The 138024-nt window shown below is 36.0% G+C and overlaps 2 protein-coding genes, 1 long non-coding RNA gene and 1 pseudogene across 3 annotated transcripts; all 4 read left to right on the top strand.

Moving 5' to 3' along the window:
• The first annotated feature begins 3978 nt into the window (after window positions 1-3978).
• Window positions 3979-5627, top strand: LOC145571098 (protein FAR1-RELATED SEQUENCE 8-like). Its single transcript, XM_081630185.1, has 4 exons — window positions 3979-4113; window positions 4163-4836; window positions 5213-5284; window positions 5462-5627. The coding sequence occupies exons 1-4, from the start codon at window positions 3979-3981 to the stop codon at window positions 5625-5627; spliced, it is 1047 nt and encodes a 348-aa protein (XP_081486311.1).
• Window positions 5628-7301: 1674 nt separating this feature from the next.
• LOC145572283 (uncharacterized) lies at window positions 7302-8386 on the top strand. Its single transcript, XR_014096763.1, has 2 exons — window positions 7302-7403; window positions 8217-8386. It is a non-coding gene; the product is annotated as an uncharacterized LOC145572283 (long non-coding RNA).
• Window positions 8387-40872: 32486 nt separating this feature from the next.
• LOC145572282 (auxin-binding protein T85-like) lies at window positions 40873-50762 on the top strand. The gene is made up of 5 exons (XM_081631278.1): window positions 40873-41058; window positions 42125-42231; window positions 43326-43529; window positions 47728-47795; window positions 50344-50762. Exons 1-5 carry the CDS (start codon window positions 40965-40967, stop codon window positions 50456-50458), a joined length of 588 nt encoding a protein of 195 aa, XP_081487404.1. The 5' UTR covers window positions 40873-40964; the 3' UTR covers window positions 50459-50762.
• Window positions 50763-68772: 18010 nt separating this feature from the next.
• On the top strand, window positions 68773-78152 carry LOC145572281 (putative cyclic nucleotide-gated ion channel 16; annotated as a pseudogene).
• The last annotated feature ends 59872 nt before the right edge of the window (window positions 78153-138024 follow it).

Below are 138024 nucleotides of genomic sequence, written 5' to 3'. Positions count from 1 at the left end.
ATTTCTCTCAAAATTGCTAAAAGATAAAATGAGGGCACCCAGGTTTATCAGCCTGATAAACGAAATAGCGTTTATAAGGTGGCATTTTCGTTATTATTGGCATTGGGATGCGCAGTAAATTATTATTTTATTGTTGTGTACTTTTTTAACAATTAACAGAGGTTACTGAGAGTAACGGACTTTTTTTAACGTCGTTTGTTGCCATTTACATGAACAATAACTCTTGGTCTGTTGAAATCGAACTCATTTCTTTGAAGGGGTGGAGAAGGTGGAGGCGTAGCTCCTGAATGACACCAGCGAGATCTGGATCTATTAGCAGAAAGTTGGACTCTTGCATACCAGATCTAGGTAATTTTACAACTGTTGATTTATAATAATTTCATTGTCGACAGTAATTGCTAGTTAGTGAAGTATTCTAATACGGTAATTTGGGCTTCTTATGTGATGTTAGAGGTGCTAGGATAAAGTAACTTTGCAATTGCTTAGTTTATTGAGTATTAATATGGATGTATAGATTATGTATGCAATTGAGGATGTTTGATTATACAGTTTGTTGAGCCAAGATATGGTAATTTTGCAATTGCTTAGTATATTGAGTAAAGATTGTCATTTTTCTTCCAATTCATGTCAAAATTTTATATGGATTTAATTCATCACTGTATGAATCTAATATGGATTGATAGCTTAAGCTTAAGTATACAATTGAGGATGTTTGATTATACAATTTCTTCTGGATTTGTACACACCCTATTCATATGGATAGGGTTTCAGTTTTGTTATTTTTGGAATTGGTATGTGCTTACTCCCCTGTCATTGTTAGTTCCTCTACATTGATAGGCTTTGCGGTTAATTTGGTTGAATGTTCTTGCATATTGTTGTTCTCTCATACTGGTTTGTGTTGTACCAAACAACCCTTTGATACTAGATTTTTTTTAGTTAGATAGTGTTGTTCTCTCTATGTAATACTGTGTGTCACAGGCTTCCAAAATGCCTCGGCACTCATTTGCAACAACTGATGTGTCTATTGAGACACAGGGACGAAGATATGCAGCTTGTTGATAACGGGGATGTTGATCCTCCTGATTTAGTTGATATTGCTGTCGTTCAAGGGGGTTTTAGTGCTATGCTTTCACCTGTTAAGACAATACAAACAGAAGAGACCATTGTCTCAACTAATAAGGTGGTTGTGTTTTCCTCTGTTCAAACACCAAAGCCTGGAATGGTATTTAAAAGTTGGGAAGATGTAGAATGTTACTACAAAGCGTATGGTGAACAAAATGGGTTTGGTGTGACTAGGGTTCAAGCTTATGTATCCAAAAAGGATAAGAGAGAAGGGGGACAACGTGGAGGTATGAATGTTAGGGTCATCCTGATATGAGGGCAAGGAGGGAGGCTAAGTGTAACACCCTAGAAATTCCTTTCTTGTAAAATACCTATTTTGCCCTGTTTAAAACTTTAAATAGGAACATCTAAGATATTGCCGCCACCGTGAAAACGGTTAAGGCAACTATCAAAGACACACAGCGGAAGACTCACCTCTAAAATAATTTAAAACGACTCAACTTAAAAAGTCAACTCACGAAATTAAAGTCAAACCAAAGTAAAACAAAGTCAAACCTACAACTTGGAACCACTGTAGGCCCTTAACCAAATCAATTCAAGTTAAAACTTTTACGTTAGTCTCGCAACAGAAATATCATTATATAATTAAAGCAATAACACATCATAAACTTATGGAAACTAGCATGATTCGCTCTTCACTCATGCCCATCATGAATATGCTTCATCACCTGAAAAGCTTCTCTCTACTTGATCCACTACTCTCTATTAAAAATGGGTCATCATAGGGCCAAGATAAAGACAAGGTCAACAAACACACAAAACACACAATCAGCAAAGCTGAGTACATAAGCGTATTTAAACACACTAGCATGCATTTACCTATCAACATACAACTTACCTTGTTGCACCTGTTTTTCAAGCATACAACTTTCAACAAAACCTTTCAACTAGACAACTACATAATTTGTTTAGCGTTGATTATGCATCGAACGGGTTTCCCAACTAACCTCCCCCAATAAATGAGGTTACTGACACGGGAGCTAACCGTGCCAACATCAATAACCACTTGTAAGTGGCGGAATTCCTGCGCATAATAATAATAATAATAATAATAATAATAATAATAAAAGGAATGTACAGCGTCCTGTACTCCAGTAGAAGTTATGGTTAAATATAAAACCCCATAACTCCCCCCATATGTTCATACTCAAGGTATATACGTTCCAAGAGTTTTAGTGCGTAATCTCTTTCACTTTACGTTATTTACATATTATTAAACTTGGTGATGACTCTCAAACCATAATCATTCAATCAACAATAATTATTCAAATAATCAAACATACCAATTTAATTCTTGAATAATTAGTGACCACATAATATTTAATGTTGAACCCTTTTTAAATCTACCTTGGTGTCAACGACACCTTAAACGCATAATGCGCCACAAATCCTATCCCTTGGTGTTAAAAACACCTTAAGTGCACTAAGGCACCAACATACAATTTATTCCTCGTGTACATAGACACTTACATAGCTCTTTTCCCATGCTTAAAGCATCAATAAAAATTATATGAACCATAATAAAATTCTCTTTTAATATTCCAATCAAAATTAAACATTTAGTTTAATTAAACATGCTCTCTATCATGCCATAAATAAAAGTGTGGTTCATATACAATTTTCCAAACTATTATTTTCCAACCATTAATCCATCACAAATAATTCATGCTTCGATATTCAATCACCAATAGCAACCAAATCATAATTTCCATTCCAAATCTAGCATGATACTACTTGTATCAATTAAACACATTTAGCATGCTACTACATCATAAAAAAAAAGCTAAGTACGCGAACGTACCTTGAATACGATCTTAATATCTCCACAACTAATAGAAATTACTCACTTCGAAGTCTCCTACAATTTAAAATCATAGAAGAGTATTAAAATCCTCTGTACACAAATTTCCAGCAATATATACTATTAGTAAACCCCTCATAATTTAATTAAAATAAGCTGAAATTATATTTAAAACATCATACTTTAATCCCAATTAATGGGTAATTAAAATTCCTTAAAGAAACTTGATTTTTAATGCACTACCAAAAATTCCAGCATTATATTTTAATGAAAACTTGTTGTAATTAGGCCTTAAAACACTTAAATCAAAGGTTTAACCCATCCTATATCATAATCCTTCAATAATTAATAATTTATGAATCTAGGGTTTCAAAATTGGGGCTTTTTTAATTAGAATTAAAATCTGAAAATTAAATTACATACTACTTGTAATCAAACATCATAATATTAATCACAAAACTCATATTTAATAATTAGATCTAGGATTAAATTGATTTTTAAAACAAAAGATTAAATTTTTTTTTTCGAAGAAGGACAGCCGACAGCAGGTCGGCGCCACTGCCGGCTGCTGCCAACACCGGTGGCTGCCGATGTTACCGACTGGGGATGCTGGTGGTCGGCGGCCCACCGGTGGTGAGGCCGAAGGAAAGGGGAATGGGAAAAAGAAAGAAAAAGAAAAAGACAAATAAGGAGAAGAGAGAGAAAGTTTACCTTGGGTTTTCTCCACTCTGGGCAAAGTTTGATTTGCCCCAAGTGTTGAATATTTATACCCTTTATCTAGAAGCCCTCCTTCCTAAACTTTCCCTTTTTAATTTTTCCTAATCCCTCTCCTAATAAAACTTAAAATAAAACTTTCTTAAATAAATTCCCAATTTAAATAAAATAATTAATTAAATAACTTTCCTTTTATAAAATATTTCTAAACTTATTAAAATAAATAATTAAAATACTATAAATAAAACATTTCAATTTACTTAAATACTTCACAAAATACTTATTTTAAATAAAATACGTATAAAAATACGGGGTATTACACTAAGAAAAGGCAAAAGGCTATGGACATTAGTTGGATAAGAAGGACAGTAGATGGTGTTATTGGGGATGATAAACTGTGTAGGGGTAACCGAACGTCGAAGAAATGCCAATGTGGAGCTAAGTTATATGCTAGTGTGAATGATGATGGTCAGTGGGTAATTCGAGATGTTGTGGTTAAACATGATAATCATAAGGTGTCTCCAGGCCAAGCTAGTGAAGGAGTATCGTATGAAGAATTGTACGACGAATGTAAAGAAGAAGTTATTTACTTACTTTGATGAGGGTGTTCCGGTGTCTCAAATTCATGGTTGTTTAGCTAGGGAACTTGGTGAAGTGGAGGAGATGCCATTGGTGAAGGATCTTCAGCATGAAGTGTACAAAGAGAGGCGTTCCCATTTAAAGATGGCTAGCAGTGATTCTGCAGCCGTGATGGATTACTTTCAGAAGATACAAACTGATAATCAAAATTCCTATCATGTTCATAGGCTGGATGATGATGGTTGGCTTCAGGATGTATTGTGGGTTGATGCTCGTAGTCGGGCCGCCTACGAATATTTTGGGGATGTTGTTTGCTTGGATACGACACACTTGACGAATGAGTACAAACTTCCCTTTGTGAATTTTGTTGGTGTCAATCACCATGGGCAATCAATTTTGTTAGGTTGTGCCCTGGTTTCACATGAAGACACGGACACTTATCGTTGGATAATTCGTCAGTGGCTTGTTTGTATGGGAAATAAGCCACCGAACGCAATCTTAATTGATCAAGCAGCTGCAATCCGTAAGGGTCTATTTGAGGAGATGCCATCAGCTAGGCACAAATGGTGCATTTGGCATATTTTGCGGAAAATACCAGAGAAGCTTGGAAAGTGTGACGGGTATGCTATAAATTTCACTCTGGTTTCTTTATTTTATCTTTGCTTCTCAACTGAAGAGTACAAGATTTGCTGGAATGACCATGTCTTTCATAACAAATATCCTGAAATCATTGCTGCCAGACACATTTACTCGTTACTATCCTTCATACACATTATTGCATGCCAACTTTTATTGCACATTCGGCTATCTGTGTTTTGTCAACTTACTTAGTCGTTATCTAATGATGTTGGCATTACCTTTGGACAGTTGATACATAGCTGTTAAACCTACTGAATTATCATAGTTTAATCAGTTGATGGTTTAATTTTTGTTACTTGATACATTCAATGAAATATCAAATTGTAGTAATGTGTTGCTTTTGTCTTTTATCATCAGTTACAAGGACTTCAAGAGTCCATTAAAAGCTCTTATTTACGAGAGCTTCACTGTTGATGAATTTGAGGAGAGGTGGACCAAATTGATTAAACAACACAAGCTTGAAAAAAATAGCTAGCTCACTGACTTGTATGAAGAGAGGCATATGTGGGTGTCTGCCTTCATGAAAGAGCATTTTTGGGCCGGTATGAAAACCACTCAGAGGGTCGAAAGCATCAATAGTTTTTTTGATGGCTTTGTTAATGGAAGCACTAAGCTGTATGAATTTTCAATGAAATATACCAAGGCAATGACCAAGCGTGTCCGGGATGAAACTGATGCAGATGCCAGGTGTTCGAAATATGTTAGGCGTCTTGTGAGTGGATACAAATTAGAGGCTTATTTCCAGAATATATACACTAACACAAAATTCTAGGAAATTCAAACCGAATGTGCTAGAACAATGTATGTGTACCCGAGGGATAAGCGAGTGATTGAAGGTAATTTGGTACGGTACCTGTTAGAAGATCGTGTCTGGATAATTCCTGAAGGATTCAGCAAGGAAAAATTACCGACAAAAGGAGGTTCTATTGTGTTACATTTAATCCGGTCACTAAGGAAGTTTCTTGCGACTGTAGAAAATTTGAAACATTCGGGATTCTCTGCAAGCATAGTATACGTGTGCTCGATCAAAATTGGTTTTTGAAATCCCCCAAAAATATATTCTCGAGAGGTGGAGGAAAGACATTATAAGAAAGCACACAAGAGTCGAGGTGCCTTACTGTAATACCCCGTATTTTTAAAACGTATTTTCTAATTAGTATTCTCTTAAAAGGGTATTTTAGTAATTTATTTTACTATTTGAATTTTGGAGCCAAAATGATATTTGAATTTTGGAGCCAAAATGATATTTGAATTTTGGCGCCTAAAGTATTTTAAAACTCAATTATTATTTTTGGATTTTTGATAAGATTTATTTCCATTTATTTTATTTTAAAAACCGGATTATTTATATATATTTCAGATATTTTAATTAAACAAAATTATATTTTATTATTTATTTAAAAGGGCCGAAAATTCCTAAATTATTAACTATGATTTTCGGATTTTCTATGTGTAGAAAATCTGATTTTCTTAGTTATTTTATTTAGTGAATAATTGGTATTTTCCTAATTAATTATTTTATACAAAATATATTATTTACGCAATCATTTTTAATCCTTAAAATCTAACAAATATTTCCCTAAAACTATAAGTAGAGGTCCGAAAATATGAGCATAGATATGCTCAATATTTTCTGCCACCATATGCTAATTTTGGGTGAGTTATTTTGTTAGTTTTGTATTTTAATTATCTTTCTCAAATTCTTTATTTCCTTAATTCCTATTTTCCATCTCACAAAGATTTGATCATCTTATTTTCCTACCTTATTTCATATTTGATTATTCCCCAAGTAATCTTCCTTGACATATTATTTTTCATGACAACATACCTTCCATATTTTTGTTATACACAATAACCTTAATATCAAAACTTTCCATATTTCTTTATTCTCTTCTCCAAGTAATTCCTTAATTCTTTTTACCATAATTGTTCCCACATTCTCTTGCCATAATTCTTGCATGAGGTAGCCTATAAATACCCCTTCATACCTCTCATATTCTTCACACCAAAACTCAATTCTCTTCTTCTCTCTTATTCTTCTTTTCCCTAAACTTTTTCATACTTTTCTTCTCCTCTTTTCATACAAATATTATCCCGTATACCTTTGAAACCAGTTTCGGGCACTTCTGGTCAGTTTTTGGGGTATTAATGTCACAGAATATTGTTCCTCTCGAAAAATCCTTGAGGTTAGGCTCAAGAATCACCCAATTCGGTGTTATATTGAAGGAGTTATGACCTCTGCAAGTTCTGCCTATTCTTTCCTATGAAAATTCAGTTCTCTTTAATCCTATTTCTTTATTTTCTTCATGGTTAGTTTTCTAAAATACAAATACCTATTTCAAAACTATAATTTTATATTAAAGTATTATTTTAAAAGAGTTTTATAGCCCATGCACATTAAATTTGAGTTTATGTTGTGATAACCTTATGGTTATGTTATTTGCAAGGTGTATTCGTGATTGAACTTTAAAAGTGCGAAGTGTTGATTGATAATCGGAATCAAGGTTCTTGAGGTTCTTTTTGTGTGGTTTTTCTAGCAAGGATCAAGGTACGTTTAGGTAGCTAGATACCTTTGAAAGTGATTGGTTTGAATAACATGTTTTATATGATTTTATTGGTGATTGAATTAAATTTATTTGAATTATGTTTGGAGGTAATGATTTTAATATTTAATTTGTTTTAATAAAAGTATTTTGAATGATTGATTTTTAAATCATGTTTTGAATTACTTATCGTGTTTAAATAAAGGAATTGATTTTAAAAGGTTTGTTGAATTAAATAAAAGGTTTTTCAAGGAAGAGTTATTGATTTTGAAAAGTTATAAATATGAGATTTTATTCTCAAGTATCTATTTAAAAGGTTTTGATTTTGAAAGTATGTGGAATTAATAAAAAGAATTTTTAATTATATCGAAACTATTGGATATTAAAAGGATTTATTGAACCATTGAATTATTATTATTAATGCTTTATAAGCATGTTGGTAATCCCACTATGCGGATTTGGTTTATTGATAAGGCCTTGGACTTTGTATGACCGGGTCTTTCCTCAAGAATAGCCTTGTAATATAAGGAGACTAGCTTGGGGGGTGTGCACACTTGGGTGAGGAATTGGATTAAAAGAAATTGGTTCTTAATAAAGGAATTGGTTTTATTAACTATTATTTTGAATATTGAATCATTGGAATCGGTTTTGGAATAATGAGTTTGGAATTTATTGGATTAATTATTGGAATTGATTTTTAAAGCATGTTTGCAAATAAATTGAGTTTACATTATCTTGCACTTATCGTACTTAGCATATTTTGCTAATCCGTAATTCTTATTTGTTTTGGTTCGCCTGTTTACCGTAATGGTAAACAGTGTTGACTAATTTCAGGTGGAGTCAATAATTGAGCATATGGAGTTCCGGGAATGGTTTCACCTAGATTAGGATATGTTGGTCTTGTGTTTTATTTTGAGTACTCATGACAATGGTTACTATTTTTAGTCTATTATTAAATAAAGTAGAGTTTTGAAGTTTCCGCTGCAAAGTATTGGTTTATTTGGTAAGTTTGAGTAGCCTTGCGTAATCATGCTGCGGTAATACGCCTAAGTCTACCTCTACGGTATAATTATACATATTATACTAGTATTTCCATAGAGGGAGATTTGGGGGTGTTACACTTACTATGACCCCTCTGAGAATTTGCAGGTGAAGAGGTACAACAAAATGATGGATTTGTTCGAGTCCATTTGCGCTGACGCGTCTACAGCCGATGAAATGACACTTGACCTTGTCCTCGAAAGGTTAAATCAGTTGAGATCGGAAAGTTAATTAAAGCAAGCTGCAGATCCAGGACAAAGAACAGCTTCCTAGTATACCAAATACCAACATTCCTCCATCTGAAATTTGTTCAAACACTCCTGCCGCTATCACTCCTACATCTATTACTAAACCAGGTGGTCCTGCCCCCACCAAGACAACAAGTGCGAAGGCGGCCTAATGAAGGATCCGATAATAGAAAAAAGGCCACGTGGTTGGCCAAAGGGGTCTAGGAACAAATCCTTAGCTGAAATTGGTTTCAAAACCAAACAACAATTGAAACCCAACCTTGTTGCACCCATTGAACCGAACAAAATTCCGGTAATGTTATAATACTAATTCTGACTTATTTATCAAATTCAACTTTAAAATGGTGTAGTAGCATTGTCCTTTTCTCTTCATTAGGTGAAACGGAGGAAAAAAATGATTCACAATACATTCTGCCCGATGAAAATCAAACACCTCGTGCAACTGATTACGTGGTTGACTTAGCTAGAGATGACGACCTCATTTGCAAAAACAGTATTGGATGGTCAACTCCCCCTTTCGATGCATTCTAAGGTGTAAGGTCACTTGTGTACTCCATAATATTTTGTATGGGAATTGAAGGCTTTGCAATGTTTGCTTTACAATATGAGGATGTAATATTTTGACTAAGATTAACAAACAATAGGATTTTATGGCTATGTATGACCTTATCGGGTACTCTAAATTATTGTGTTTTTATTACTTATCAGCAAACAACTGCGTTGCTTTCATTAAGGAGGACATGTCTCGTATGACCAATCTACATGTGTTATTTTTTTTTAATTTTTAATTTTAATTTTTTTTTTTTTTTTTTTTTTTTTTTTTTTTTTTTTTTTGAGGTATGATTTCAACTTCATGATTTGTTGTGTGAAATATAGCGTTGCAGCAAAACAAATTGGTCAATAAATTGTCTAACATTAGTAATTGGATCACATAAATGTTTTATAAAGTATTACTGAATACAAATAAGGATCATTCTACTTTACATAATCTAAGATGGATGATTCTCATTTTTCTAGTTGTTAGCTTTAGTGTAATTTATACTTTAGTGGAGTGCTTTAAATATGCAATGCAGTGAGTCAGACGGACTAATCCTTAATCTGAATATTTCAGGGTTAAGTGATATCACATTTTAAGTGATCAAGTATGGCTAATACCATCCATCGTTGATCCTACTATAAGGATAGCAATTTCTTACCCCTACTGTCTCTGGTGAATGGTAGCCTAGAATGTTCCTTTCTTTTGTTGTTGTTGTTGCTCATTTTGTATATGCCTTGAGTTGCAGTTGAGAATTTATTTATCTTGGACATCACAAAATTGTTGAATTCAGTAGTACAGGGTTAAATTTTCTGGACCATTTTATGTTTTCATATTGAACCTCACTTGTTTCTATTGTGTTGTGTTGATATTCTTGGAATTTTGGAATTTCATGGGAATTAATTTGGTTTTATGTTCCATAATTTTATAGGTCAAGGTTCGTCAGACAGATATTAAACAACGAGAAAATTCTGGTTTATGTTCCATAATTGTATTTTTTTTATAAAATGTTTTATAAAATATTAACGAACACACATATAATTAATTGTATACAGAACTTTCCTTCAAATGCTAACTTTGTCCATATATAATTTTTTTTATTAGGCTATTATTAAAAAAAAAAAAACACTTTTGTTAAATGATTCCAAACTAATATTGTTTCGTGTGATTTTGTGATTTTCCCCTGGGACTCTGGTCGCGCTCTCCTGAGAAGTAGACACGGACACCTGCAAAACACGAATATTCCGGTGACGGAATATTTACCTTCGACGGTTAAGTTAAGAATCTGAAATCAAAAAAGTTAGAGAGAGAAAGTAGAGAGAAGCTGGAGCTGTTTTATGCTCTATAAATGATATGTCTTAATCCATCCCTCCCATCATAAATGATTGGGGTATTTATAGGGGTGGGGATCTGAGCGTTTTAGGGTTTGTACCCTAGAATGATGTTTTCTGATTGGCGGCGCAATCAGGTAGGGACACGTGTCCTTGAGAAGCGCCGTTTTGCGGATTTCTCGGGATTTGGGCCTCCTGATGTAAGGAGGCCCCTTTTCTCTCTAATTCTGGTGCTCTTAATAGGGTTTGCTTACGTGGTGTCTTCCTATAGTGACATGTGTCGCCTTTTGATTGAGCCACGTGTCACTAGGGAATTGGTCCACATTTTGGGGTAATTTTTGCCCCGAAAAAATATGTCTAAAACTTTGTGTTGTGGGCCTCCTTGTGGCCCAAACTGCGTGCATAGTTCATAACTTATGTACTTTTACTGTACTACACATAAGTCCTTAGCTTGCGACATTTAAATGATCCCTTAATTTTTTTCGGCCATATTAAACATAAGTCCATTGCTTTACTGCATTTTGTGCACCCATCTTTGTGTATTGACCCATACTTCATGTAAACTTCAAAAATTTTGAACCTTTTCTAGGAGCCCGTAACTTTTGACCTTTTAATGATCCCTTATTTTAATTGGACCTTTTAATTGGACCTTTAATGATCCCTTATTTTAATTGGACCTTTTAAACATAAGTCCAAAGTTTAATAACATTTTGTGCACATCTTGGCCGTTTGTTCATATTTTGTGTTGCGGCCCATAGTTAATGTTTGTTAATTACTTGTCACTATTTTACACCAGCCCAGCTACATTTTTTTTTTACAGTTTTCAACAATTTAGTTTCCATATATTAAACGTGACTCAATATCAATTAGTGCAAATTATGAAATTTAACTGGTAACACAGTGATTTTGGCTGAAACAAAGCATTAAAGATATTCCATTACATTAAACAAAAGCGAAACACCAGTACTTAGCCCAACTACTACATTACACGGGAGTGCACCATTACACAATAATAATAATTATCCACTCTATCTTACAACAAAATGCAGCGGATAGTGTTACTACTTAGTTATTCTTAATAATCCGACATACGATTAAGTGCTGTTCAAAACTTCATAGATGTAAGTAACACAGGAACAACACACAAAAACCAACTTGCTCCCTCAGCAACTCCTTCCTCATGGTTTGTTCTCCACGGCTGTCACCTCATCCCCATTCTGAATCCCTGCCATGGCGATGTTATGGACGGTTGAGATATACTTATTCTCATGAATGAACACCACATCAGTAGGATCAGCACCTGCCTCCTCAGCCCACCTATGGAACATCAAATTTACTTTGGTGTCCAACCTGCCGGACACCTTCACCTTAATAGGATCTCTGGAAACTTCAGTGATGTAAAAGACCTTGGTCCTCGTATCAAGATTTAGCACACCAGGCTGCATAAAGCAAATTAGTCATCTTAGTTTGCAATCGTTAAAGTGTTAAGATTAATATTTTTATATAAAATAATATACTTCAATGTAAGAAGTAAAATGAAACATATGTATAAGAAATCAACCTCGCCCAACACATAGACGGCGTCGCTAGTCTCAATTTTAACATCTGAAGGTATATCACTCTGCAATATTAAGCGGTTGTTACTCCACTTAAACTGACGTATCTAACGTGGGAGGACGTCGATTTTGTTAGCATAGTCAGAGTAAATGCTAGCAAAAGTCTCATTGCTATGGATGTTGTACATAACACCCACGTCACCCGGTTCAAGGGTCTTTACGACGATTGTGAAATTGTTAAATCCTTTGTCGTTACTTGGCGGGTTTGCAACATTTAGATCCATATCAACCGGCACCAACCTCACGTCCGCCTCTCTAACGGGGAGGCTGGCAGCTTCAGGGTTCAACAGGACGAGTTGGAATGATTGGTTCAATTTTTGCTCTTACACATGGCACTTCTTTCCTGAACCTCACAGCGTTCAGCTTCAGAACAGAAGCAAGTAAGGATCTCTTGCTCTGAAACTTCTTAGCAATTTTTTTCGATCTTTCAGTGGACAACATGGAAGGGATAGTGGGGTTGTTTGAAGAGGTGGGCTTGTTAATGTTCTTCATTTTTTATTTTTTTTTCTTTTAGTAAAGGATGACGTTTTAGGGTTTATGGGTCGATTTGTTGTACAAGGGAGTAGCCTTTATATAGAAGAAGCTTCTTGTACTTTTCCCTTGACATGCAGACTTAAGCGCGATATTGGGTTTATTAAAGAAGCATAATACATTTGAGCGGGAACTTGGAAATAATTCTGTCTTTTTTTTAGTACTTTAATTTACAGAAATTAGAACTTATAATTAATTAATGAATGCATAACTTAGACCATATCCAGGTTGTGTGAGTATAAACACATACATTTATATAATACAATATCCCCACCATTGAAATCACCACACGATTTTTATTCTTCACCGATAAAACCACACAAGAAAGAATATAACCATTACTTTGTGTACATTATGCATGTCATTTTTCGGATTCGTCTAATCTTAATTCTTTTAATTATATCTAATATGATAGTTAACAAATGTTGGTTTTACTTAAAATGTTTTTGTAGGGAATATTTCAAGCATCCCACACTTGAGCCCCACTATGATCATACACTTAAGCATGGTGGCATCCAAAGGGAAGGACGCTAGAGCAAAAGAGTCGCCAACAAGTTTTAAAAACTTGTAAACCGTTCACAGGGTGAAGGTTACACCCTTTCACGATCCACGAGATCTCTAACTCCATAGTGGTCCTGAACCATGACCGGATATTCGAGGATGAAGGTACAAATTCAACCTAAAAGAGATTGAACTTGCCCTAAATAGGCCTCTACTTTATTCTTCTCATATTCATGTGCGCTTTCTGACTAACATACAATTAATATATTAACCTTAAACTTGTTTAACCTATGTACAAACAAAACTATTATTGGCGATCACTTGAATTAAAATCACATTAGCCTAAATAAAATTATTAATTATCTTATTAAGCGTGATTTCAAGTAAAAATTCCCTTTAAACCTGCAAGAGAGGGCGTGATCAAGCAATAACAATAATATCAAGCAACATAATAACAACAATCATCATCATCATAATATTCACATCAAAGCATAATAATATTAGCAAGATCCTAGGCATGATACTAACATGATATTTAGCAAATCCTAGCATGTCACTAAACAATAAAAATCAAAGCTTTAACCCTAACATGATACTAGCATGATAGAAGAAATAGAAAGCAACCTAATCATGATACTAGAAAGCAATAAATAACATCCTAACATGATACTAGAAATTAAAATAATTTAAACGTACTTTTTAAAGAAATATAGCAATAAAATTACTTACTTTATTGCCTCGTATCTCTTTCTATCAAAACAATACACACGTTAGTAACTTCAAGGAAAATATTAAATCAAACAATTAATTTAAATAATTGAAATAGGGATTTGGGACCAAACCCTCAGAAATTATCAACCTTTTACGTCTAGGGCGAAGGCAACTTCGAACTTGGCTATGTGTGTCTAGAATTCGTGAATGCGGTATTGTGTTTTGAAAAGGCTAGGCTTAGCAATCAAGAGAGAGAAGGAAAGAATAAGCTTCTAGCTTAAAGAGAGAAAGAATTAGAAGATTGTTGATGATTGTTGGTGATTGTGAAAACGGGGAATAAAGACCCTATTTATAAAGAAAATAGCCCTGAAACGATCAGATTAGAGTTAGAATTCGATTCGGAGTAAAACTACTTCCATCGCGGCGCGATAGTGTCCATCGCGTCGCGATGGAGCTGTCGTTTCACGATGGTGAACACGTTAATTTAAAACCGTACGGAGTCCCTAATCTAATTAAATTAGACTAATTAACGTCCGTACTTATCCTTTAAAATCAGATTTAATCTTTTTAAACACTTGTTTTATTCTAAATAAAATTCTTTATTTTCTAAAAAATATAATTATTAACCCTAATTCCATTAGAATTTAAGAGAACCTTCTAGATTAACCTAGAAAATTAAAGTTAATCCTAATGATTTTAGGAATAATAACTAATGGGCCCTCTACTTGATCATTGAGCCGTATAAAACTCACTTAGGGCCCAATTTAGTTTTTGGCCATAACTTCCTCATTATTCATCGGAATTGGGGTTATAATATATCGTTGGAAAGCTGTTTTCAAGCCCCATCCAACTACACCATTATTGGACCCTTATCATGGACCAAGTTAAATTGGACCGGACATTTTCCATAAATAGAGTAAGAAAAAGAAATATTTTCGAACATAGAAAGAAGTATTTTTATTAAAACGACCGCATCACAAGACTTTTCACATTTCAACTTGTTTGATAATCAATGACGTGAAAGATATTCATCACCGGGTTTGGTTTTTGGGGAGACACAATCAGGTGTCTACAGTTTTCCTAATCAGGCTTACAATACCTAACACAATACAAGACCAAGGTGTTGTTTGAATACACAAAATTTTCAAGGGGTCATCAATATTCTTAGGTAATTTATAACAAATAACAGTATAACACGAGGGTACCTGAAATTATATGGAATTCGAAGTACGAACACATTGTACGAATAACATTTCCTATGTCTCATTCGGTCATTCATAATTCCCATGAATTGTGACTTCTCTATTCCTTACCAAACAACACGATTAATCTAATTGGAATTTCACGAATGAAATAACTTCTCAGCAATTGTACACTATCATGGGAATTTATTTCCAATTGCAACCAACTAAGGCCTAAATTATTTTTTAGTGTGTAGTTCAATATTATCATATATTAGTAACATCTTATTGTGATACAAGTAAATTTCATAAAATATAAAGCACCCACATTTTCGTAATGATGGTGGTTTACAAGAAAAAATTACTTAAAGTTCACAACAATTTGTACAAACTAATTTACTTTACTTCACTTGAGCCATAATTAACCTTTTACAAGGTCTATTTTACAAGCTAATTTACTTTACCCATACTTATGTCGATGTTAGTAGCAACATGACTGATGTTTGTGAAACCCTACAAACTTACTCCACTCTTGACAAACCCTAGCAACATAAGTCTAGCTAGTAAATTCCGTACCATATTACTGTTCACATGAGAATTAATAAAGAGCTTCCTTTACACGTGTCTACTGGATAGTAATTTCATACAAGATCCAATAAGTTCAACGACCAAATCTCATTGAGATCGTGACCATTACCTATAGCTCCAAAATATGTCAATAAATACGAAATCTATTAGCAATATCGCTATTTCTTGCTGGATTTAATATGATCACATGTCGTATACCTAATGGGTAATCGTAGGGTGTAGGCATTCCATTACCCTACTAACTTAGGTCATCATTTTTATATGTAAAAGTTAAAAAAATATATTTAATTTTGTATTTCTGTTCTATAAGAACACAAAATTTGCGATGAGTACACTAAGAAACAAATTCTTTTGAAGCAATTTTGTTGAATAATAGCATTTCAGGGTAATTTATTTATAGAAACCAAATGAGTTCCCTTACATCAAGCTCCTACAAAGCAATACCCAGACTTAAAGTAAAATTGAGGCTTAAACAATAGCAAGCAATATTCCTGCTGAAAATTTTTCGTCTAAAATTTGTATTATACATAAATTTGATGCATCAATATTATACCTCAATCGTCCCACCCCTTGAATAATTCCTAGCCCGAATTTATAACTATAAAATTAATGCTACAAACATGTACAATTTACAATATAATATTAATTATTCGTTTTTCAACAAATGCCCTTGACCTTTAATTTCGAAAAATTCACCAAATACCCTCAAGTTTTTCAAAATTCACCAAATACCACTGACGTTTGTTATTATTCATACCGTGACCTCAAAATGCCCTTGACGTTAAAGGTCCGTTAGCAATAAAATTTAATTCACCAAATGTCCTAACTTTGTTAAATAATTCACCAAATGCCCTAACTTTGTTAAATAAAATTTAATTCACCAAATAATGAATGACTAGTTTGAAATTTAGAAACTAATCAATAGTTTTGGTTTTCACCCCTTTTTACATAAATACTCAACACATAGTAGCCCTCTTATTTTCTTAACCACAAATTTTAACACCATGAGTTATATGTCTAAATCTTCTTCCTTAATGTATGAGTGCGTCAGAGTTGCAAACAACCTCTATTCATAAAAAGAAGTGTTGGAGACCAGGCAAACAAAGAAAAAAAGGGATCGAATGAAGTAGAGATGATAATTTTGCAGCCTTGGGCGGGAAACGGATCGGGCTTATAGTTCATATATTTTCCAACAGGCTTAATATAGAAAACTCAAGCCCCTTTTATGAGGGCTTGACAATTTGTTCATACTCGCCCTAGTAAACGGCCTGGGCTCGCGCTAACGGGCTTAGAGCTTCTAAGAGTACTCATACGTTGAGGAAGGTGATTTGGACATATAACTCATGATGTTAAAATTGTGGTTAAGTAAATAAGAGGAATGCTACGTGTTGAGTATTTATGCAAAAAAGGGTGAGAATCAAAATTATCAGCTAGTTTCCTAAATTTCAAACTAGTCGTTGTACCTCAAAAAATAGAGGGTATTTTGTGTAATTATTTCACAAAATTTAGGGCATTTAGTGAATTAAATTTTATTGCTAACGGACCTTTAACGTCAGGGGTATTTTGAGGTCACGGTGTGAATAATAACAAATGTCGGTGGTATTTGGTGAATTTTGAAAAATTTGAGGGTATTTGGTGAATTTTGCAAAAGGTCAAGGGCATTTGGTGAAAAAACTGTTAATTATTTGTTCCAAGGATTTTCTACAAATCGAATTTCCAATGCAATGATGGCCAACTGCTTCATTGTATTTACATTTTGACTTAATATTTATCAATAAGTTTTATATGCGCCCAAATTTTATTTGAACCTATATACGCATATACTAAATGGAATACCGTTTTTACGTTCCCGCTCAAAGGTTGCGCGCCTAATCTATGGTTACACACATCTCCTAGTAGATGTATAGGACAAATCTTTCAATCCAAAAAGAAATCTTTGGCATCAGAAGACCCCTAATAACAATGTTTTACTTTGCAAAAAATCGTGATCTCACTGTTATCTTCCCAAAGATTGATTAAGACTACTCCATACTTGAGTTTGCTTAGTATAGAACTGAAGCAATCCTACTCCTAAGAAAAGACCTACCATCATTGCATAAATACAGCTAACAACCTATATATCTCTGGCATACTAACTTGGAAATCCATCACACTCGTCTTATTATCCGTTTAGTAGCCAAAAGTGTTGTTTGCTATGATTTGACAACACAATATAGCAGAGTAGAAGCAATAAGAAAGAAAGCATTGGGCTTTGGGAAGTAAAGCCTCCCCATACACTGCCCTATTGTTTGCTTTGATTTATCTTTGTTCAAGTTCGTTCGATTTTTATCATCATCCAACTACACCCTCCCACCAAATAAGTTAATTCAACTCCGTGTAGTACATGTAATTTTGTCTAGTTAGTATTGAACCAAGGTTTAATCCAACCTCCATTCCCAAAAAAAAAAAAAACAGCAATAATATTAAATAATATAATTAGTCTTGTAAAACAAATTAAACCGTAAAATTTAAATAATATTAATTAATAATTTTTTAGCAACTTATTACATAATATTATAAAAAAAATTGTTCACAATTCAGTCACCGTAATAAAATTGTATCCAATACAATTACTCTAGGGTAATTGTAGCTTAATGAAGTTCATGTGCAATACATACAATAACTAATCTATGTTAAAAGCGATAATGAATTTTCTGTAGTGGTTGCTAATCGAAAATTTTCTTGTGAGGGATAAACAATTCGATGTGTCTAACTTACATAGTCATTTTCAAAGACAACAACGCTTGCAAATCATGGACTTATGTGCACCTTGCTAGTAATCAAGTTATTATGCGAGTCATGTTAACTCCATTACTGTAAAACTATTATGGATTATTTAACAAATTATCTCCATCCATAATCAGGATGTCCTGATTCTCGGTTAATACTATACCAAGATATCTATCAGGTTGAGATCTCGGCCTTCGAGACCTACGTAGGGTAACGGACTGAGCATTTGCATTGTCGATTTGACTTTGCACATTTTGATCATTTTGACCTGCGTCAACAGATGCTGTTTGAGCACTTTGACTGTCAATCTGATTTTGTTTCTCATCCTCTCGAACTTCGTCAAGTTCGATTTTCCTCCCACTTGTCATTTTGGAAAGGTGCTCCTTCTCCAAAAAGACACCATCGCGAGCAACAAAAACTTTGTTCTTCGATTTGTTGTAGAAGTAATACCCTTTGGTTTCTTTTGGGTAGCCCACAAATTAAACCTTGTCAGATTTGGGATGAAGTTTGTCAGAAATTAATTTCTTGACATATGCTTCGCATCCCCATATCTTTAGAAAAGACAACCTGGGAGGTTTCTTCGTCCATAACTCGTATGGAGTCTTTTCTACAGCTTTTGATGGAGCACGGTTCAGTGTTAGTGCTGCAGTTAGAAGTGCATGTCCCCAGAAAGAGATAGGAAGATCACTAAGACCCATTGTAGATCGTACCATGTCTAACAAGGTTCGATTTCTGCTTTCGGATACTCCGTTCCATTGTGGAGTTCCTGGAGGTGTCAATTCTGAAAGTATACCCTTATCTTTCAGATGGTCATCGAATTCTTGGCTCAAGTATTCACCACCTCGATCCGATCGAAGGGCTTTGATTTTCTTGCCAAGCTTATTTTCAACTTCACTCTGAAATTCTTTGAACTTTTCAAACGATTCAGATTTGTGAAACATGAGGTAGACATAACCATATCTACTATAGTTGTCTGTGAAGTTGATAAAATATCGTTGTCCGTTCCTTGTGGCGGAGCTCATTGATCCACATACATCGGTGTGTATTAGATCCAATAAGTCTCCTGCCCTTTCTCCCAACTTGGAGAATAGCTGCTTAATCATCTTGCCTAATAAACATCCTTCGCAATTCTCACGATTGCAAATCGAAAGAGTCAAGAACACCTTCTTGTAGAAGTTTCTTAATGCATTTGATGTTAATGTGGCCAAGACAACAATGCCACAAGTACGATTGACTCTTAGCTTTGGTATCATTATAAACATGTTTGTCTAAACACACATAAATGTGTCATTCCATAAATATGAGCAAGACATAAAATATAAGTCTTATGATCAAAGTCAAAATGACGTCCAACGCCAAAAGATCAAAGTATGGTTGATAAAACTAAACAAGTTTTAATTCTAGTTAAAACATGAGACTACAAGCTTTCTTTGGACAGATTATCTTCATCTTCCAGTTGAGTACTCATATCCACTTGAAAAGCACCGCTCACTTTGTTCCTGAAATAGGAGTACATAGTGAGTCACTTTCCGGTATCTAAGACCTTGTAAATTGCTTATATTCAAGTGTAAAGATGATACCTGAGATTGAGGCTATTTTTCCTCTTGCCTCTTCTTCCAGATACATGCAACATTCTCTCTTGTAGTGTCCTTGCTTACTACAATAGAAGCAGCGCATCTTAGCTTTGTTCTTGAACTCCTTCTTCTTAGGCCTCAGAACAAACTTAGCCCCCATGCAAGAATAGGTTTTCTGAAACTCTTGGATAACTTTCTCTAAGGATAGTTTGTTCTGTTTGGCGGTAAGTCGCATCTTTAATGCAACATAGCCCGAGTGGAGTGAGCTTAGAAGCATGTGAGCCGCTTGCTCATCCTCCATCGGTTTGCCAATTAGCTCCAAGTGAGTGAATAACCTTGTCCTCTTAAGCACATGGGCTTGAAGTGGCATCCCGGGTCTAAGTCTTGCACTATGGACCCTAGCCCATACTTCTTCCCTCTCTTTGGTGAGACACCCATCTTGCGGTGCCTTGATCCTCATGATAGAAAGTAACCTAGTCACCTCCTCCACAAGACCATCATAGTTGCCTCTGACGCTCTCTTCGTGACCCTCAAATTGACTACATCCTCTAGAGCTTTGAGGAGCATATCCGGAAAATAGTTGGAGAATATCCCCTTCCATTGTTCCGGAATGGAGTTTGTCATGAGTCGCGAAACACTCTTGCAATCATAACTCCACTCCTCATGAGCCTCGTCGCTCATAACCCCTTTTGAGTAGAAACTCGGGATGGGCGTATCCAGAATATGCTCTAGGTAGCAATTTCGGAGCGTCTTTCAGAGTTCTTCTTCCCATTCCTTAAAGTTCACCAAATTCAAGCAAAATGGTAACTTTTCGGCAAGTGTCGGGCACATTAGATTGTTGTTGATAGTTGAAGACGTGATTCTACAATTGAAAGAACTTGAAATGAAAAACCATTCATAATACTTAAATAAAATTGAAATCATGCATTTTAATCAAACTTATTTAAACGTCTTATTCACACATTAAAATAGTCCCCGTTTTGGTGAGAATAAAGTCGATTCCAAGATCCAAAGAAATAAAGAGTAGTTAAGCATGCTTTGGCTTGTCTTAACACTCAATCTCCTAAGGTAAGCAACGTTTTGCTAATGGCTCCAAGCCACTCTTGGTTGGATAAATCGCCGCATCTAATGCTCTCTCAACAACTTATCCACTATGCCACGACATGTTAGGACTCCATCACTCATATCGTTGAGTATAACCAAAACCAACTTGCATACCCGGTATGCCTTACGTATCCTAGGGAGTAATAGTGATGCCTCGCTTTGGCGTAGCCCATCACTACTCTCAATAGGTCGATAAGTGTTATTTTGGAATGGCAATTTCACTCAATATTTTAGGGACCTAGGGTTTCTATGTTGGTTGATTTAAGTGAACTTAATTTATCATCACAACATTCGAAATCCTAAACATGCATCTAACATATAATTCATATATAGATATTCATAAATAGATATATATCGAAAACATAAATAAAGATGCATTTGGCAACTAGCATGACCCCTTGAGTCTTCAAGGGACGGCTTTTGTAACTTCATGGCTTCGTTTTCTAAGAACCCCCGTCTTCAAGACATAACCATAATTATGAAAATACTATTATCTACGATTAGGACTAATCTAAATATTAAGGTACAAAAATACTCAACGGTTCGCAGACCGTATTTAGATTTACAAAAATACATCACGGATCGCAGTCCGTATTTTCTATCCTAATCGGGCCCCACTAGTTGCCATTTTACAAAACCTGTGAGAGAATATACATTCCATTCATCCATTCACTATTTGTGAATGCCCCATGCATTTTACAACGATAAACAAGTAACAATGCATAAAACGCGCGCAAACTAGTAACTAATTTAGGTCGTTAATCCAATTAACATACCTAATTAAAACTAGTCAAAGTTGTTTAATAGATTACGTAATTTAGCGCAATTAATAATTGAAGCTCCCACTAAACTCTGCATCCATCTTAATTAATCCAATTAATTAAGTCGGTAAACCCAAATATTTGCCAAAATTAAATTTTGCAAATGCCGTTCAAAAATCGAGGCCTAGCCTCCAATATTTATTAAAATAATTAAAACCAAATTAAATTAATAAAATAATTAAAACGGCAAAATTAACATAGCCTTAAAACGAGGCACAAGTGTTAAGTGAGGGGTTATGCACATAGCCGTGACTCATGCCAAGCGTCACATCCATAGCCTAGAATACCGTATACGCGTCGACTCTTCTACGAAGCGTACTCGCGACACAAGCCACGAATGCCATGTAAGCTTGCTGCTATGCACATCGTGCCACAAGCACATAGCACTCCCACACACACACACTCAAGCAGCACCAAGCATCACACAAGCACACACCAAACTCAATGCATGCACCGACCATGGCTAGCTACGGCCAACCACATAGCTGCACCCATGGTGCGCACGCATAGCACCTAGTTGTTGCCGCACCATGCTGCTGTCTTGGCTGCCATGGTGCGCCATGGTTCCGACACAAGCAGCAGCCACGCAATCCACCCGCACCAAGCTTCGGGCAGCCCACTTGGAAGCCACATATGGGCTGCTATGCAGCCCGGCTAGCCAAGTGAGGCACTTGCCTCGGCTTGCGTGCCATTGTCCTCGGGTTTCCAACCCAATTTTTGCGTGATATGAAATTAATTCTAAATTAATTTTAGAACTAACTTGATGAGCAAAAAATGAAAAATTAATACAAGTCCAACTTAAATTAAAATTCATTAAGGTGCATACAACCAAAATTATTTCCAAGAACCATTCTTTAATAAAATTGGTTTAACTTGGTGCAGTAAAAAAATAAGGGCAATCACTCACTATTAATAAAAGGGAGTTAGAAATATGAACACAAAGTTCAATTTAAAGATTCCAACTTTAACACTTGTGAATCCTTGAAAAATTATATCTTCCAATATGAAGATAAATGAAATTTCTATCACAAGATTCAAACTTTATGATTCCAATCAACTTAATACATGATTAAATCAAAAGTTCAACCAAAAAATTCATGGAATTTAGTAACTCAAAGTTTCAATCACTTAAAACAATCAAAGATTGAATCTTTAATACTTGGAAGCAACAAAGGACAAATGTTTCACACTTAATGCAATGAATTTGCAATTATGTGAAAAATAAAACCAAACTTTCAAGCACCAATTATTACCAAGTAACCATGCTTAAGGAGGTTTAAAATTGCATATAAATTAAGGAAAGAACCAAATACATAACCACCATAAATATGACATAAAGATTCAAGGTTAGAAAGACTTAAAATTTTTTGTCAAAACGAAAAGTCCCTCGAAAAAGGCATTTCTGCTCGTTTTTTGGCTAAAAACACAATCTAAAAGGGAAAAACCATTTCCAGAACGCCTTTTCCACCCAAAATTCACTATTTTTGGGCGAAAATCTGAGTTCGGGGCTGAATCAGCTATAATACGGGCTTTAAAATAATAAAACCGACCTACTAATCTAATTAGCAACTTAAAACCAGAAAAATTAGGCCATAAAAACACCTTGAAAAATATGATTATAAAAATAAATGAGCAAGGCTCCGATACCGTTGTTGGGTTTCGGTGAGTCCGACCCACCGCGGAACGAAACCCGAGCCAAGATCACACTCAAAATAATTATAACCATAAAGCATAATTAACTTAAACAACAACATTAAGAAAGATATTAGTACCTTGTCGCGTGCTTCGCTCACTTAATTGAGCTCTTACTTCGAAATCTCTTAGCCCCGCTCACACGAGGACCTCCAACGAACTCCACCCGCAACCCGAGCACCGAAAATGGTCTATTGTTTAGGAGTTAGCTAAGCCCGACCTTAAAACCCGAGTAATTAATTGTGTTCAAAGGTTTTCACAATGGTGATGCCTTTTCAACACTTAAGCAATTTTCCCAATACCCCAACTTGGGTATTTATAGGGAAATGCAAGAGTGAGAAAAGCTCACCCATCAATGAGGGAGATTTGATTTTTCTATTTTATTTTAAATCAAAAATAAAATTAATAATCAAGCTATTAATAAATCGACAAGTGGCATGCTCACAAGAGAGGTTAGGTGAGGATCATTTGGAGAAGGGGGGACCAAACTTGCTCCCCACTCCCTCTCCCATAGCCGGCCAACACAACACCAAACACCCAATTAGTTCGCGCCACGTGGCAGCCCTACACTTCAGCACCAAGGCACCCAAGGTAGGCTGCCAGCCGCTGCCACCCCTACAGCCCAACAGGCCACGCACATATGTGCGGGCTGCTTGGCCGAGGCCTGCTGCCAGCATGCCACGCACCAATGTGCAGGCTGCTGGCCGTGGCCTGCTAGCATGCCTCGTACATTTGTGTGGGCTGCTGGCCAGGCCTGCTGCTAGCACGCCACGCACATTTGTGCGGGCTGCTGGTCGAGGCTGCTAGCACGCCACGCACATTTGTGCGGGCTGCTGGCCAAGGCCTGCTAGCACGCCACGCACATTTATGCGGGCTGCTGGCCAAGGCCTGCTAGCATGCCATGCACATATGTACGGGCTGCTGGCCAGCTTAGCTAACCAAGGTGCGCTAGCACGCACTAGCCAACCTATGCTCGGCTTGGTGCACTTGCTAGCCACCTTGCTAGGCCATATGCCCCCAGCACTCGGCCATTTCGATGCTAAGGGTATTTTAGTAATTTTGTTAATTTATTATTAATTTTCTCGTCTCGCCTTCTATTATTTTCAACTCGACTTCCGTCGCTCGGTTTCGACGCTCCAAGCTCGAATTTTCGACGTCTAAATATTAATTACTCGGTCGACTCATTAATTCCTTCCGAACTAATTCGTCGCATCGGTTTGTTAGTCGCTTGGGTGTGACCCGAAGGGTTCAGCCAAGATTAAGCTGTAATATTAATTATACATTAATATTACTGATAGGAAGCGGCCTCCACCTAGGAATTCCGATCACTTGACCTCACTGAATAATTAGCTTTCTAATAATTCTGAACCCTCTATCGGAATAATACACTTGTTCGAAGGACACCATTCCTTTCACTCTCAACAGACCTCTTTGTCGGACAGCCGGCAACAAGTTGATGCCGCCTATATAGCTCACTCACCCACTATTACATATGGTGCAGATGAATCCCCCCGATGGCCGGATGTGCAAGCGCATGCCAAGGCTATGCTTGACGCCATCCCCAAAAGGGAAAAGGACGTCATTCCAGGCATAGAGACGTTCAATCTAGAACGCATCTTGGTCCTCCTGTCTAAGGCATAATTTCTCTTTGCAAAATAGCAAGTACACTTTTGCTTGTATTTTTCACACCTCTTGTGTTTAAAGGTTATGCTGAGGGTTGATGGACTCAAGCGGCCTTACACTCAGAAGAGAGAGGAGGTAAAACGAGCAAATAAATCAGCTAGGGATTCTCACAACGTTGCTCAATATCAATGTACAATAAATGAACTTGTATCTAAAGCCGTGGAACTGAAACAGGAGGAGAACATCAAGAACTTGACGTCTGCTCTGGATACTGCCAAGAAAAGGGCCAACGATGCTGAAACCTCCCTAAAAAAGGCTCAGGCGGCCTCAAGACCCTGAAGGGTGTTGCCAAGGAAAACACTGATCTTTAGGTAGACGTTGAACGTCTGAAGAAAGAGGCAGCCCAGGTCCAGGAGAACTTCAAGGCCACCTTAGAGGAGGAGCAAGACCACCTTATTGCTGAGAACGAGACCAACTCTAACACCCTAATGAAGATTGCATGGGATACACTATATCTGGGAAAGGAGTACGGTATTTGGGCGTTGGCTTTCTAATATGCTGAGGACGTCGTGTACCTGAGAGAGAAAGGTTTGCCAATGCCTGAATCGTTCGAAGCCTGGACACACACTGAAGTTGAGGAGCCTGCTCGGCGTGCACCCAGTGAAGCGGTTGAGATTCACTCTGAAGAGGAGAATAAAGAAGGGCCATAGGAGCAAACCCCGGTTGACCCAACTGAGGCTGATCTCCCGCCTAACCAATCAGAGCAGAGGCCTACCCTCCAGCAGCCATAAGCTTTCAGTGGCTGTATGCCATTTATGTTTTCTCCGACCTGCGTGCCGCGTATTTATGTAATTTACCGACTGAGGAGTCGGGTGATCCAACAATCTTTTCTTTTTCCCGAATGATTATCCTGTCAACATATTCTACCCAGCTATTTTGGTTGGGTTTTTAATTTTATGACAGTATTGATTGAGTCGGTTTTTCTTATCTTTTGCGTTTGATTTTGCGTTTAAATTTTGCATATATGTATTTGAATTTTTTGCCTAACTCTGTAAAAGCATGCAGCATATAGAAAATCGGTTGTACTTGCCCTTGGGCGGCTGTGTGGTTGGTTTCAGTACTTGCTGATTGATTGGCTTGGGAACTTCTGATAGTTTAAGGAGTATGAGATGTTCCTAAGTCAATCAATCACAGTAGTGATTGCCCCCAAACCAAGTACACAGCCGTCCAAGCATTCAAGCGGGTAGCCGTCAGCCCAGGCGGTGATGTAGTTGTACTGAACTTCTTCTCTTCCGCCTGGAGTGTCTGCAATCCAATTACACAATGTCCTTTTACCCCATTGGGAGGACTCACATAATTTCAAAAAATAATCTAAGTTAGAACTTTGGTCAGTAAACGGCTGATGTCCTTAGACATCCGGTTTTGGGAGACTTAGTCGTTCTTTAAATTATTCTGGTCAGACGACTATGAGTTTACCAATTAGGTCGTTCAATATTTGCCGTCTGTATTGATTGGTAGAGCACTTTGTAACCTGGATGGTAGATACTCTCTACGACGATTCCACCCGGATGGGCATCGCCGGACGTCATACTCATGTTGGAGCAGACGAATTTATAAAATAAATATCATCCGGCCATTGGCCTCATGTTTGTTGAACATTAATTTAGCCACTAATTTTTTAACTTAGTTTAATTTTAGCATTGTGACAGTCAACCGTCAGTGCATTGCACAGGCGGTACTTTAAACATTGCGCATGTAAAAATTAAATAACAAAATTGAAAACAAAAAACAACTTTTTCATTGATATGCTTTTCATTTACAAAAATTTACAAGTCTCAGAAGTAGTACTTTTTCAAGTTGTCTACATTCCAAGTTCTAGGCAGCCGCCTGCCGTCTGGAGTTTCCAGGCGGTAGGTGCCGTTTTTTACTTCTTCATAAATCCGGTAGGGGCCTTCCCAATTAGGAGTTAGCTTTCCATGCTCATTGGCCCTGCCGGTTTCCTCCATTGTCCGTAACACAAAGTCCTCATCTTTCAAGGGCTGTTTGTGTACTCGTTTGTTGTAGGCATTGGTCATTCTCAGACAGTAAATCTCATGATGCAAGCGGCATTGCCCCTGCGTTCCGAGGGTGAGTCCAATGCTAGCCGCATGGCCTCCCAGTTTGCCTCTTCATTGTATAGCATGACTCGTAGAGTCGGCTCGTAATGTTCGATGGGCAAGACGACTTCAGCACCGTAAACCATGAGAAATGGGGTTTCACCAGTTGCCCCTTTTTCAGTTTTCCGAATGGCCATAGGACATGAATTAATTCTTCAGCCCATAAACCACTAGCTCTTTCAATTTTCTTTTTGATGCCGTCTGAGATAAGTTTGTTGAAGGCTTCAACTTGGCCGTTTGCTTGGGTTCGGCCGACTGATGCAAAACAATGTGAGATTCCTTGATCTCCTAACTAAGTTTTGAGCTGAGGCATTTCGAACTGAGGACCATTATCAAACACCATAGACATGATGTTCTTCCAAACGAAAGAGATGACATCCTTTGTCTTGATGCTCTTGACCGCCTCTGCCTCCACCCACTTGGTGAAATAATCCACAGCCACCAGAATATAGTGCTTTCCGCCTGGTGTAGGCATATAAGGACCTAAAATGTCCATGCCCCATTTAGCAAACGGGACTGGGTTGTCGATTGTTGTCAGGTCAGTTGCCGGCTGATGGATGAGCTTGCCAAATCTTTGGCACTTGTCACATTTTTTGACCATCTCCATGGCGTCTGACTCAAGAGTGGGCCAGAAGTAACCTTGCTGCCTGGTCCTGATAGATAGAGATCTATCGCCTATGTGAGAGGCGCAGTATCCCGCATGCAGCTCTTCGAGAACTTCCTTCCCCTTTTCTGGGGTAACACACTTCAACAGGGGTTTGAGGAAACCCGCCTTGAAGAGTTCTCCGTTTCTCATCTTGAAGTTTGCTGCTCGGTTCTTCAGGATAGCCGCTTCCTGTGGTGAATCAGGTAGCGTCCCGTCTTGAAGATATGCCCGGATGCCATCCATTCAGGTAGAGCTTCGGTCAAGTGCTCCAATGGGCTATTCTTTGGTAATGCTTCATTTTTCCATAACTTCCCAGAAGACTGACCGAGGCGTATCATAGGAGGCGGAGGATGCCAATTTCGACAGTGCATCCGCCTGATTGTTTTCAGACCTGGGCACCTGAGTCAGATAGAATTCTTCAAGTGTCCTAGCTTCAGCTTTGACCGCCTGAAGGTATTTGATCATAGCCGGATGAGTGGTTTCATAGTCACCATGGTATTGGCTAACGACCAACTGAGAGTCAGAGCAGGCGTCAAATTTTGTTACCCCTGCTGCCTTGCACATGTGGATGCCAGCTAGCAGTTTTTATTATTCTGCCTCATTGTTTGAGAACTGGAACTTGAACCATAGTGCATACTCATATTTGTCCCCTTCAGGACACTAACAGATTATACCTGCACCACAGCCGTTCATAGTAGAGCTCCCGTCTACATACACTTTCCAAACCTGATCAGGATTGTCCGGAGCAACCGGCCTTGTCATTTCGACAATGAAGTCCGCAAACGCCTGACCCTTCACTGCCTTTCTTGGTTCGTAAGTGATTTCAAGACTTTGTATTTCAATAGCCCACTTGAGCATTCTACCGGATGACTCCAAGGTTGTCATTGGCCGCTTGAGAGGTTGGCCTATGTAGACCACAACCGGATGTGCCAAGAAGTAAGATTTCAACTTCTTAACAGCCATGTAAAGGGCGAGGCCAAAATTTTCAACCAATGGGGTACCGTAGTTCAGCATTTCTGAGCACATGGATAATGAAATAGACCGGGAGCTGAATGCCGCCTATCTCAGCAAGGAGAATGGCACTGAGGGCATGATCTGAGACGGCTAAGTACATGTAAAGCGTCTCTTTGGGCAGAGGGCTAACAAGCCTTGGCAAAGAGTGTAAGTGTTCTTTCAATTTCTGAAAGGCCGCCTCATCATCATCCCTCCATTCAAATCTAGTCTTCTTCCTGATTGCTTGGAATAAGTAAAGGCACTTGTCACCTGATCGGCTGAGGAATCTCCCCAATGCCGTTAGGCAACCGGTGAGTTTCTGAACTTCCTTGACAATGCGGGGTGACTTGATGTCAATTATCGACTGTATCTTTTCGGGGTTAGCCTCTATCCTCCTTTGATCAATCAGGAATCCGAGAAACTTCCCAGACTCAACACCAAAAACACATTTTTTGGGATTTAACATGACCTTATGCCACCTGAGTGTGGTGAAGGTTTCTCGGAGATCAGCAAGGTTCCTCCCAATATGATTAATGAAGACGGTATTAATCATCCGTTGGAAAGTAGCAGGCGCATTCTTCAAGCCAAATGGCATCACCGTATAACATAATAACCCCTGATCAATGACGAAGGCCGTCTTCTGTTGATCTTTTTTCCATAGGGGTATCTGGTGGAAACTTGAGTAGGCATCCATAAAAGTCATCAAGGCATGCCCGGCTGTAGAGTCGACCAGGTTGTCGATCTTTGGAAGCGGGTAATTGTCCTTTGGACATGCGTTGTTCAAGGTCAGTGTAATCTACACACATGCGCTAGGTACCATTAGGCTTATTTATGAGCACCACATTCGCAACCCAATCAGGGAAGTTACATGGCCGAATGAACCCAGTGTCTAACAGCTTTTTGACCTCGACAGCTGCCGCCTGACTTCTCTCCTCGCCGTGATTTCTTTTCTTTTGCTGGATGGGCTTCTTTTTGGGATCCACGGCGAGTTTGTGGACGGCGAGATCCGGGCTGATGCCTCGAATCTCTTCCACTTCAAAGGTAAAAATGTCTTTGAATTCTTTCAGCAGGAGGTGCAAGTCTGCACCCAACCTTTCAAAGGCAGTGGTCCCCACCTAAACAGTTTGCTCTGGATGGCTGTCGTCTAGAGGAATATCAATATGATCACTAGCCGGCTGGGGACGGAGTTCATCTGACCGTTCCACGGTCAGTGATTGCTATTTCTTCTCTTTCTTCACCTCCACCAACTGATCAACCTTTCTTTTCTTTCCGGCTTCTGGTGGGGCTGGTTCAGAGTCCTTGACATCGTCAAGGTCTATTGGCTCCTTCGGCTGACCGGCCGCTGAAGACGTTGGTTTGACGTCTGAAAGGTAACACCCCCTTGCCATCTTCTGATCCCCGTTCAGGGAGCCAACAGAGCCATCATCCTTTTCATATTTTAACAACATAAGAGCTGGGATGATGACGGCCTTGAGATCGTTCAGAGTGGGTCGGCCCAGAATGATATTATAGGCGGTCAGCTCTTCAACCACCAAAAATCGAACGATCATATGTTGCCCTTTACCCTTCTTCCCCAGCCGGATGGGTAAGTCAATTTATCTGACTGGGTGCACGACCCCTCCCCCAAAGCCACCAAGGGGATGGGAGACATCGCAAACTGTCCAGCTTGTAGTTCAACTTGGATAGACACTTGTAGTTGATGAGGTCAGAGGAGCTACCAGTGTCTATAAGGATTCGACCAACCAACTAGTTGGCGGCCTTACATTCAATGACGATCGGGTCGTTATGCGGTCGGTGGACTTTGCCCCGATCCTTCTCAGTGATGAGGACGTTTGGGAAAGTACCACTAGCAGACGCCTGCCCATCATCAATAGAATGGATCATCTTCTTCAGATGATCCTTGGTGCCCCGAATGGTCGGGCCACCACTTGCGAATCCGCCTGCTATGGTGTAGACCGGCTCTTTGTCTGTATCCGAACTACTAGCAAGGTGGACAGTCTTGGACGACTGTCTCGGATTCGTCTTGACAGTCGCTTTGGATTTCAAGACATAGGATTTCAGCACCCCCTTGTCAGTTAGATGGTCCAATATCCGCTTGAGACTATAGCAATCATTGGTGTCATGGCCGACTTCCTCATGGAAGTGATAGTATTTATTCTTGTTCCGTGACTGGACGAAACTCTTCATCGGATTCGGCTTCTCAATGGTCAGCCGATCCTTTATCTCCATGAGGATGGAGTATCAATCTTTATTAAACTCGTACCTCGGAACGTACGGTTTGAATTCTTTCTTTTTCTTTTTGGACGGCTGATCAGGCTTATCAACCGCCCAAACTTCTTTTCTCTTTTTGCGCTCTTCAGATTTCTGAGCCGACTGAGCAGGTCGAATCTCTTTTTGTTTGTCAGACTTCTTGGAGTCTGACTAATGGCTAGACGAGTAGAGGTCGGTAGCTTGAATAAAGCTCTCCGCCTCTATCAACGCCTCTTGGAGGGTGAAGACCCTCTTCCGGACGAGGTCAAACTTAAAGGTTGACCCATCCTTCAGACCCTTGAAGAAGTCTGTATAAGCTACCTCGTCAGACAGCCTTTGTATCTGGATTCTCACCAGATTGAACCGTCTGACGTAGGAGCGAAGTCCTTCTCTCTCTCCCTACCGTATGGTGCTCAAGTCGAGACTTGTTTTCTTGGCAGGGATGTTCATCGAGAAGTTGGGGGCAAACAGGAAGGCAAGCCTCCTGAAGCTATCAATGCATACGGCTGGCAGGTTGCCAAACCCATTGTTGGGCTATGCCCTTCAAGGTAGCCGGGAAGCATTGACACTCCAACCCCTGCATGTGCATAAGGTTGGTGTAGGCCATGAGGTGGTCCTCAGGGTTGGTAGTACCATCATAGGCACCAACCAAGACATTCTTAACCTTGGCCAGCTGTGCCGCCTCGGTTATCTCCTTGGTGAACGCAGAAGTTTGTTCACCAAGTTTAAGCAGACGGAGCTGCCAGTCCAAGGGTTGGACATTATATGCCGCCTATCCCCCGAAGAGAGCTGGCTGCATGAAAGGAGAGGTGTACTGCCCGTATAGCATCTGAGGCACATACGGGACTGACCCAATCATTTGTGGGCCAGTATGGACGGACTTACCGCTTGTATGGCTCTCATGCAAGGACTGAGAATTCCTTGCGGATGTATTTTTGAAGCTGTCTGGAAAGCTCGATGTAGAGGATGACTCAAACAGCTGCCGACTCCGGTTGTGCTCGATGATGTGACGAGCATAGGAGAAGGTTTTCTTGCTGCCATCCGGCTGAACAGCTCGGATGACCTTCCTTTGCCTGTTTGGGGTAGAAGGATCTTTGTCCAGTCAATGGCAGGCGTAGTCTTCTCCTTTGGATGTGGAGTAGGTTGCCTGTCTCTAACTGACTTTCTCCTCTCAACTTGAGGAGTCTTTTTGGCCGACTGGCCTTTATTAGAGCCAGTCGTCCGCTTGTTGATTAGGTCCTTGATTTCACCCTTGAAACTTGTCAGGAATTTCATGAGTTCATCTCGGGTTACTGGAGCCTAACCTCCTGCAGCCTAGGTGTTACCAGGCGGTGGTCCAACAGTCTTGCTGGTACTAGCTTCATTATTGACTCGTTCCAGCTTATCTCTAGAACGGATGTGTTTAGAGAGGAAAGACCTATCAAGGCCCACTCGAGTTTCGACTTCGCAGTCGTTGTCTGTATCATGGTCTGAATAGACCTCACCATCGGCTTTAGGCCGGTTGGGTTCAGGTGGCGGTACAAACTCTTGAACCATCTTAGAGGTACTCTCCCTACAGACGACGCCAAATGTTTTAGGTGTTTGTCCCTCGGGAGAGTTACAGCTCGAAGACTAGTCCGGCGCAGTCCGTACCTGCAAAACACGGAGACTCCGGTTGGTAGGAGCTCCGCCTCCGACGATCAAGTTAGAACGTGTATGAGAATGTAAAGAATGCGGAAAAGTAAAAGTAAGATCTTCTCGGATTCCGAGATCAAGTGTTTTCTCTGATGTGAGAGAATGTAGGGTATGTTGTAATAAATTGTAGATGTCCCCAAAATGGGGGGAATCTTCCTATTTATAGGGTCATCGGTAAATGTGCCCCTAATTAGGTCACTCTAACCTAGTTCTGATGGGCTGCGCCGAATTACGGCTTTCTCGGGATTTAGGCCATGAAGGCCGCCTTTTCTCCCAAATTCTGGGAACGCCACGTGTCAAATGGGGATTGGTCCAATTTGGACTAATCTTGGTCTGACACGTGTCACCACCTGGTTGGCCCACGTGGCTTGGGTAAAAATTACCCAAAATAGAACTCCTTAACAAAGCTGTCCTCTCTACAGAGTAATATTTATTATAGAAATTCAAAGCAATAGTACTCCAGTCAGTAATACCCACGGAAGTTCTGTTCAATCCATTATACCATAATTTAGCTTTACCACATAAAGAAAAGGGAAAAAGAATCTCCCTGATTTGGTTCTGCGTGACCCTAGTTTGCCTAATAGTGTTGCAATTTTGGCAGAAATCCAAAATATGAAGATTTGAATCTTCACCCTTAGCTCCGGTAAATTGCTTCCTTTCGATCATAGTAATAAACTGGGGTTTAATCTTGAATTGTACTCCATCAAGATTAGGTGTAGGAGCAAGATGTGGAAAATCTGTCAGGGATGGCTGCGAAAAATCGCTATGCTTGCGAACAGGAGGAGGTGGTGGTGCAGTCATCTCTGATTCTTGATCTGTACTAAACAAATAAATATGAGAAACTGTCCTAAAGAACTTGCATTCTCTAAGACGGGAGTAAACAATCTAGACTACAAAAACAATTAGAATTAAAAATAAAACCGTTTCCCCGGCAACGACGCTAAATTTTGACAGGCTAAAATCGTATCACTTAATCAAAAGTAATTCCTAAAACCACTAACTAAAATAGATAGAGAAGTAGGGTCGAATCCACAGGAAAACAATGTTCTTTTATTCCTAATAAATTATTATAATCTAAATCATCAAGAAACAAATAAGAATTGTGGAAATTATACTATGACAATAATTGAACTAAGGGAATAAGCAATAATAAAAAGATTTAGGGTCATAGGTTCACCAATAATTAATACTTCAGGATAAAATATAACAATCAATTATCAATGCATAAATTAACTAGATTATAAAGGGCTTTCGCTACATATTATAATCACAAAATTAACTTAGCGGTATTAAATCGCATCTCTCGAATCTTGATTTAACCATTTATAAATTAACATGCCTATTAAAACTAAGCCTAAACATCAATTCTCATCTCTCGAATCTCGAATCAATATTGCATAACTCATACAATTAAACCTGCGCAAATCTAATTGCATAGCATTATAACAATCAATAGGAAATTAACCTACGACATTAACAATTAACAATAAAAAATCATCCCTTCATATTAATCATGGATCCCCAAGAACCCTAAAATTAAACTAGTCACACATAATTAAATTTAAACTACTCAAAGCAATTAAATAAAGTATACTTAAAACAATAATTAACAAAACTAATATAATACGGAGAAATAACGAAAGTCTAAAGAAACAATGAAAACAAACCAACATATGATAACTATATAAATAATGAAAAGCAGTAAACTTACTTAAAGAAAACAAAAACGTAAGGAAAAACTAGAAACCAAAAAGTCAACTTAAACTAATTCTCCAAAAACTAATCTTATGGAAAATAATCAAAACTAAGACTAAAATCAAGAAAAACGAAAACAAGCTAACCTCCGTAAAAGCTGTACAAAGAAAAAATAGTCAAAGCTTATTAATAAGCCACTTAAAAAGATATCTAACTAAGGTCGTGTTTGATAGTAGCGTTTAAGGTAGCGGTTAACATTTTGACCAGTCAAAACACTACTAGAAAAAATTTGAGAGTGCTTGGCAAAGTAGCGATTCTAGTAGCGATTAGCGATAGAGGTGGCGTTTAGGTAGCTTTTCTCAAACGTTAAAAATAGTAGCCTTTAGAAGTAGCGGGTAGCGTTTGACAAATTTTTTTATTACTTTTTAAACAATATTTATATGAATTTTGATATATTTTAGTATTGCAATCGCTACTTTTACCAAAACTCATACCATCAACCGTTACTTTAACAGCTAACCTCTACCCACTAATAATTAACCGCTACCCGCTACCTTAATAGCTACCCACTACTCGACCGCTACCGCTACTTTTGCCAAACTAGGATTCCAAGAAGCACTAATACTAACAAAAGTCTGACAATTCCACCGCCAAAGGATTTGGAGACCGACAAAACAAGACAACCCATAATAAATTGGGCCCGTTCAAACATCACGCCCCAACAGCTTCTTTCTTCTCTACTTGGATTTGCAAGCTCCGGCCCTTCAAGCTTTTGGCCCAATTTCTTTCCTTGGTTGGTCCGTAAAAATAACTTGTAAAATCTTAGACCTTTTCACATATTGAGCCCTTAATCACCGAACTAAATTTCTTTAACTCAGTCTTGGGCTTTAAATGTACGGTCATAAAATACGATCCGACTCCAATGTCTTTGTAGTGGCTCAATAAGCTCGGGAAATTGCTAGAAATCTGCAAATTCATACAAAATAATACCAACTCTACAAAAACACTAAGAAACGTATATTAGTAATAAAAATAGCTCTGTAGAGCTCAAATAAGCACAAGTATGACCATGGGACAGGGAATAAATATATGTATAAATTAAACTCATCATTGACGAGAAACATTGAACAACAATGAAGAACAATATCTTGATTTTGATTTTAATTTGGAAAAATTGTCAAAAATAATACAACTTTTGTCCCTTTTTTTTTTAATAATACAACCTTTGGATTATACCTGAATATTACAATCTTTAGGGGTCTTAATTTTAAACAAGACAAAAAACTTATAACTTGTTAAACCAGTTGCTCAGTACACGTGTCATCATGCAATTGGTCTAAATATTAATTTTATCTTAAAAATAAATAATTATAGATTTTTAATTTTTGATACAATAATTTAACATTTAATCTATTTCTAATTAAGTCATTAACTTAGATTTATTTTTAAGCAATTTTAAAAAATGTCCAATCACCACTTTCCCCACCAATCCACCACGCAGCCACCTTCTCTCCCCTCCTTGGCGTCCGTCAGCCGGCGCCCAGCTTCCCTACCGCCGGCCAACCCACCCTCTCTGCAACACCCTAGAAATTACTTTCCTTTAAAATACCTGTTTTGCTCTTTTTAAAATATGAATTAGGGAAATCTAAGACATTACCGCCACCGTGAAAACGGCTAAGGCAAATATCAAAGACACACAACAGAAGACTCTTTTCAAAACCATTCAAAACAAGTCAACTTAAAAGTCAAACCAAACGAAACTAAGTCAAACCAAAGTCAAACGAAATCAACCTACAACTCGAAACCATTGTAGGCCCTTATTAAAATCGAACGGTACTTAAAAACCTTTGCGTTAGTCTCACAAGCATAATATAATATAATAATTAAAGCAATAAACCACATTGTAATCTTATGGAAACTAAGCATGATTCGCTCTTCACTCATGCCAGCATGAAAATGCTTCATCACCTGAAAAGCTTCTCTCTACTTGTTCCCACTACTCGCCATTAGAAATGGGTCGTCGTAGGGCCAAGGTAAAGAAAAGGCCAAACAAACATACAAACATACAATCAGCAAAGTTGAGTACATAAGCGTAAAGAAACACACTATCATGCTTTAGTCCTATCAATCACATAACTTACCTTGTTGCACCTGTTTTCAAGCATACAACATACCACATGAACATTCGCTACATAACTAAATTATTTATTTAGCTGGATTATGCATCGAACGGGTTTTCCCCTAACCTGCCCCAATAAAGGGGTACTAACACGGGAGCTAACCGTACCAATATAAAATAAACCACTCATAAGTGGCGGAATTCCTGCGCATAATAAAAAAGGAATATACAACGTCCTGTACTCCCAGTAGAATTTATGGTCAAATATAAAGTCGCATAACTCCCGCATATGTTCATACTCAAGGTATATGCGTTCCAAGAGTTTTGGTGCGTAATCTCTTTCACTTTACGTTATTTACATATTATTTTACTTGGTGATGACTCACAAACCATAGCAATAACCAAACATTATAATTATACAAGCAATCAATCATACCAAATTAATTCTTGAATAATTAGTGACTACATAACTTTTAATGTTGAATCCTTTTTATTCTACCTCGGTGTCAAGTGTTAGAATCCAACCCCTTTTGATGTATTAGATTCCCGTTAGATGCTTTCCTAGAGTTTACTTTATGTTTTCTTAGCTTGAGGTCCCATTATTGTGTTACTGTCAGTTCAGTGTTCACTAGGGATTCTCCTTGTAATCAAATTAAAGCTCTTTAGAAGGTGAATGATTAATGAAATCTTAAACCTTCTACCAAGTGTTGCCTTGCTTTTATGCTTGTTTGTTGTTAGGCCTTTATAGATATTGTGTCTTACTTCCATAATAGCTCCCCTCCAAACCAACTTAATGCACTAAGAACTCGTGGTTCGGACCCGCTTGTGCCCGCCTTGAAGTATCGGCGTCACAAGCCCCGACCACCCGCACTCCATCGCCCAAATAGACGTGAGTGCTCCTTTAATCTGATTGCCACTTGTGTTGCTTTGGCTCACAAGCCCCTCTTCCGCTCAAGGCTAGCGTTCTTGCCGCCAAAAGGCTTGAGCGCGCCGCACGTTTCGAGGTCTAAACTTCCGGACCGTGACACAAAGACACCTTAAACGCATAATGCGCCACAAATCCTATCCCTCTGTGTTGGAAACGCCTTAAGTGCACATAGGCACCACAATGTAATTTAATCCTTGTGTATATAGACACTTAAATAGCACCTTTCTCATGCTTATAGAATCAATAAAATTTATATGAACCATAATAAAATTTCCTTTTTATATTCCAAACCAAATTAAATAATTAGTTTAATTAAACATGCTTCCAATCATGCCAATAATAAAAGTGTGGTTCATACTCAACATGCCAATATAATTATTTTCAATCACTAATCCATCACAAATAATCCATGCTTCAAAATTTAATCACCAACATCAACCAAATAACAAATTCCAATTCAAACCTATCATGATGCTACTTGGAATTAATTATTCAAAGCCTAGCATGTTCCTTCATCATCAATAAATACCAAGTACGCAAACTTACCTTGAATACGATCTCAAAATCGCCACGATCACACAAAATCACTCACTTGGAAATCTCCTACTATCCAAAATTACAAAGAGATGTTAATATCTATTCTACAAAAATTTCCAGCAATATATACACTCCTTAATTCACTCATAAATTATTTAAAACAAGCTAAAATTTAATTTAAAACCTCTTACTTTAATCCCAATTAATGGGTAATCAAAAATCCCTTCAAGAAACTTAACTATAGCTTACTAACAAAATTTTCAGCTTTATTAATTCATTAAAACTTGCTGTAAATATGTTTTAAAACACCTATTTCAATAATTTAAATCATCCATAATCAATTTCCATCAATATACAATAATTTAGAAACCTAGAGTTTTCAATTTGGGGCTTTTTAATTCAAAATCAAATCTGAAAACTTATTTACATCATACTTATAATCAAACATCATAAAATCATCACAAAACCCAAAATAATTAATTAAATGAAGGATTAAAATAAAAAGAATATTTTTTTATAACACGCACACGCACAAGGGGGGAGGGAGGGTGGCTAGCACCACCTCCTACGGATGCTGCTGCTGCCGACCTTGTGCTGGCGGCGGCTAGCTATGGTGATGGCGGTAGCGGCCACCGTGGTGTGTGTGGTGGTGGTGGTGGTGAATTAAAAATAAATAAATAAATGGGAAGGGGAAAATAAGAGAGAGAAAGAGAAAATAAGAGGAGAGAGAGAGAGTTACCTTTGGGTATTCTCCACCTTGGGAAAAGTTTGATTTTGCTCATATGTGGGTATTTATACCCTCTCTCAAAACCCTTTTTTCTAAAATTCCCTTTCTACCCTTAATGATCCCTTTCCTATTCAAATTACAATTTGACTTTCCTTTAAATGTCATTGACTTTAAAAATTACCCTCTTATAAAATCATATGTCCTTTAAATAAATAAATTGGACTTTTAATAAAACTCTTTAAATTAATAAACCTCATAAATAATTGATTTCAACTTATTTAAATACTTTGAGAAATACTATTTAAATTAGAAATACGTATAAAAATACGAGGTATTACACTCTCCCTATCCCCCGTCGCACCACCCCCACCCCGCCAGCGAAATTACAATTGAGAAATTGGTTGATTTTTTATTTTTTGGTGAAATTACATTGCTAGTGGCCGAATTGTTGATTGGAGGTTGAGAATCGGTGATTGCGGGTCGTAGAGGTTCAAATGGGTGGCTGTTGACCTGTTGGAGGTACGGTGTTGGTCGTCACGGAGCTGGTCGTGGTAAATTGTTGTTGTACGGCTTCGCTGGCTGGGTATGCGCGACTGAGTAAGGGGGAAAGCGAGAGGGTGGGTCGACCGGCGGTGGGGAAGCTAGGCGCCAGCTGACCGACGCTTGGGAGGGCTGTTATAGGGAAGGGCAGGTGGCTGTGCGGTAGGGAGGGGGTGGGTTAGTGTTGTTTTTGTTTTGTTTTGTTGTTGTTGTTTTTTTTTTTTTTTTTTTTTTTTTTTTTAATATAATTTTGTTAATAATAATAGTAATAATAAATTAATAATAAAAATAATAATTAATTAATTAAATTGAAAAGCCAATAAAACAATGACATGTGTCACGGTGACCTACAAAAACAAGTTACCAACCGGTTATGCCTTGTTTAAATTAAGACCCCCTAAAAGTTGTAATATTCAGGTATAATACAAAGGTTGTATTATTAAAAAAAAAAGGGCTAAAGGTTGTATTATTCTTGGCAATTTTTCCTTTTAATTTTGATTTTATTAAAAATATGAGTTTAATAAAATTATTAAGAAAATAAAAAATAGATTTTTGAAAAATCAGAAATAAATATTTGAAAAAAAAGATTAAAAAAAAAGAGAAAAACCAGAAAAATATTTGACCACACAAAGACAACCATTGTAGGCCCTGTTCTTTTGAGCTTTTGGGCAAAGCAGAGCAGAGCCGAGTCGAGCCGAGCCGAGCAGATTTCATTATTATTGTTGTTGTTGTTTGTTGTTGTTGTTGTTATTATTATTATTATTATTATTATTATTATTATTATTATTATTATGATCATACTATTATTATTATTATTATTATTATTATTATTATTATTATTTTATGTTACAATTATTATTATTATTATTATTATTATTATTACCAGTACTATTATTATTACTATTATTATTATTGCATTATTATTAAAATAATTAAATAATATTATTAAATATTAATTATTATTATTATAATTATTATTAAATATTAATTATTATTATTATTATCAAATATTAATTATTTATTATTATTAAATATTTATTACTTATTATTATTATTATAAGTTATTATCTTTAATTATTAGTTTTTATTATTAAAAAGTAATTATTATTATAATTATTATTATCACTATTATTATTACTAGTATTACTACTATTATTATTATTAAATATTAATTATTTGTTATTATTATTAAATATTAATTATTATTATAATAATTCAATATTAATTAAGTAGAGCAGTTCTAAAGAACGGGGCCGTAGTCTGTACAGACATCCAAGTTTTATTAGCCGAGAAACTTTCATTCAATATCTTCAACTTTCTTGTAAAAAAAAAAAAAAAAAAAAAAAAGAAAAATATCTGCCTTTTTGGTTTATCGCCATTCGCCATTGTGAGGACTCAAGGGAAATTCGAGAAGAACCCTAATTGCGAGAGAGAAATGTATCAGTTTAGAGGTTATTTACTGCCTATTGTGCTTCTCAGTTGGCTTCTCTTAGCAGCAACCCTCTTAGCTGCAGATTGCTCCATTAATGGTGAGCTTTCATTTCTCTGCTAAAATCTCATATTAATATCTGGGGTTGCTTTGTTATCTGCAATTTATGCTCAATGTTACAATGCACAATTGATACTTTGTAGATGAATTAATGAATGAAGGGATTATTAGATTGTTTTAATAATGTATTGAGTGATGATAAATTATTAGAGATGATGAATTATTAGAGATTTATCGTTTCGATTTTCGGACAATTGAATTGCCTGTAATTGGTTTATACCCAGGATTTTTGTTAGAGTTACTGATACAGTAGGAAATTCATAGTGCAACATCTTAATTTTGTTCTGGTATTGAATTGTTGATGGGTTGATTAACAGTTAACGGGTATGAAATTTAACATTACTGATGCAAAACTGTAATTATATCCAGAAAATTACAAAAAAATACTGTGATATATGAACAATGCAAATAACATTGCAAAAAGTGAAAGAAAGAAACAAAAGAGTAAAACCGCCAACAAAGGGCCTGTTTGTTTTATTTTCTCTATGTTAGTCGGACTCGGGAACGTGGGTACGGCGAGTACTTGAAGTGTCTAAGTGTCCTACCCATGTTTGCGGCGAGTACTTGAAGTCAAATTAAGAGTCCGAGTAACATAGTTTTTGTTTCGAGTTTTGCTTATAAACTAAAGACAACAATTATGAGGAAATATTAGCTATAGAAGGAGTTGTTAATAGAGATGAATCTATGATGACAATCTAGTACTCCCACTTTAAACATTATCTGTAGAATGAGTCAAAGTTTTATTTTTAATTTTCTATGATGACAATCAAGTACTCCCACTTTAAATAATTTGTTTCCTTGGTCAAGTGTAGGAGTTGTTAATAAAGATGAATCTTAAACCAATATACGAGGAACTGTGCAAATGTTTGGACCATGAACATATGAGTTGGAATAAGATGGAATCTGAGATCTTCAATTCAAGGTCATTGGTTTTTATGGATGCGAGAGATACCGAATTAACATGGAGAAGCTCATAGTGCTTTGTTTTTCTAGTCAGGTTAGCATATCGGTGCGGAATTTTTGATTCTAGTCTGCTGTTGATGCAGGATTTCCACTTGTGAGGAATATAAGTGAGCTTCCCCAAAATAATTATGGTAGAGAAGGCCTTTCTCACATTACCCTTGCTGGGTCTCTCATTCATGGCTTGAAAGAGGCAAGTATCATGGTTATATAAATAGATCATTGCTCATCTCTCATTTTCATAGTAGCTAGATGCTTTCAAAATCTGTAAATTCTTAACTACGAAGTGCGAACACACTCCCCTGTATAAGTTGAATGTAACCCTACTTATTTTATATGTACCCCGTTCGTGACAAGCTTTAGCATTCATAAAAATATACATATAACTGGCTATCATATTATTCAAGCAACCTCCCTAGATCATACCTTCTCTTCCACTTATTTTTTCTATCACAACATGGAAGAGCCACAATATTGTTCAACTAAGTTGGTATTTACTGAAACAAAGAGGAAGAAAGGATCCTTGCTTATCAAGTCTAATCAGAAGTTTGGGCAATTCATAAAAGGGTGAAAGTGGGAGCTGGGAAGAATTGAGATAATTTTATTGTGCGGTTTGATAGTGAAGTTGCTTACAATATTCACCTTGGGATCTGATTTAAAAGATGCTTATCACAAAACCATGTTGCATGCATTTTAGTTTGTAGATAATAGAAATTATAATTGAGTATGGGCTAAAGACTAAAAAACAGGACAATCAATGTATTAATTATGATTAGATCTTTTGTAACTCTAATGCTGGGACATATTATTTTGGATCATCCTCATGCGTGGATCCAAGATGTACTATTGGAGTATAAATCTTCCAAACTAGTAGAAATAACGATAGCCTAAGGTAATACATTCAAAAAGGGTTATACTTGGTAATAAAAGGGTTTAGTTTTTAAAATGTTATCTGCTTTACATTTATTTTTCTAAGGAATATACGTGTAGCAATAACACTCCTGAGGTTTGACGATTGTTTTTCATGAGCTTTAAGCATTGTTTTTATTATTTTGAAAGCCTCAAATTATGGGGTGGTACAATGATAGTATAGTATAGTATATATGTTTTACTATATTAGGTGATATGAATCAAAGATTTTTGAAGGGAATTATTATGGTTAGACTCACTTAGACATTAGCAAAAGATGATAATTGTTAAGACAATTTAAGAGATCACATTATTTAAATTGTTATTGTTTTGATCTAAAATCTCGTCTTAAATTTTTCTTATGTCTAATTTTTTCAGATTGAGGTGTGGCTTCAAACCTTCTCTCCTGGATCACAGACACCAATTCACAGACACTCGTGTGAAGAAGTTTTTGTAGTCCTGAAGGGTAGTGGTACACTTTATCTTGCTTCAGATTCACATGGAAAATATCCTGGCCAACCTAAAGCCTTTCCTATCTTTGCAAACAGTACTTTCATTGTCCCAGTCAATGATGTTCACCAGGTAAACTGATTTCTGCCCATGTAGTGTTGGTAGCTAAATTATTTCTGCTAGATGTGGTAAGTATTGATGTATTTTGTATTTATTAATCTATAATTCTGATTTTTGTTGAGTCACCAATATGAGCAAACTGGAATATTAATTACTTCCTTGATTTGTAGAAGGTTACTGTATGCATACTATGCAATTCACATTAGATTGTCTGTCTAAAGCTGACATTATTGAGATTGAAACTGATTGAACTAATGTACCAATCAGGTTTGGTGACTGCCATTTGGCTATGTAAAGAATTCTTTTATCGACAATCGAAGATTTAGATTCTACAAAACCTTGGCGAGCATAAAAAATTTGAACTTTGATGGGCTAGTTGACCCTTATAATAGAGATTAACAAAACCGCACTAGTGAAGTACAAGATGAACGATTATAAGGGCATTTCCAAAAATAGAAGTAGAAAAAGACTTTGAGGAATAGCTTGTAATGATCCCCACCCCTAACAATTGGAGCATGAATCTTTCAACAGACGGTGCAATATTTTTCCAGCAGATGTTAGAATTTTAGGTTACTTAGGTAACTCTTTGTTACTTATCTACATTTGAGTCCCTGCACCATATTTTTTTGCTGTTGATGATTAAGACTGAAAGAATGCATGAGGAAGCAGAATAACCTTTCTTGATCTATGAAGTTTTTTAAGTGGGTGATGCCTTGAATATACATTTTTGCTGATTTCTTAGGTTCTGGAGATTTCTTTTATGCTGTCTTATTTAGGTTGTTTTGTGGGTGAAATCTTTTCAAGTGGAAGTGTATTTAAGATTCTACTATCAGAATGCCATAGAGACTAAAGAGATAAAAATCCCTAGGGGGTCTTGTATTAGACCTCTCTGTTTTGGACTAAGCTCTTTAGAGTTTAGACTAATAGTTTAAATGATGAGTTCTAAGGAAGTTACGTATTCTCTTCTAACATTGAGAGGTTAAGTTTGGTAAGCTAAGGCGTTTTCGTGGTTTGCCATCATAGTGTTACCCATGAAAGACAACATATACTCACTTAGATTCAAAACAATTAAGTAATAATTGCTCATACATATTACAATCACTTGCAAAATTGGCATCTATAGCACATTAACTGGCTCAAGAAGGCACTTTATTTTATTCACCATCTGTCCCAACTCCCAAACATAGTTCAATAATTTAAATAGAGTATAGAACTATTAAACAGAATATAATTAGTAGAATAGAAATTAAATAATCTTCCCAAACCCAAGGAATACCCACATACAATAGTTATAAAAAAATATACTTCGTTGGTTTCTTTTTTTTCTTCCCATTTGGAATATTGTCACTATTCATTAGATGAGAAAATTTCTAAATTATTCTCAATATAAAAAAAAAATAACATAGTCATGTTTTCAATGAGTAGTTTATTAATATTCAACTATTAAGTTTTATATTAATATGCAACTAAATATTTTTATGGTCAAAGTAATGATGGCAAATGTAAACAATCAATTAGGAACGGAGGAGTAATAACTCTTTAGTAATGGAAATAATCTTAGCATTGTTCGCGTGACATCTCGTGTCCTAAATATTCAACCTGTAGTTGTAGGTCTCTAGCTACTTATTATAACAAGCTTAATAGTATTAACAATACAAAAACAACAACGAATCTTTAATTGACTAATAATTAATTTCATACTTAATAAACAAGTTTCACTATATTACCCTCTTACCCCACAATATTTTCTCCTTTTCATTCACTCTCTTATTTTATCCAATCTTTTTCTTATACCCATCTACTTTTTTACATTATTTTCTCTTACTTTAAACACCTTTTTCTTGTATCCACCCACTCACTCACCAGTTTTGTTAAATTTGTGCAAATTGTAAATGTTAAGATCAAATGGAAACAGAGGTAGTACTTAATATAGAAAAAAAGTTAGACTGTGAAGTGCTGATTTAGTATTGGGAGGGGAGAAGCAAGGATGTTGTGGATTTGTGATATTAATGGTAGGCCCTGTTCTTTTGAGCTTGTGGGCCAGCAGAGCAAGACAAAGCGGAGAGCAGAGTAGATTTCTTTTGAGCAGTGCAGACAGAGCAGGGCTAGGCTTCCGCACATTGCAGAGCAGATTTTAGAAGAGTAAGAGTAAGGCACAGCAGAGCAGATTAGATTTCAGCAGGGCAGGGCACAACAGAGTTGTAGAGCAGAGCACATCAGATTTCAGCAGAGCAGAGCAGCTCTAAAGAACATAGCAAAGCAAGTCGATTTGAACGCAATCGTATCATGATATTGAGCTTCAAAGGAAAATTATATGGGACGCCAATTATATCGTTGTATTTGGTCAGAAGTTAGGAATTTAAGGAGCATGCAAAGAACATGAGTTTAGTGGAGATGCATATGTTAAAATGGATGTGTGGGAAGTGGGAACACCTCAAGAGATGTAACACAAAATGTAGATATATAGAGGGATGGTGGAGTTATTTTAATCAGAATTAGCATGCTACTGATGCAAGTTAAAGTGAAACGTTTGGCTATGTTTGTATGTATATGTGAACCCTCCTTTAACATGAGAAGCTCACGTAAATACTCCCTCCGTTTTTAAATACTTCCTCCACTTTCCATTTCAGGCCGTTTTTAAATACTTGCTCCATTTCCTTGTTTAGAAAGCTTTTACAATAATTAATTATTTCTCTCAACTATTGAACCTAACATAAATTATATATTATTAACTCATATGCTCTCTCCTCCAATTCTCTCAACTACTTTTGTTTTTTTACAATTTTTTATTCTTTCACCAACCCCACTACCTTCATATTTTATTACTTTTTTCAATTTCTCCTAAAACTCCGCGCATGAAGAAATGGAGCAAGTATTAAAAAATGGAGGGAGTAGTTTTTAAAATTTTGAAATATATGTTATGAATGCCATGATCTCGCACCTGTGTTTATCAAGGACAATGTCTTGTGTCTAAGATATTAAGTCCCAACTTGTTTGACTCTTGTATATGCACTCATACCCAACACTTGTACCACCATGTTTGAATTACGTAGTGCATAAGTAAATAGTATTACAAATCATTAAATAACATTAGAGAATTTGCTTGAAAGTAACTGACAGGAGCAAGGATGCTGTGGATTTGAATGGAAATCAGGACCAATATTTAAAAAAAAAATAAAATAATAACAATAATTGAGGGATCATTGTGGTATTGAGCTAATTTGGTAACATGTGTAGCACTAAATGATTGTGATTGTTTTAAACAAGGGATACAACTTCAATCCATCTTCTAGGCACCTTCACGGCTTCACCCTCTACTTATATTCTTGATCCTGGTCAAACTGGATTTCTTCCATCTTGTATTAAACCCAACTCTTTCATCCTCTTTAATCATCTTCTTTTGTTTCAAGGAATCTTCCGAAAACCAGAGTTTCTTATTCAGCTTTTGCCTCAATCGCAACTGCAACTCTGCAACACTTTCTATTTTTCTCACTCACTTTATTACAAGGGAAACCAATAATGAACTACTTATTGGTGACTTTTAAGCCAGGTAACTGTTTGATTTTCCAAATATTATTAAGCTGCACCCTTGTAATCTTGTCCTTGAGAAATAGAGTTTATCTGTGCCCTAGTTCTCATCCTTGTGGAAATTCAAACTGCACCTTGCGCACACCTTATTATATTAGTATATTACTTCTGCAGACCTAGTGTTATTCAAATGATCAAGCCAGCATCCCTTTAATAATTCCCAGTGGCCTGTCATTGATCACAACCTACCTCAGCTTGTTCAAACTGTGATTTTTTAGCTTCCCAGGGGCCTGTCTTCTGAAAGCTATAACTAGGATCTGAATAGTAGTTTGGTCAAGCTGTCTTTTAGCAGAATTTTTAATTGCATTTTCCTTGATCTTGATAATTTTTTGTGAAGATAGAGAAAAGTTAATTGTCATTATTCTAACTAGTATGACATTGTGACCATATATGTTTGCATTTTAAGATAATGTCTTACCATTTGAAGTTTTGTCAAGTTGTCTGTAAGAACTCTGCTGGTTCGTGCCTTGTCTATTGCTTTCGGGTTGCTGAGGGGACTGTTAAGATAGCCATATCATTTTTATTCTCCTCAGTAAATAAGCGTATGCAGGCTTTTCCATTTCTGCATCTATTATGACAATGGACAACAGTTGACGCCTCTGACTTTTGTTTTGATGTACAGGTCTCGAACACTGACAGCAGTGAGGATCTGCAACTGCTGGCTATTGTATCACGTCCTCCAGTCAAAGTGTAATTTTCTTCTCTCAGTCAATCAAGATAGTTTCCCCAAATTTTCTTACTTTTGAGCATGCTCTGAAGTCATTTAAACTTTCGAAGTGCATATTTGCATACTGAAAAGTTGCATTTATTTGTGTTTCTTAAAAAATAGCGGAGTAGCTAAAAAAGTTCTACACTACTATTAGCTATATTTCATCAATACAAGGTCTTGTTTAGAATCAAACTTGTCACTGAACAATGAACATTATGTATTTTTAAAATTTCTTCCCTTGTTGGCTCTTTGACAATTATGATTACTTTTAGTGACTAAGCTGATGGGGCTTCTTTCTTTTGATGTGGATTAATTTAAGAAGTATTTTTGGAAAGTTTACCTTTTGATGTTTTACTCGTGTCCCTTTTTGCTTGCTCCATAGAGCAAAGATTACTTTTTTTTTTTTTTTTTTTTTTTTTGAAGTGAGGCAAAATTATGCACATGGTGTCGCAAGAGGCGTTGATGAGAAGAGAGAGGGAGAGAACAATGGGGCATCTCAAAGGAACACCCCTAAAGAGGAATACAGGAAAAACAAAAAAGGACAAAGGGAGTAGTTGTTTTCTCATGGATTTGATTATTCCAATATATCTTGATTTCACCATATTTTTTTCGTACTTTTGATTATTCCAATATAATCTGGTGAATCTGGTAAAGTAACAACTTGCCAATGAGTATCATCACTTTGATATTGAATTAAGCTGTCAAATGAATAGCACTCTATTTGTTTGTTTTGTTGTACGTTGTCTTGGGCTTGTCTTATTAGGCTGAAACTTTTTGGGTGCATTTGGTGTGCTTGGAGGAAACAGAATGGATTTAAGTCAATGAGAGAGGGAAATGTTAATTGTAACCATTGCTTTTATGGATTGTCTGGTATTATAATGGAATGGAATCAAATGAGAGAGGGAGATCGAGGAAGATGGCATGATGTATTATCAGTGGGTTAGGGAGGATACAGATTACCATCAAGTAAGGGAAACATTACCATACCTCTCAAATTAAACAGTTTTATTATGGGCATACTTTAGTGGTTCTGTTACTAGCCCTAAACATCTTTATAACGAACATGCCACTTCTTCCTTTTAATACCAATATTTCCTTGTGTCATACATCAAACTTGCAATTACCTATGAGAAAAGGAATAACTATATGGTGGTAATTGGTGACTGATTGAAAATGTAAGGCAAATGAATAATGATTTACAGAGCTTATAATAACTTATATTGAAGAGCATTTGGGTGAGACATGATTGAAAATTCAAGCTCTGTTGACGGTCAGAGAGAGGAGGGAGAGAGGAGCTTTGCTAACTACATTATTTGCGTAAAAAACATTGAAGGACTTTATAATGTTAAGAGCAATTTTTGAATTGAAATTGGTTGCAATTTTTTTGGATAAATCTAAACCTAGGGCACTTTTGATGAAAAAATTATACTCAAGGGTATTCTTAAGAACTTCCTTATTTAATCTCATTCTCATTTCTGTTTCACATCGTATGCATTATTTGCTATCTGGTGATAGGTGTGCTTGGAATTTAAACTGAAGTCTGCAAACTTTTTCATGCTCCATCAATCCGTCTTATGAAAGAAATTAAAGATCATCATATACAAAACATATACTTTTAGTTTTCAGTGTCAGGTGTACTTGTGAGATTGTGTTTGCCATGCCTTCTTCAGTTTCTAGTCAGGGTGTCTGATATATGCCAGGTTAGCAAATCAAGATGGCTTCTTTGGGACATTGCCATGGAGTCGTCATATCTTTTACATTTTGCATGCCCTTATCCCTAGTAGTCTTTCTAATGCCTGACATTCTAACCCTGAAATTGAGATATGAACTACATTAAAACCTATGGGAAGAGAGATGATCTTAAAAAGGAAAGAAATAACCTTGTATTTTTTTTATTATTTTCCAAATGCATTGCTTTATGACCGATCTTGAATATACATGTATTTCCAGTGCAATATGGCTAATCTGTCCTATGAGTGTATCTGTTATTGGCTAAATGTGGTTGCTAAATAAACTACTGCATGCGATACTTTGAAAGATTCTGCAAGTTCAAAGAGGAGTTCCTTCTATATACATAGCAAACTTTTAATGTTTTAACTAGCGTTAGTATAGATTTATAGTGCTCAGAAGTGACCTTAATGGATGAAGCTAGACATGAAACAATCTGCTTGTGGATCTCTTATTTAGATACGTCTTAAAGAGTTCTGGTTGCTGATTAACTATGATAGACTGTTATTTCATTGTCTTATGCCTTAAAATACTCAACCATCTCATTGTTAAATCATGAATAGCAATGAGGAAGGGAACCTAGTTGAGTCATGATGGCAGCCAGAGATCTTAGACCCTGGATCTAGAATAGTACCATTGCTATTTACAATACGTTCTCATGCATAAAGACCGAGTTTGTTTTACCTTTGCTATTTGCAATACATTCTTATGTAAAAAGATCAGATGTGATTTGTATCTGCTGTATAGATCTTGAGGATGCCATAATTGGATTATTAACTATGATTTTTTTTTATGTGATAGGTTTATGTATGAAGACTGGTCGATGCCTCATACTGCAGCCAGATTGAAGTTTCCATTCTACTGGGATGAACACTGTTTTGAGTCTTTCAACTCACCAGTAAAAGATGAGCTTTAGAAATTTTAACTCACAATTTCTACAGCATTTTATGCTAACATGTTAACATCTCAGATTCTCAGCAAAACAAATGGAGGCACGTGTCTTGTGTTGAATTGTGAATGCTTCCAACGTATCATGTATTAGTGTTGTTCATAATTTAGAGTCTGGTAATGTACTTGGTCACGGTAATGTATATGCTTTAATTTCTTATGTTTGAATTCTGAATGTGTCAACAAGTACTCTACACATACATCATGGCAGTCCATATTTCGATTTTCATGTCTTTATTTCTCAGGGATGAAAAGCTAAACTTTTTTTCTCACTTCAATGTCCAAATTCGCAGAATCTGAACAAGTATTTTTCTGAACCAGCAGGCAGTTTAGTTGCCATCTCTGCTTGTATGTCATCGAATTGAATGCTTTCATTGTTCCTTACATTTGCAGATCTTGAGCATGAGAAAGTTTTTTGACTTTGTATTATATCTTGCCTGACTTAAATGCTCAAATTAGCAGAATCTGAAGAAGTATTCTTCTAAACCAGCAGGCCGTTTACTTTCCATCTCTGCTTGTATTCATCGAATCAAATGCTTCCAATGTTGCTTACCTCTACAGATCTTCAGCGTGAAAGAGTTTTTCAACGTTTTAAAATCTTGCCTGATGCTGTAAACACCTTCAAAAATTAGTAAACATCTTTTTTAATCAGTTTATACCTTAAAGTACCTATTTCTTAACATCTATGTACTAAACACTTTTACGATAAACAACTTATATTACCTAGCAATCAATCCAACTAATGTAATTAACTAGTCAATTAGTTTAATAATTTAGAGCGTTTACAAGAACTTTAATTCTTGTGTTTTTATTTATTTTGCTATGAATCAATATAGACTTATAGTCATGTATGTTAGATATAAATATAGGGGTCTAATGTACAATATCTTGTACTCCCTCCATTTTTATTGATCTTCTTACTTTGATCAATTTTGTCTTACAGAAAGATTTCAAGTGAGAAGAACAATATAACACGGAGTATAAATTTCGGCCCTTTCTTCTATAAAATCCTTAAACATATATTTGCAAATTAACAATTACATTTGATCCCATAAACGGGAAATAAGTTATGTATACTTCATGCTCTTGAGAAATTAGCTAGAATACATCAATAGGCTTTAAATTTTGTTGATAAGTTAAAAAATGATTACACATTTATTACTCATTAAAAGGAGTATATAATTTTTTTTTAAAAAAAGAAATGGGAAAAAAAGTTTTTAGGGATATTCAAACCCTACTCCATATTAAATCACAATTGCATTATCAATGAGTCATTTAAACTTATATGATTTTTATGTGTAGTGTATTTGGTGGTATTGCTAATATCTAATATATATGAGGTCCTTTTAGAATTTGGGCTATGTGCATAAATATTTTTTTATTTTTTATTTTATTTTATTTTATTTTTTTTATTTTTTGACAAGATGCATAAATAAATAATTAAATATGCATAATTTCACATGAACCACTCAATGTGAAATAATAAATACCCCTTTATTTATGCGATTTAGATGGTTTTATTACTATCTAAAAATTACAAATGTCAATTTGTGAATCATTTGTCGTTTTTTATTTCTTTCTCCTTTATACCACTTGTTCTCTCCTATGTGGTTTATAATCTTTTGTCATTTTCACATCTTATTTAAAAAATCACTATTCACTCACTTAACATTTCACGTGGATCATTTTCTCTCTCCTCTACATTCAATGTGAATTACATACTAAATATTGCCTAATAAATGTATAAATGTCTGTTTGTGAACTGTTTGTCATTTTTTTTTCCTCTGTGTCCCACTACTTTCTTATAATTTTATATAAATCACCAGTCATTTTTGTATTTCTTTCAAATATAAAATTGAATAACTTTTACCATTATCAATTTTTTTAGTAGTAGGATTGAACACAAGTAGCGGTCTATTAGGTCTCCATGTTCTAAATGATATTTTATAAATGTTTTCCACATCATTTATATGTATATAATGTGGTGAAATTCAAAACTTATAATGAGAACATATAATTAAATTAAACCTTTATATTTTCATAAATGATCAATCTAAATCTTACTTGTGCCTATCATAGTATTGCAATCTACCAAGGAGGTCCCTACTTTCCTTACATTTACACTACTTTCATATATATAAATATAGGGGAGGGATCCGGTAAGAACCCCTTCTTATATAAAAACCTAGTTATATAAGAATTAATCTCAGCCGTATGATTAGATTGGTATGAATGGCCACGATTAAAACAAATCACAAACCCTCAAACTCAAACAACTTTCACTTTCTCTCTCCTCAATCTAAACATTTGTGAGTTTCTCTCTCCTCAAAAATGCCAAAAGCTACACTTCGAAGAACTTTCAACAATTTTTCTTCATATTCTCGGTTAAAATCAACAACATTGATCATAAAATAAGTTAAATTTCACAAATTAAGAGCAAATTTTTGGCGACAAACTCTAGATATCACAATTCAGGTATGATTATATTCGACCATTTATTTGTTTTTTCATGAATTTTCAGCGTTTTTTCTGTTTTGATTTTCATGAATTTTGCATGAGTTCGATGTTTTTGATTTGATTTTAATGAATTTCGCATGGAGTTTGATTTTTTTGAGTTTGAATTTTGCGGATTTAAGGTTTGAATTTAGGGTTCGATTTTTGCTAATCTTTTGATTTTGTTCGATTATATGCTAATCTTTTGATTATATACCAATCTTATGATTTTGTTCGAATTAATTAGTTCGATTTTTGCGATTTTACCAGTTTAATTTTTTGCGAATTCATCATTATAATGTCTATTCTTACTTTAATTGAAATTATGTGTTCGTTTTTAATATTTTCGATTAAGTTCCCTTGTATTTTTTTCGATTTTTTTTTTGTTTTTTTTTCCGTCAATTTCAAACAGATTTTTCTAGAATTTCTCAAGTTTTGAATTTCTTTTTTCTTCAAATTCATACAATTGATTATAGATCTGTCAATTTCGAATTGATCCATCCAGAACTTTTGATTTTTGATATTGTGTTTGATTAAATGCTAATTTTTTTGCTTCATTTATCAGTTTTGTTGCAATTTTTTTGCTTCAGTTTTTGATGATTTATTGTAAATCAGTGCAAAATGTGTTGACTTCTCTGATTTGTAAATAAGCTTAGCATGTTCCAAATTATTTTTCAACATGTTCGAAACACTTTTTCAGCATGTTTGAAACTCACATGACATCTCGTTTATTTAGAAAAAAATTTAGGACATACAAAGACAAATTTGAAAAATAGGTAGAATAATAAGTTTAGAACATAGGCAAAATACATTTTGAACACAGAAAAATTTAGAACATAGGAATAAAAATTTAGAACATAGGAATAAAAATTTAGAACATAGGCAAAATAAATTTAGAACATAGGAAAAAATTTAGAACATAGACTTAAAAAATTTAGTATATAGGCTTAAAAATTTTAGAACAAGGAATAAATATTTAGAACATAAGAAAAAATTTAGAACATAGCAAAAAGTTTAGAACATAGGCAAAAAGTTTAGAACATATGAAAAAACTTTAGAACATATAGGGAAAAAAAAATTAGAACATAGGTAGAAAAATTTAGAACATACGAGAGAATCACAACTTAGGCAGAAAAATTTAGCACATAAACGAAAAATTTTGAACATAGGCTAAAAAAATTAGAACATAAGAAGGTAATTTAGAACATAGGTGCCAAAAAAAATTAAAACATAGGCAAAAAAATTTAGAACATAGGCAAAAAAATTTAGAATATAGGAAAAAAATTAGAACATTGTATAAAATAATAAAAACTTTAGAACATGGGCATTAAAATTTTAGAACATAATAAATTAAGAACATTGGGAAAATAAATTAGAACTTAGGCAAAATTAAATTTATAACATAAAAATAGTTTTAAAACATAAAAGAAAAATTTAGAACATATGCTTCATAAAAAAAGAGCATAAGAAGAAAATTTAGAACGTAGGCGGATGAAAAAAATAGAACGTGGGGAAAAAAATTTAGAACATAAGAAAATTTTTACAATATTGGCAGAATAAATTAGATCACAGTCAAAATAAAACATAGGGGAAAAAAAAAGAATATAAGTGGAAAAATTTAGAACATTAGAAAAAAATATTGAAACATAGGGGAGAAAAACAAGAAAATTTAGAACATTTGTAGAAAATTTAGAACAAAAGGTTTTGATAACGGTTAAATTTCACTACTACTTAATTTGCATGTTACTATTTTTTGTTATTTTCATACTCAGAATAAGTGAACTTAGCTTAGTAAAAGTTGTCTCTTTACTGGCATCTTTACTCAAGTGTTACTGGTGATTTTTTATTTTTTATTTTTTTACTTTAATATGGATCAATACGTGTCTTCGGTGATTCATTAAGTGGCGAAACTTGTATAATCAAATTGATGACATCATAATATTATTTGTATAAATTTCATAACTATCCCTTGAAATTGAATTTTATTGAAACCAAGAAGGGGTAATAGGTTTGTGTCTATTAGTCAGAGGATTTGTCTTCATAGTCTGTCCATATGGCTGCAAAGATGCTCTATCTTATGCCAATGTTCACCATCAACATTTAGACTTAAGCAAGGGACTATATGTGGTTTTATAACAGCTAGTGGGGAGGTGACTGATGCTGCTGCAGGTAGCCTGATGTTGCCGCTATTGGCTTGCTGCTGTGCGTGGCATGCTACGGTGCGTAAGGCCTCTTTCATACTTTTATGGGTTGATGATGTTGATTGCAACCGGTGATTTTAGATCATAGGGTTATTGTAATGGTTAAATTCAGGTTGGATTACACTACTTAATTGTTGGGTATGCTAAAACCTATTAGCTCAAGTGGAAGAGCATTATGCAATTGCATAGGGGATGTAGGTTCGATTCCTACATAGTTTCTCTAAATTATTTTTTTAGCTTATGTTATTAATTTTTAACTATGCTATAAATTTTTTTTTTTTCAACTTATGTTCTAAATTATTTTTCTTATGTTTTAAAATTTTCAGTTTATGTTCTAAATTTTTTCTGTTTATGTTCTAAAAGTTTACCTATGTTCTAAATTTTTTTTATATGTTCTAAATTTTTTTTCTATGTTCTAAATGCGAACTTCTCAAAATTACAAAAATGCCATTACTAAAGGATTATTTTAGATGGTTAGATCAAAACTAATAAAGGGTTGAGATTGGTTCTTATATAAGATTGTGTTCTTATATAGAGGAGGGTTCTTACATAAGCCTTCCTATATATATATATATATATATATATATATATATATATATATATATATATATATATATATATATATATATATATATATATACGAAGTAATTAAATTAAATATTTTTTTCTTACTTTTCAAACCAAATTAACATAAACTAATCTCACACTAATATAGCTAAAGAAATTGAGGAATTAAAATATTTATTATACAGTATTGTTAATGCTCCTAGCTACTTAATGATTGTCAATGTGTTTTGTTCAATTAAAAAAAAACATGTACATAGATTGTTGAATTTAATGATTTTGATGATGACACAACCTCTCTTACTTACAGACTAATAAGAGCTTGATTGTTTAAGTGTGTGATAAGATGCAATGACTAGGAGAATTAAGTGTCGTGCAAAGATACCATGAGGAACAGGAAAGCCAGAAACAGAGCTATCCAAAGAGAAGAGTTCCTTTGGAGGAACTGGTGCTTTAGAAATGGAGACTTAAGAAGAGAAGGTTCCCCTCAGGGAACAGAAGCTTCAGAGCAGAAGGTTCACCAGAGAAGAGAAGTTCCCCTTGAGGAACAGAAGCCTCGGAGTAGAAGCTTCATCAGAGGACATGACGACTAAATATATTTTTATATTTTAGGATTTATTAAGTATAAGATATTAAGTTACACTCGAAAAATCTGTGTGGAGTTGGTCTAGAAAGATAATATTGTGCTAGCATATTTTTAAGAAAGTAGTTAAGTTTAAAACGTTTATCTTTTTCTTAACAAAAAAGATTTTATTTTATTTATGATTTTCGAAAATATCTTTTGGAAATAAAATCTTCCATGTTTTCCAAAACTTGCGGCTTACTTTCCATGATCTCTTTCATATCATGGTCAAAGCACATTAAGGAGTTCATGCTTCCTTGAAATTAGGAACATGTTCATCTTAGTGGGTTGGAGTAATGGCGTAATGGATTTGCTGCACAAAGGAGTTTTTCCTAAACGAATTTGATCTATAAATAGTCTTTGAAATCAGTTGGAAAGACTCACCCTTGCTCACATAAGTTTTCAAGCTTTAATTCGAGTTAAGTGTCAATTCCACATAAGTGATATAGAGTGTTCTTATGTTCTTATACTAGAGTTATTTATCTTTCGAGTTGTAAGTTGGGAAATGGGGAAGTTTGAGTAAACTTCTGTATGTGAGAAAGAGAAGTGAGAAAGAGAAGAGAAAGAAAAGAGAAAGAGAAGAGAAAGAGAAGAGAGATAGAGAAGAGAAAGAGAAGAGAAGAGTAACAAGTTGAGTGAATTGTTCCTCGAGGTTTCAAGTTCGTTGAGGAACTTGAAGTTTGAGTCTTTAATTTGTAATAGGACCATTTGCCCTATTCTAGTGAAGATTCTTTTCCCAAAATCCCAAGTGGTCGTGGTTTTTCTCCTTATTAGGGTCAAGGAGTTTTCCACGTAAAAATCTCTCTTGCATCTTTTGGTTCCTTCAGTTTATCTTTCTGTTCCTTTAGCTTACTTAGTTTTAATTTCGCAAAAAGTTTGGCTAAACTCTCATACTACAATTCAACTCTCCCTTCTTGTAGTATTCATCGAAACAACAATTGGTATCAGAGCCTAACTTCTGGGAAAATTAGGAAACCCTGAAGAAGAAAGGTCTTGGAGAAAATGAATACTCATGAAAATCTCGAGAAAGGATACTCAACTCAGAGGCCTCCTATGTTCAACGATAATTTCTATACCTACTGGAAGAACCGCATGGAAATCTTTATCAAGGCGGAGAACTACCAAGTCTGGAGGGTCATCGAGGTTGGTGATTTCGAAGTCACCAAAACAAACTCTCAAAATGAGGTAATCCCTAAGCCTATGTCTGAATTTGAGAAAGAGAATTTTGATAAAATGGAAATCAATGCTATGGCTGTGAAATTGCTCCATTGTGGAATTGGACCTCACGAACACAATCGTGTTTTGGGGTGCAAGAACGCTAAGGAAATCTGGGATTTGCTGCAGATTACTCATGAAGGAACTAATGAGGTTAAACGCTCAAAAATCGATTTGCTTATGTCAAAGTATGAAAGATTTGAGATGCAACTAAGGAAACCATCCAAGAGATGCTAACCCGTTTTACTAACATCATAAATGAGTTGGTATCCCTTGGTAGACAGATTCTAACAGATGAGCAGGTTAGGAAGGTTCTTAGAAGTCTTCCGAAAGATGAGAGATGGAGAGCTAAGGTGACAGCCCTTCAGGAAACTAAGGACTTTACCAAATTCAACATTGAACAACTAGCAGGCTCTCATGACTCATGAGCTGCACCTTGGAGTCAACAACGAATCCATGAGGAACAAGGGATTGGCTCTTAAGGCTGATGAGGAGGAAGACTCAGAAGTAGACGAGGATGAGGCTGCTCTAATTGTGCGAAGATTCAAGAAGATGTTCAAGAAAGGCCGCACCTCAAGGAACTTCGGGAAAAGACCTCAAATCCAAAACCTGACTACAGCTGCCACACGTGTGGATCCCCAGATCAATTTATCAGAGACTGTCCCCACTGGAAAAATGATAAAGGAAAAAGGAAAGGTTAAGGAACAAGGAAGAGAAAAATTCAGCAAAGCAAACTACCAAAAGTCAGACATGAGGAAGGCCATGATAGCAGCCTGGGGACTCAGGCAGTGAAGAAGAAGAGGATGACCAACCAGAAGAGGAGACGACTAATCTTTGTCTGATGGCTAAATCGGATGATGAAAAGGCCTACCTTGAGGAACTCCAGAAAGAGGTATTTGTTGATCCTAAACAGCTTAAAACTCTCTCTAAAGATGTCCTAATAGATATATGTCTAGAAGAAGAAGAATTCTTTAGAGATACTTGTGTGAAACTGAACAAATGTGAAAATCTCTTAAGGTTTGCAAAGAACATGGTGCTTGGTTGGAAACAGCCTATGCAAAGTCTCAAAGCAAATTAAGAGAGCTTGATTTTAAATATAAACACATAACAGAGATAGCTGATAGAATCGAGAATGAAAGTATTCTTCTGAATGTTGAATTAACTTAGTATAAGCTCATGAATTCTGATATCAGTTCTAGCAGTTCCTCAAGCGATCAGTTGCTTAAATTCAATGTTGATTTTGAAAATTTGAAAAATGAACTCTTTACTTTAAAAACTCAAAAGGATCAACTTGAATCGGAACTAAATGCTAGAAAGGATAGAAGTATTGACCCAAAGGTCATACCTAAGTGGATAGCTGAAGCTCAAGGAAAACGAACTAAAGGCCTTGGTTACATGACCAAGAGAAAAGGTAAGCAAATGAAACATGTTGAGCTTCCTAGCATGAAGGTATGCACTTTGTGGTAAGACTGCATATCTCTATGGTCAATGTAGAATAAGAGAAGAAGCTGATAAAAGAAATGTAAAACAAGTGTGGGTCAAGAAAACTGATATTGCATCCACGTCTAAGGAACCCAAGGAAACCTGGGTTCTTGATCCTAATTCTTAGTTTTCTTGCAGGTCTTAGTGAGGGGGAACAACTCGTGGTATCTCGACAGCGGGTATTCAAAGCATATGACAGGTGATAAATCAAAATTCCTCTCACTAGAAGACTACCCTGGAGGAACAATAACCTTTGGGGATAATAAGAAGGGCGAGATCATTAGAAAATCCAAAATTGGAAGATCAAAATCTCATTCCATTGATAATGTGTTCCTGGTCGAGTGCTTAATGCACAATTTGCTCAGCATATCACAGTTTTGTGATAAAGGAAACTCTGTAAGTTTTACTTCTGACTCTTGCAACATCATCAACAATAAGTCAGGAAAGGTTGTTCTAGAAGGAACAAGAAGAGGGAATACTTATACAGTTGACCTCAACTTAATCCCAAGGAACAACCTTACATGTCTGAGTGTTGTTGAAGATGATCCCCTGCTATGACATAAACGTTTTGGACATGCTAGCTTTTCATTACTGTACAAGCTAAGGTCAAGGAACCTGGTTGTGGGACTTCCTATAATCAAGTTCCTACAGAACAAAGTTTGTGATGCATGAGTGAAAGGCAAGCATGTTTGTTCATCTTTCAAATTGAAGAAAATGGTAAGCACTACAAAGCCTTTGGAATTAATCCATATGGATTTGTGTGGTCCCATTTGGATTCAAAGCATGAGTGGAATATGTTTTGGTTAATGTTGATGATTATTCCAGATTCACTTGGGTTATTTTTCTTATTAGTAAAGATGAAACTCTTAACGAGTTTGTTGTTTTTGCCAAGAAAATACAGAAAATCAGTGGTCACTCCATAGTCCATCTCAGATCAAATCACGGAATTGAATTTGAGAACTCAAGATTCGATGAGTTTTGCAGGGAAAATGGCATGATTCATAACTTCTCAGCTCCAAGGACTCCCCAACAGAATGGAGTTGTAGAAAGGAAGAATCGAACCCTTGAGGAAATGGCTAGAACGATGCTGATTGCAAGTGGGTTTCCAAGGAACTTCTGGGCTGAAGCCGTGAATACAGCATGTTACATCCTCAATAGAGTAACAATCAAAAGTATCATCAACAAGACTCCCTATGAACTATTCAGGGTAAGGAAGCCAAACATATCTCATTGTAGGGAATATTTCAAGCATTATCCCAAACTTGAACCCCACTGTGATCATACACTTAAGCATGGTGGCGTCCAAAGGGAAGAAAGCTAGAGCAAAAAGAGTCGCCAACAAGTTTTAGGAACTTGTAAACCGTTCACAGGGTGAAGATTACACCCCTTAACGATCCATGAGATCGTCAACTCCAAAAGGTCTTGAACCAAATAGGGTTCGGGGATGAAGGTACAAATCCAACCTAAAAGAGATTGAACCTGCCCTAAAAATAGGCCTCTACTTCATTCTTCTCGTATTCATGTGCGCTTTCTGACTAACATGCAATCAATAGGATTAACCCTAAACCTGTTTATCTATGTTGGTTGAATATTAATGCACAAATAAAACTATTATTGGTGATCACTTGAATTATAATCATATTAACCCTAAACAAGATTATTAATTATCTTATTAAGCGTGATTACAAGTACAAATTCCCTTTAAACATGCATAAGAGGTGTGATCAAGCAATAACAATAAATAAGCATCAAGCAACATGATAATAATCATCATAATCACATTAAAAATAAAGCATAATAATAGCAAGATCCTAGGCATGATACTAACAAGATTAATAACAAACCCTAGCATGTCACTAAACAATAAAGATCAAAGCTTTATCCCTAACATGATACTAACATGATATTAGGAAAGAGTAAAAGGAAGCATCCTAGAAATCATAATTGATATAAGCAAATCACCCTAAATATCATACTAAGAAAAGCATCCTAACATGATACTAGGAACCAACAAAACAATCTAAGCATGATTTCTATATCAAAAGATCAGTTAAACAATTAAAGTACTTACTTCGATGCCTCGTACCTCTTTCTAATAACAAAATACACACGTTAGTAACTTCAAGGAAAAGTATAAAATTAATTAAATTAAATAATGGAAATAGAGATTTAGGACCAAACCCTCAGAAATTATAATCTTTCACGTCTAGGGCGAAGACAACTTCGAACTTGGCTAGGTGTGTCTAGATCTTGTGAATGCGGAATTTTGTTTGTGCTAGAGAGATGGGAGCATAGAGAGAATAGATGATTGTGAATTGACTGTTGATTGAAGATGATGAGAATTGGCCATTGAAAACGGAGGTTCAGGACCCTATTTATAAGAAAACAGTCCGGAAATAGGTAGAATTTGATAAGGAATAAAACTCCACGCTGTCGCCGCAAAACCGACCTTGTTGCCAGGCGACAGGATCTGTCGCGTGGCGATAGCCTAGATTTCTACGCGCTTTCAACACGGAGTCCACATGTGGATCAAAATCGATCTGTAAAGTCCGTATGAAACTGAAATCATATCTTTCATAAAATAATATTTTATTCTAAATAAAACTTTATCAAAATCTAATTATTAATTCTAATCTTATTAGGATTAAAGAACCCTCTGGAGAATTCTAGAAGACTATAATCAATTCTAATAAATTTAGGAATAATAATTAATATTGGGCCCTCCCCTAGATCATTGGGTCGCATGTAAAGATCAAACCGGGCCCAGTTTAATGTTTTGGCCATAACTTCCTCATTATTCATCGGAATTGGGCTTATAATATATCGTTGGAAAGCTCTTTGAAAGCCCCATCCAACTCTACTATTATTGGACCCTTGTCGTGGACCAAACTAAACTGGATTGGCTGTTTTCATAAAATAGAGTTGTTTTCGAAAACAGAAAGAAAGAATTTTAATAAAAACTAACTGCAACACTTGAATTTTCACACTTTCACCTCGTTTGATAATGATTCGACGCAAAAGGTATTCATCACTAGGTTTGGTTTTGGGGAGACACATTTGGGTGTCTACACTCATCTTAGAGCCTTTGGTTGTAAGTGCTTTGTACATAACAATGGTAAGAAAAACCTAGGGAAATTTGATGAAAGAAGTGAAGAGGCCATATTTCTTGGATATGCCTCTGATAGCAAAGGTTATAGAGTTTACAATAAAAGTTCAATGTGTGTTGAGTAAAGCATTCACATAATCTTTAATGAAGTTACCCAGTTTGTGAGTGTGTAGGAACGAGAAGATGATAATGATTTTGAAATTGGTTTGATAAGAGACAGGGATGAAGAAGAGACTCAGAAGCAAACCAAAGAAAAGCAGCCTGCTCCAGAAGAGGATCATCAAGAGAATGAGGAAGTTCCTCAACCAGATCATCAAGTGAATGAGGAACTAGCAGAAGAAGAAAAAGCAGAAGGAACAGAACCAGAAGCTCCTCAAATTGGAGTTCCTGCTAGGAAATTTCAACCTAGGACATTCAATTATAAAGGTTCCCATCCAACTGATCTCATAATCAGTGACATAAGAAAATGAATTCAAACAAGATCGCAGATGAGGAACTTTTGTGCGTTCGATGTATTTTTGTCCATCCTAGAGCCTCGAAATCATCAAGAAGCCTTGGGAGATGCTGACTGGATAGTGGCCATGCAAGAGGAACTAAATGAGTTTGAGAGGAACAAAGTTTGGCACCTTGAGCCAAAGCCTAAGGGTAAGAAAGTTATTAGACTCAAATGGGTGTTCAGGAACAAGCTTGATGAACATGGCACTATAGTAAGGAACTAGGCCAGATTGGTTGTGAAGAGATACAACCAACAGGAAGGTATTGATTTCGATGAAACCTTTGCTCCTGTAGCTAGATTAGAAGCTATTAGAATCCTAGTAGCTTTTGCCTCTTTTATGGGTTTCAAACTATATCAAATGGATGTGAAATGTGCTTTTCTTAATGGTTTCTTAAATGAGGAGGTATTTGTTGAATAACCTCCAAGTTTCAAAAATCCTAAATTTCCAAATCATGTTTTTAAGCTTGATAAAGCTCTCTATGGGCTTAAACAAACTCCAAGAGCCTGGTATGAAAGGCTTTCAAACTTCCTACTGAAAAATGATTTCAAAAGAGGAAAAATAGATAAAACTCTTTTTCTTAAATCACGAGGAACTGATTTGTTAGTTGTACAGATTAATGTAGATGATATTATATTTGGTGCTACTAACAATGGTTTATGCAAGTACTTTGTTGAGCTAATGGGTGGTGAATTTGAAATGAGCATGATGGGTGAATTGAATTTCTTCCTTGGACTACAAATAAAGCAAACTGCAGAAGGAATTATGATTCACCAACAGAAGTATGTCAAGGAACTTCTAAAGAAGTACAACATGGAGAATGCCAAGACAAATCACACACCTATGGGAACAGCAACAAGACTTGATAAGGATTCACAAGGAACAAGTGTGGATCAAAACACTTATAGAGGTATGATTGGTTCATTGCTATATCTAATAGCCAGTAGGCCTGACATTTCTTTCAATATTGGATTGTGTGCTAGATTTCAATCTAATTCTAAAGAATCACATCTAACGGCTGTTAAGAGAATTTTAAGATACCTCAAAGGAACAGATGACCTGTGTCTGTTCTATCCTAGAAGTGATGACTTTATGCTTAGAGGATTTACAGATGCTGACTATGCTGGTGACTTAGTCAACAGGAAAAGCACCTCAGGTATGGTTCAGTTTCTTGGCTCTTGTCTAGTTTCTTGGGGTTCCAAGAAACAAAATACTATTGCATTGTCGACTGCAGAGGTTGAGTATGTAACAGTAGCTGCTTGTTGCTCTCAAGTCCTTTGGATCAAACAACAGTTGTGTGACTTTGGTATTAAATTTAATTGCATTACTATTTATTGTGATAACACTAATGTAATTTGCATATCTAAAGATCCAGTCCATCATTCAAGAGTCAAGCATATTCATATAAGGCATCATTTCCTTAAGGATAATGTTGAAAAGGGTTTGATTAAATTAGATTTCTGCCAAACTGACAATCAAATTGCAGATATTTTAACAAAACCCTTGAATAGAGTAAGGCACGAGAAGATGAGAATGGAACTTGGGATGATTTAGTTATACTAAGAAAAATGCATCAAGTTCCCTCAGGTATGAAACTCAAACTGACGTGCTTAATCATTGTATACTGTGCACAAGTGTTATATGTTTAATTACATAGTTAAGACAGGTTGTGAGCAGGAGTAACATTTGTTAAAGGCATGTAAATTTGAAAGGCATAGAATATGAAAGTCCAAAATTGGTTGCATAAGCCTTGTTGAATTGTTCCATGTATCAAGTTGCTTTTGCAAGTGGTTTTTACTGATTAAATTCAAGAGATAAAATTGTTGTGTTTATCTATCTTTCAAAATTCCAAATTCTTTTTATCTAAACACAAAATTTGGATGAATACATCTAATATTCATCATTATCCTTTGTTCAAAAGTAACCCACTCACATTACTCTCTTAAAACACGGTTTGCGTTTCCCTAAGCAATAAATATGAGTGTCAAATCAACTTAATTCACTTCACCTTCCAAGCGACACCTCACTTCACCAATTTACCTCCACCATAAAAGAGATGTCAGCCTCACAAAAATTTACACCACACAAAAATTACCTTCTCTCTCATCACTCCGATCAAAATTACTCTCCAATGTCTACCTCTCAAAAAACCTTAGCTGAAACCGAAGCAAACCCTATCCCAGACATCACCATGGAAAACCTTCTGGAAAACTCAACCAAAGAGATCTCTGAACCTCCAAATAATGAATCAACTACCGAATCTCGGTCCTCTCGCAAAAGGAAAGCCAATGACATGCAAGAGGAAAAGGAAAGTGTTCCGGAACTAGGTGTGAATTATCGAGACAAACCTGCTGCTATGAAAAAGCATGAGAAGATGGGAGAACATTTTGTGACAGGTTTGACACTCAATTTACCTTGGTGTAGATCTGTAAAATTGTATGAATTGCTTGATTTGCTTGAGTTTCAAAATTGGGTAAACTTGCTGAGTGAATGTTTTAATCGGAGTATGTATGTTGATGCTATGAAAGATTTTTGCAAAAATTTTAAGTACTCTAAGGGTATTATTCGTAGCATGGTGTATGGGAAGGAAATTGAATTTGATGCTGTGTATTTGGCTGAGTTGTTTGATGTGCCGAATGCTGGGTATGATTTGTATTTCAAAACCAATGTCATTAGAAATCCCCTTCCTGAAGCTAACATTGATGAAATTGTTGAGCATTTAGGAGGTGACCCCGAGGAACCCTACATAAACCATAATGACCTAACCCCTCTTGACAAAATTCTACTAAAATTTGTGTTCAATGACATAATCCCTCGCTCTCAAAAGAGAGACAGTGCAAACAAGCTTGACTCTGTCCTAATCTACTGCCTAGCCCGAAAAATACCTATCAATTTTCCCTCAATCATGATCCAACACCTTACCCACTGTGTTCCAAAAGGATGGAAGGTTGGATATGGAAACTTACTTACCTTTGTCTTCGAAAGCTTTGGCATTTCCTTTGCCAAGAAAGAGCCCCTACCTCTCAAAAACATCGAATTCATACAGCCCATATTTCTTGAAAACCATAAGCTAAAAATTGTGAATGGATGTTTTGAATTGGTGGTAGAAGAAAAAGATAAAAGGCCAAAGGAAGTGAGTGCAGTAGTTGAGGGGGAAGAAAAGAAAGCAGTAGGGGCTATTGAGAAGGTTGTTGAAGATATTCAGAATGAGGGAGAGCAGGAGGAAGAGGAAAAAGAAGATGTAGGGGAGATACTGGAAACAGGGGGAAGGAAAAAGAGAAAAAGTTTGAGGTTGTTGAAAAAGAAGGGGAATCCATCTCCAGTGTGCATTGATCTTTCTGGTGACCAGGAGGATTTGCAGAAGCTTCCTAGTACTCTTACTTCTATTAGGTATGCATTTGCAGGTTTTGCAGCTGAGGAGAGTTTGAAAGAGGTGAAGGAACTGCTCCAGAAAGTGCTCAAGGATCAGGAGAAGTTCCAAGCAGAGATGAAGGATTTGAAGAAGAGTGTGATCACTCTAAATGCTGATGTGAAGAAGCTGGTCACAAGCACTGATAAAGGGAGACAGTCCATTGTCAAGGACATTGTGTCTCAAATTAGCAAGAAGTTGGAGGATCTTGCTGTTGATGATGACCAGAATGCTGCTTCATGATCTTACCTTACCTTGCAGCCTTTTTATGTTGATGAAACTCTTATTTTATTTGCTTTTGGGAACAATTTTATTTTGGTCTTTAATATTTTGGGCACTTTTAATTTTCTTTTGGTGAACTTGCAAATTTGGTACATTTGACCGATGTTTTAAATCGTTTTTGGATGATTTATACCTATGTTTATTCTGCCTATATGCTTTATGAATGTTTTCTCTCTATGCATGCTTCTCGTCTTAACACCAAACCACTTAGATGTTGCTGTGTTATAATATACTATTGCTTGTGTGTTGGTTTTTGATAATGCCAAAAGGGGGAAGAGATGCAAACTATCAAGTAAACTTAATCATTCGATGATCTCTGTTCAAAATCTTCACAAGCTGCCTACTCTTTACAAGCAGGTATAATATATATACAAGTTTTTCCTTAGTTTTTCATTTCAGCATTGCTTTTATTTCTTAGTATTAGTTCCCTTTTTGCATTGTATTTTGTTTTTGCATTTTCTTTCTTTTAGAATAGGTTGGATTATCTTTGTTTTCTTGTAAGTAAGTTTGGTTTGTTTGTCATCATCAAAAAGGGGGAATATTGTTGGGACTTAATGATTTTGATGATGACACAACCTCACTTACTTACAGACTAATAAGAGCTTGATTGTTTAAGTGTGTGATAAGATGCAATGACTAGGAGAATTAAGTATCGTGCAAAGATACCATGAGGAACAGGAAAGCCAGAAACAGAGCTATCCAAAAAGAAGAGTTCCTTTGGAAGAACTGGTGCTTTACAAATGGAGACTTAAGAAGAGAAGGTTCCCCTCAGGGAACAGAAGCTTCAGAGCAGAAGGTTCACCAGAGAAGAGAAGTTCCCCTTGAGGAACAGAAGCCTCGGAGTAGAAGCTTCATCAGAGGACATGACGACTAAATATATTTTTATATTTTAGGATTTATTAAGTATAAGATATTAAGTTACACTCGAAAAATCTGTGTGGAGTTGGTCTAAAAAGATAATATTGTGCTAGCATATTTTTAAGAAAGTAGTTAAGTTTAAAACGTTTATCTTTTTCTTAACAAAAAAGATTTTATTTTATTTATAATTTTCGAAAATATCTTTTGGAAATAAAATCTTCCATGTTTTCCAAAACTTGCGGCTTACTTTCCATGATCTCTTTCATATCATGGTCAAAGCACATTAAGGAGTTCATGCTTCCTTGAAATTAGGAACATGTTCATCTTAGTGGGTTGGAGTAATGGCGTAATGGATTTGCTGCACAAAGGAGTTTTTCCTAAACGAATTTGATCTATAAATAGTCTTTGAAATCAGTTGGAAAGACTCACCCTTGCTCACATAAGTTTTCAAGCTTTAATTCGAGTTAAGTGTCAATTCCACATAAGTGATATAGAGTGTTCTTATGTTCTTATACTAGAGTTATTTATCTTTCGAGTTGTAAGTTGGGAAATGGGGAAGTTTGAGTAAACTTCTGTATGTGAGAAAGAGAAGTGAGAAAGAGAAGAGAAAGAAAAGAGAAAGAGAAGAGAAAGAGAAGAGAGATAGAGAAGAGAAAGAGAAGAGAAGAGTAACAAGTTGAGTGAATTGTTCCTCGGGGTTTCAAGTTCGTTGAGGAACTTGAAGTTTGAGTCTTTAATTTGTAATAGGACCATTTGCCCTATTCTAGTGAAGATTCTTTTCCCAAAATCCCAAGTGGTCGTGGTTTTTCTCCTTGTTAGGGTCAAGGAGATTTTCACGTAAAAATCTCTCTTGCATCTTTTGGTTCCTTCAGTTTATCTTTCTGTTCCTTTAGCTTACTTAGTTTTAATTTCGCAAAAAGTTTGGCTAAACTCTCATACTACAATTCAACCCCCCCCCCCCTCTTGTAGTATTCATTGAAACAACATAGATTTATAAAATTGGATATTTAGTTTTGAATCATGATCTATTTTAACATTATTTTACTTTATATATAACACATTAGTTATCGATTATCATTTTATAGGCGGATTATTTTAATTTATTGAATGCATAATTATGATGAACTTGTTGTAGGAGAGTGCATGTCATATTTTTTCAAAAAACAAAAAAGGAGAGTGTATGTCATAAATTTCTTAAATATTAATTTTTCAATTTTTTTTTTCTCTTTACTTGAACTGTAATGAATATAAGTGGAATAAAAAAAATGGAATAACAAAAAAAAGTAGAATAAAAATAAAACTTACTATATTTTTTGACTTTTTGATAATTCCTTAACCAACTTTTCCCTTCTTTTACATCAGAAGCGAAATATTTGGCTTATCCCTTAACTCTCCGTAAGCTTCTCAACCTCCTTTAAACAATCATCTTCTCGACTTTATTTTTCATATCCTTTGTCAATATTTTTCCTTTTACACCCTTACACAATCGAATTAATAGAAAATTATCTTTTCCTTAACCAATATTTTAACAGACTCAAATCCAGATACAAAAAAGTATGCATAGTTTTCAATTTTATGCACCATCTTCCAAAATTCGTCATTTCCCTACATCATTCTCAATTCTTCGTCGACAACAACAAAAGTCAAAGCCTCAATGGTGGACAAAGATCCATGATCCTCGTAGCGAATTCATTACTAGTTGGAATAACCTCTTCTTAATAACATGCCTAATTACTCTATTTCTTGATCCTCTATACTTCTATGTTCCTACAATATGTGGTTACGCTTGTCTTAACACGAATTTTGAGTTATTAATCATTATGACTCTTATTAGAACCATTTGTGATTTCCTTTACCTTGTGCATATTTTCTTAAAATTTCGAACTGCCTTTATTTCAAGAAATTCTAGAGTTTTTGGACGTAAGGAGCTTGTTATGGACCCTAAAGCTATTGCTGCTAGGTATTTAACGTCCGATTTTATAATCGACGTTGCTGCAATGCTTCCTTTGCCTCAGGTATTATTCATGAACAATTACATCTATAATGTGAAGTTCGTGTCAATAGCTATAGTTCGCTTATAGTTCATGTCATTATGTGTTACATCTTATATTTATCAAAATTTTGTTATATAGCACTAAAATTGCACTACATTATATGTATAACGTAGCACAGAATGAGTACAAATATTTACGAATTATAATGATTACAGACAATGATTTGGTTTATTGTCCCGGCATTAAGAAGTGGAACAAAAGCTCATACAAATCACACTGTGGCTCTTATTGTACTTGTTCAATTCATTCCTCGCTTGTTCGTAATGATTCCGTTGAACCGAAAGATTGTGAACTCTACAGGAATTGCAGCAAAAAATGCATGGTCTGGAGCAGTTTATAATATGCTTCTCTTTATATTGGCTGGCCATGTAAGAACCTCTAATTGTTGTTCTTTAAATTTTGACTAATTGCTTTTAAAGAAATATCATATAATTAATATTAAAGTTTTAGTAGCTAATAATTTATTTATGATATATGAAGTACATGGAGAAAATTTAGTCACTAATTATGTCAATTGGTTAACGACTTACTCAATTACACAATGGAGATTACATATGTCATTAGAATTAAATGACATATATAGAATTTATATAACAATGTTAGCGAAGTACTTCTAACAATCCTAAATGTAATTCTATTTTGATTGTGAACGTTTGTCAATGTATTACTTTGACCATACAAATCTATAGTTCCATATTAGTAAAAAAAAAAATAAATATTAAAGTTTAATATTAATAAACTACTCATTGAATAAATCAAATAATACCTAACATAATTGTTGTATTTTATATACTGAGAGTAAACTAGAAGATTATCTCATCTTAGATATAGTGTATGTTAAGATAACAAATGGGAAGAACAAAAGGAATTGGAGATAGTAACATATAATCTTATAAGAAGCAAAATTGGTATAAATCACTTTTTTTGTCCAACTTTTTTGAAAAAACTACCTTTTTATGTTTATTTTTTATTTTTTTTATTTTCTTTACTAAACCACCTTTTAAGTACCTAAGATTTTGATTGCATCACCCCTATTTCAAATCTAACGGATTGCATCTCAACCATCCACTTCCAAATCAACAACCACAACAAAACCTTCCCTTCTATCTCAACCATCCGCTTCAATTACCTCAATTTAGGGTTTGAGAATGAACAAAGACTACAATTTTATTTGTGCAGCAAAATTAGGTTTGACTTTTTTAGAGCTTTACTCAATTTAGTCATGTATTTATATAAGGGAAGGGTCGAATGTTTTTGGGAGGGAAAAAATAAATGATTTAGGAGGGAAAAGCACAAGTAATGGGCCCCTTTGACGTCTCAGTTATATTTTCGTCATAATTTGAAATAGGGGTGGTGCAATCAAAATCTTAGGTACTTAAAAGGTGGTTTAGTAAAAAAAAACATAAAAGGTGGTTTTTTCAAAAAAGTTGGACAAAAAAGGTGGTTTATATCAATTTTGCCATTTCTTTACAATGGCAACATGCAGTTTTTTTTATACAACATCCCTTTTTTCATGACAATTCACAGGTGATAGGAGGCATATGGTATTTATGGGCACTACAACGAGTACATACTTGCTGGACAATAGAATGTTTAAGGCAAAGAAATTCAAGAAAATTTCCATGCAAACCGTCATTTTTTGATATAGAGAACAAAAACCTGCCAGCTCGAAAGAAATGGTTAGAACGATCTGACGTTCTTACGAATTGTAACCCTCGAAATAAAGATCACAAATTCACCTTCGGAATGTTTGGTCGAATTATAACCGATGATGTTGTCTCTGCTGGTTTCACCCAAACTTATTTCTATTGCCTTTGGTGGGGGTTGAAGACCTTAAGGTATTTTCTTCCCTTAGTTTTACTTTTAAAATTTTGCCAACAGCTACTATTTAAATGATAATTTTTGAAAATAACTACCATTTAAAAAAAAAAAAACCCACAAAACACAAAAACTTTAAATAACACTATCACTTTTTTTTTCTTTGCCACTTTCATTTTATTCTCATTTGGCATTGGGAGTAGTAAAAATTTTAATTTTTATATTACTAGGAAAGATTACGTGCGCGTTGCGCGCGACATAATCGATGTTTATGGTCGAGTTGTAATAACTTGTCATGATACTCAAAACTTACTGGCTAGGCTTTTGAACACATATGTATACTAAGAAATAAATTGTAACAATCATATCCTTGTGTAGGTATGAAAATGTAACACTTGAAAATGTATATACGCTATTCACTCTTTAGTTGTAAGCTTTTCATGGTGCAATATGGCTTTTGTTGTGAATTATAATATACATCATCCATCACTTTTAGTTGCAACACTTGAAAATATATATACATTTTTCATTTTTTTTTATAATTGTTCTTTATTTTTATTGACTTTTTTGTTGGGCAAAATAGTCATGTGGGATCTTATTAGATTTATCTCGATTTATATATATGTTTTAAATATTAATCTTTAGATTTTTTTACATGTCTATAATCTGAGATACAAGAGATTAAAATTATGTATTGACAAGCGTGAAAGTTAAAATGTTGCAACTAAAAGTTAACGGAGAAAGTTTCAAAAGAAAATGTCTAATTAGGTGATGAGGTAATTAAATTCGGTGGGTTTGTGTGTGTGTGTGTGTTTTTTTTTTTTTTTTTTTCTTATGAAAATATTAACAAAGTGGATTATATCCAGCCTATTCCCCCACCCCTTGAAGAGGACTATTATCAGGTTAAATAGTTTTGCCTTCTAACAATAGAAGAAAAATAACTTTGGATGTTGGAAGTTGGAAAGGAAGGAAGACTAAAGAAGCTAAGAGAAATAAATACTAGAAACATAAGAGTTAATATGACATAAATGGTTATATGGATAAATAAACATTTTTAGAGATAAAAAAAGTCATCACACTATTCATAAGAGTTCTTTTGAACTTTTTATAAGGTAGGGAAATAGGTCACTTTTCAAACAAATAAAAGAAATATAAAAGTGACATAGAAAAAAAAATAGACAAGGTAATTAATAATGTGGCAATTAGGAAGAAATTAAAGGATGCTGATTAAAACATGAAACATGCTTAAACAATTAGGGGAGGGAGGGGGGGGGGGGGGGGGGAATTGTTTAGAAACTTATATGAAAAAAGAGAAAAGTAATAAATATGTAATGGACACATTCACTAAGTGGAAAATTGTTTGAAATATTTTATCTATAAATGAAAAAATTCTAAATGGGAAGAACTATTAACCTTTACTATTTGATAAATGAGAAGAACAAAAAGGATCAGGGTGTGTACATATATTTGGATACTTGATTGTTTATAATATGTTGAAAAACCATCATCACAATTTGGATAAACTTGACAATTTTGTTAGTAATAATTTTTTTTTAATTTTTTTATTTGTAAGTAATAATCTGAATTTATATTTTATGAGCTAATCTAAAGTTATATTATCATATAAGTTATTGATTATTTATTTATTTTTTTTTTTTATTTTTTTTTTTATCACAGTTCTTATGGGCAAAATATAGAAAATAGCACCTACGTTGAGGAAACACTATTTTGCAGTTTTATTTGTGTGATGGGTCTATTCCTTTTTTCGCACTTAATTGGCCAAGTTCAGGTAATACATTGTACTTACTTCTTTTGTTTCATATCACTTGAAATGTTCATTTACGCACATTTACCAAAGTAAGATTTCAATGGGCATATCAATGCTTAGCTCAAAAGTTTAACCATTAGTTATACATAAAAATTGAATTTTTTTATAAATGATCTATAATACTCCGTGTTTTCTCTTTTAGATGCATATATATTATATAGACAACATGTATAAAGTGAAACAATAGTACTTATTGTAATAAGATTGAATTAATTAGATATAAAGAGTAAAGTAATTGATTTAATTAAATGAACTAAGATGAATTAAATAAAAAGATAAGTCGAATGAACGAGCTTAAGTACAAGGGAATAAGAAAGGTCCGGAAGACAAACTATACTAGGAATAAATGAAGAAAACAAATTTGTGGGGGTGGGGGGATTACGTGTATGTGAATGTGAGTAAACTATAGTCTAGTAGGTCTAGTACACAAGGCCTAGCTACGGGGGCTGGCCGGTTGGCCCTCGGTAGATTTAAAACCCTGGATACGTCCTTAGGGGAGAGAAAGTAAATTTTTATTGTCAATGGAAAGGAAGAAGGGAGGAAAGCAATTAGGGAGCGAAATGGAAAATCTCATAATTAGTAAAATTATTACCCTCTTCTATTTGAATTATAGTCTCACTTAATTATGGTTGGATTTAAAAAAATATGCCCTTCCTAATTAGTTAATTGTAGTGGTTAGCAGAAGATGAAAATGAGATAATTGTTAGAAAAAAAATAAAATATTATACTTCTATCTCTCATTGTTTAGGTAAATTAAATACACAAAGAGATTAATAAAAAGATTGGCAACTAGGATGATTAATAAAAAGATTGGCAATTAGGATAATATGACAAAAAGTTCCCGGTAGAGATATTCTTAAGATAATTAAAGAATAATGGTCAAATGTTAAATTCATTTATCGTTGCGGAAATGTTTGTTATCTGATTTACATGTGACTTATTCCAATTTAAAGAGAGGAGAAATTTGGATTGAACACTTTTTATGAGCTTGTATCGACTTGATGAAATTCTCCTCTTTAATGATGTTTGGAGTTAATACTCTTATCACCAATTGCTTTTGGGGTGAAACTTTCTATGGAATTGTAAGTGAACAAATTTTCTACATCGAGTTGCTCTGACCGATTTTAAATTTTCTAAAAATTTTAACATTAAAAAAAAAACAAAATTACTTAAAATATTGAGAAATGTATAATAATAACATGAGTTTTTTTTTCCTAAGTGAGAAATTTGTATAGAGTAGTCATAGTATTTCATGTTATAAAATTATTTTGAGTAATTGACCTAGTATTGTTCTTTTATTTTTCTTAGAATTATCATATGATCTCATATTGCAGAATTATCTTCAATCTATAATGACCAGAATTGAAGAATGGAGGATAAAAAGAAGAGATACAGAGGAATGGATGCAACATAGACAACTCCCAGAGGAACTTAGGGAGCGAATCCGGCGATTTGTTCAATATAAGTGGCTTGCAACAAGAGGAGTTGATGAAGAGTCTATTCTACAAACATTGCCCTTAGATATTCGACGAGAGATTCAAAAACATTTATGTTTGGGTCTTGTCCGCCGGGTAAGTTATTTTTGCTTAAGTATTGCATTTTCATATGGTTAATTAATACAAAATTTATTCTTTTTTTAGTTTAATTTGCATCTAGTCATAATAAATAATTAAATTGGCTAGTTTGATTAAGTTAGATAATAAACTCCTCTAGTGTTAAATATTGTACCACCTTCGTTAAATGTTATGTGCAACTTTAGGGAATTATTTGTCAGATATAAAATGATCCAAAGCTATACATAACATTTAATTGAGGTAGTATTAACTTATCGATAACTTAGAGATCAATACAATAAAATACTAAAGCCCTGTTCTTTTGAGCTTCTGGGCAGAGCAGAGCAGAGCAGATTTCAGCAAAGCAGAGCAGAAGAGCAGAGCAGATTTCAGCAAAGCAGAGCAGAGCAGAGCAGATTGAAGCAGAGCAAAGCAGAGCCCAGCAGAGCAGAGCAGATTTCATTATTATTATTATTATTATTATTATTATTATTATTATTACTACTAATATTGTTATTATTACTATTATTATTATTATTATTATTATTTATTATTATTACTACTACTACTAATACTATAATAATAATTGTAATGCTTTATTATTGTTATTAAATATTAAATATTAAATATTAAATATTATTATTATTATTATTATTATTATTATTATTATTATTACTACTACTACAACTACTACTACTACTATTATTACTATTATTATAATCATTAAATTTTATTATTAAAAATCAATTATTATTAATAATATTAATATTATTAAATATTAATTATATTATTATTAATATATTATTATTAAATATTTATTATATTATTATTAATATATTATTATTAAATATTTATTATATTATTATTAATATTATTATTATTAATATTATTATTATTAAATATTAATTATATACTTCCTCCGTTTTCTTTTACTTGCAACACACCTTTTAAGCACACAGTTTTAGGAGATGATTAGTGAGGGTAAACGAGCGATTTTATCAATATAATTTTTACACGAAAATTAGAATAGAGTTAAGTATCATTTGTAAAAATTATAATGAAAATTTTGTCCATTTACATTACATAAACCAGAGCTCAAAACACGTGCCACAAGGCTGTGTTGCAAATAAAAGAAAACGGAGGAAGTATTATTATTAATAAATATTATTTATTTATTTATTATTATTAAATTTTAATTATTATTATCATTAAGTATTAATTTTTTATTATTATTTTTATTAAATATACATTATTATTATAATAATTCAATATTAAGTATTAATTTTAAGCAGAGCAGAGCAGAGCAGGGCAGAGTAGAGCAGATTGAAGCAGAGCAGAGCAAATTTCAGCAGAGCAAAGCAGAGCAGATTTCAGCAGAGCAAAGCAGAGCAGCTCTAAAGAACGGGGCCTAAGTATATCTCACTAAACCATTTTTTTTTTAATTAGGAAGATTGTCTTAATTAGTTTGCCTGTCATGATCACTGTCATAGAAGAGATGGTAGTTAAAACAAATAAAACTAACTCAAACTATCACTACTATTTGCATTTTTTTTTTTGTGTTATTTACAATCATTTGAATTTCATTATTTATGCATGCTTGGACCATTAATATATTTAAAATTCTTTAAATAAAAAATAAAGTATACATAATCAGTTTTTTTATGGCATATGTTCCTTTTTGTAGGTTCCTTTCTTTGCACAAATGGACGATCAACTACTAGATGCTATATGTGAACGTCTAATACCGTCCTTAAGCACCAAAGACACATACATAGCTCGAGAAGGAGATCCTGTTTCGGAGATGATGTTGTTAGAGATATCGGAAAATATATGTGTGATATATTTTCCGTATATATCATTTAAGAGAATAATATATTTAGGATATTTATGTTAAGATATTATTTTGAGAATATATCATTAGGATATATGGTATATCTTTTAGGAATATTGTTTCCTATCTTATGAGGTTAGGTTTTGTATAAATACTCAACCTATTGATGAATAATAAACAAGCAAGCAATACAAAAACCATTCTATTATCTCTTCTCTCTAATTTATCATGGTATCAAGAGCAGGTTAAATCTTGGGACCGTTCATAAAAAATTTCCCCCCTACCGGTGGGTTAGAAATTAAACCCACCGGTGGGATGATCCTTTAGCAAAAATTACCAAATTTTTTTTTAGTTTATTCCGCTGTGCAAGTTAGTGTTGGTGCAGAATTTGAGTTGATGACTTGATGTATACATTACATCATGCGTGGCTTTTCTAAGCATTGAGATCAAAATAAAGTTGTTGGTGTGTCTTTGACTCTCAAAGATGAAAAAAAAAAAAAAAAACGGCTCGCTTGTGTCGTGAGACAAGATATATTTGGTTCTCCTTGTGTCGTGAGACGAGGTTTGTGAGTTGATTCGAGCATAATTTTGCTTCTTTGGATTTGAGTGTGGTTTACTCTGAAAGACCAATAAGAAATTTGAGTGTGGTTTACTCTGAAAGGCCAATAAGAAATTTGAGTGTGGTTTACTCTGACAAACCAATATTTTATTGGAGCTCGGTTTTGCTCTTGAAAAACCAAAAATTGTTATATTTGCAGGTTCGAAAAGAATGACATTCCTGTTTGATTGATGACTGATGAGTTCGAAAAGATGAACGTTCTCATCGTTGAAAAGAAGAGACAAAAATTGAAGGCGACATCACAAGAGTGTGCATCTCGGCTTCAACAAAGTGAAGAATTTCCAATCGCAACGTTCGTGTTACTGCCGTTACGATTGCGGGAGGGTGTTAGAGATATCGGAAAATATATGTGTGATATATTTTCCGTATATATCATTTAAGAGAATAATATATTTAGAATATTTATGTTAAGATATTATTTTGAGAATATATCATTAGGATATATGGTATATCTTTTAGGAATATTGTTTCCTATCTTATGAGGTTAGGTTTTGTATAAATACTCAACCTATTGATGAATAATAAACAAGCAAGCAATACAAAAACCATTCTATTATCTCTTCTCTCTAATTTATCAGATGTTCATAATAAGAGGGCAACTGGAAAGCTCCACTACATATGGTGGCCGGTCGGGTTTCTTTAACTCTATTACTCTTCTCCAAGGCGACTTTTGCGGTGAAGAGTTATTAACATGGGCAATATTACCAACTACTACAACTCTAAACCTTCCATCCTCAACAAGAAAAGTAAAAGCCATCACCGAAGTCGAAGCATTTTGCCTTACGAGCTGAAGACCTTAAATATGTAGCAACTCAGTTTAAGCGTCTACAAAGCAAAAAGCTTCAACATTCTTTTAGGTACTATTCTCATCAATGGAGGACATGGGGAGCATGTTTTATACAAGCTGCTTGGCGGCGTCATCAAAAGAGAAAGTTGGCTGAAGATTTGGCAAGACATGAAAATTACTTTTATTATATTATGGATGATGATGACGAAAATAATGAGGATGAGATCATGTATAGTGAAGGTGACCCATTGATTTTAAAGCACAATGATGAAGATGATGATAATAATAAACACCAACAACCACTTAAAGCTACAATTCTAGCTTCTAAATTTGCTGCAAATACTAAAAGAGGGGCAAATCAAAAGGCGAAAATTGTTGATACTTCTTCTCATTATGACCTAAAGATGCCTAAGATGTTTAAGCCAGAAGATCCCGACTTTTTTTGACCAAAATTTCATGTAATCTACGGTATACTAATTAATTATCAATCATTGATTAATACCGAGGTAAAATTATTAAATTACCTCTCGCCTATAGTGTTTATTGTAGGTAGTCTCAACAAATTAAGATTATTTTGAGCTGTGCTATTGGGGTATGTCATTTTTAATTTTTGAGAAGATTTTGTGTGAATCCATTTCACGCGAGTTCGGTTTATAATGCATACTCCCACCCCCTATCCACTGTCACTGCCCAGCCCCTACCGGCAGCCGGCGACTTCTCCCTCCCAACCCCCGGTGCCGGCGACCCTCCCCCACCCATTTTCGGGCGCTGGGGATCCTGCATACAAAGTTCCTGAATTTTTGTTATTTATAGACAGCTCTCATAACCCAATTGCTGGATCAGTATTATGAATCTTCTGAGTTCTGATCGATATGATTAGGTGGCAATATCAAGGGCACTGAATGGTATTGGACTTGCTATTGTTATACCTTCAGTAAAATTAGGAAAGAAATAAAAAGAGCCAACCTTTGATGGAAGAGATAGGTGTCTGGAAAATTGGATGAACTTGCGAAGGAAAAGGCTATTCTTCATCTTATTTTTCTGTCGAGAAAACCTGCAATTTAAAAAATTTTGAAGAGATCTTAATGGAGGGTATGTGCTTTGGCAAAACTAACCTAATATTTTATATATATAACCTAATATCTGATATATATAACCTAATTTATGACAATTATAATATAATTTCTGATATTTATAATATAATATCTAAGCATTATAATCTTATTTTTGACAATTAAGACCTAATATATGTGTAGACACCCATTTGTGTCTCCCCAAAACCAAACCCAGTGATGAATACCTTTCACGTCGAACCATAATCGAATGAGGTGAAAGTGTGAAAAGTCAAGTGTTGCGGTTAGTTTTTATTAAAATTCTTTCTTTCTGTTTTCGAAAACCCGCTCTATTTTATGAAAACGTCCAATCCAGTTTAGTTTGGTCCATGATAAGGGTCCAATAATGGTGTAGTTGGATGGGGCTCGAAAAGACCTTTCCAACGATATATTATAAGCCCAATTCCGATGAATAATGAGGAAGTTATGGCCAAAATACTAAACTGGGCCCAAACCGGATTTTACCTACGACCCAATGATCATGAGGAGGGTCCAAAGGTTTAATCCTATTCCTAAACTAATTAGGATTGATTAGAATCTTATATAAGTTTCTAAAATATCTTAATTATCCTTTTTTTGAAAAGATAAGATCATGGAATTTGATTTGAATATAAAACTTTCCTTTTTTAAAACTTTCCTAATTCTATTCGGATTTAAAGATGTTCAAAGATAGTCAGATATTATTTTCGTGCCTCATATTTTTTATCCAAATTTTACATGGTTGGATAGATCTTGAAATTATCTTTCCAATGATATATTATAATAATAAATCCGGGCTATAACGAAAAAGATATTAAAGATATATGAAACTCTATCCAAAACTGACACCCTTTCACTATTTCGTCCATATCTTTTTATCTACAAAATATTTTAATCTGATTCTAATTGCATTAGAAAGTAGACTTCAATAGCTTTCCAACAACATATTATATGACTTATTTAGACTTCTAGATCAAAATATATGATAAAAACAAAATCCGCAAAAACTGTCTCTGTCGCCAAACGACAGGCTTGTCGCCTCGCGACAGACTCTGTCGCCTGGCGACAAGATAAATTTCTGGCGACAAGGTCGGTTTGTTAGCGACAGAGTGGAGTTTTATTCCTTATCAAATTCTATGATTTTCCGGACTATTTCCTTATAAATAGGGTCCTCGACCTCTGTTTTTATTCATGATCAATTACAATCAACAATCATTCACAATCATCAACTCTTTCTCAATTCTCTCTATTCTCTCATCAAGAATTACTTAATTCTTTTCTTTCTCTCTATTTCTAAACTAGCCTTTTTACAAACAATATTCCGCATTCACTAGACTTAGAGTCTCTTAGCCAAGTTCGAAGTTGCCTTCGCCCTAGACGTGCAAGGTTTGATAATTTCTGAGGGTTTGGTCCAAAACTAGTCAAAACTTTATTTAATTTGATTTCAATTTAATTCTTTAATTCTTTAATTATTGTTTATTATTTTCATTGAAGTTTACTAACTTGTGTATTTTATTATTAGAAAGAGGTACGAGGCTTCAAAGTAAGTAGATTAGCTTACTCCCTATTTCTTTCACAATGTAGATTGCATGCTTATTATTGTTTAATATTTCTAGTATCATGTTAGGATGTTATTTTATGCTTTCTAGTATCATGTTTAGGATGCCTTTACTCTTTCTAATATCATGTTAGTACCATGTTAGGTTTAAAGCTTTGATCTTTATTGTTTAGTGACATGCTAGGGTTTGTTATTAATCTTGTTAGTATCATGCCTAGGATCTTGCTATTATTAAGCTTTATTATGTCTTATCATGTTATTATCATCGTTATTATATTTCTTGTTTTATTATTATGTTGCTTGATATATTTATTGTTATTGCTTGATTACACCTTTTATGATTGTTAAAGGGAATTTGTACTTGAAATCACGCTTAATAGGATAATTATTAATTTGGTTTAGGCTAATGTGATTTTAACTCAAGTGATCGCCAATAATAGATTTATTTGTGCATTAATTTCAACCAACATAGATAAACAGGGTAGGTTCAATATAATGTTTGTATGTTATTCGAAAAGCGCGCATGAATACGAGCAGAACAAAGTAGAGGCCTATTTTATAGGGCGGGTCCTTTCTTTTGTAGATTGGATTCGTACCCTCATCCCCGGACCCTGTTTGGTTCAAGACCTTATGGAGTAGTTGATGGTCCTTTTGGATTGTCTTTTGGGTTTACAAGTTCCTAAAACTTGTTGGCGACTCTTTTTGCTCCTTTTCTTTCCCTTTGGAACGCCACCGTACTTTAGTGTATAATCACAGTGGGGTTCAAGTTTGGGATCATAATGCTTGAAATATTCCCTACAATATGGCAATAATAATCTAATACCTGATAAGTATAATCTAATATCAGACCATTATTATCTAATTTCCGACACTTATAATCTAATATCTAATATTTATAATCTAATATCTGACTATTATTATCTAATTTATGACAATTAAGAATTTTTTTTTTCCTCAAATTTTTTTTTTCTGTTTATATGACCGGATCCACGTGAGTTCGTTCTACACAATACTTTGTGTTAATTTTTTGTTTAATTGTTACTTTGTGTGGTTCACATGTTAATAATCGTGAGGAGAACTTCTTCATATGGTGAAAAGGGTGCATGACAAGAAAGAAAAGGGGGCTGGGGCAGAAAATCGAGTACAAATAATCATAAATAGGCCAATTTATTACTTATTACTAGAGTTGTCAGTTTCCGACCCGAATCATTAAATTTGACTGTTTTGAACCGATCCGAAAAGGAACTGAACTATTTAAAACCCGTTTTTAGAAACCGAAAACTGACCTGACCCAATTTTTTCCAACTTAAAACTGAACTGAACCGAATTTGTGCGAACTGTTACTAACCCGACCCGTTATCAAGCCAAACTGTTACAACCCGAAACTGAAAGCAACCCAAACCGATTACGTCTAAACCCGATAGTAACCCGACCCATTTTAAACCGAAAACCGTTAAAACCCGACAAAAATCCGATAAACCTAAATTGTTCCAACCTGTAACCCGTTGTGACCGAACCGTTTACGACCCGTAACCCGTTGAGATCAAACCGTTTAAAACCTGTAACCCGTTATGACTAAGTCATTTACAACTTGTAACCCAATATGTCTATGATCTAATCCATTTCAACCCACTACTCGATAAACCCAACTTATTTATGACTTGACTTGATTATAACATGACCCGTTCCTACCCGTTATCTGACTAACTCGACTCGATAATCATCCGACTCAATTTAACCCGATATGATTTGAACTGAAACCCGCTTCAAATTGGGTAAACTCGTTTTCAAACCAACCAAGTTCAATCTAAACCGATTATAACCTGAAACGATAATGATTGGACCCGATTTCACCAGATCTGTTTTGAACCGACCCAGTTTAACCCAAACTGATTATGACCCGAACCAATTACGACCCGTCCTGATTAAGACCCGAACTGTTTTTAACCGAAACCCACTTTAAACGGGCTAAACTCGTCTTCAACCCGACCCGGCTCAACCCAAATTGATTATGACCCGAGCTGACTAGAACCTGACCTGAAAAGGATCCGATCCAAATAGAAACCGCAATTAAAAAAACCAAACCAAACTGACCCGATAATTTTCAAAACCGACCCAAACCAACCCGCTAATTATTTTAACCTGTTATAAACCGACCCGTTATAACCCGAAACTGATAAACCCAACCCAAACCCGAAATGTTTACCCGAATTGACACCCCTACTTATTACCGACAAAAGGTACAAGACATATGCATCGAGGCTTTGTGCGTGAAAGCAAAAATGTAGAGGCTTTGATGCTTCTAAATTAAACAAGAAGCTGAATCAACATTGTTCTAATAAACAATATAAAAGTTATAAATATCATAAAGTATTGGGTCGGGCAAGCCTCACCTAATAATTTGTACGGCAATACCCACCTTTCAATGTTTACTCCTCCCAAACAATACTTCCCTCTCTATTACTTTCTTTCTCCTCCAGTAATGGCGATTTTCCCGACGGCGCAATAAACTTAATTATCTGGATATGTTGTATTTTTGCCGTCATCTTGACGAAGTTTTCGGCAATTTAACCTCCATTTCTCCGCGGTTTGCTCACACTTCAGTTTTATTCATTGCATCAATTTTAGTATAAGTTCCTGTAATATGATATAATTGAACAATTTGGAGCAAAAATTAGTTTATTTTAGTAGTATAATAGGAAGTAATATAGTAATATTGCATCAAATGTTTGTGGTGAACCTTTACTAAGTTTGCCGACCAACAATGATTTCGCAATTTTGGAGGCATTTTTGGGTAATGGTTGACATTGGGTTTTGTTGTGCTCTTCACCTTAAATAATTGCACGTAGCTTAATTTAAACTTTAGATATCACAGCTTATCATACATTATTTCTCCATAAATTGGTTTATGTATGTTTAATATCTTAAAAATAAATAATGATATCATCTTTTGTTTAAAATATGTCCTCTATTAAAATAATGGTATCCTTCATTGTTCAAAATATGTCATTTATTATTGTTCTTATTACATCCTCTATTGTTATGAATATATCCTCTATTGAAGAAATGATATCCGTTATTGTGCCGAATATATCCTCTATTATTCTCTTTTGATTTTAATATGTCCTTTATTGAAATAACGATATCCTCTTTTGCTCTAAATATGTCCTTGTGTAATTATTGATAGATGCTGAGCATTCGAAAAAATTTACTCATAAATAATACCCAAAGTTGCAACTAATAAAAATCGGAGGTAATATTTAAATTTTAGGTTGGATGATATCGTTCATTATTTAGATGATATCATATAAGGGCTAGATGATATCATTAATTGGGTCTATGATATCCTCTATTGCCTAGTTGATATTATCTATAAGATCGATGATATCATCTATTGTTTTTATGATATCATCTATAAGCTGAATGATATCATCTATTGACTAAATGATATCCTCTATTGATTATATGATATCATTTAACAAACTGTTAATACATATCTTCTATCAAATAATACTTATCCTCTAATAAATTGTACATATTGTAGGGAATATTTCAAGGATCCCACACTTGAGCCCCACTGTGATCATACACTTAAGCATGGTGGCGTCCAAAGGTAAGGAAGCTAGAGCAAAAGAGTCGCCAACAAGTTTTAGGAACTTGTAAACCGTTCACAGGGTGAAGATTACACCCCTTAACGATCCAGGAGATCGTTAACTCCAATAGGTCTGGAACCATGACTGGAAGTTCGGGGATGAAGGTACAAATCCAACCTAAAAGAGATTGAACTTGCCCTAAATAGGCCTCTACTTTATTCTTCTCGTATTCATGTGCGTTTTCTGACTAACATACAATCAATGGATTAACCCTAAACCTGTTTAGTCTATGTTGGTTGAACATTAATGCACAACAAAACTATTATTGGTGATCACTTGAATTATAATCACATTAACCTAAACAAGATTATTAATTATCTTATTAAGCGTGATTACAAGTACAAATTCTCTTTAAACATGTATAAAAGGCGTGATCAAGCAATAACAATAACATAATATAATATCAAGTAACATAATAATAATCATCATAATAATATTATCAACCTCAAAGCATAATAATATTAGCAAGATCCTAGGCATGATACTAACAAGATTAATAACAAACCCTAGCATGTTTGCTTCTATGAGACCTTGAATGAGATTTTGAAATCTGTAACATTCATTCGTGGTATGACCCTTTCCTTGATGGTACTTGCAATAAGAGTTGGGATTCCATCTTGAAGATCGTCTTTCTGGCGTGGGATCTTCAGTGGGGCCAATAGGTTTGATTAATCCTTGATCATGGAGAAGATCGAAAGCAGCATCATAAGTTATTCCAATGGGCGTGAACTCTCTTTTTGGTTTCTTTTTAGATCCTCGATTATCCATGGCTAAGACACCATAGGTACTAACATTGTTACTAGAGTGGGCGTTTTCGGAAGAAGAAGGATGGTCGTTCCTCTTTCCTTTCCAGCCACTGTTGTTATTGCTACTAATCTTAGCCTTCTTGTTGCTCGGAGGAACATGAAGGAGATTTGAATCAATGAGGTCTTGAACATGATCCTTGAGGGCGAAACATTCTTCAGTGGTGTGACTATGACCTCTATGATATCGGTAGTAGGATTTTGGGTCCCGATTGGAGGATTGTCTTTCAGGTAATGGATCTGGAATTGGACCAATAGGGTGAATGAGACCTTGGCCCTGGAGGTAGTTGAAAGCTTCGCTATAAGTCATTCCTATTGATGTGTACTCATCAATGGTCCGTTTTGCCCGCGACTTAGGAGCATTGAGTTTTGCATTAAAGCTTTGACGGGAGGAAGAGGAAAAATAGTGATCCTCCTTTTTGTCCTTTCGGTCTTGACAATGAGAACCTTGTTCGATAACCATTATCCGGTTTGCTAGTCCTTCTATTGCACCCATAAGAACAGTATTGCGTAGTTCATGAACATCTTCTCCCAGACTTGACGAGTTTTCCTCGGTATTACTTAAGAAAACCTCTTCTTCACTAGCCATTATTACGACCCTTTTTCTTCTATCAAAGAGTGAACTTTAACAAAAAGTGTTGTTTTGGTTAAACACTCTTCTCTCCTCAATCAAGTGCTGCAGAAAGGGAAGTTAGGGGTAATTTTTTTACTTTTGAATCAAACTCTATTCAACATGCAGTAGATGGAAGGAGGTAGGAAGAATGAAGTCGTGATATGGAGAAAGCATGTAGAGAATGGAGAGATATGAAAGAATTAGGAATAGAATGTACCCCAACTCGAATGACGGAAAAAACTGACTCATGCATGAACCTAAGACATGGTCAAAATGTGACATATTATGTGTGTGTTTTGATAGTGAATGTGAGTGACATACTTTGACTCTTTTGTGAGACCATGGGCCTATGTGCCTAGACTCAATTAAGAACTGAACATGATTACTGCCATTAATAAAACAATTAAACTGTTTTAGCAAATTGATTAATCAGACTCGTCGTGAAGACTCGAGCAAAAATACAGGCTGTCGTCAAACGACAGAACTGTCACCAGACGCTAAGGGTCAGCGCCAGACGACGGGATCGTCGCCTGGCGCTAATCTCTAGCGCGTGGCGCCACAGTCCAAATCTCTGCGCTATTCTGGAACATCGATCTGGGACTGTTTCGAGTATTTTGCTCTAAAGGGACAAGCCTAAAAGTCGTGCTAAGCCAAGTTTGATCAATTTATTAGACTTTAACCATTTGTTAATTAATTAATTAAATTAGCAAAGTCCTTTAGTCATTAATTTATTTAAATCATTCACAAGTTAAACAAACGGCTAGGGGAAAATACATATAGGTTATGCACAAACAAATAATTCAAGTAGTCATATAGTCACGATATGATGTAATGAGTTTGCAACCTAACCATGGCTCTAGTCAAAGAGGGCCCATGGTTATGAGTCCGGATGCACTGCGCGGAAGCCTTACCTTTGAAAGGGTCGGCGCATGTGGATGGGACCCCGCGAGTTAAACTCGCTTCCACTGTTTGGTGAATTCAAAAAACTCGGATGTACCCTTCGTTGCCAGGAGCGTTCGATTGGGTAGATGGAGCGTGAATCCCCAGAGGTTTATGGCCATATGTAGAACACATATGGGTTTCAGGAAAAAAGGGAAAAACTCAATCAGGAAGTAAAATCGAGCAAACAGTACTAGAAAACTAGTCGAAACAAAAAGGTAGATTTCTGGCTCGGTATTGGAAGAATTCGGCGCGAGAAAATAACGTCTGTCACCAGACGCTGGCATTGTCGCCAGGCGGTAGCGCCATCGTTTAGCGCTGACGCTGTTTTCTCAGCGCTAATTCATACATGCCTCGGCAACTTTCTGTTCTTGAATTTTTCAGTTTTTTCTTAGCGCTATTTCGACTTTAGTTGTGAAAGATATTTCCCTAGTTTCCTACGTGTAAAAATCCTATGTTTTTGACGCATTTCGGATGGTCTTTCCAATGCGGACCTTTTTATGAATATGTCAATAATGTCAATCAGAATTATGCACATGAAATACTTAGAACTTCTCGAGTCTCATCCACTCATTCTAAATCATTGCCAAAATAAATTTTAGGAATTAAAATAGAAATCCTCCCTAGCGGAGTCGCCAAAAAACTGTGGGGAATATTTCAAACATCCCACACTTGAGCCACACTGTGATCATACACTTAAGCATAGTGGCGTCCAAAGGAAAGGAAGCTAGAGCAAAAGAGTCGCAACAAGTTTTAGGAACTTGTAAACCGTTCACAGGGTGAAGGTTACACCCCTTAACGATCCAGGAGATTGTTAACTCAAATAGATCTGGAACCATGACTGGAAGTTTGGGGATGAAGGTACAAATCCAACCTAAAAGATATTGAACTTGCCCTAAATAGGCCTCTACTTTATTCTTCTCGTATTCATGTGCGCTTTTTGACTAACATACAATCAATAGATTAACCCTAAACCTGTTTAGTCTATTTTGGTTGAAAATTAATGCACAACAAAACTATTATTGGTGATCACTTAAATTATAATCACATTAACCTAAACAAGATTATTAATTATCTCATTAAGCGTTATTACAAGTACAAATTCCCTTTAAACATGTATAAAAGGCGTGATCAAACAATAACAATAACATAATATAATATCAAGCAACATAATAATAATCATCATAATAATATTCTCAACCTCAAAGGATAATAATATTAGCAAGATCCTAGGCATGATACTAACAAGATTAATAACAAACCATAACATGTCACTAAACATTAAAGGTCAGTTAGCCCTAACATGACACTAACATGATATTAGAAAAGAAATAGGAAGCATCATAAACGTACATGATATTAGAAATTAATTATCACCCTAAACATGATAGTAACATGATACTAGGAATTAACAAAATAATCTAAGCATGATTTCTAAATCAAAAGATCAATAAAGCAATTAAATTACTTACTTCGATGCCTCATATCTCTTTCTAATAACAAAATACACACGTTAGTAACTTCAAGAAAAATAATAAATCAAAAAATTAAATTAATTGAAATAGAGATTTGGGACCAAACCCTCAGAAATATTAAACCTTTCACGTCTAGAGCGAAGGCAACTTCGAACTTGACTAGGTGTGTCTAGAACTAATGTATGAGGAATTTTGTATTTTGTAAAAAGGGAAAGGTTTAGAAGAAGAAGAGAAAGAGAAGCTTCTAGCTTTTAGAGAGAGAATAGAGAGAGATGATGATTGTTGATGATTGAAAACAGGGAGATACGACCCCTATTTATAGGAAAAATAGCACGGGATCAAAGAAAATCATATTCGGAATAAAATACCTCCTGTCGCCAACGACAGGAGTCAGCGCCAGACGACAAGCTCGTCGCCAGGCGACGACTCTGTCGTCTTGCGCTGGTTCAAAAGTACAAAGCGCTTTTACACGCGGAATGACTTTTTAAACCGGTTAAAGATAATTCTGCATCCAAGTAGATTTAAAATCAGATTTAACATATTTTATTCAGAATAAAACATCTTTTTTAAAAAAAAAATATAATTATCAATCCTTATCCTATTAGAATTAAAGAGAACCTTCTAGATATTCCTAATTACTTTAGGAATAATAATTAATAGGCTCTCCTCTAGATCATTGGGCTTCATTTAAAATCATTGGGCCCAACTTAATTTAATCCATAACTTCCTCATAATTCATCGGAATTGGGCTTATAATATACAGCCCCGTATCTGAGATTTTAGTGGCCCGGGGCAGAGATATAAAATGGGCCCTAATTAACAAAATAAATAATATTATTATAAAAAGTTGGGTATGCATTTCTATTTGATTTTCCCGGTTACATATTTAAGAAGACTAAGTGATTAATAATCTTCCCTCAAAAAAAAAAGGTGATTAATAATCTTTTAAAAGCAGCAATTTTCATATATAAGTTCTTAACTGCAAAATCACCACCCCACAAAACCCTCACCTCGCAGCCACTAAGGATCGATAATTTGGTACTTTATAGGAAAATTAAACAAGTATTATAAAATTACATAATTTATAATTACATACTCCTATGATTATGAATTAAAAATGAACTTACAATGCAAATTAGGATCATCGCCTCTTCGGCAGTGATTCAAGCCAACCAATCAATGTGACTTTATTCTCTAATTTTGAAATCATTTATGCAGATTAATGAAAAATTAATGGAAAGAAGAGAATTTAATGAGTGATGGAGGAAGAATTATATACAATTAGATTAATGCCCGTTAAAAGTATATAGTGAATTGATCGTTGTTGAAAATTTTCAACTTCAATTGAATCATTTGACTAGAAATTGGAAAAAGATACATTTTGAAAAATTAAACTACCATGAGAAGGGAATTATAATTTAATGATTGTTCATTTAAGGAGTGAATTAAATTATTCACTTTGGAAAGTGAAGTGTTTAGGCGAAAAATCAGGGAGGAAGAACCAAAATTGGGTTATTTATATTCTTTTCATATTCTCTGACTTTACACTTGCTATATTATTATATTTTTCTTTTTTTTGTTCTTTTTATTTTGGGGCCTTCTGTTATGTGAATTTGGGCTTTTCAAGATGGTGCCCAGGGCGGTTGCCCCAGCAGCCCTGCCCTTGCTACAGCCCTGATAATATATAATTGGAAAGCTCTTTTCAAGCCCAATCCAACTACACTTTTATTGGACCCTTATCATGGACCAAACCAAATTAGACTGGCTATTTTTATATAGAGTAAGAAAAGAAATATTTTTGAAAACAGAAAGAGAAATATTTTAATAAAAACATCCTCATCACTACACTTTCCACACTTTCACTTCGTTCGATAATCAAATGACGTGAAGGGTATTCATCACTGGGTTTGATTTTGGGATGACACATTTGGGTGTCTACACATATCATCCGACAAAATGTACGTATCCACTATCAAATAACGCATATCCTCTAACAAGTTGTACATATATATCATTTGTCAAATAATATATATCCTCTATCAAAATATACATATCCTCCAACAAATGAAACATATCCTCCATCAAATAATATATATCTCTTAACGTATTATACATATCTTCCTACAAATTGTACATATCTTCTACCAAATAATACATATCCTCTAATTAACAATATGTACATATCCTCTATTAAATAATACATATCCTCTAATAAATTGTACATATCTTCTATCAAATAATACATATCCTCTAATAAATTGTAAATATCTTCTATCAAATACTACATATCCTTTTATTAAAAAAACTGTGTATATCCTCTGTCAAATAATACACATTCTCTAGGAAACTGTACATATCATTTATCAAATAATGTATATCCACTAACAAATTGTACATATCTTCTATTGAATAATGCATATCCTCTAACAAATTGTACACATCCTCAATCAAATAATACATATAATTCAATAAACTATACATATCCCCTATTAATTAATGTATATCCTCAATTATACTATACATATTCTCTAATATAGTACATATTCTCTATCAAATAATACATATCCATCAACAATTTGTACATTTTACATATCCTCTATCAGATAATATGTATCCTCCAACAAATTATACATAACCTGCAACAAACTGTACATATCCTCTATTAAATGGATCATATCCTCCAACAAATTATTTATATCTTCTATCAAATAATACATATCTTTCAACAAACTATACATATACTCTATCAAATAATACATTTATTCCAAGAAAATATACATATCCTCTATCAAATATTATATATATCCTCCAACAAATTATACATATCATCCAACAAACAATCATATCGTTCAATAAACTCTGATTTATTATACAATAGAGAGGATATTAATATTATAAATAATGATAGAGGACATGCTTTTATAAGATAGATGATTTATATTATAAGATAGATGATATGTATTATATGATAATTAATATGTTCAATTTGATTTATAATATCCTCAGTGTAAATAATCATATCATCTTACATTTATTGATTACATATATCTACAATTTAAGTAAGAATTCCATTGTCTAATTTTCATCGGGACTTAATACGATGTAAAGTATAAATTAGAACAAGGTTTTATAAATTTCAAAATTGCATAGATAAGAACAGTAATCTAATATAGGTATTTCGCGTGCGGCAGCAATCGAAAAAGGATTTAAGCAACTTTGACTCTGAATAATCATTAGATCTAGGAGACATCTTTATAAAGGCCCACAAAAGCCCGTTTTGATCCGGCTTGTAACCCACGCTCTATATTTTCATACTGGGCTTTTGGTTTGTAAGCTTGTTGCACGCAATTATGTGTGAGGCAAGTTGTACCCAATAGCTTATCTATAAATATAAGGAAAATTTGCCAAATAAAATCATTGAACCTATTTTTATACGCATTTTATTTTAAATAAGTATTTTGTGATGTATTTAAATAATTTGAAATAATTATTTATGACATTTTAATTATTTATTTTAAATAAGTTTGGAAATATTTTATAAAAAGAAAGTTTTATTTAATTAATTATTTTATTAAGTTGGGATTTATTTTAGGAAAGTTTTGTTTTAGTAAAGTTTTTATTAGGAAAGGGATTAGTAAAGATAAAAAGGGAAATTTTAGGTAAGAAGGGTTTCTAGAGAAAGGGGTATAAATATTCAACACGTGGGCAAATTAAACTTTGCCCAGAGTGGAGAATACCCAAGGTAAACTTTCTCTCCCTTTTCCTTTATTTCTTTTTCTTTCTTTTCCCCTTCCCCTTTTTGCACACACCATCGCCGGCCACCACCACCAGCAGCAGCGGCGGCGCCACAAGCAGCACGGCAGCAGCCGGCTATGGTGCCGTGGCTACTGTCCGGCCACTATTCGAAAAGAAAAAATTAATTCTTTTTTTTATTTCTTTTGTTTAATTCTAAATCTAATTATTGATTATGAGTTTGTGATGAGTTTATGATGATTGATTATAAGTATGGTGCAAATTAATTTTTAGATTTAAATTAAAAAGCACCAAATTTGAAACCCCAGATTTATAAATAATTGATTAATAAAGAAATATGATTTAGGGTGGTTTAAACCTTTAATTTGAGGGTTTTAAAGTATAATTACAGCAAGTTTTCATGAAAAAATATTGCTGGAAATTTTGTTAGTAAGCTAAAAATTAAGTTTCTTGAAGGAATTTTGACTACCCATTAATTGGGATTAAAGTAAGAGATTTAAAATTAAATTTAGCTTGTTTTAATTAAATTATGAATGGTTTAATAAGAGTATATATTGCTAGAAATTTGTGTGGAGTGGATTTTAATGTCATATTATGATTTTGGATTGTAGGAGACTTCCAAGTGAGTGATTTCTGTTAGTCGTGGCGATTTTAAGATCGTATTCAAGGTAAGTTCGTGTGCTTGGTATTTATTTGGTGATGTAGGAACATGCTAGGCTCTGAACAATTGATTCCATATAGTATCATGATAGTTTTTGTTTGGAATTTATTATTTGGTTGATGTTGGTGATTGAATTATGAAGCATGAATTATTTGTGATGGATTATTGAATAGAAATAATTATTTTGGCATGTTATATATGAACCACACTTTTATTATTGGCATGATAGAGAGCATGTTTAATTAAATTAAATGTTTAATTTGGTTTGGAATATTGAAAAGGAATTTTATTATGGTTCATATAATTTTTATTGATGCTATAAGCTTGAGAAAAAAGCTATTTAAGTGTCTATGTGCACGAGGAATACATTATATATTGGTGTTAGTGCACTTAAGGTGTTTCTAACACCGAGGGATATGAATTGTGGCGCATTACGCGTTTAAGGTGTCTTTGACACCGAGGTAGATTTAAAAAGGGTTCTATATTAAATATTATGTGGTCACTAATTATTCAAGAATTAAATTGGAATGTTTAATTGTTTGGATAATTATAATGTTTGATTGTGTTATGGTATGAGAGTCATCACCAAGTTTAATAATATGTAAATAACGTAAAGTGAAAGAGATTACGCACCAAAACTCTTGGAACATATATACCTTGAGTATGAACATATGGGGGGAGTTATGCGACTTTATATTTGACCATAACTTCTACTGGGAGTACAGAACGCTGTATTTTCCTTTTATTATTATGCGCAGGAATTCCGCCACTTACGAGTGATTATTTTATACTGGCACGGTTAACTCCCGTGTTAGTACCCCTTTATTGGGGCAGGTTAAGGGGAAACCTGTTCGATGCGTATAAATGCTAAATAAATCAATTGGTTACTTAATTGAGAAGTCATGTTGTATGTTGTGTGCTTATAAACGGGTGCAACAAGGTAATTTGTGTGTTGATAGGTGAAAGCATGTTAGTGTGTTTAATTACGATTATGTACTCAGCTTTGCTGATTGTGTGTTTGTTGGCCTTGTCTTTATCTTGGCCCTATGATGACCCATTTTTAATGGAGAGTAGTGGAAACAAGTAGAGAGAAGCTTTTCAGGTGATGAAACATATTCATGATAGGCGTGAGTGAAAAGCGAATCATGCTAGTTTCCATAAGTTTATGATATGTTTATTGCTTTGATATTTTATTATATTATGTCTGTGTGACTAACGCAAAGATTTTAAAGTTGGTTTGGTTTGATAAGGGCCTATAATGGTTCCAACTTCCAAGTTGTAGGTTGATTTCGTTTTACTTTAGTTTGACTTTAGTTTTGTTTGGTTGGCTTTTTAAGTTGAATGGTTTTGAATGGTTTTTAAAAAGTAGTCTTCTGCTGTGTGTCTTTGATAGTTGCCTTAGCCATTTTTACGGTGTTGGTAATATCTTAGATTTTCCTATTTTGAGTTTTAAAAAGAGCAAAACAGATATTTTAAAAGAAAGGAATTTCTAGGGTGTTACAAAGTGGTATCAGAGCTTAGGTTGATATTTTATTGGCAAATATTTATTTAATTGTGTAATTTCTAAAGAGAGTTATTTTATTTAATTTTGTTTTAAGAAGATCAAATATGTTAATTAATTAATTTAAAAGTCCGAAATTTTTTTTTATAGGAGAGGTCCGAATTTTTTTTAATTAGGGACATCCGAATTTTTTTTTTTATTTACTAAGAATGTCCGAAATTTTTTTGGTCTTTTGGAAACTTATTTTCGAAAATTTTATTTAAGAGGAGTAAAAAATATATGTATTTTTTTTAGTTTGTTTATTTTGCAGGAAAGCAAAGATTGAGGTAAGTATTATGTGTTAAAAGTTTTAAAAAGCATGTTGGTGAGATTGGGTAGGAAAGAATTTGGACATATAAGTTAGAAATAATCATGTTCTTGTGTGCATTAATATTTAGGTTGTGATGTTTAATCATGTGAATGGATTGCTTGTGAGCATGTAATTATGTGAATAGAAACAAGAAAATTGTTTGATTGAACATTGAACCTAATTCATGCAAGAACTGTATTATTTTTGCTTTCTTTGGGAAAGGGAATTCTTTTTCTAAGTCTTTTCCTTTACAGGATGTCGAACCTTCCTAGCAAAAACACCCAAATTGGTACTCTTGTTAAGAAAAACAATGAACACCCCTATGATTATGTAGAGAAAATTCGCTACTACTGTTCTTACATGAGTAATGTCCTCAGAGACAAGCTTTATGACCGTATCTCTACTATGATCGTTCATTGCCTTCTAGATGAGCCTCCATATCTCGCTGTTAAAGCAAAGTTCTCTGATTTCTACCTTCCGGGGGACATCCCAAACTACTCCAAGCATAAGGATTTCTTTGGTCAGTGGTATCCAGATTACCGATTCTTCATTACTTATCTCATTAGGGTCGAGAAAGCCCATTGTCAGCGTATGCATATCCCATATCCAGACTACTACTATGACAATCTAGTGGGGAATAATCCCCCTTCTTCTAGCCACCAGTGAGGTAGTTCTTCTTCCACGGGAAACCAAGTAGGGGCGAATGGAGAGTAAGAAGAGGGAGAGGCGATGGAAGAGAGTAACAACACTGTTGGCTGTTTGCTTATGGAGATTTCTAATCCAGATCCACCTCCAACCATAATTATAATTGATATTTCATCTAATTAGGAGGAAGAGGGAGAGTTCGTTCAATGGAGCCTGAACCAGAGTCACCTGAACCAATGGAGGAGACATATAATCCCGAGTTCGATCCTGGAAGCTATAAACAGTCCACAAATAAGAGGGACAATGTTCAAAAGGATTAGATCTTTATGGATTCATTTCTTTTAAGGATTCTTAGTTCTTTTGCGCTTATAGTTTCTTTCAGTTTTAGTAAAGTAATAAGTGGCATGACCACAGTGAGTCAGTGAGCTTATGTAATGCATAAGTTTTTTTTAGAACTCATTTTATTTCAGTATTCTATTTATTTCCTTTATTTATTAAAAAAATTCTATTTATTTCCTTGTCAATTAATTTATTTTTATTGGCAATTACTTCATTTCACTTCCCAAAATCACTATCCCAACGAGCCAATCCTCAATCGAAAGCACTCTAATAAAATTATTTCTAAGCTATGGGAATTTATGGAAATTATTTTTATTTATCTATGTGATGCTTGATTAAATGTATGGTTGGTTAGCAATCAATAATTAATTGACAAAGCTACAAATTTAGGGAATTTTTAGCTCTTACTACCCTAATTTGTTAGCTTCAAATTTATTGTGAATGTTTCAAGGGCGTTAATTAATAGATGAGTGTATACCTTGTGAACTAACCAATACCATATTTAATATAGACCCTATTTTTAATTTAGGCGAAGAAAGATGGCAGGGGGAAGTGGTAACAATAATGATGGAGGAGAGGTGAGTGAAGTTGTGAGGCAATTGGTAACTGTTGCACAACAGTTGGCAAGGAATTCAACTAATAATAGGGATACTCAAGGAAGGAGAGATTTTCAATAAGGTGGCACAAAGTAAGCCACCAACCTATCAGGTAGAGCATGACCCTATCATACTGGAAAATTGGTTAAGGGAGTTTGAGAAGCTGTTTGGGGCAGTTGGGTGCCCAGAAAATTCTAAAGTGGGTTGTGTAACTTATTATCTAAGAGGTGAAGCTGATCTTTGGTGGTAGCAAAACGAAGCTACCATTAGGGAATTACTTGGATTTAGTTAGACTAAGTTCTAGAGAAAGTGAGAGATAAGTTTTACCCTAGTTTCTTATAGAAGCAAAAAGCTGAGGAATTCTCAAACCTTAAAATGAAGGAAATGTCAGTCATTGAATACTACACAAAGTTTATTCAGCTGTCTCGTTTTGCTGAAGAGTCTATTGCTACAGAGAAGGCAAAAGCTATAAAGTTTGAGAGTGGTTTGATTACTAATTTTCCGCTGAAGTTGTGTGGGCAAGTGTTTGAAACCTTGGATGAAGTGTATGGGAGAGCCGCACACCTTGATGCACAATAAGTGAAGAAAAAGAAAGAACTAGCTGAGATAGAAGGGAAGGAGAAGAGAAAAGAGGTGGGGCAAAGTTCTGGAAACCAACAGGGTAACTAGAACAATTTTAAGAAGCAGAAATACCACCATAACAACAATAATTCTCAAGGTAACAATCGTCAAGGAGGACGAAACTTCAATGGAGGGACTAGGAACTATAACCAAGGGAATAACAAAAATGAAAGGCGTTATTTTTGCAAAAGGTGCAAGAATAACCACCCTGGGAGAACTTTTGAAGGCAATCTGGTTACTTGTCGTGCTTGTAATAAGCTGGGGCATAGAGAGTATGAGTGTTTCTCCAAAAATCCTAATGAGAACAAGCAGAATAATAATTCTGGAGGGACCCAAAGGAGCTTTCAAGGGAACAACAACAACTTTTCTGGGAATAAGGGAGTGTAGCAGAATGGAGCGAAGGGCAACAACAATAGCAATGGGAATAATCAACAGAAAGGTGGAGCTGTAGGGAAACTGAATGTGTTGAGTAGGCATGAGGCCGATTCTACAAAAAATGTCATCACTGGTACTTTTTCTTTTAACTCTACTCCAGTTAAAGTTTTGTTTGATTCTGGTGCAACTTTTTTTTTTCATTTCAAAGGATATTGTTTCGAAACTTAAAGACTGTTTGAAAACAGTAGGAGTAGTAGACTTGCCTATAACCATTCCTACGGGTGGGGTAGTGAAATGTACCAAAACCTTTAGAGATGTGCCTTTAGAAATTAAAGGGAAAGTGTTTCTGTCTGACCTCATCGAGTTTGGATTGAGTGATTTTGATCTCATTCTAGGAATGGATTGGTTGAGCAAGTACTGTACAGAAATTAGTTGTCGATCGTAGAAAGTAAAAATGAATACAAGTGAAAATGAATCAGTGACATATTGGATGCATGGTGAGGCCAAGTGCCCAAGGTTAATATCCGTGCTGAAGTTGGAAAAGTACATTAAGAGGGGACATCTAGTGTATTTTTGTAGTGTGAGAAACATGGATCATGAGGAGGCAAATAAGCCGGAGGATATAGAAGTGGTGAATGAATTCCTGGATCTATTTACAGAGTAGATCCTGAGAATGCCACTTAAGAGGGCAATTGATTTCACAATAGATTTAGGCCCAGGGATAGCACCGATTTCTAAATCACTATATCGTATGGCACTTGCAGAAATGAGTGAGTTAAAGGAGCAACTGCAGGATTTATTGGAAAAGGATACATTAGACCAAGTGCATCTCCTTGGGGAGCGCCAATCTTATTTGTTAAGAAGAAAGATGGAAGTATGAGATTGTGTATTGATTATAGAGAACATAGGTAACAATAAAGAACAAGTAACCGTTACCAAGAATTGATGATATGTTTAATCAGCTGAGAGGTGCAACAGTGTTTTCAAAGATTGATTTGAGGTTTGGGTATCATCAATTGAGGATTGCAGATGAGGACATTACTAAAACTCTATTTAGGACAAGATATGGACATTACGAGTTTACGGTGATGCCATTTGGATTGACAAATGCATCGACAATCTTTATGGATTTGATGAATAGGGTGTTTCATCAATATATGGATAAGTTCGTACTAGTATTTATAGATGATATATTGGTGTATTCATAAAGCAAAGAAGAGCATGTAGAACACCTAAGGGAAATTCTACAAACACTAAGAGAAAACAATCTTTATGCAAAGTTCTCTAAGTGTGAATTTTGGTTGGAGAAGGTAACAATCTTAGGTAATTTTGTGTCTAAGGATGGAGTGGAAGTAGATCCAGCAAAGATCGAGGCAGTGAAAGGTTGGCCTACGCCCAAAACAGCATCTGATGTTCGGAGTTTCTTAGGTTTAGCAGGGTATTATAGGCGTTTTGTAAAGGATTTCTCAAAGATTGCTAAACCTATGACTACTCAAATGAAGAAGGACAAAACGTTCAAGTGGGATGATATGAAGAAGCATTCCAACTCTTGAAACAGAAGCTGATTACAGTACCAGTGCTTACACTACCAGACGGTAGTGGAATCTATGATGTGTATAGTAATGCATCCAAGAATTGTTTGGGATCTGCGCTTATGCAAAATGGAAAGATCATTGCATATGCATTAAGGCAATTAAAGACTCATGAAGTAAATTACCCAACTCATGACTTGGAAGTAGATGCAATCATATTTGCACTAAAGATTTGGCGGCATTACTTGTGTGGGGTGAAATGTAGGATTTATACATACCATAAGAGCTTAAAATATTTCTTCACTCAAAAAGATTTAAACTCACGCCCAAGGAGATGGTTGGAGTATACGACGGATTATGACTTAGACATACAGTACCATGAAGGGAAAGCAAATGTAGTTGCGGATGCTCTAAGTCGTAAGACCAGTCATGGATTGAATACTTTAATAGTGGCCGATGAGTTATGTAGAGAGATGAGGAAAATGAATCTAGAAGTTGTAGAATGGGGAGTGCCAGCAGGCATACTTGCGAACCTAACCATCCAACCAACAATATTCGATGAAATAAGGCAAAATCAAGAAGGAGATGTGAAGTGGGATAGGATTCACGAGAAAATAAAAAAGGCAAAGCTACAGATTTCAAAATTCATGAAGATAGGAGTTTAAGGTACAAAGGTCGATGGTGTGCACCACAGAAATGTGAGGAAGTTAAAAGGAAGTTAATGAAGGAGGGTCACAATACACCATACTCGGTGTACCTAGGAGGGGATAAGCTATACAAGGATTTGAAAAAAGGTGTATTGGTGGCCTAGAATGAAGAATGAAGTTGCGGAATTTATAGCAAAGTGTTTGACTTGTCAAAAGGTGAAGATAGAGCACAAGAGACCCCAAGGGACTGTGCAATCATTAGAAATTCCTGGATGGAAGTGGGATTGTTCAATGGACTTTGTGACTTGCCTCCCAAAGTTAAAGAGTGGAAATGACACCATTTGGGTAGTGGTGGACAGACTTACAAAATCTGCAGTGTTCATACCAATGAAGAAGACTTGGAAGATGGAGTAACCTGCAAAAGCTTACATCAAATATGTTGTGAGGTTACATGGAGTTCCAAAGGATATTGTGTCTGATAGAGATTCCAAGTTCCTTTCGAAATTTTGGAAAAAGTGTACAAGAAAACTTTGGTACAACACTTAAGATAAGTACAACGTTTCACCCTGCCACAGATGGAGAAACTGATAGAACCATTCAAACCTTGGAGGACATGTTGAGATCTTGTGTTATAGACTTCCATGAGGGATGGGAAGATAGCTTGGATTTGATAGAATTTTCCTTTAATAATAGTTATTATGCGAGCATAGGCATGGCTTTATTTGAGGCTTTGTATGGAAGAAAGTGCCGTAGTCCCATTTGTTGGAACGATATAAGTAAAACAATGATTTTAGGGCCTCAAATGATCGAGGATACAGTGAAGCAAGTAAGGGAAATTCAAGCTAAAATTCAAGCAGCTCAAGATCGTTAAAAGAGCTACCCAGATTTGAAGCGTAGAGAAGAGGAGTTTGAGGTTGGTGACAAGGTGTTGCTGAAGGTGTCACCCATAAAAGGAGTGATGAGGTTTGGAAAGAAAGGAAAGCTTAGTCCAAAGTATATTGGCTCATATGAGAGAACCATTCAAATCTTGGAGGACATGTTGAGAGCTTGTGTTATAGACTTCCAAGGGGGATGGGAAGATAGCTTGGATTTGATTGAATTTTCCTATAATAATAGTTATCATACGAGCATAGGCATGACTCCATTTGAGGATTTATATGAAAGAAAGTGTCGTAGTTCCATTTGTTGGAACGATATAAGTGAAACAATGATTTTAGGGCCTCAAATGATCGAGGTTACAATGAAGCAAGGAAAATTTAGGCAAAAATTTAAGCAGCTCAAGATCGTCAAAAGAGCTACGCAGATTTAAAGCGTAGAGAAGAGGAGTTTGAAGTTGGTGATAAGGTGTTGTTGAAGGTGTCACCCATGAAAGGAGTGATGAGGTTTGGAAAGAAGGGAAAGCTTAGTCCAAAGTATATTGGCCCATATAAGATACTGCAAAGGATAGGCAAAGTAGCTTATAGGTTGGTCTTACCTATGGAGCTAAGTAAAGTGCATGATGTATTTCATGTGTCTCAATTAAGAAGATAAATCCCTGATAAGTCTCATGTGTTACAACCTGAAACCATTGAGTTAGACCAAATCTTAACCTATGAGGAAAGACCTGTCAAGATTCTTGACAGTAAAGTGCATAGTACATGTAATAAGAATGTTAAAATCGTGAAAGTGCTATGGTCTAACCAAGAATATGAGGAAGCCACTTGGGAAGCCGAGGATGAAATGAAAAAGAAATAACCAGAGTTATTTCAGGTATGTTGAGTTACGGGGACGTAACTCGTTTTCTTTAAGGGGGGTAGAATGCGGTAGAATTTTGCGCTTTTTCCCTATATTTTTAGTTATTTTTGTGCTTTTTCCACAATTTTAACGAGTAATTGTGTTCTCAAAGAGACACAAAAAAGTAAAGGTATGATAAAAAGTACAGTAATATTATACAAAGTGAGGAAAAAGTTTGAATTTCGTTTCCCAAGTTTTGGGACGAAACCTCTTTTAAGGGGGGTAGACTGTAATACCCCGTATTTTTATACACATTTTATTTTAAAAAGGTATTTTTTAAGGTATTTAAATAATTTGAAATGAATTATTTATGGCATTTTAATTATTTATTTTAAATAAGTTTGGAAATATTTTATAAAAGGAAATTTTTATTTAATTAATTATTTTATTAAGTTGGGGTTTATTTTAGGAAAGTTTTATTTTAGTTAAGTTTTATTAAGAAAGGGATTAGTAAAGATAAAAAGGGAAATTTTAGGTAAAAAGGTTTTCTAGAGAAAGGGGTATAAATATTTAACACATGGGCAAATTAAACTTTGCCTAGAATGGAGAATACCCAAGGTAAACTTTCTCTCCCTTCTCCTTTATTTCTTTTTCTTTTTCTTTCTTTTCCCCTTCTCCTTTTTGCACACACCACCGCCGGCCGCCACCACACCACCGGTGGGCCGTTGGCCACCAGCAGCAGCAGCACGGTAATAGCCCGCTATGGTGCCGTGCCTGCTGTTTGGCCACCATTCGAAAAAAAAAATTAATTCTTTTTTATATATTTTTTTTAATCCTAAATCTAATTATTGATTATGAGTCTTTTGTGATGATTTTATGAAGATAGATTTTAAGTATGGTGCAAATTAATTTTCAGATTTTAATTTTAATTAAAAAGCCCCAAATTTGAAACCCTAGATTTGTAAATAATTGATTATTGAAGGAATATGATTTAAGGTGGTTTAAACCATTAATTTGAGGGTTTTAAAGTATAATTACAACAAGTTTTCATAAAAAAATATTGCTCGAAATTTTGTTAGTAAGCAAAAAATTAAGTTTCTTGAAGGAAGTTTGACTACCCATTAATTGGGATTAAAGTAAGATTTTAAATTAATTTTCAGCTTATTTTAATTAAATTATAGTGGTTTAATAATAGTTTATATTGCTGGAAATTTGTGTGGAGTGGATTTTAATGCCGTATTATGATTTTGGATTGTAGGAGACTTCCAAGTGAGTAATTTCCGTTAGTCGTGGCGATTTTAAGATCGTATTCAAGGTACGTTCACATACTTGGTATTTATTTGGTGATATAGGAACATTCTAGGCTTTGAATAATTGATTCCAAATATTATCATGATAGTTTTTAGTTGGAATTTATTATTTGGTTGATGTTGGTGATTGAATTATGAAGCATGAATTATTTGTGATTTATTATTGAATAGAAATGATTATTTTGGCATGTTATATATGAACCACACTTTTATTATTGGCATGATAGAGATCATGTTTAATTAAACTAAATGTTTAATTTGGTTTGGAATATTAAAAAGGAATTTTATTGTGGTTCATATAATTTTATTGATGCTATAAGCTTGAGAAAAAAGCTATTTAAGTGTCTATGTACACGAGGAATAAATTATATATTGGTACCTTAGTGCACTTAAGGTGTTTCTAACACCGAGGGATAGGAATTGTGGCGCATTATGCGTTTAAGGTGTCTTTGACACCGAGATAGATTTAAAAGGGTTCAACATTAAATATTATGTGGTCGCTAATTATTCAAAAATTAAATTGGAATGTTTAATTGTTTGGATAATTATAATGTTTGATTGTGTTATGGTATGAGAGTCATCACCAAGTTTAATAATATGTAAATAACGTAAAGTTAAAGAGATTACACACCAAAACTATTGGAACATATATACCTTGAGTATGAACATATGGGGGGAGTTATGCGACTTTATATTTGACCATAACTTCTACTAGGAGTACAGGACGCTGTATTTTCCTTTTATTATTATGCGCAGGAATTCTGCCACTTATGAGTGATTATTTTATACTGGCACGGTTAGCTCCCGTGTTAGCACCTCTTTATTGGGGCAGGTTAGGGGGAAACCTGTTCGATGCGTAATCAATGCTAAATAAATCAATTAGTTACTTAATTAAGAAGTCATGTTGTATGTTGTGGGCTTGTAAACAGGTGCAACGAGGTAAGTTGTGTGTTGATAGGTGAAAGCATGTTAGTGTGTTTAATTACGATTATGTATTCAGTTTTGCTGATTGTGTGTTTGTTGGCCTTGTCTTTATCTTGGCCCTATGATAACCCATTTTTAATGGAGAGTAGTGGAAACAAGTAGAGAGAAGCTTTTCAGGTGATGAAGCATATTCATGATGCGCATGAGTGAAGAGTGGATCATGCTAGTTTTCATAAGTTTATGGTATGTTTATTGCTTTGATATTTTATTATATTATGTCTATGTTACTAACACAAAGATTTTAAAGTTGGTTTGCTTTGATAAGGGCTTACAATGGTTCCAAGTTGTAGGTTGATTTCGTTTTACTTTGGTTTGACTTTACTTTTGTTTGGTTGACTTTTTAAATTGAATTGTTTTGAATGGTTTTTGAAAAGTAGTCTTCCGCTGTGTGTCTTTGATAGTTGCCTTAGTTGTTTTCACGTTGGCGGTAATGTCTTAGATTTTCCTACTTTGAGTTTTAAAAGCAGCAAAACAGGTATTTTAAAATAAAGGAATTTCTAGGGTGTTACAACTCATTTTGTCGATTGCGACATTTTTTTAAAAAAATATTTCAAATTGAAACATAAAACTTATTAGTAACCTGTTAATTGATATCATTTTTTTATTTTCTTGCCGAAATCACTTGAGAATGACATCATAATTTTGACGTTCCTTGGCTTTGTTAGGCTTTGCAAATAGAATACTGTAAAGAGCTTTGTGTAGAAAAGCACAAAATTAATTATTAAGGAAATAGGGGAGAGATTTGGGGTATTTTACCACCTAACTTGTTCCAAAAATTCTGATTTCATGAATGTTGGAGAGTCGATCTCAACCCAATAATTCTACTAGCAAATGCATCTATACTTATTATTATATTTTATTATTATTTTATACATTAAAAAGCATTCCTAAAACAGAATATGTGTCACGTATCACCCTAGTTATTCTCTAAATGAAGCGTGAAAAGGTAGATCAAACGATCAACATTCTACAAGATTACATTGGATAAGATGTAGATCGAGGTGTTTAAGGAAGAAGATAATTAAAGGCGATATGATGGAGGAAATTCAGGAAGTTGTCTGGAAAGTTGTAAAAGAAAGTAATAAGAATTTTGGGGTGTCATGTGGAAGTGGGTCAATGAGAAGCAATTGTGCTTGAAGAGGACATAGTGGCTAGAAAGTGAAGGTGTTGAAGTTGGGAAGATGTCGTAGAGGGTAAGGTCTTCGAGCACGAGCTTAAATTAGAGATGTTGCTTTGAAGTCTATCTAGAGATTTCATACCATGAAAATTGTAGTCATCGACAAAGGATTTGAAGGCAAGTAAAGTTTTGTGTCAGGGTTGTTGAGCGTGGCAGAGATGTGATGAGAGTGAAGAAGAGGAGGGTGAAGTGTAGGATTAGAGGTGGTGGATGGGTGGCTTGTTAGACATTGATGGTAGTAAATAGAAGTTAGATAATGTGTAGTCAATACAATAATAAAAGAGTAAAAGTACAAGAGAGGAGAAAATGAAAATGCACGAGATAATGAAAATGGGTGTTAATTAAAAAGTGAGATATATTCTTTTTAGGCAGTAATTGCCAAAGTAGGTGCTTAAAATGGTCGCATTTGGCATATTTTTTTAAAATAAAAATGCAAAAAATACAACTGATAAGAGTTTAGATTGCAGACCAAATCAATCAAAAGCATACGCCGATATCTAGAGCCTAAATAATTGGTTTTATATTCTATCACACTTTCACACTTATTGCAAGCCTTTTAGGCTTAAAGTTTCAGCTTAGGGTGACCCTCTTATACCTAGTGTTAAATATCATATTAAAGGAAAAATTCAGCTACTAGCACCAAGTTACGTCAAGGGTGGACACACAAAAATTGCCATCTCATGTGCTGAAAGGGCCAATAAAACTTTAAAAAAACCAAAGTGAAAGTATTAAGAATTCTCACTTTAAGACGGAACTTGAACTTCGTTTCTGCACTGTAAACACAATTAAACAGTAAAAGAAATAAGAACACGAAAATTTACAGAGTTTAAGCTCAACTTAGCTTAGAGCCTTTGTCCTCCCTGCCCTAATTACTTTTAGTAATCTCTTTTTTAAAACAAAAAAAAAAAATACAAATGATTGTTTGCCTACTCGAGTCATTCAAATAACCCATCATACCACACTCTAGTGTGCATTATCTCCCTTGACCTCACAAGCACTTGCATTTGAGAAGATGAAATATAGAGAGAGAAAGTTAGAGGGAGAAATGAAATAGGAGGAAGATTTTTATTATTCTCATTAATTGTGTCAGCAAAAAATACAGGATGCTATTTATAAGTAGTTATTACAATAGCAACTACAGAGTTTGTTATAACAAACTTAATGACATGGCTTGCTGACTAGGATGAGAATAAAATATCTGTAATACCCCCCTTCAAGCTAGTGGGTGATTGAGAATCAATTAGTCCTAGCTTGAAACTGAGCTCTGCATGCTGCTGAATAGGCAAATTCTTAGTGAATAAATCTGCCAATTGCTCATGACTTGGAACATAGGACAACTGAATCAAACCAACAAGAACCTTTTCTCAGGTGAAGTGGCAGTCAATTTCTATGTGTTTAGTCCTCTCATGGAAGACAGGGCTTTTAGCTATGTGAATTGCACCTTGATTGTCACAATTCAGCTCAATAGGCAACAAATTGTCCACCCCTAACTCCTGTAGAAGCCTAACCAACCAACATATCTCAGATAAAGCTGCTGCCATAGCCCTATACTCATCCTCTGATGATGACTTTGATGTAGTTCCCTGCTTCTTAGACTTCCGGGATATAGGAGAGTTACCCAAGAGCATGATCTAACTTGTTATTGATCTTTTGGAATTGGGACAGGCAGCCCAATCAGAGTCAGAATAAGCTTGTAGTTTCAGCTGATCACTAGCATGTAACAGGATGCCTTGACCTATTGTGCCTGCAATATATCTCATGACATGCTGAAGTGCATGAAGATGAGGTATCCTTGGTTGCTGTAGGAACTGACTTAGGGTCTGCACAACATAGGAGATATCTGGTCTTGTGTGTGTAAGAAAATTTAATTTCCCAACCAAGCACCTGTACTGGATAGGATCAAGACAAAAATCACCAAAATCTACAAACAACTTTACACTGACAGGAAGAGGAGTCTTTGCAGATTTAGAAACATCAAAACTGCAATCTTGTAGAAGTTCCTTAGTGAACTTTCTCTGAGTCAAGATGATACCCTGAGAAATATGACAGACTTCAATACCAAGAAAGAAATTCAGCTTCCCTAAGTCTTTTATGCTGAAAACATTGTGTAAATGAGCTTTAAGTTCCAAAATCTCAGCAACATTACTCCCAGTAAGGATTATATCATCCACATAAACAGCTATAATTGTCATACGAGATTCTGACTTCTTTAGGAAGAGAGAATAGTCATTGAATGACTGAGTGTAACCCTTAGACAGCAATTCAGAGTTCAACCTAGCATACCACTGCCTGGAAGCTTGTTTTAAGCCATATAAAGACTTCTTGAGCTTGCAGACATGACCATCAGGATTAGGAATGCCCTCTGGAACTTGCATGTATACTTCTTCTGTCAAGTGTCCATGTAAGAAGGCATTGTTAATGTCAAGCTGATGTATCTCCCAATGCTTGCTAGCAACCAAAGAAAGAAGACATCTGACTGTATCCATCTTTATAACTGGTGAAAAAGTTTCCTCAAAGTCAATGCCATATCTTTGAGTGAAACCTTTCGCTACAAGTCTTTCTTTGAACCTCTCTATAGTCCCATCTGCCTTGAGTTTGATCTTAAAGATCCATTTGCAACTAATTGCCTTTTTTCCTTTAGGAAGTAAGACTAAATCCCAAGTATCATTAGCTTTCAGAGCCTAAATATCCTTCTGCATTGCATCAACCCAATCTTGACTCTGAGATGCTTCTAAGTAACTTGTAGGTTCAGAAACAACATTAAGATGAGTGAACAAAGCTATGTGGTAGGAATCTCATCTGACATGACCAAATTACACCAATGAGAAGCAACAGTTCCCACATAATTAATCATCCAAGATGGTGGTCTAGTAGGTCTGCTTGACTGTCTAACAGGAACAGGAACAAAAGCAGTGACCTGAGGTGTAGTTTGAAATGTAATTTATGGTGTGTTTTGAGGTGTTTGTTGAGGTGAGGGTTATGGTGGATTTTGAGGAGGAGAAGGTGTTTGAGGAATGGATTCAGATTCAGGATCTATATCCAAAGTGAAAGGCTCGGGTATAGAAAAATCAGTATCAAAGGTTAAAGGTGTTGAGGCTGGTAAGAAAATGGGTTTAGGGTTTGTAGATGATGGTGAAAAATGGAAAGGGAGGTGTTTCTCATGGAAGATAACATCCCTAGAAATGAAAACCTTCTTACTGTCCAGATCATAAAGCTTATAAGCACTAGGTGAAAAAAGAAGATTGGCACTGCCATAAGGCCACTGGTTTTTAAAAATCGGTGGGAATAATATGGGGAAAAATAGGCAGGTTTTTGAGGGGAGGTTTTTGCCACCGGTTCAGTTTGAACCGATGGGAAAAAGATTAATCCCACCGGTTTTGAACTGGTGGCAATAGTTAAAAAAAAACCCCTTTTATAACCCAACCCCTTAACCCTATTTTCCTCTAATCTCTGATCTCTTTCTCATCTCTCCTTCTCTTTCCTCCGTGCTCCTTCTTTCTCCTCCTTTCTCTCTCCTCCTTCGTCCTCTTCGTTCTCTGAGCTCTCATCTCTTTCTCATCCCTCCTTCTCTCTCCTTCGTCCTCTCTCCTCCGTTCTCCTCCTTCGTCCTCCATAAAATCACCGCTACCCAGCCACCATCGAAACCACCGAAACCACCCAACTCCACCCGGAAAAAAGCCCATTACCCACGAAATCACCACCACGCCACCACCACACCAGCAACACCAACATTAACAACACCGACAGATCTACATCATCAATAGCAATTTCCGCCCTTTTTCGCAGTTTCTGGGTTTGATTATTCGAGGTTAGGGTTTCTGGGTTTAATTGATTTTGTAATTGCTATGTTTAATTGATTTTGGAATTTTCTGGGTTTATGGGTTTAATTGGTGAGTGTTTATGGGTCTATGTTTCTGGGTTTAATTTGATTATTTGAGGGTTTTTGAGTTTATGTTTAATTCGAAATTTCATACGTGTTATGGTTTTTTTTATTTATTTTTTATTTTTTTCGTAGTTTTTTGTGAGTTTTTATTAATTTTAATCTTGGTGTTCTGATTTTCGAAATTGCATGAGTGTTCTGGTGAAATTGCATGCGTTTTTTAGGGTTTAATTATGCGATTTTAATCGATTTGGGATTTTAATTCGATTTTTCTCGAGTTTTCTGGGTTTAATATTGTTTTTAATTAAACGATTTTTTGGGTTTTTTTAATTTCTGGGTTGTTTTTAATTTGATTTTTTTCGGGTTTTTTGGGTTTTTTGGTTTTTATTTTGGGTTTACTGGGTTTTCGGGGATTTCAGGTTCGTGAGTTTTATTAATTTTTTTGTTTTAATTGATGCAGGTTTATTGATTTAGATCTTAATAAATCGAAGAATCAAGATGCAGGAATATAAATCGAAGAATCAAGATGTTGTATGGGGTTTTTTCATTTTGATGTTGTAAATTTTTTTTTATTTATATTGTAATTTTTTTTTGATTTATACATTGTAATTTTTTTTTTTGATTATATGTTGTAATTTTTTCGATTATAATGAATGAAATTAGTCGATTATATTTTGATGTTTAATTTTTTTTTTTTTGAGTTAATTAGTCAATTATATTTAAAGTGAAAAAGAAAAAAAAATTTATTATGTGTACATTGCCACCGGTTAACCAGTGGCATTTATCTTTAACACCAAAAAAAAATAAAGCGGCAATGTTTTTTGCTACCGATTAACCAGTGGAAATATTGGTTTTTGCCACCGGTTTTGAACTGGTGGCTTTTTGATGGAGAAATTCCACCCCTCAAATGCCCAGCGGTTCAAAACCGGTGGCATAAGGGGGTTTTGAACCGGTGGACATTTGCCGTTTTCTACTAGTGAAGCCTTTTGTCCTGGTGGATAACCTATTAGGATGTAGGGAATGGCTCTAGGATCAAACTTTGTTCTGTGAGCTTTGATAGTGGTTGCAAAACACAGGCACCTAAAGACTCTCAGGTGATCAATGTTAGGTTTAGATCCAAAAGGTTTCTCATAAGGACTGAGAAAATCAATGGCACTCAATGGCATTCTGTTTATGAGGTGAGTAGCAGCAAGTAAACACTCTCCCCAGAGATAGGCGGGAACCTTGGATAGAAAATATAGAGCCCTTGCTGTCTCAAGCAAGTGTCTATGCTTTCTCTCAACAACACCATTTTGTTGAGGTGTTTCTGTACAACTTTTTTTGATGTAAAATACCATGTTTCTGGTAAAACAACAACATATATCCCTCACACAACTCCTTTGCATTATCTGATCTGATTTTCTTAATGTGAGCAGTAAACTGATTTTGAACAAGAACAACAAAATTCTCCATAACTTTCACAGCATCAGACTTATTCTTAAGCAGAAAAGTCCAAGTGTTTCTTGAAAAATCATCAACAATAATAAGAAACAAACTAAAACCATCATGTGTTGCTAGCTTATAAGGCCTCCAAGTATCAATATGCAATAGCTCAAAACATGCTGATGACTTAGAACTACTCTTAGGAAAAGAAAGTCTAGGTTGTCTAGCCTTAGGAGAGACTTGACAAATGTTGTCATGTTCTATATTGCAAGAGGAATTAGCTTTCACATGACGCAATTTATTAAAAGGCATGTCAACAAGTCTTAAATGCCACAATTTAGCTTCTTCTGAACTAGAAACAGAAATCATACCAGATTTGCTTGTGTTATTATGCTGAACACCTTTATTCCCATTTTCTACATCATAGAGACCAGATTCCAGCTTACCAAGAACCAGAGAAGAGTTCTTGATTGGATCCTGGATTACACAAGTATTATGTGTAAACTTAATATCACAGCCAAGATCCTTGCATAACTTGTGAGTAGAGATCAAGTTAAAGTGAAATCCAGGGACATGTAGGACATTTTTAAGAATAATGCCATTCTGAAAAGTCACATTTCAAATGTGTTCCACTAACACTTGTTTCCCATCAGCTACTGTTATGGTGTTAGGATACTTATTATACTTATGATAAGTATCAAATAAGTCTAGTGAGGAACACATGTGGTCTGTAGCACCACTTTCAATAATCCACCTTGTATTGAAACAAGTAAGAAGACAAGTACCTGCTACATGAGCTGAGGCATTTGTGAATGTAGCATTCTAAGTACTTGAACTGTGAAGTGGTGCAGACTGTTCCTCTTGATTGATATGCTGTAGAAACTGATTGTATTGACCCAAAGAGATCTGAGCAGGCTTAGTGTTGCTGTGATCATCAGTAGCTTCTTCATCCCCATAGACAATTGCTGCAATCTTTCTCCCTTTGAACTTATTTTGTCCAAAATTAGGAGGATATCCATGAATCTTGAATCATTTCTCTATTATATGGCCTGACATTTTGCAGTGAGTACAGAACAAATTGGAATTCCTTCTGGAACCAAAACTGTTATTGCCAGAATAGGAAGGCGTGACTTGATCCTGTTGACCTTGCTGAAACCTATAGTTTCCTGAAGTCCTTGCAGAGAAGTTCTTATTGAATCTCTTAGCATCTGTTGTGAATGCCATATTACTATCATCACTCACCATAGTAACCTGTCTTTGTTTCTCCTTCTGCATTAACATCCTGTATGCAACTAAAACATTTGGCAGAGGCTACATCATTAGAATATTTGTCCTTACTCCAGCATACTTGCCATCAAGTTTCATTAATATTTGAACCAACCGCTCCTCTTATTGCTGTTTCACAATCTTCTGAGTCAGATTACATTTGCAGCCACTACATGTACACACAGGAATAGGATTGACACCATTTATCTCATCCCAAATTGCCTTCATCTTAGTGAAAAACTCAGCAACTGAGCTAGATCCTTGAGAAAAATCACTCAGTGTTTGTTGAAGAGTAAACAACTGGGGTCTTGAGCTTTGAGAGTATCTCTCCTCCAAATCCATCCATATTTCTCTGGCTGAGGTGAAATACAGAACACTGCGAGCTATATTGCTATCAACTGAGTGCAGAATATAGCTAGTGATCATTGCATTGCAACAATCCCAAGCCTGAACCTCTGGTCCAGATGTTGGCCTCAATAGAGTTCCATCAACGAAACTCAATTTATTTTTAGCTGAGAGAGAAATGATCATACTTCTCTTCCATTCATTATAACATTCACCACTAAATTTATCAGTGACTAACGAATTGGCTGGATTCTCAGAAGGATGGATGAAATCAATGCTCGAAGGATCATTGGTAAGGGGAAGATTGTTTGATTCACGCATTTTTAGGTTTAAGAAATTCACAACAACTAGACAAGAAGAAATGAAGAACGAAAATCCTCAAGAAATTCCAGAAATAATCCAGCAATTCGAAAAAAATCAATTAACAACCTTAACCAATCCAATTCAATCAACAAACTCAAACAAACTAGAAATTACTCCAAAATATCTAGAAATGCAACTAAACAACTCAAGAAAACGATCGGAACATCGATTTATAACAATCAACGAAATCGATGAAAATCAACAATTAACAGCAAACAAAATCATCCAAAAAAATCAAAAGAGATCGAGAAACGAGCTCACCCGCTCTGATACCATGATAAAGTATGCTAGCAACACGTTATTTGCTCCATCTTGAAGTAGCTCGAGCTTCCATTAATGGCGGAAAGAAACTTCCAGAAGAAGAGAAGATGAAATACAGAGAGAGAAAGTTAGAGAGAGAAATGAAATAGGAGGAAGATTTTTATTATTCTCATTAATTGTGTCAGCCAAAAATACAGGAAGCTATTTATAGGTAGTTATTACAATAGCAACTACAGAGTTTGTTATAACAAACTTAATGACATGGCTTGCTGACTATGATGAGAATCAAATATCTGTAATACCAATCACTACTAACCCTTAGTGATTCAATCACATACGTACACACAAGCTCTTTTAAATATGCTTACTTACAAAGCTAAGGTAATAGATAATGAAATCCTAACAATATGTGCACTACCAGTTGATAAACTGATAAGGTGTTTCCCACGACTATTTGAGCTTTTAATCTTTAAAAAAATGTACGTGAAAACTCCAGCTCAAATTGGAAATATGATTGCGTATTTGTGTTAACTAGTCATTGGGAGATGAATTACTTCGTGACCTATAAAGATAATCTTAGGCAAGGATACTTCCACCAAACACAATCCGTATAATGGAGAACATCCTACATATTATTTTGTTTCCATAAATAGATTTATAATAATATTATAAGACGTATACGAAATATTTCATCTCCTAAACAACACAATTACGATCTCCCTAATTCGTCAACGAATATTCCCTTTCTTAAATTATAATAAGGAAAGAATTCTCAACCTTTGAAAATACTACTGAATATTAGACAGGTAATAGACCATGTTCAGTAAGTAGACTTTTTATTTTTTATTTTTTTTTAAATAAAGTAGACTTTTTATTTTGTTTCATGTATTGATTCTGTTTTGAGTACTAGCTTAATTTGTTCATGGTTAACTCCTCTATGAAAAACACTTTGCCAATCTATACAACTACTCATGAACATTTACAACAATCAAACTAAGATAAAATCCTATATATCCTAGAGATTTTCAATACTCTTCAAGTCTTGAACCTTTCCTTGATCAAAACATTTGAATACACTTCATTCTGCGTTGTCAAGAAGGCTAAAACACTTCAAAAACCTGTATAGTGTTGTTATCACTCATAAGACATAGTTGATAAAACAAAGCTAATTTAAGCAGAAATCAGCTAACATGTTTGTCATCATTTCAAAAAGTTACACAGTTTATCATGGGTTTTTAGTAGTGTAGTTTCAAACTGAAACCGTTTAATTATCTGAAACCAACCGACCCAAATGAGAACCGAACCGATTAAAAACCGATTTTTTTAAAACCGAAAACCGACCCGAACCGTATTTAAGTAAACCCGAAACCGCACCGATCCGAATAATGTCAAACTGCATAAGAACCGAACCCGTTGATAAACCGAACTAGTTCTAAACCGAACTGAAATCAAACCGAACCGAAAAAGAACTGAACTGTTTCTAACCTGAAACTGTTTCCAACCCGAAATCGTTTGACCAAGGTAAAAACCGTTTACACCGAACCGTTAACAAACTGCAACCCGTTTGCACCGAACCGTGTACAAACTGAACCGTTTATAAACCGAACAACTTACAAAGCGAACCGTCTATAAATCAAACCATAATTTCGATGTCACAACAACTCATCAAATCATAATTATGACATATCAATTAAATGATTAAATAAGAAGCATATAATAACCTGATAGTAAAACAATAATACATTAATACACTAAACTTTTATAATCTACTTCGTAATAAACTAGTATAAACTAGTAAGATCAATATGGCTAAACTTGAAAATAACATGATATGTATTTATAAAATCAATGAGAATTTGTATATAATATGATGCCTAAATATGAAGTGATGAAGTCTCGGCTTAGTATAAAACTTGTTAACCAACAAAAGGTTAGCAAGTACTATCAAATTTCAAACCAAAATCATTTAACCGCCAAAATCCAAATGACCCGATAAAAACCGATTTTCGAAATAAAAAACTGACCCGAACCGTAATTTCATAAACGCGAAATGGAACCGATCCGAATAACGTTAAACTGTACCAGAGCCGAACCCGTTAACGAACTGAACTAGTTATACACCGAACTAAATAAAACTGAACCAAAAAAATACTGAACCGTTTCTAACTCGAAACCATTTCCAACCCGAAACAGCTTAAACCAGTATAAAAACCGTTTTACTCCGAACCATTAATAAACCGCAACAACCATTTACTAACCGGACCGTTTACAACCTGAACCGAATTAAAACCGTTCAAGAATAAACCGAAACCGATGATTAATTTAACCGAACTGAGGAGGACCCTGATCGTACCTCAACCCTCACGATTTTTTTGGTCCGATATTTGTGGGTCAAAACACTTTGAGAGTGAGGGGGAAAGGGTAAGGGATCTTCACCCTCAAGTGGGGATTGAACCGCCAACCTCAAAATTAGAAGGTGCAATCTTTCTCACTAGACCAAGCTTAACTTGGTACGTATGTGCTGTAATTCCAAAACCCCCCCCCCCTCCAAAAAAAAAAAGAAATTATTTGCATGTAGAACTATTCGAACTTATGAACTACACACAAGGTATATCTTCTAAAGTTCTAATTTATATTATGGTGATCAAGATGGGCTTGTTCGAGCCAACCCAATTTAATACGCGCTATGGAATTAAAATTTGGCCCAAAGTTGGGTGCGGCTTGACCTAATTTTTTATCTTTTATTTTTTTTTGGGTGAGCTTTGGACAAGCATTTTTTACAATTTTTTTGTGATATAACACCCTAGAAATTACTTTCGTTTAAAATACTTGTTTTGCTCTTTTTAAAACTCAAATTAGGAAAATCTAAGACATTACTGCCACCGTGAAAACGGCTAAGGCAACTATCAAAGACATAAAGCGGAAGACTATCTTTAAAAACATTCAAAACAATTCAACTTAAAAAGCAACCAACGAAAGTAAAGTCAAACAAAAGTAAAATGAAGTCAACCTACAACTTGGAACCATTATAGGCCCTTAACAAAACTGAACCAATTCAAAACCATCGTGTTTGTCTCACAAGCATGATATAATAAAATAATCAAAGCAATAAACACATCATAAACTTATGGAAACTAGCATGATTCTCTCTTTAATCATGCCCATCATGAATATGCTTCATCACCTGAAAAGCATCTCTTTACTTGTTTCCACTACTCTCCATTAAAAATGGGTCATCATAGGGCCAAGGTAAAGACAAGGCCAACAAACACACAAACACAAAGTAAGCAATGATGAGTACATAAGCGTAATTAAACACATTAACATGCTATCACCTATTAACACACAACTTACCTCGTTGCACCTGTTTACAAGCATACAACATACAACATGACTCTCAATTAAAATAACTAATTGATTCATTTAGCATTGATTATGCATCGAACGAGTTTCCCCCTAACCAGCCCCAATAAAGGGGTACTAACACGGGAGCTAACCGGAATTCTTGAGCATAATAATAAAAGGAAAATACAGCGTCTTGTACTCCCAATAGAAGTTATGGTCAAATATAAAGTCGCATAACTCCCCCCATATGTTCATACTCAAGGTATATACGTTATTTACATTTTATTAAACTTGGTGATGACTCACAAACCATGATACAATCAAAGATTATTGTTTTGGGTGTTTTTGTCCCTTGGGGGAGTTACAACTCGAAGACTGGTCCTGCTGACTCTGTACCTGCAAAAACAACGGAGACACCGGTTGGGTGGTGCTCCGCCTCCAACGCTCAAGTTAGTAACTTGAAGGAGAATAAAAAGTGCGGAAATTTAGGTGGGGATCTGCTTGGATTCCAAGCTCAGGTGTTCTCTAATGAGAGAGAAAGTAGGATGTAATAAATGATAGTAAATTTCTGACTGTTCCCCATTTTGGGGGAATATCTCCCTATTTATAGGGTCCTTGGGAAAAGTGCCCCTTCCTAGGTTATTTTAATCTAGGACTGATGGGCTGCGCCGCCAAATAGGGGATTTTTGGGGAATTGGGCCCTTGAAGGCCGCAACTCTAAGGGAGTATCTGGAGAGGCCACGTGTCAGCTGGGGATTGGTCGAGGGTGACCTGCCAGCCTCTGACACGTGGCACCTCCTCATTGGTCCACTTGTCATGGGTGAAAATACCCCAAACATTTGCCCCTCACAGGTGGCACGTGGTAGGCCACGTGGTGCCTGTGACACGTGTCAACCTATGAAGGGTGAACAGTGAAAACGGCTATTTTTGACAGTGATGATGGGGATTCGTGCCGTTTCACCCCCTATAAATAGGGATTTACCCTCCCCCTCTCTCCTCTTCACTTTTACAAATCTTGACTTTTCTAGAGAGAGAAAGAGAGTTTTTTAGAGAGAGGTGCTCTGATCCCGGTTGCGTTTTAGCCAACTCAAGATTCCCGTGTGCTCTTTCGAAGTCACCCGGTCACCGGTTGCTTTGCCGTTTTCAGATTTTTTCAGAACTCAAAGTAAGGTAACCATCCGTTTCCTTCTTTAAGTTTTCTTCTTTTTCCTTTTTCTTTAGCCTGTATACACTCATTTCCGGCTGTATACATTAACTTTTCAAAAAATAAAATGAACTCTCCATTTGCACACACGGCACTACCTAGGACGCTCAGCCGGTCACCAGGGACGGCTGAGTCTAGAACCGGGGGTGCCTTGTCTGGAGTTTCTGGAGTGCTTTGCTCATCTCCGGCTTCTTCCCTCTCTGTGTCTGTGCAGGACACAATGGCTAAAACTAAGCAGACGGCTACCAAGCCCAGCAGGCGGCGCACTAGGGAAGTGCCCGCAAGTGAAGTTGTGAGGGAGGAAGACTACGAGGCGGCTGAGCAAAGTAACTCAGCTGAGGACACCCCGTCTACTTCCAGCAACAACGACTCAAGGGGAGACGGTGAGGAAACCGCCTCCTCTCCAGACCAAAGTAACTCAGCTGAAGAAGCGGCTGAGGAGCAGGAAGGATCCGGGGCGGAGGGAGAGAACCTTGCTGAGGCTTATCGCCAAACAGCAAAGAAAGAAGCAAACCCGGATCCCACTAAAGCCCGGATGAAGCCTGGGGACAGGGCCCTTCTTAAAAGTGGCTTTGAGGCTTTCAAACAACAACACCCCTTCGGGGAAGACTGGGACATCATTGTCCCTCCGGCTGATGCTGTTTTAGCCTGGGGGGATGACATTGACAATGCAGACAATTACTTTGTCTGCTATGAGGCGGTGATAGAAGCCAACCTCCGCTTTCCCCTTCACAGAGGCATCCGGAAGATCCTGAAGGGATATGACTTGGGAGTGTGGCAATTAACGCCTAACTCTTGGGTCAATATCCTTAGCTATATCGCCGCCTGCGAGCTCCAGGACATTGAGCCCAGCTTAACCGCCTTCGCCCATATGCACTACCTCAAGAGTGCCCCAGGCGGATATGGAGCGTGGAACAATTTTTCCACGCTCCCGGAATATTTGATGACCTTGGACAAAGTGTCCAAGTGGGGAGGTTGGAAAGATAAATGGTACTTGGTCTCCTCCCCTCAAGTGAGGATAAACAAGATTCTCCGACGCTACAACAAAGAGCCGGCTTTGGTGGGCCAGAAGTGCGTACGCCCAGCTCTTACTACCAAAGCCCGGGAGCAAATAATAGAGCCGGAGTTCTTCAAGACAACAACTGAGCCCTTGGGGGATGGGACTCACATAGTTGTTCCAAGAAACTGGATCCCCACCCGGATTTCTTTGCGGATGAGAGATTCTTGTCCGCCTGCGGGTTGAGCCCTAAGTTTCCAAAGGGTAGATACACTCACCCACCCGGTGGTCTTCCGTCTGCAATTTAAATTTCATTGCTTTGAACTTTTTCTTGCTCTAACTCTTTTATGTTTTTCTGCAGAGGAAGCAAGGAAAATGGTCGATCCGGCTAAGACCCCTCAAAAATCTGTGGCTCTGCTCCGCAAAGAGAATATTATGGCCAAGAAGGCCAACATTGAGGCCAAGGAAGCCAAAAAAGGAGGGGTAAGATAATTCCAACTTCCCTTGAAATTTTCCAAGTTCTTTTGATTCCGGATGACTTATGGTTTCCTTGTGTTTTTGCAGGCTTCAACTGGCATCCTCCCCCGTTCCATGACAAAGGTCTTAAAAAGACCTGGGGATGAGAACCTTCAAAAACCAGCTGCTAAAACCGGGAGGAAGGCAACCCCAACGGCCTCTGGCGTTAACGCCAAAGGTTTCCCTACAACCGGGGGAAAGGGCCCCGAAGCCATGGCAACTCTGAGTGAAAACTCAGAGAAATCAAAGAAAAAGCCGGATGCTCATGAAGCATCGAAGGATGGCGAGCCATCCAAGGCTGCAGGTGGTGCTGCAGCCGCAGGGGAGGAGCCGACGAGGGTCGACTCCAAAGGTAAGATTGAAATTCCTTGGCCGCTTGACTTTATGCGCGTCAAGACTATGGTTGACCCTTCCGGGGGGTCTGTAAGTAGCCGGCAAAGAATGAATGTCAAATACGCTGCTAGCCTCTCACCAAGTCCTTCTTATGCTGCAGATGCTACTTCTGCCCCGGACCTGGCGGGGTTTGGCAAACGGATGGTGAGAACTCTTACCCAGTCGGAGAAGAACTCCATACCCAACCGCCACGAGGTCGACTTCGACCAGATTCTGGGGCAGCTGGCGGAGGTAAGTGAAACTTGCCCCTTATCTTTTTCATTTCTTTTCATTTCATTTTGTCTTTCAATTTTGCTAAGTGTTTAGATTCCCGGATGACCTTGCTCGGGTTATGGTCCGGGTAGATGGGCTCCGATTGCCTTTTCGGAAGAAGCAAGAAGAGGTAACTGATGCCAAGAGAAGGGCTCAAGCCAATCTCAACTCTGCTGAATATGCCTATATAAATTTTGATGTTGAGATTAAAGCCCTCGAGTTGAAACAGGAGGAGCTGGTCAGGACTTTGACGGCTGCTAATGATGAAGCCAACAACAAGATCAGCGACTTGGAGCTTCAGCTGAAAACTGCCGGCTCCAACCTCAAGGCCTTGGAGGGGGCTGATCAGGAGAACACTGCCCTAAGGGCAGACAAGTCCCGACTGACTGCTGAGCTTGCCACTCTGAAGGGCAAGCATGCTGAGGAGCTCGAAGCTGAGCAGGCCCAGCTCATCAAAGAGAATGAGCGGGACAATGAGATCCGCCTCTGATACGCTTGGGGGCTTCTCTATCCTGAAGTAGACTTTGAAGTCTACAAGCTGAGGTACAACTACGCCACTGAGGTGTACGATGCCAAGGTTCTCCAGGATCCTGCTCCGGCTCGCTTCAAGGAATGGGCCTTGGAAAACGGTGCTGAGGTTTCGGACACAGAGGAGCCAGACCTGGACGAGATTATAAAGGAAGTGACCAAGGACAGCCAGCCTAAAGAGGCTGTGGTTCCGGATGATGTTCCTTCAACGACTCCAGCCCAGCCGGAACAGCCAGCAGCATAGCTCCCCTACTTCTCTGCGGCAGTATGCCAACCTTTTGCTTTTCCGGCCTGTGCGCCGAGTAATTATGTAACTTTTATTTTTCCTTTGTCTCTTTATACCGGATGTGGATCCGGCTAACAATTATTTCTGGCCTTGAGCTAGTTTATTTATTGAAGTATACCGACTCAGTCGGTTTTCTTATACTTGCACAGTTTTTTCAACTTTTTTCACTTTTGCATATATACTCAATATATATATACTTGTGAATTTGCCTATCTTATGAAAAGCATGCAGCAGGTACAAATCCGGCTGTCCTCGCCCCTGGGCGGCTGTGTGGTTGGTTTAATCTGAAAAAGGATTGATTGCCTTGGAAACTTCTCATACTTCAAAGAGTATGGGATGTTTGTAAGGCAATCAATCACAATAGTGATTGTCCCAAACCAAGTACACAGCCGGAAAAATGACAGACATACAACCTCTGCCCCAGTCGGTATCAAACCGCCTGGGTATTCTTTATAGCCATTACGCAAAAAAGGGTTTGCCCTAAAAGTGCGCAACTTGGAGAAAATTTAACTAAGTAAAAACTTATGATGGTACTCCGGCTGATACTGGTAGGCAGCCGGAGCATGTATAACCAAATATTCCTTAGTAGAAATAACACGGTCAGACAGCTATAAGTTGGCTGTTTTAACCATTCAATCTTTGCCGCCTGCATGGGTATGTAGAACAAGCAAGGTGGCTGTTCTCTGCGACGATTGCACCCGGAGGGGTGTCGCCGGACGCCTATATCCATATTGGGATAGACGAATTTGTGAAAATGGACAACCATCTGGCCCTTGGCCTCAGGTCTTGTTGTAGACCGGCTGATAGCCACTAAACGGTTTTGTGCTTAGCTTAAGAATCCGGCTGTTAGCCTCTTGTCTTTATGGACTTTTGATTTCATATACTAAGTATCAAAATTAGTTATCTGGCTATTGGCCTCAAGTTATTCATATATTAAATTTGCTACTGAACCTTTCATCATTAGTATGGGTAAACCCAGACGGATAAAAAGACAATAAATGAAACAAAAGATCTCTCATTAATACTTCTTGTTACAAAAAACTTTACAATACTCAGAAGTAGTACTTTTTTAAGTTGTCTACATTCCAAGTTCTAGGCAGGCATCTACCGTCTGGGGTTTCCTGGCGGTATGTGCCATCCCTAACTTCTTCATAGATCCGGAAGGGGCCTTCCCAATTAGGAGTTAGCTTTCCAAGCTCATTGGCCCTACCGGTTGCCTCCATTTTCCGTAACACAAAATCGTCCACTTTCAAAGGACGTTTGTGCACTCTTTTGTTGTAGGCTCGCGTCATTCTCAGACGGTATATCTCATGTCGCAGGGCAGCATTGCCCCTGCGTTCCGGGAGGGAGTCCAATGCCAGCCGCATGGCCTCCCAATTTGCCTCTTCATCATAGAGCATCACTCTGAGCGTAGGCTCATAGTGTTTAATGGGTAAAACGGCTTCAGCCCCGTATACCATGAGAAACGGGGTTTCTCCGGTTGATCCCTTGGCAGTTGTCCGGATGGCCCAAAGAACATGAATTAACTATTCAGCCCAAAGACCACCGGCTCTTTCAATTTTCTTTTTTATGCCGTCTGAGATGAGTTTGTTGAATGCCTCAACCTGACCATTTGCTTGAGGTCGGCCGACTGAGGCAAAGTAACTTGAGACACCCTAATCTCCTAACCAAATCTTGAGCCGAGGCGTCTCAAACTGAGGGCCGTTGTCAAATACCATAGACATAGGTACCCCAAACCGGGTGATAATATTCTTCCATATGAAAGAGATGACATCCTTTGTCTTGATATTCTTGACTGCCTCTGCCTCCACCCATTTGGTGAAGTAATCCACAGCCACCAAGATATAGCGCTTCCCGCCTGGAGCAGGCGTATAAGGACCCAATATGTCCATGCCCCACTTAGCAAACGGGACTGGGCTGTGGATTGTCGTCAGATCAGTAGCCGGGCGATGTATTAGTTTGCCAAACCTCTGGCATTTATCACATTTCTTCACAAATTCCTTGGCGTCTGCCTCAAGAGTAGGCCAAAAATAATGCCGCCTGGCTCTGACGGCTAGGGACTTGCCGCCTATGTGGGAGGCGCAAAATCCCGCATGCAGCTCTTCGAGTACCTCTTTCCCCTTTTCTGGTGTAACACATTTCAACAAGGGCTTGAGAAATCCAGCCTTGAAGAGTTCTCCGTTCCTCAACTCGAAGTTTGCTGCTTTCTTTTTCATGACGGCTGCTTCCTGAGGTGAATCAGGGAGCGTGCCGTCTGCAAGATACGCCCGGATGCCATCCATCCAAGTAGAACTTCGATCCTGAATTCCAATGGGCTCTTCACAAATACTTCTTTTTTCAAGAACTTCCCAAAAGACTGACCGAAGCGTATCATGGCAGGCGGATGATGCCAATTTTGACAGTGCATCCGCCGGGTGGTTATCTGACCGGGGCACTTGATTCAATCTGAATTCCTCAAGGGTCCCGGCCTCATCTTTGACAGCCTGAAGATATTTGTGTAGGAGTTTATAGGTACTACGCAGCGGAAATAACATGAATCATATTCATACAGTACCTAAACCAAGGATCTAATGCATCACACATAAAGCACAAATAATCGTACCTTTGAAGCGTGATTCCACGTGCGATCGAGCAAGAACAAAGGGAGATAAAGAACCTCAAATGCGATTCCTCTACTTGGTCCACCGGCACAGATTAAGACCTCCACTAATGCTAGTTAGTCGCGAAAGAACACTTCTATCGACCTTCTACGGAGATGGACGAACGATCAACTAGGCAAGAAACACCGCGCAACACCACGAGGCCACTAGGGGTGGCCGGCCGTGGGTGTGAGGGGAGGAGAGAGGCGTGCGTGTGTGAGAGGGAGGATGAGGGCCTTTTGGATGGTGGTTGCTTGATTCACAATTCACTGTATTGTTAATTGTGACATCTACAATCAACCCTAGGCAAGGCTATTATTTATAGATCGTATCTCTAAATAATAGTCCAAGTCCAAATCCAAGCCCACTTCCTAATCCCACTCAAACTATACTTAGCCCACTCATGCTTATGACTAATTGATTGCTCATGAGGCCCATTAATGGGCCTCTAACTTGCTTAACCCAATACCCTTGTGTGTGACCAATATAGGATCCATTCTAAAGGGCTTTGGGCTATTTGACTAGCCCAAAGATCATCTCTCATAGTCTAGCAACAGAGGATGACGCCCCAATAGAATGAACTTATTATCTCCATAATAGTGATCCTTGATATATCTAGTAATTGCACTTATCGAAGACACAATTCCTTCAATCTCCCACTTGTCTGAGACAAGTGCGCAATATTCAAATTCCTTAAGTCATTTTGTGTCGATTTGATAATATGATTGCATCTTATGCGATCTATATTAATCTACAAATCGTTTCTTGAAATCCGAGTTAGAATTACAAAACAAATGGTTACTATATAACTCATTTGAGCACGGCCATGCATTTTCTGAATTCTCCCTCTTCAAGAGGCCAAAACATGACACATTCCTAATTTAATAGGAAGACTCTATCCAATCTTGTGGCAACCAAAGCTCCCACTCAACTTCTGAAACAACCAGGAAACACCCTTTATAATCTCCAGTTACGGGAAGAAGTTTGAATGTACCACAGTTATTTCATCCATTGAATGAAACCAATGTTCCACTCATGTCAAAGGAATCCACTAATATATCCGGAAGTTCTATACTTGAACTTCAAAGTTGGTCTATAGTTCGATCCTGCATCATTCATGCATATCCATGTGATTGACCGAGCCTTATCACTATGCTCCTATAGCCCATGAAACCGAGCTATCCAATCAATCTTACATGCTAGTCCATTCATTGAAATCATTTATGTCCACTTTAATGATTTCGAACCAGGAACTTAAATAATATGTGGATTTTGTTCACCTGTGGGGTTTCATACACCAGGTCTCTATCTAATAGATAACCTGATGAGCCCATCAATCCATAATTATTTTGGACATTTTATTTAATCTTGAAACCACGATTAAATAAGATTGAAACTTTGTTTCAATTGATAAACATAACTCTGCAAGCTAATGTATTTACTTTTGTAATATGCTTTCTCAAAACATACACAACTAAAATTACATAACTTGCTTCAATCCAAAAACCTTAGTATGACTCTCATACCTTGGTCATGGAAGGGGTTTAGTAAGTAGAGTTCATGAGACATTCTCATAAACATGAATTTTGTAATTTCTAAATCTTATAATCATTTTCATCTCCATACACTAATAATTTTCCTTCGCCCTTTCGCAAGGAATGAACTTAGGAATTTCTAATTTGTATTCCAACGTTATATTGATTTCGATTGAAATCTATCATCACTTGTTCTTAAAACACGTGAATCAAATAGACGAGTATAGTCCATGGTATGCATGATGCATCCTTTGCAAATTGCATAAGGATCATCACTCAAAGTCTTAATTTCATCAATCCTTTCTCAAGGTATTGAATCATTAAGCAACGTGCCATGTCACAAGGGATTGAAACTCTTTTCAATATAATGTTGAACCTTATAAGAATCTTATCAATATAAGCTTCTTAACCAAAACTCAAACATCCTTCGAGACCTATCTATATAGATCTTGAATCACAAATGTACTCATCTTCTTCTTCAAGGTTTTCATACAAAATGCATTACCCACCACTTGACTCTTCAAGCAATAAATAATTGCTCTTTATACTAGACCAAGAAGACTTCATAGCTCCCACTAAATATCTTGTACATACAAGACCTTTCCTTCATTTTACGAGAACATCAAACGATTTGATTAACTCACAAAATTAAGAACATTAACTCCCTGATGCTAACTTCAATCCATTATGGATCTTTTAGGCATCCCTAGGATTATTGGATCTCCAAACTTTTGATTGTATCATATACAAATCTTCTTTCATGAACAATTTCAAGAAAGCGTTTTGAAATCCATCTACCAAATCTCATAAGGTAGAAATCACTAAATATCTTTAATAGATCTTTGCAACATGTAAAGGTTTCATCGTAATCATAGTCATACTATGATTTAGTTGAATCCTATAACAAGTCTTTGCTTTAGTTAGAAAACGTTTTTCTTTCTTGTCTGCTCTGCTTATATGGGTTTCACCCAACTTAGGCAAATTATTCAAGTGTCATACACTTGCTTACAGATTTAGAATCTATTTCAGATTTCCTGGTTTTAAACCACTTGGAGTTATAACTTGTCAAATCATCCTTATTACTTGCATAATTATCATGTTCCAAAATGAATATTTTAGAACTCTTAGTCAATATGAAATCATATTTCTTTGGCTAAGTTTTACATATGCTAGTCATCATTGTGGGTTTTTATGCAACAATTGAAACTCATACAACAACTTTGTTTAGTTTTCAATGAGAAACGACAATAGAGGATGTGCACTTGGAATGTACTACCTTCGACACATGGTTATTAATCCCATTACACTTAATGAGACCACGCGTTGTCATTTGTATCATGAGGTGAATCATGCTCATATTGTTGCTGTTATTCGATAACTTCTCAAATTTCTTCGAGATTTTCGAAATCACTTTTCTCGAACTCTTTCAAGGCTCTCGAACTTTTCGAGGTTCTTATACTCCCACTTACCTTTTGAGGAGGCATATTTAGCATAGGGTGAACCAACCATGGTTTTGAACCATGTTTGTTTGTTGCTTTTCTCGAACTCTTTCGAGATTTACACTACTCCCACTTGACCTTTTGGAACAATTTCCATAAGGGCACCTACTTGAGCAACAAACATTTTGTGCTAAGTATGGTTTGTGTAGTAGTACCCCGTGCTCTATATAGGAATCGAACGTGCATCAAACGGTTTAATACATGTTCTTGTTTTGTAGAAAGACTTAATAAGAACTTTTCTTATCCATATCACATATGAAGTCTTTGCTACTTTTGACTTGACGTATGTAGTTTGTTTAGTTTTGTAGCTTTTCTTAAAAGTATATCCCTTGAACAATGGTTGGAAGATAGGTAATTTACATCCATTATCAAATTATATCTCATATAGATTGATAACTTCCTACGTAAACACTTCACAAGGTTTTCTTTCGGAGTTTGTTGTAAAACGATTTCACAACTATTGGATGTTTATCAATGTCTTGGCTTAAATTCTCATTATTACGATCATATCGCAATATTTCGAATGTGTTGCCAAGTACATGTCTTGACTTAAATTTTCACAATTACAATCATATTGTAGTGTAATCATTATCTTGTCAAGTTGATACTGAACTTCATACTGAAAATTTTGAACTTTTCAAAATCTTCACTTCCATGCTTCAACTAAGCATAAGTAGTGATCGTATCACAAATGAAGTTTCGTTGTCCGTCTCTAGCCTTTGAACCTTTGGTTTTCTTACATCAATATGTATTTGACCTCGAGTTCACATCATCATTTCTCTAAATGGTGACTTAGTCATAATTTCAAATTAGAATGTAAATTACATATATCAATAGATTCATAATCTAATGATATTGAAAGTCCATCCCTTTGGATCTTCCGCATGCAATTTTCATTTTCATTCGAATTAATTGACATATTAGAGACAATTTATATATATAGAAATTGTTTAATTATGTCTATCATATAGAATTTTAAACCTATTTAGCAATTCAAAACACAATATGACTCAAAGAAGCATAGAATAACATTTATTCCACATTTTGAATCTTCGATGCTTAGTCATTACTAACATTGAATGGTGTTTTGATAATGGCAAGAATGAATAACATTTATTTAATTCTAGCCAATACCAAGGCAAGGTGAAATATAGGTTCTACTTGTAAAGTTGCAACTTTTGCTTCCAAACTTGTAGATTCTACTTGTGAAGTAGCAAAATTTGCTTCTAAACTTGTAGATTTATTCCTCCTTTAGCTAAATTCTTCCTTTAGTTCAACCAGATTGTGCAATGAGTGATCTAAACAAGACATCATATGTCCAAGAAGTAGCAATATGCTAAATTAATTTCTATAGTATACTTCTTAAATTGGAACATTTCCATTCTTTTACCTTCCAACTATATGAGGTAGTTTCTAATCAATTGGAATTGATCCATTTAATTTGAAACATTTGTTGTTCATAACAACTTTTAGTATGTAAGTAGTTCTAGGTTTGAGAAGTAGCAACTTGTTTGCATTTCTTGGCCTAAAACATCTTAATGCATTCCTCATATATTCCTAAACCTTTCCATTTGAGCCACTTAGAACATTTCTCTTAGGTTCAAAATGATACTTTGCTCAACTATTTTAAGCACTTTTCATGATTTTGCTAAGTCTATTCTATCATTATTTATATTTGAGTTTAATCAAGTATTAAACTCTATATAAAATAGATGAAGAATACTATCATTTGATCAAATTTTGATCATAGAGATTTCCAATCACTTTCTCATATTCAATCATATTGAAGATAAGAGATTTTATTGGATTTCTATACTTGTCTTTTGGAGGATTTGTACCTCCCATCTCATTATATCCCTTGAAACATTTTTCAAAATGAAGATGTGTTGGTATTTTACTCAAACATTTTGAATAAAACTAACCTTAGACATGTGACATGAATTTCTAAAACTTGCCTTTTAGAACAATCTTAGCAAAATTGGAATATAGGTTTATGGATTATCTTTTAAACTTTTTGAGAACGTTTCTCAACTTTATTTTCAATCGAGGAAATTATATATAATAAAATTAGAACGATATGTTACTAATAAGTAAACGCAAAATTCAATTATGTTTATTAAATTTAAAGTACCAAAAGCGAATTAAATTGGTAACTTTAAAACATTCATTCAATATTTAAATGATCCCTATTGAATAAAATGATTCCAAGATCCTTTATTTGTGCAATAATTAACCGGACTGAGGCCCTGCCATTAACCATTACATTTTCAAGGTGAGTAAACTCTTTACTGATTACAACTCTTGTAATTCTTGGTTGAATAATTAACCATCACATGTTTAATTATTACTCTTAGTTTCAAGGTTCTAAACTGATCTTTAGGTAACCTTGTTGAATATAACCAATTAAAAATGTAGAACGTGATCTACCCCCACTTCCCCAAGATATATTATGATGCTCTGCTGAGGCCGACCCATCACAAACGATCAAGGTTTTCGTCGGGTTTTTAATTGGGAAAGCTGCATCAATATTTCTAGGATCTAGATTTATTATGTTGTGATTGTATAGTGAACTCTAGCGCATCATCAAGCAACATAAATAAACCTAAACATGCATAATCTACTAATGCAATAAAACATGACATAGTATGGCCCCTTAATCCTAAGAAAACTAATAAAGTAAAATGCTCCCACTTGGATCTTCATGGATCTCATCTATCTTGCTCCATTGGGCCTTCACTTCATTGGCTTTTGGATCAACTGCAACCTGTAAATTTATTCTATTCTATCTACTACTTAAATAAAATAAAATAAATTACAAAAATACTCAACGGTACGCAGACCGTATTTAGATTACAAAAATACATCACGATGCGCAGATCGTATTTTAGAATCTATGGGCCATACTAGTCTATATATAGCAATAAACAATATCATATATTATAAAGTGCCATATAATAAATCACTCATCATGCTTTCCTAAACTACAACATCTGATGATCATAATGAAGGAAACATGGCTATAAATATCTCATATTTTAATTAATTACTGTAATTAGATAATATCATATATTAATCACAACCAATTATAAAATATCATATATTTCAATTTAGGTATGAGATAGAATCAAATCTTATTTGAAATTATGGAATATAAATCATATTTATTTTCCATGATTATCCTAAATAATTTAGGAATTCTATCCTATTTACTTGCCAATCACATATTTTAAATCAATTATTATCCATAAATAATTATGAGATAATCACATTATTTAAATCAATCTTTATCTTTTTGGAATATGCTCGGAATATTCTAACAAATCCTATCCAAAATTAACAACCTTAATTAAGGATAATTATCAAAAACCAACTTTTGAAATTTGATTTTATCTCAAAATAAAATCTGATTTTATTTTGAAATTATCTTTAAAATAAAATAATTTTAATAAAAACATTTTTTTTTTTTGAAATCTGCTGCCACGTCAGCTAGGGGTGAACCCCAACCAACGCAGCAACAGGAAGCCGCAATGTGCGTCAGTCAGGGAGAGCCCAACCAACGCACAGCCGCAGCAAGGGGCAGAGCCCAGCCACGGCTCAAACAACCTGACCGAGATCGGAAGCCTGAGGAAACCACCTGACCAGAGTCAGTTCCTCTCTCAGTCGCCTTCCCGAAATCACCCTCCGCACGTCACGGCTAGGCAGGAGCCCAGCCACCAGCAGACGCAGGCTGCAGCACGCGGCAGTGCAACGGTTGCACTTCGCTGCTGCCGCCTGTCCTCCGCCCTCTTCGCGCACCCTATCCGACCTACTGGCAGCCGCCGTGGCCCACCTGACGGTGGTTCGACCACCCAGCCACGGCTGCCCCTCCCAAGTTTAACTCTTTTCCTTTTTTTTTTTTTGAGAAATTTAATCTAATTAAACAACATTTGTTGAATTAAATTAATTTAGGGTCTATTGAATTAAAACACAACATTTATGCCTAATTCAATTTTGAAATTAAATTCACAATTCAATTTCAATTTTAGGGTTCTTCACAAAATTAATTAAAATTTAATTTAACTTTTAAATTAAAACATTGATTATACAAAATCATATTTTATGTATAAAATCAATTCAATTAAATCTATGAAGCATAAAATTTTCGAAATTCATCAAAATTAAGCACAAAAATCAAAATTTTAGGGCTTTATTTCAATTAAAATTTTCGAAAATACTAGGGCTTTATTCGGATTTTGCTAGAACAATTGAGCAATTAAATCATATTTAATCATATTCCAAAAATTAAATCTCCATTTAATATAAAGATTGAACCATAATTAAATATTCTCCCTCCTAATTGAATTAAAATTGTGGATTATCAAAGAATTATTGGCAATATGCGTAAATGCAATAGGCTAACTGATACCACTGTAGGAGTTTATAGGTACTACACAGCGGAAATAACATGAATCATATTCATACAGTACCTAAACCAAGGATCTAATGCATAACACATAAAGCACAAATAATCGTACCTTTGAAGCGTGATTCCACGTGCGATCGAGCAAGAACAAAGGGAGATAAAGAACCTCAAATGCGATTCCTCTACTTGGTCCACCGGCACAGATTAAGACCTCCACTAATGCTAGTTAGTCGCGAAAGAACACTTCTATCGACCTTCTACGGAGATGGACGAACAATCAACTAGGCAAGAAACACCGCGCAACACCACGAGGCCACTAGGGGTGGCCGGCCGTGGGTGTGAGGGGAGGAGAGAGGCGTGCGTGTGTGAGAGGGAGGATGAGGGCCTTTTGGATGGTGGTTGCTTGATTCACAATTCACTGTATTGTTAATTGTGACATCTACAATCAACCCTAGGCAAGGCTATTATTTATAGATCGTATCTCTAAATAATAGTCCAAGTCCAAATCCAAGCCCACTTCCTAATCTCACTCATGCTTATGACTAATTGATTGCTCATGAGGCCCATTAATGGGCCTCTAACTTGCTTAACCCAATACCCTTGTGTGTGACCAATATAGGATCCATTCTAAAGGGCTTTGGGCTATTTGACTAGCCCAAAGATCATCTCTCATAGTCTAGCAACAGAGGATGACGCCCCAATAGAATGAACTTATTATCTCCATAATAGTGATCCTTGATATATCTAGTAATTGCACTTATCGAAGACACAATTCCTTCAATTTGATCATTGTCGGATGGGTCGCTTCATAAGTGCCCTCATACTGGCTAACAACCAACTGAGAATCAGAATGGGCGTCAATCTTTATTGCCCCTGCTGCCTTACACATGCGGATTCCGGCTAGCAGGGCTTCATACTCCGCCTCGTTATTCGAGGCCTGAAACTTGAACCGTAGTGCATACTCATATCTATCTCCTTCTGGAGATTCACAAACAATGCCTGCACCACAGCCGTTCTTTGTAGAGCTCCCATCTACATACACCTTCCAAACCTGATCAACATTATCCGGGAGGACCGGACGGGTCATTTCAACAATGAAGTCGGCAAACGCCTGACCTTTCACTGCTTTCCTTGGTTCGTAAGAGATTTCAAGACTTTGCATTTCAATAGCCCATTTCAACATTCTGCCGGATGACTCCAGAGTGGACATTGGCCGCTTGAGGGGCTGGCCGGTTTAGATTACCACCGGATGTGCCAGAAAGTATGGCTTCAATTTTTTGAAGGCCATATATAGAGCAAGACCAAAATTTTCCACCATGGGGTACCGGAGTTCAGCATTTTTTAACACATGGCTTATGAAATATACCGGGAGCTGCGTACCGTCTCGTTCAGCAAGGAGAACAGCACTGAGAGCATGGTCTGAGACGGCTAGGTACATGTACAACTTCTCTCTTGGCAAAGGACTAACAAGCCTTGGCAAAGAGTGCAAGTGCTCTTTCAATTTTTGGAATGCCGCCTCACCATCATCCCCCCATTCAAATCTAGTCTTCTTCCTGATTGCTTGGAAGAAATAAAGGCATTTGTCACCTGAACGGCTGAGGAACCTCCCCAAGGTGGCCAGGCAACCGGTGAGTCTCTGAACTTCCTTGACAGTGCGGGGTGACTTCATGTCAATTACCGCCTGTATCTTCTCAGGGTTAGCCTATATCCCCCTTTGATCAATCAGGAATCCGAGAAACTTCCCAGACTCAACACCAAAGACGCATTTCTTAGGATTTAATATAACCTTATGCCGCTTGAGTGTGGTGAAGGTTTCTCGGAGATCAGCAAGGTGATCCGCCAGCTACTTGGATTTGACTATCATGTCATCAATATACGCCTCTACATTCCTCCCAATTTGATTAATGAAGACTGTATTAATCATCCGTTGGAACGTAGCCGGCGCATTCTTCAAGCCAAACGGCATCACAGTATAACAGAATAACCCCTGATCAGTGACGAAGGCCGTCTTTTCTTGATCTTTTTTCCACAGAGGTATCTGATGGAAGCCGGAATAGGCATCCATAAAACTCATCAAGGCATGGCCGGCTGTTGAATCAACCAGGCTGTCGATTTTAGGAAGTGGATAACTATCCTTTGGGCATGCCTTGTTGAGATCTGTGTAATCTACACACATCCGCCAAGTACCATTCGGCTTCTTTACAAGCACAACGTTTGCCACCCAGTCGGGGAAATTACAAGGCCGAATGAACCGGGCATCTAACAGCTTTTTTACTTCGGCAGCTGCCGCCTGACTTCTTTCCTCACCGTGGTTTCTCTTCTTTTGCCGGATGGGCTTCATTTTTGGATCCACGGCGAGCTTGTGGACAGCGAGATCCGGGCTGATGCCTGGCATCTCTTCCACTTCAAAGGCAAACACATCTCTGAATTCTTTCAGCAGAAGGTGCAAGTCTGCACCCAGAACAACATTAGCAACTGTCCCAACCTTAATAGTTCGCTTTGGACGAATGTCGTCCAGAACAAGATCAATGCTATCACCAGCCGGTTGGGGACGGAGCTCCTCTGACCGTTCACCGGTTAGTGATTGCTATTTCTTTTCTTTCTTCACCAGCACCAGCTCTGCAGCTTTTCTCTTTTTTCCGGCTGCTGGTGAAGGTGAAGGAGCATCCTTGACATTGTCAAGGTCTATTGGTTCCTTCCCTTGGCCGTCTACGGCCACAGTATCTTTGACGGCTGAGAGGTAACACTCCCTGGCCGTCTTCTGATCCCCGTTCAGGGAACCAACAGAACCATCATCCCTCTCATACTTGATAAACATGAGAGCAGGGATGATTACAGTCTTGACTTCGTTGAGGGTTGGCCTCCCAAGAATAATGTTGTAGGCAGTCAACTCCTCAACGACCAAGAATCTGACGACAATATGTTGTCCCTGGCCCTTCTCACCCAGCCGGATGGGTAAGTCAATTCTTCCGGCTGGATAGACCATCCCACCCCCAAAACCAACCAAAGGGTGGGTGACCGGATGCATGCTGCTGGAGTTGTATTTCAGCTTCTGCAAGCACCGGAGGCTGATGATGTCTGACGAGCTGCCGGTGTCAATAAGGATGCACCCAACTAACTGGTTGGCGACCTTGCACTCAATAACAACCGGGTCGTCATGCGGGCGGCGGACGCTGCCCCTGTCCTTCTTAGTAATGAGGACATCCGGAAAAGCGGAGCTGGCAGACGCCTGCTCCTCATCATCCTTATCCATCTTTCGAAGATGGCTTTTGGTGCCCCGGATGGTAGGGCCACCACAAGAAAATCCGTCAGCTATGGTGAAGACCGGATCCCTGTCGGTTTCCGAACTACTAGCAGGCTGGGGGTAGCCTCAGAGGACTGACCCTTGTTCTTCTTCTTTGTCCCGGCTGAGGACTTAGAAATATAGGACTTCAGATGCCCTTTGTCAGCCAGACGGTCCAACGTCCGCTGTAAACAGAAGCAATCGTTGGTGTCATGGCCAACCTCCTCATGGAATTGGCAATATTTGTTTTTGTTCCGAAACTGGACGGAACTCTTCATTGGATTCGGCTTCTCAATGGACAGCCGGTCCTTTACCTCCATGAGGATAGAGTTACAATCTTTGTTAAACTCGTACCGGGGAACGTACGGTTTAAACTCTTTCTTCTTCTTCTGGGACGGCTGCTCAGAATCACTGACCGCCCAGACTTCTTTTCTTTTCTTGCTCTCTTCTTTTTTCTTCTCCGGCTGAGCAGACCGGCTCTCTTTTTGCTTGTCAGACTTCTTGGAGTCTGACTGGCTACCAGGCGTACAGAGGTCGGTTGCTTGTATATAGCTTTCCGCCTCCCTCAGGGCCGCCTGTAGCATAAATGCCCCTTTTCTGACAAGGTCGAACTTAAAAGTCGACCCGTCTCTCAGACCCTTGAAAAATTCTGTGAATGCTACCTCGTCAGACAGCCCCTGGATCTGAATTCTGACCAGGTTGAACCGTCTGACATATGAGCGTAGCCCTTCTCTCTCTTTCTGCTTAATGGTGCTCAAGTCTAAACTTGTTTTCTTAGCAGGGATGTTCATTGAGAAGTTGGTGGCAAACAAGAAGGCTAGCTTCTTGAAGCAGTCAACAGATCCGGCTGGCAAGTTGCCAAACCATTGCTGGACAATGCCCTTCAATGTAGCCGGAAAGCAACGGCACCAGGTGGCATCGTCCCAACCTTGTAAACACATTAGGTTGGTGTATGCCATCAGGTGATCTTCAGGGTTGGTGGTGCCGTCATAAGCACCCACCAAAATGTTTTTAACCTTGGTCGGCTGAGCCGCCTCGGTTATATTGGCTGCAAAGGCAGACGACTGTTCGCCTAGCCTCATCAGCCGGAGCTGCCAGTCCAGTGGCTGGACATTAGTATATGCCGCCTGACCTCCGAATAGAGGTGGCTGCATGAATGGGAGGCCATATTGCCCATACTGCGCCTGGGGTGCGTATGGCATAGACCGTATCATCAGCTGAGGTTCGGTGTTGACGGATTTACCGCCTGTCCGACTCTCATGCAAGGACATAGAGTTCCTTGCAGAAGCTTCCTTGAAGCTGTCTGGAAAGCTTGAGGTAGAAGCTGACTCAGACTGCTGCTGCCTCCTTCGATTGATGACTTCTCTAGCATCGAAGGTGGACGTTTTTCTAGCCTCCGGCTGGGGTCGCCGGGGCATCAGAATCTTAGACCAGTCAAGTGTTGCGGCTGCCTTCTCCTTTGGATGGGGAGTTGGCTGCCTGTCCTTGACCGACTTCTTCTTCTTCCCATCATTGGGATTCTTTTTAGCCGGCTGACTCTTGGAAGAGCCTGCCTTGTTGTTGATCATCTTCTTGATTTCACCCTTGAAGGAGTTCATGAATTTCATGAGCTCGTTCCTGGTGACTGGAGCTTCTCCTCTGGTCTTCCGGGTTTCCCCGTCTGACCTCCCAGTGGGCCGGCTGCTTGGGCCGCCTGATCCAGATTTCGTTCCAGCTGGTCTCTGGAACGGATGGATTTAGAGATGAGAGAACCATCTTTAGTCATATAGGTCTCCACATCATTGTCTTCTTCTTCTTCCTCCTCCTCTGTGAATACCTCTGGCTGAGGCTGAGGGATTTCAAACCCTACCGGCTGAATAACCGGTTGCAGGTCTTCCGGGTTACCCGTCTGAGTACCCGGACGTAGAGAGGTAGAATTGAGAATTGGTACAGAATTTTGAACCATCTTGAGGTACTCTCCCCACAGACGGCGCCAAATGTTTTAGGTGTTTTTGTCCCTTGGGAGAGTTACAACTCGAAGACTGGTCCTGCTGACTCTGTACCTGCAAAAACAACGGAGACACCGGTTGGGTGGTGCTCCGCCTCCAACGCTCAAGTTAGTAACTTGAAGGAGAATAAAAAGTGCGGAAATTTAGGTGGGGATCTGCTTGGATTCCAAGCTCAGGTGTTCTCTGATGAGAGAGAAAGTAGGATGTAATAAATGATAGTAAATTTCTGACTGTTCCCCATTTTGGGGGAATATCTCCCTATTTATAGGGTCCTTGGGAAAAGTGCCCCTTCCTAGGACTGATGGGCTGCGCCGCCAAATAGCGGATTTTTGGGGAATTGGGCCCTTGAAGGCCGCAACTATAAGGGAGTATTTGGAGAGGCCACGTGTCAGCTGGGGATTGGTCGAGGGTGACCTGCCAGCCTCTGACACGTGGCACCTCCTCATTGGTCCACTTGTCATGGGTGAAAATACCCCAAACAATTATAATTATTTAAACAATTAAACATTCCAATTTAATTCTTGAATAATTAGTGACCACATAATATTTAATGTTGAACCCTTTTTAATCTACCTCGGTGTCAAGGACACCTTAAACACGTAATGCGCCACAATTCCTATCCCTCGGTGTTAGAAACACCTTAAGTGCACTAAGGCACCAATATATAATTTATTTCTCGTGTATATAGACACTTAAATAGCTCTTTTCTCAAACTTATAACATCAATAAAAATTATATGAACCATAATAAAATTCATTTTTAATATTCCAAACCAAATCAAACATTTAGTTTAATTAAACATGCTCTCTATCATGCCAATAATAAAAGTGTGGTTCATATACAACATGTCAAAATAATTATTTCCATTCAATAATCTATCACAAATAATTCATGCTTCATATTTCAATCACCAACATCAACCAAATAATAAATTCCAATTAAAATCTATCATGATACTATTTGGAATCAATTATTCAAAGCCTAGCATGTTCCCACATCACCAAATAAATACCAAGTATGCGAACGTACCTTGAACATGATCTTAAATTCGCCACGACTAAAAGAAATCACTCACTTGGAAGTCTCCTACAATCCAAAATTATAACATGGCATTAAAATCTACTCCACACAAAATTCCAGCAATATATACTCTTATTAAATCTTTATAACTTAATTAAAACAAGCTAAAAATTAATTTAAAACCCCTTACTTTAATTCCAATTAATGGGTAGTCAAAATTCCTTCAAGAAACTTAATTTTTGTGCTTACTAACAAAATTTCCAACAATATTAATTCATAAAAACTTTCTGTAAATGTACTTATAAACCCTCAAGTTAAAGATTTAAACCACCCTAAATCATATTCCTTCAATAATCAATTATTTACAAATCTAGGGTTCCAAATTTGGAGCTTTTTAATTAAAATTAAACTCTGAAAATTAATTTGCATCATACTTATAATCAAACATCATGAAATCATCACAAAACCCATAAATCATAATTAGATTGAAGAATCAAAGCAAAGAATAAAAAAAAAATTCAAATGGTGCGCCGAGACAGCAGCCACGGCACCACAGCCAGCTGCTGGTGGCGCCGTTGCTGTCGTCGACGACTGCTGGTGGTGCGGCGGCCCGCCGGTGGTGTTGTGGTGGCCAGCGGTGGTGCGTGCAAAAAGGGGAAGGGGAAAAGAAAGAAAAAGAAAAAGAAAATAAAGGAGAAGGGAGAGAAAATTTACCTTGGGTATTCTCCACTCCGGGCAAAGTTTAATTTGCCCATGTGTTGAATATTTATACCCCTTTCTCTAGAAACCCTTCTAACCTTAATTTTCCTTTCTTTCCTTACTAATCCCTTTCCTAATAAAACTTAATTTTTATAAAATTTTCCTTTTATAAAACTTTTCTAAAATAATCTCAACTTATTAAAATAATTAATTAAATAAAACTTTCCTTTTTATAAAATATTTCCAAACTTATTTAAAATAAATAATTGAAATCCCATAAATAATTCATTTCAAATTATTTAAATACTTCACAAAATACTTATTTAAAGTAAAATACGTATAAAAATACGGGGTATTACAGTCTATTCTCCTTAAAAGAAGTTTCGTCCCGAACTTGAAAAACGAAATTCAAACTTTTTCCTCACTTTGTATAATATTGGTGTACTTTTTGTCATACTATTACCTTTTTGTGTCTCTTTGAGATTACAATTACTCAGTATACTCGTTAAAATTGTGCAAAAAACACAAAAATGATTAAAAATATAGGGAAAAAGCGCGAAATTCTACCGCATTCTACCCCCCTTAAAGAAAACGAGATACGTCCCTGTAACTCAACATACCTGAAACAACTCTGGGTATTTCTTTTTCATTTCATCCTCGACTTCCCAAGTGGCTTTCCTCATATTCTTGGTTAGACCATAGCACTTTCACAATCTTAACATTCTTATTGCGTGTACTATGCACTTTACAGTCAAGAATCTTGACTGATCTTTCCTCATAGGTTATGCTTTGATCTAACTCAATGGTTTTAGGTTGTAACACATGAGACTTATTAGGGATATATCTTCTCAATTGAGACACATGAAATACATCATGAACTTTACTTAGCTCCATAGGTAAGGCCAATCTATAAGCTACTTTGCCTATCCTTTGCGGTATCTCATATGGGCCAATGTACTTTGGACTAAGCTTTCCTTTCTTTCCAAACCTCATCACTCCTTTTATGGGTGACACCTTCAGCAACACCTTGTCACCAACCTCAAACTCCTCTTCTCTACGCTTCAAATCTGCGTAGCTCTTTTAACGATCTTGAGCTGCTTGAATTTTAGCTTGAATTTCCCTTACTTGCTTCACTGTATCCTCGATCATTGAGGCCCTAAAATCATTGTTTCACTTATATCGTTCCAACAAATGGGACTACGACACTTTCTTCCATACAAAGCCTCAAATAAATCCGTGCCTATGCTCGCATGATAACTATTATTAAAGAAAAATTCAACCAAATCCAAGCTATCTTCCCATCCCCCATGGAAGTCTATAACACAAGATCTCAACATGTCCTCCAAGGTTTGAATGGTTCTATCAGTTTCTTCATCTGTGGCAGGGTGAAACGTTGTACTCATCTTAAGTGTTGTACCAAAGTTTTCCTATACACTTTTTCCAGAATTTCGAAAGGAACTTGGAATCTCTATCAGACATAATATCCTTTGGAACTCCATGTAACCTCACAACATATTTGATGTAAGCTTTTGCAGGTTACTCCATCTTCCAAGTCTTCTTCATTGGTATGAACACTGCAGATTTTGTAAGTCTGTCCACCACTACCCAAATGGTGTCATTTCCACTCTTTAACTTTGGGAGGCAAGTCACAAAGTCCATTGAACAATCCCACTTCCATCCAGGAATTTCTAATGATTGCACAGTCCCTTGAGGTCTCTTGTGCTCTATCTTCACCTTTTGACAAGTCAAACACTTTGCTATAAATTCCGCAATTTCATTCTTCATTCTAGGCCACCAATACACCTTTTTTCAAATCCTTGTATAGCTTAACCCCTCCTAGGTACACCGAGTATGGTGTAT

Source organism: Chenopodium album, chromosome 12 (genome assembly GCF_948465745.1).
Source record: "Chenopodium album chromosome 12, dcCheAlbu1.1, whole genome shotgun sequence".
Classification (NCBI taxonomy): Eukaryota; Viridiplantae; Streptophyta; class Magnoliopsida; order Caryophyllales; family Amaranthaceae; genus Chenopodium; species Chenopodium album.
This window is presented reverse-complemented; position numbering and strand designations above follow the sequence as displayed.

What these genes read in the sequence shown, in the direction of transcription:
- LOC145571098 (XM_081630185.1), top strand. Translation starts at nt 3,979, where the DNA reads ATGGACATTAGTTGGATAAGAAGGACAGTAGATGGTGTTATTGGGGAT. An exon ending in TGAATGATGATGGTCAGTGG is followed by an intron (nt 4,114 to 4,162) that starts GTAATTCGAGAT and finishes AGGTGTCTCCAG; the next exon opens with GCCAAGCTAGTGAAGGAGTA. An exon ending in GTTGATGAATTTGAGGAGAG is followed by an intron (nt 5,285 to 5,461) that starts GTGGACCAAATT and finishes TGTTAATGGAAG; the next exon opens with CACTAAGCTGTATGAATTTT.
- LOC145572282 (XM_081631278.1), top strand. Translation starts at nt 40,965, where the DNA reads ATGTATCAGTTTAGAGGTTATTTACTGCCTATTGTGCTTCTCAGTTGG. An exon ending in TCATTCATGGCTTGAAAGAG is followed by an intron (nt 42,232 to 43,325) that starts GCAAGTATCATG and finishes TAATTTTTTCAG; the next exon opens with ATTGAGGTGTGGCTTCAAAC. An exon ending in TCACGTCCTCCAGTCAAAGT is followed by an intron (nt 47,796 to 50,343) that starts GTAATTTTCTTC and finishes TTTATGTGATAG; the next exon opens with GTTTATGTATGAAGACTGGT.